Consider the following 121,896-nt stretch of genomic DNA (forward strand, 5'->3'; position numbering starts at 1 on the left):
TTTCCAAACATTTTTCCGTGGGATTTCTTTTGTGCCAAGTGTGTTCTGGTCTCTTGACAAAATTGGGTTTTTTCAGACAGCTTTTTCCAGCGAGGAACTCTTTCAGTAACCATTTCCCCGACCAGCCCCCGTCACAACGTGTTGTGCACTCTGAGCTTCTTTAAAATAGGAAATAAAATATTTCACTTGAGGCTTTTGAAGTTTGCAGCTGGTTTAAAAATACATTTTTGCGGTGTAATATTAGTCGCTGTCAGCTGCACTGCCTGAAAGCCCCTTTTTGTTCCGTTATTGGGTAATGAACGGCCAGGGAGGGGTCGAGCCCCCCTCGGCATGCTGCTGGGTCCCCCAGCCCTCCCCTCGCTCCCGGATGCCCGCCGAAACTGCTCCTGTGGCCCCAAAACACCCAATTCTTGTCCTTTTTTTGTTTATTTGCTCCTTTATTGTATTTATTTCGGCGATTGGGATGACATGCGCAAGCGGTATTAAACCAAGCGTTTCCTGATGACGTGTTTTTCCACATTTTTCATTTTTCTTTCAAAAGTAGCAAGAAAGCTGCTGGTGCAGCACCACGGGGGTGCCCATGGCACGACCCGGGCACCCCCTGCAGAAGGAGCCATGCCCTGGGCAGGCCGGGATTTCGACACGATGCTGCGATGCTGCTGCACCATCGCCCCGTTTCCCCGCAGCGGGGCGTGTCCTAGGCCCCCCCGGGAGCATCTCACGCTGCGTTTCTGATGAGGTCAGCGGCGAGATGTGATGACATACGCAGCTGTTACTGGTCCCGCTGGCTCCACGACAGGCTGCGGTGCCAGAGGTTACAAGCCTGGGAGGGGGGATGCCCCCTGAGGTGACAGTGGCCCTGGCCCAAGCCCCCGCTGACTGCTCTGACAGCAGCGTTGCTAATGTAAAAAATTATCGTTTTTATTCCTGGAGGAGATGAGGATTTTGACATGGTAGAGGTGGAGGAGCTCCCATCTCTGGAGCACTCCCTGTGCAAGAGGCGAGTGGTGCCACGGGCTGGGGGGCTCAGCAGGGGACTCGCTCTTCCCCTCCTCACCCTGCTCTTGGTCTCCTTTTTCTTCCTTTATTTCTCGTCCCTTCCTGTCCCCACGTTGTCCTGTCACGGGTGGCACCACCTCTTACCACAGCATTTGTGCAGAGGAAGCAGAGACCCTGGGCTGGCAGCAGCTGTCTCCTGAGACCCGGTGAAAGGCGTTTGACTAATTATTCCAAGTCATCTTGCTATTTTAGCTCTTCCTCCAGCCGTCCTCGCTAACTCCATTCCCCTTTGTCACCTCCGAGCACGCGTCCCAGTGCCGCATACGCTGCAAGAGCTCAGCCCGCCTCGCAGGGATGCACAAACCTGGTGTGATTAATCTTCCTCCAAGGTCGGCTGCTCCCACCAGCCCCGGGTTGAAGCTCCTGGGAGACTCCTGCTCCTCCACCTTCTTGCACAAGAGTCCTTCACCCTCATCCTCTGGACATCACCTGGTGAAAGGACCGTAATAGGGCAATTAGTGGACAATCCAACTCCTGCTGGTACAAAGAGATGGCATCTGTGATGAAGAGGTTTCTTTAATTGCTAATTGAAGAGTTGAAAGACACCTTGGAATGAGTTTGGGTCAAACCCCACATGTGGGCACCGGCTGTGCAGGAGTAAGAGCCTGAACCCCCCATCAATGCTCCGGGTAATTCCCTTCTAGGGAGAAAAAAAAAACCCTTCCAGGCGCACACACACGCACACACAGAGCCACTTTTCATTATTTTGTGTCACTCATTTCTCATTTGTTGCTATGCATATTGTGCCATTATAACAGGAAATTACATTTGCATCTTGTGTGGCACAAGCATGTTGTGAATATCATAAAAACACATATGGTCATAAATGGTTTAAAAAAAAGGCGATAAAACTGACATTTAGAAAACAGCTTTTGAAAAGAGAAAACATGTTCATAGAGCTTTTGTACATCTCTTCTATGTGAAAAATTCTGTGCTCTCATTTTAGAAGCTTTTTCGGCAAACTTCTTAATTTTTTTCTACGTATTAGTTTCAATGTTTTAGAAATTTTACTTTGCATTTTGAGCTTGAACATTCTAAAATCTCACAGAAGAAATCTGAATGAGTCCACCGAGTCTTTCCTAACTGTGTGTTGAAAGCAGAGTTCCCGTCTTCCATGTGCATGCCCAGCGTGTGACTGATTTTGCTCAGGGGTCCATAGATTTGATCCCAGTATTAAGTGAGACTCTTTAATTTTGAATAATTTTGCAGTATAGTTGGATGAAACTATAATACTTTTGTGTGCTCTATGTCTTTGTGTGCTTAGAAATAGGGTTTCGGCCATTTAGACATGGGCAGGTTCATCGTGGAAGTTGGGTTTGAGCTGAACTTCCCTGAATTCAGCTGGTACCTGGCTGTGGAGCTGGGGGAGGGTTGATTCACATCGGCATCATGGAACAACAGAAGTTTTGTATGTTATAAGATCTTAATTTTAAATAAGAAAAAAAAAATAGCTAACTAGGAAGAGATTTTCATTACAGGTCAGAGGTCCTGACTTAAAACGCAGTTTCAGCCAAGAAAGGAGCATACAGAAAAACTGTCCTTTCCAAATACATTCACTCATTTTTCAGCTATCTCATCGTAGTCCCTGACTCGTGTTGGGGTTAACCACCCGGCGAGGCCGCGCCGGGGCCGCTCCCCGGGCGATGGCGCAGTGCCAAGCGGGGCTGCATCTCCCCCGTGGGCTTGGGGTTGCAATGTCCAGGTACATAATCATTTCCTGGGAGTTGTTTTTGCCCTCAGTCAGCTGCGGCTCTTGGTCCAACTTAGTGTCTGAGGGAAGATTTCTGCTAGTCATTGCTCTGTGCTCACAGCAGGGAATTCATTCTAATTTTCCAGGGCTGTAAACTGCAAACCTTTTATCTGTAGCCTTTAACACGATCTGTGACAAGCAGATCCGATGTTAGCATGCTATGCTATAAATCCTCCTGAAATGTTCCTTTACACAGAAATTATGGGACTGATTCATGATCCAAATACGGATTTTCAGTGTGGGTCTTGCCAAGTCGCCATCGCTACCTTCTGCTTGAAATGATCATGAGAACTGTCTACCAAGCAAACGAGCTCTGCATCAGAGGAGGAGGAAGTCTTACAAGCAGCACCAAATCTCCTGTTTTTCTAACCAGTCATCGGAGAGGATTTCACTACCATGCAGCTGTGTACTTTCCTGGCAAACTCTCTGCGTGAAGATATTCAGAGAAGCCTGGATTTGCATACCGTTCAATGCAAAGAAGTTTAATTTGCCTGTTTTCTATAGGGCTTGTGCACGCTGGAAGCGGGCACCTGTCCTTCACGTGTCGCCTCCCCGCGGGACCCTCCGTCCCCTGTGCTGGTGCAGGGTTGGGTGCCATCCCCACCTCGTCCCCGCCGTGTCCCCGCGCTGGCCCCGCTCAGGGATTCCCGTTGCGCTCCCAGGTTTAGCACGTGAGGGCTGCGTAACATTCAGCCCCGCGCCTTTGGCAGCCGTTCCCAGCCGGTGGATTTTTTCCAGGAGCAAAAAGCGCTGCTGCGGGCGGCCATGGGAGCCGGGAAGGGCCACGCTCTCTGCAGCGGGGGGAAACCTGAGCTGGGAAACTGCGAGCCTGCCTCCCCCCCGGGGAGCGCTCCCCACACCAGCCCACCTTCGCTGCCTCCTGCCTTGCTTTAATGACACCACCAAACACTAATTAACATCCCCTCCGTGGTTGGGCTTCGCTGTCCACGTCCTGCGTGCGGACAAACCGGGCCGGCTCTTTCCCGTCTCCCGTGTGCTTGCCCGGCGTGTGACTGAGTTTGTTCAGGGGTCTGTAGATTTGATCCCAGTTTTAAGTGAGACTCTTTAATTTTGAATAATTTTGCAGTACAGCTGGATGAAACTATAATATTCTTGTGTGCTCTATAATATCTTTGTGTGCTCTATAATATCTTTGTGTGCTTAGAAATAGGCTTTCGGCCATTTAGACATGGGCAGGTTCATCGTGGAAGTTGGGTTTGAGCTGAACTTCCCTGAATTCAGCCAGTACCTGGCTGTGGAGCTGGGGGAGGGTTGGTCCACATTGGCATCATTTTATACCAGAGTTTGATGCCAGGGCTGCGGCGCTGATTTACGCCAGCCGCCGATCTGACCTTTCTCCGGCTCCATTCGCTTTATTTCCACAAGCTCCTCAGCCGGCGCGAGGAGTTTCTGCTGTTTCGCTTCGGTTTTAATCTGAGCCATTCCAAGTTCTCACTCAATGCCCCGCGTCGCTCCCCTCCTGCTTTCGGAATTACCAGGAAAAGGTGAACACCTCTGTTGTGGTTTCCCCCTCCGTCTGCAAGCCCTGGCAGGGCCGCGCAGCCGGGGTGAAGGCTACTAGCCCCCCGTGTCCCTGGCCAGGCCCCCAGTCCCTCCCCGCTGAGCATCTGGCCTGCTGCTGTGCTGCTGGCGGCACAGACAGACACAGCAAAGGCGGGGAGTCGGCAGTTGGGTTTGTGACTCCGCAGCCAGGCACCGACTGACAAAGTTGTGACTTGCAGAAGCACAAGGTAATAGAAGAAAGAAATTTCCCTCCCCGTGCCAGCTGCCTGTTTATCGGCGGCTCCCAGCCCGGTGTAATTCTTCCCCCTAGTTTTCAGTAATGGAATAGTTGACATTAAAGCAAGTCCCTTCTGCTGTTGCAGAGCCTCCCGCCTCGGCGAAGCCCCCTCGCCCCACACGCCCTCACAGCGCTGTGTTTAATTTATCGGGGTGAAACCGAGCTGGCGAAGGGCCCCGGGGAGGAGGAGGATGGAGGCTGGGGTCGAGGCCGGCCGGTGGGGAGGCCTCCTCTGCCTGACGTGGCACAGTTGTCCTCCACAGCTACATGCAAACCATGGACTTCTCTGTGACTCATTTCTTCATCTGCTGAATGGAGGCAATTGTTGCAATTCCATAAAGCAAATAAAATCAGCGAACACCCACTAATCTGCCTCCGCCCCGTCTCCCACGCAGCGCCTCCCGGCCCTCTCCTTCCCTTGCGGTACGGCTCAGCGCTGACACCCTCCATCCCTGCAACCTTCCCGAAAGCCCAGCACCCTGCCACAGCCCCGTCCTGCCAGACCCCCGGACAGGGCTGCAGGGAGCAGCGGGAGGAGGAGGAGGAGGAGGAAGACTTCAGAGCTTGGGCAGGAGCCCCAGGGGAAAACACAGGGTCAGCACTGCTCTAGAAAACAAAAAGGACTTGCAATATGTGAATTGGATGTAAAGGCAGAACTGCACCGCTTTTAACCTCCCACAGCAAAACTAATATTCTAAAATTTCTAATATTTCTAATCTTTCTAGGAGGTGCCGCTCGGAGCCGGCAAGGTCAGCCGTGCCTCCCTCTCTTCTGACGCGGTCTCCACCACTACATCCTTTCCACAGTTCAGTCTGATTTCTGATTCCACATTCTCTTTTAATATGAATATGAACATTTTGTACTTCCTGAATTTAGATAGGTGTCATATTTGTTGCTGAGCACCCGTAATTTTTGGAAGAGTGTTTGTACTGAAAATGGAAACCTGTCATTTCCCTGCAACTCCCTTCTACATTTAATTACATCAGCTATTGTATCTGAATGTTTCACATCTCCTCTGTTAAATTATGATAATGTTGCTGAGATTAAAACTAACATGCATATCAAAAATTCTATAACCGTATACAATTTTCCCCATTCTTTTTAAAATTTCAGCAGGCACTGAGCTCTCAATGGAGTTGTACCTTCAATCATAATAAACCATCAAAAATAGGTGAACGGTACAGAAAGTTGAATATTAAGTCCCTGTTTTAACAAATCACCTTTATTCACCCTCTCCCGAGAAATCTAGGAGCTGGAAGCAGTGATATTTTGGAGGCAAAAGTATAGTATTTGAAAACTAGCAGAGGGAGAAAGAGCAAGACCTGTGGCCAGGTGTGTTCCCCCACTGACCCAGCCCAGAGGCAGGCACTGCCCCTGCCCACGCAGCCCTGCCACAGACACTAACGGGTTAAAAACAAATAAACAGGCAAATTCAAACGCTTCGGAGCCTCTCAGGGAGGAGTTTCTATCATATCATTTCTATCAATTTACCAAAGCTGACACGTGACCCGTGATATTTTTTCCTGAAGCATGTTTTATGAAGACCTGAATATTGCTCACTCTGGTATGTACGCTTTGAAAATGAGGTATAAAAAAAGTACCAATCTTAATCATACGTTATCTCCAGTGAACACATGATCTGTATTTCCAGGGAGCCGAGGTTTATTACAAATCATTTCAAGGTTCATAGGGAGCCTGTCCTTGCTCTTATTGATCATTTGTCTTTCAGTCATCCCCTGATTAAAAAAAAAAAAGGCTCTGCCTGTGCAAAGTAGTGTTTCCTCATGCGACAGGAAGTTTCTGCGTTAAAGAGCTAATTATTGATCAGGAGAATAAGAGCTTGGCCCTTGGCCTGGGCCCAGCAGCAGGGCAGGGGCCAGTCCCACAGGTCCAGGGCCACGAGCTGGAGCCGACCCGCCGGTAGCTACAGCCGTGGTGTGGCTTCGGGCGCCAGCACCCCGCAGGGGTGATTGATCCCAGGTTCTCTATCAGAATAAAAATCACCTTCAAAAGCGTAATCCCTGCTTCTGCAGAAAACTGAGGGCAGTGCCCTTCTGCTCTGCCTGTGCACAGGGGGTGGCAGAGGCAGGTCTGCAGCTCAGGGCCAGCTCAGAGCAAGCAGCCTGAGCCATCTTCCGTGGAAAAAAAATCAGATTAAATACAGCACTGCTTTCCTGTTCTGTCCTGTGGTCTCTATTGACACAACCTGGCAACATTCAGCTGCCAGTCAGGGAAAATGTCCGTGAATATTTGCGCACACCGTTCCCGAGCACAAACTCGAAACTATGAATTTCCAGAAAACTCGTGAAACTCTTTCATAAAAGAAGAAATTCACAGTTCCAGCGAGATGCTGGCTGCATGAGTCATATGGTGGCGTTTCTATTTCCTGATGGGGTGCTTTATGTAATCCTCCGGCTCAGCACGGGTTTGGAGCCGCGTCCTTGCTTCGCACACTTGCTCTCTGCCCTGCCCGTGGGCCGGGCTGCGGGGGGGCTCGGCGAGGCGGGGGCCTTCCCTTCGCACCCCCCGCTTGTCAGCTGCAAGGGCTCTGCCCAAATGCAATTGGTAGAACTTCACAGATCGAGGGCGTTTCACCTTGCCAGTATTTTCTAGAACCGGGGACTGATTTCCGAGGGCAGCTACCCCGCTGCGGGGATGTCCGGACCCAGCCCTGAGTCCCCCCCCACCGCACAGAGTTCCCTTTCTCAGCACTTCCCAGTCTCTCTGGAAACCCTGGATTTGGCAGAAATTTTTGTAGAACTAGGCTTTGCCACAAAAAAACCCAGAAAGTCTCTTTCTGCTCCGGCTGAGGAAGGCCTGGCAGAGCAGGTGGCCCCGGGGACGCTCTGCGGGCATGGGGTGAACTCAGCTCCTGACCCGTTTCCCATCAAGAAGAAGAGGAAATTCCACCGAAACCAGTTCTCTTTGAGTTTTTCTCTGCTGTGCCACAAAGCTGAATCTGTCTCCCTGACACTAATAAAGCAGAAATCTCCAGCCACCATCCCCACTTCACCCTCAGTTTTCTTTAAGAATTTAAAATTAACACTGTATGACTAAATCCAGCCCTGGGCCTAAAGCCAGACGTGCAGCAAGACACTTGCGTGCAAAGCCCCGCGCTGAAGAACGGGCCTGAAATCCAGCAGCAGCATCTTCCCAGAGAGTCAAGAGAATTAAGAGATTACCGGCAAGGTAGCGGCGTTGGCAAGATTTGCATCGGGCGTAAGGTAATCAAAGAGCAGGGGCTGTGGTTAAGGAAGCGACGGGTCCACCTCCACCAGCGGAGCCGGGAGGGATTTACGGCCCTTGCCAGATGTCAGAGGGAGCCGTGGGGTTAGAGGGGGGTGACGTGGCGGGCTGGGGGGAGCTGCTCTGCTGGAAGGACTTGCTGTGTGCAGAGCAGAAAAGTAACAAACCAGAGCAGGAGCGAGGGCTTGGTTTGAGCCCGAGGACACAGCTGCGTCCCTTGGAAGGAATAGAGGCGTTCGTCCTGTCGGGTATTAATAGAAGTTTTCTGTTTTAAATAACAAGCACAGTAATCAACTTAGGTAACCAAACTGATTCTGGTTTGTTTTTCAAATGCCCTGGAAATTGGATCTAAAAACAAAGATCCAGCGAGGAAGATGAATCATCTGATCAACAAATAAAGCTTTAACCCGCATGCGTGCTGGAGGCTCGTGCTCACCGCAGCCCTCCAGCCACGTGCAGCCCACCCCGGCATCCCAAACCCTGGTCGTGCTGCAGGCCAAGAGTGCTTTTGGGTGTTTTTTCTGTTCTCACTGAGGCAGAAACAAGATGTTAGTGGGGCTGGACGGCGGTGCAGGAAACCCTCGGGAGGGACACTGAGCCCAGGTCTTCTTCCGTTTCTCTGAGCTTGGGACCAGGAGGGATTTAAAAGATTTTTTTTTGCCAAGAACTTCGAATATTAGCGTAATACAGCAGATCACTATGTAATAATAGTGGCGTAAATATTTATTAAAATACAAAATTAATCAAGAACACTGTGCTTTAAAAAAAAAAACAGTGGCCACACCTGGAAGGCACCGCAGCAGCAGCTGGCCAGGTGGCACGTGGGTGACTGGAGAGGACCCAGCTCTGCAGAAACACGCAGGGCTTGGCCAGAAATTCAGGGTGGCAAGCTCCCTGGCTGAGGCACAGGCTTAGGGCTTGACCCTTCCTTTGCCCAAGCTTTGCTGGGTGTAAAACCCAGCACGTGAGGGTTGTGATGAGCCGTGGCTGAGCCAGGGGAAGACCCCCAGGAGCCTCCCTGCGGTTCAGGGAACCATGAATACAATGAGGATTTCTGCAGAGGTAACGTCTAGGCAGGATGAAGGTCACTAAAGCACCCCAGGGGAAGGGGATGTTAGGATGGAAGTCTCCTCTGTGTCCTCCTCTGCCGTGGGCTCGCAGCAGTCGGGCGCTACCGACACAAGTAAAAGAGGCAGAGCCCTGTCCCTGCTGCACAGACACATCCATTTTTAAAAACGGGCCTTCTGTGCTCTTTTTTTTTTTTTCAGCTGTGTCTCTCCAAACTAAGTGAAAGATGTTCTCAGCTTAGTGGGATTAAAAAACAAAGTACGGTAGAAGTATTCTGGCAGTCAAGGCGGCGTTTAACTAAAATTGTCTGCCACAGGCACATCTGAAATTAAGTTAGGATTTAATGGCAAACAAAAACAGCAAATGGATCTGAAAAAAACCCCACCCAACCACCCCAAAACCCATCATTTTTCTAGTGTTGCAAATGGATTGCAAGAGAAGCAGGTCCCCACGGCCACATGGTAGCGCGCAGTGCAGCCATGCGGGGCGGGCAGATGCGGCCGAGGCTGGGAACTCTCCCTTCCAACGCGAGGAGAGGCGGCCTGACCGTGGGCAGGAGGAGGCTGGAGATATGCTGCTCAAAAGCTGCTACTTGGCTGTTTGCATGCCAGTGCTGTCCGCTCATTAAGTTACTGGTAGCTTTTGCTGCTGCTCATAAGCAAAACTCTCTCGATTGCTGTTCCAGAATTTGAAATTGGAATCAGAGAAACAGAAATGGGATGAAAATGAGATGAGAAAAAAAAGAGAGAGAAATGGTGCTTTGGAAGCCTGTTCAAGCCTATAATCTCCTGTGATGTTTGTACTGAGAGAATAAATTCATGCTCCGTTCCAGGCGTGGGGAGGGAAACATCCCTGTGCCAGGCTCTCGGCTGTGCCCCCCCAGCCCGGGCAGGGCTGGACACGGAGCTGAGACCCCTGGGAAAGCCGGGGGTACCTGCTGGGTGGGAGCAGGAGCCTCCCTTCCCGGAGAGCAAAACCCAGGCCAGCAGCACACGCTTGGTGCAGAGCTACAACCCATTTATACCTCCCCAGAAAGCCAGCTTAGATGCTGGGAATTAGCTTTCAATAAAAGCAAAAACCCCTGTGATTTATTATTCATTCTGAAACCGAAGTTCGTTTGGTTGATCAAAATTATACCAATATTGTGCATCACTGGAAAACTGTGCCGTTCTCTGCAGCTCAGGGCAGGCGATTGCCAAGCCCCCGGCGCTGAGGCGCCCACCGAGGAGACGCGGAGCCGGGCTGCCCGCCCGAGCCGAAGGAGCAGGGCTCTGCCCTTCCACCGCCCGCTCCCCGAGCGACCGGGGGCTGTTTTCACTGCTCTTTCCACAAAGCACGCTTGTGAAAAGGCAGAGGATAACGCTCTTCCATGTGAAAATCCAGCGGGATGGGAAGCGCTTCCTCGGTGCATGGGAAAGTGATGCCTTTAGAGGGAAGCATCCCTAGACGTGAAGAAAGTGTTCAGACAGTTAATGTGATACTTGTGGAAGATTATAATGTTTTCATTGAGGGACCACGAATTCCTGTTGTGTTTTGTTTTGTTCTTTTCCAGGGAAATATTGTTTTTATATGGTGTCTCAGGAACTTCTCCGGGACATCTGCACCATTGTACTTTTCCAGTTATCCACCAAAGGCCCTTTTATTTTTTTAAGCACAGTAAGAAAATACTTAATCAGACGCATGCTGACAGACAGATTTGCTTTATCTTCATCGGGAAAACCCAGTGGAAGCAGCGTTCCCTGGGCCGGCCGGGGCTCGGGGAGGGGACGGAAGCGGAGGGCGCGGAGGCTCCGTCCTGGGCTGATGCTAACAATGCTCTTTCAGAGCCTCATAATGAACCCATTGAGAACATGGAGTTATTTGGAAAAATCCCGAACTGTGAGAAATATGCGCATGTTGCAGTTGAGTCACAAGTTGGCACAAGTGACACCAGCACATATTTTTTTTTTAAGTGTACTTTTCTTTTACAGATTCAGAGACAAGGGACCATTATCATCCTTTAATTTAATCTCAGCCCCAGAATAGCTGCATCCAGCACAGTCCTGCTGCTGAGCTAGAGGAGCTCTTTCAGAAGGATATCTGTCTTGATTTTAAGACTTGAAGGGACAGGCTTTCTATTATAGTTCTTGCGAGATGCTTCCAATGGCCAAATTTTCATCCCTGTTGAAAATTTGTACCAAAACCTGCTTATCTCTAGCCTGAAATTATTTGGCTGCAGCTTCTACCGTGGAAGCACCACATGCTACCTTCCTGCCTGCAGGACTGAGAGATCCATTGCAATCTATTCTTTGGCAGATATGTTAAAGCCTCTGCTTTCTCATACCTTTTCCTGTCCTCTTCGTTAAATTAACACATTTTCCTTATGAAATTTAGCTGTGACTATGCAGGGTTTGCAGAAGGGCTTGTGTGTCTCAAAGCTGGTCTGGTTTTTGTCAACTGTACAAGACACTACCTAACCCTTGAACCTTTCCTTGGCTGTGTGATGTCCAATGCCTTGGTCAAATTGCATTTTTACTAGAAAAAATGGTTTCTTTCCAAAGGATGTGAAACCACACCAGTTTTTGAGCACTAGTCATAAAAAGAAGCAAAGAAAAAGGAATACAGTTTTGCTTTTTTTCTCCATGTCTGTATCTTATTCTTTTTTAATATTCAGCCCTGTGGCCAAATAGACCCTTGGGATAAGTGCACCAACATCTTGCCCTCCGCAGGGCAGCACAGGATCAGACCCACCTTCTCCGTGACAGACACAGTCCCCTCGTGCCGACGCCGTGGCCGAGGAGGTCCAGGATTTCCCAAGCAGAGCCTGGGAATACTTCTATTACTGAAACCCAAGCTCTGTAAAAAATCAATTTTCTTGTACCCACCTGAACACTGTCAACAATTACTATCTGCTAATATCAGGCTGCCTCGTATGAGCTCTACATGGAGAAAAGGAGTAGGTGCACTGTAATTATTATAGAGGGAGTTTGATTGCACCTGCAGGACTTACTGAGATTATAGCAGCACCTTCACTGTTTGACCATTTTCAGGGGGTCAGAATTCCTTTACCTGGCAGCACAAGCTGTGTCCCCAGGTGTCCCCTCACCACCCGCGCCCTCGGGTCTGGTCTCAGAAGAATTAAATCCTGCCCTTGCTCCCCCCCCAACCACAGATGTGTCCATCTGGACCAGACAGGAGGAAAAAAGGCTTTACCCAAAGCACCCACAGGCACTGGGTGCCCCAGGGGTCCTGCACCCCCCTGCTCCCCGGCTCCGGGGCTGGGGCACCCCCCGCCCCTCATCTCCAGGCATCGTTGGTGGGGGCTGGCAGCTCCCCTCCATGAGGACACCAGCAAGGACGCCATCCCAAACTCCACAGAAAAGTTCCTTTTTACATTTTACTTTCTTTAAAGGAAATTTGGGAGGTACCAACGTGGCGAATTCCCTCTCGACGTGCCTCTGCCCTCTCGGTCTGCTTCGCAGGCCGGGCGTCGAGCAGAGAAACCTCCACTTTCCCCTCAAGCATCTAAATTTGCTGCTTTCCGGCTGCGGAGAAGCGCTCGGCGAGCGTGGGGAGCGCGTGCTGCAGGGCGGTGGTGACCTGCCAATGCATTGTTGTGGAAGTGCTGATCGGATCAGGCACAGATGGGCGACACAGAGCTGTCATAATCAGCCTGGATTTGAAAATGTTATAATTGGGATGGTAAACAAGTTCACAAGGACCCTATTGAGGCAAGGGATTGCCATGGTAACAGACCAGAAAAGTCTGGGAACGAGGAAGGGATCGATAAGTGGGGGCAGCGATGGGGAAGGTGCGGTGGGTGCTCTGGGGGATGCTCCCACGGGGCAAGTCCCTCCTTGCTGGGTGCCGGGGCCACGGGCTCTGCCCCCTGCGTGCCACCCAACCTGCTCGCCTGGCCCCGCTCTCCGCAGAGACACCCTTGATCCCAGCATCCTTGGGCTAAGCACGTGGGTATGACGTCCCTGGGGGTTCAGCCTGCAGAGCGTGTTGGGTGTCTTCTGCTCTTTGACCACCCATGGGAAAATTGCATTTTTGCAGCAGGGTCCTTTGCCACGAGCTACCGGGCTCCGTTTTCCAGGTCTGAGCAGGACTTGAGCTCTCTGGCACATCTTCCCACCTGGGGATGGCGTGGAGAGTGAACATCTCCCCGCCTGAGCTGTTTCCCAGAGTTTTAGGGCAAGAAGTTGGACGTGAAGATGCAAGAAGGAGAGTAAAAAGCTCCATAATACTAAGCTTAGCAACTTATTTACTCCAAAAAGAGTATTTTTTTAAAACCTTATTTTGTTAATCAGCTATTTGTCTTTAATAGGGTCATACTTTTCATTCCAAGGCGAATGCAGCAATTTTCCTCACTATAGTAAAACAATAAAATTAGTTTATAGGCAAAAAGAAATGTTAAGGGCCCAGTGGCACTGAAACCCTATTAATAAATCTTTTTTAAGTGGCAGGCTTGAGTAAATGGACAGAAGGAGGAGCTGCACATCTTCAGGTAATCAGGAACTGAGTTGGGTAATCAGTCTGTTGAGCTGGGGTAGACTTCTGTGAAGACTTGGTCTTTCTTTTATGGCTAAAATATAATAGTGTTTTGTTCTCTGGGGTTACTTTAGACAGCAAAGGTACGGTTCAAAATACCCTTATTTTGAAAACGACCTGTAAAAAAAGAAAGGGAAGAAGGTGCTTTTGGGGTAAGAGACTCCAGTGAGGTGGTTCCATGAGGTATTCAAGCTGCGTATCTGCCTGATGCAAGTCCGCTCCGCTGGCAGAGACGTGTGTCACAGCCAGGAGCGCCTGGGCCAGGAGGAAAGAGCCTCCTTATTGTTCTCATCAGGCGAAATAAATAAATAAGCAAGGCAGGTATCGCACTGACAATAAAGTCTTTGCTGCAGAGGGTAGCAGTGACAAGGAATTCCATAATTTATCAGAACTGCAATATGATATATGGCTACTTCATGCACTAAAGGGTCATTGAAATGGAGCTGGAGAGAAAACCAACTTTTTACAGGTATTTTGTCCAGTCATGGAGTTAAATACATCCTTGATGGCACTTGTGCTACCCCCGTGGAATATTGCCCCATTATCTGACCTTTTTTTAAAGCAAATTTAATTATTACGTCAAAAGTTTAATTATAGTAATAACGAGAAAATAGCAGCAACAAAGAAGGAGAAGGAGGATGTGAATCTGAGTGAATTCCTGACTGGAAAAAAGTTTTAGGAACTGCTTGAAACCTTCAAGAAGTGTCTAAATACTGCATTTATTTGGGTGACGCGGCACAAAAGGACTCCCAGGCACGCTCTGCCTTTGCTCCCTTGCTGGAACTACACTAGAGCTAATGGGCGCTCCCAGATTCCTTACCCTCTGGGATAAGATGCCTCCCAGGACTTACACAGCTTATCTGGGAAGAGGCCCTTGAAATACATCTGCATTCATCCTGGAAAGAAATGAATTTGAATTCGGAATGGTTAGACTTTTCCAAAAGTGGAGAGCGAACACATATGGGCACATTGTTATTTAGCAAAAGACTGCAAGCCCAGATTTTTCCATCGCTATCATAACTGCACGGCAGCACTATTTATCATTTTTCCAGTTGCTGCATTCTGTTCCAATCACAATGAATTGCTGGGAAGGATCTTTGATAATAACTAGCCACTAAGACCTAGGAGACTTCATTTATTATGGCATAATATACACATTACCTAACTTGTGTTGGACCATATGGAGAGCTCTCTGTTGAATTTGGCGTAGTTACTGGGGTGAAACAAGGATGAATTTTGTTCCTCATCCTCTTCAATTATGCCATAGATTGGATCATGCAGCAAACTCCAACAGATCATCTGGGCATAGCAATCAGCCCCGAGGACCACATCACTGATTTAGTCTGTGCCAATAAACACAGCGCGCCGCGCGAAAACACGGAGGGGAGCGCGAGCGGCGCCGACCAGCACCGGTCCCTGGAGCAAATCAATAGGGCTTAGCACTTACCTAAAGCCCAGGTCTCCTCTGCAAATGGGAACAGTCTTTTCAGTCTGTCACTTGAAGGCAGAAAAAGGCTTTGGGAAGATCATGCTCGTCTCTGAGCTTAGAGGGAAGACGGGTGATAAGATCAAAACTTATGTAAACCAAGGTCAGTTCAATCGCTGCGCCTGAAACTGCAGGGAATTGAGCTGCAAAGCTCAGCTCTGCAGGGATAAAGCCTTTGATGGCATAACGTGCGGGGTAAATAAGCTGTACGATTATCCCATCCCCGCCGCTATGCATATGCATGCTCTCGTGTGCATTCTCTCATTTCCCTATAAATATGTGTGTGTGCATATAGATATACCCACATACATGTACATGTACGTGGTGGGATCCAGGGAAAAATTGTACAGAAGCCCCGTTTCTTTCGGACCTTACAGTTTGCCATCACCAACCCGGGAAGGTAAGAAACCCCATCTTGCCTGCTACCCGTGGAGAAGATTTTTTTCCAAGCGGCGTTGGGATGCCCAGCACCACCCCGAAGCACTCAGCAGCCTCCAGGATTGAACCGTAATGGTCCCAGTGCCTGGATGCTGCGTGCCACATTTACATCCGAATTGCTGTGCCTGTATTTAACTCTATCCCAAAATCTCCCTGATAAATAGACTCTATTTAACTAAAATCCCCTTTTTGGTATAGAAGGACTAATAGAACATGACATTTATTATTCAAAAGAGGTGGCAAACGAATCAAGACATTGATTCAATGTGAATAGGCAGAATATGATCCCCTGCTCCTGCCTCGGTGCCGCTCTCTCGCTCAGACATAAATAATAGAACGGTTCCCATTCCCATTCCATTATTGCTAATAATGAGTTATGGGTAAAGCCTACCATGTCCCTCGAAAAAGGCAAGATATAGCTATGCTTATGGTTGATTATTAGAGGATAAAATAAAAAGATTGATGCCCAAAAAAAAGTCTAATTAGTGTTAGTCTATTGGAGAGGAAGCTGAGCATGCTGCTCTAGCACTGCCAAATGAAATTAAGGCCCAATTATTGATAAATGAAGAGTGGTTTGTGCTGGAGTCTGGCCTGGAGTCGAGGAAATACATCTGTCATTTGGCCTGCACAGAAGTCATTCATGTGTGACATAGCATCCTGTGCATTTATCATGCATCTGTAGATTTTTGTTTTAATTCAGTTAGCTGTCTAACTAGATTCGGTGCTGGATGCCTCGCGTGTAGTCAGAATTTGGACTGACAGATGCAATTCAAGTCTGAAATGGTGTGTGACACGACTAGCTATCCTGCATATTAATTATTATTGAAACCATTGTGGCCAAAGCCTATACACTAATGGTCTATTTTGTTATCTGCTTTTGTGGCTTTTGCATTTAACAATTGCCTGGTGGCTGCAGGGCAGGTAAGAGACAAACCAGATCAATGGCCCATTGTTGTTAAGCGCCCTTACTATTACCACAAAAATTGGAGGCGGAGGTGTTTGAAACGATGCAATGAAAGTCCCTCATTTCACCATTCTGTAAAGCCTACAAATTCTATAAATGAGATAAGTGGAGTCAGGAGCCGAGCCGTGGGATACACTTTTCATACAACTTAAATTGGTGAAATAGTTTATTAATTCCATTGTCAAATGCAAATGGAAAACAAACATTTGTTAAGATGATAAAATTGCGGCGCCAGCGCGATTGTTCTGACGCCAGTTCGGTGCAGTCAGCTGTGAGGCTTATTTATCCTGTCGCACTAAAGTTTGATTTAAAGTTCATGTAATTTCATCATCATATTGTGGGGAGAATTGAAAATAAATGTCACCTTCAAGCAGAGAGAGCTAATGGAGTTTTTTCAGAAGTTCTGAGAAAACATTTTGCAAGGGGGTGGCTGAGGACACCTCGGCCCCGACCACCTTGGGGTGTGTTTTTTCCTTTCCCATTTTGTTCCCTTTCCCTGACCACGTGGCGCCGGTACCCTTACAAAACCTGGTCGCACGCTCTTTTTTCCCTCGCTCCTGTTCGCGTGGACTAAGCCACTGTGGCTTAAATGTGCTCAGCCTTATCCCAGGGGACAAGGGGAGCTTTGCTGTGCGTTGCACCTTCACTGACCTCCCAAGGGCAAGGCGCAAGATCCCCAGCCGCTCCCCTGTGAAAGGTTGGCCAGCGTCTCCCCAAGGGAGGGGCGACTTTCAGGAAGATTTCTGCAAAGTCCTCCCCGCGAGGCTCGGCAGCATCGGTGGGACAGCGCCTGCAAGCCCAGCAGAGCAACCGAGCACAGCGCTGAGCCACCACACAGCGTGGCTGCTCCGAGCCTTCCTCCCCTCCACTGACACTGGACACGCACGTTCGGGCTGCACAAACACTCATGGCCAAAGCCATTGGCTTTGGAGGTGCCAAAATACCTCCTGAGGATCTGAGGGAACTGGGGGGGTTTAGTGTGGAGAAGAGGAGGCTGAGGGGAGACCTCATGGCCCTCTCCAACTCCCTGAAAGGAGGGTGCAGAGAGGGGGGATGAGTCTCTTGAGCCAAGGAACCAGCGCCAGGCCAAGAGGGAATGTCCTCAAGCTGCGCCAGGGCAGGGTCAGACTGGCTCTTAGGAAGGATTTCTTTGCAGAAGGGGTTGTTGGGCGTTGGAATGGGCTGCCCAGGGCAGGGGGGGAGTCCCCATCCCTGGAGGGGTTGAAGAGTCGGGTTGACCCAGCACTGAGGGATCTGGTGGAGTTGAGAACGGTCAGTGTGAGGTTCATGGTTGGACTGGAGGAGCTTCAAGGGCTTTTCCAACCTGGATGATTCTGTGATTCTGTGATCTGGGGCTTGGGGGCTGATCTGCTCGGCACCGCGACACGTGGGGACGACTCCTTTAAAAGTAAATCTTCTTGTCAGGCACCTGATACATGGTTGGAAACTAGGCTGCTCACTGTCACAGGTGTCAATGTTTAGCTGTTCCTGAAGGACCGGGTGAGAGCTTCACCGCGTCTTTTAATACCCAAACATTTTTGGAAATCTGCCCCAATTCTAAGTAGGACAGAAAATGTCTTATAACCTGAAAGAGCTGTAAACCATTTCTGTAGACAAGGAGCAAAGTTTCCAAAGGCACCATGTGATTCCTATTCCTCAGTCCTCTTTAATCGAGGCTGTGGCTTGGCTCCCAGCTTGTCCACGCTCACCACTGACAGGGCTCTGCTCTGGCACCGGCCACGGCTCCCACGGAGAAACCCTGGGCATGGGGCACCCAAACCACCCTGCAACCATCAGGGACATTTGGTCTGGGAGCAGGTCTGCCAGCAGAGATCAGTCCAAAGGTGATGAAGCCCCTAAATCTCCTTTCAATACTTAAAGGGAGCTTATAAGCAAGACAGGGACAGACTTTTTAGTCCTTGACAGGACAAGAGGTGATGATTTTAAACTAAAAGAAGGGTGATTCAGACTAGCTATGAGGAAGAAATTTTTTACAATGAGGGTTGCCCAGAGAGGTGGTAGATGCCCCCTCCCTGGAAGGGTTCAAGGCCAGGTTGGACGGGGCTCTGAGCAACCTGATCCAGTGGAAGGTGTCCCTGCCCGTGGCAGGGGGTTGGACTAGATGGCCTTTAAAGGTCCCTCCCAACACAAACCAGTCTGTGATTCTATGATAAATCCTTCTCACTGCGGAATGAGGTGCTCAGTGGGGGGACTGTGGTGGGCTGCATCCATCAGGATGCTTGGATTTCCCTCCAGTTTGGCGCTACAGCACATAAACCTTTCACTTCCCTTCAAAATAATCCCATTCATTCTTCACAGTTAAGACTCTTGCAAATGAGATACTAATAGAATTTGCTACCTTGGATTTACAACATTTCAATCTGTATTAAAGACACTGAAAACTCAAAAAAAAATCCTTTCTGGAACATGTTTCTCCTTGTGACGTTTATCTGGACTCCTCTGAAATGGAGATCATGTCACTAGCTGCTATTTTATGTATACTTCACAAACCGAGCAATACTGTGCCTCCAATATAGGCTAAATTTCAAATATTAAAAATAACAATGAAATATAATTCCACTTACTCATCCTAACTCGATTTGGGGCCGCCAACACAAGCCGGCTGCCATATGGAGATTTGTTAGCCACTTCTGCTCGGCGAAGCAGCCTTTCAGTGGGGCGGGAGGCGGTGGACGGGCAGCAGCCCCCCTGGAGCCAGCTCCTTGGTCACCTCCTGCGGCCACCCCACTGTGGGTCTTTATCAATTTTTGTCATTATCTTGTGCTTTGGCACAGCACCGGCCACCTTTTTGGACACTGTTGGTGCTGAGGGTGCTCGCCCCAGAGGTGCTCAGTGAAGGGCGGGCTGTGGTCTCGCTGATGGAGGGGTGCCGGGGGTGCGGAGCAGCAGCACAGGGGGCAGAGCGTGTGCCATGGGAGAGGAGCAGAGCTGAGAGAAGGTCCGAGCCCGCCGCGCCTCCACCTCCCCAGGGCACCCTTTGGCATCCCCTCGGAGGAACGCAACCCTCCAACATTTGGAGACGCAGGGGCTGCGCCCACGCCAAGCACCCGGCTCTGATCCAGCCCCGATGGCTGGAGGGCTCAGCTCCGTGTTTGACACCCGGGTGATGCAAGGACCGAGCAGCACCCAGCCTGACGCTGCAGATGAGCCCAGCTAACCTTGCTTGTCCCCTCTGTGCTGTTCCACCTGCGCTGTGACCCTGTAACTTTCACAGAAAAGCAATTTTTGCTGCCAACAACAGTTTCATGTTTACAAAAGAATATGCAAAGCAGCACTAAGTAGAGAATGACATTTTCTCCCTCACAAAGAGACAGATTTCCTTGCGCTCGCTTTATGCATAACTCTATCTACATCGCGTCACTCGCACCGAGCGGCGGGGCTGGTTCGGCGCAGCCAAGAAGGGTGCTGTCACCCGCCTGGATTCCCCACCCCCTGAGGTGGTCTTCCCACGGGAGGACACTGGTGTGGACCCAGCAGCACGTGGACATACTTCAGGTCCTCCCACAGAGCCCTAAAGCTGCGTCTGGGCTGCGAGTATCATCCCAGCGGTGTTCGCGGATCCAACGTACTGGGCTTCCCCCACGGGACCCACCCATGGGCTCCTCACCCCTGGGCAAGGCGAGAACGAGGGACTTGAAAATAAGGTCGCAGATAGTTAAACTGGATGATTGGAGGAGGTTGCAGAGAGGGGGGATGAGTCTCTTGAGCCAAGGAACCAGCGCCAGGCCAAGAGGGAATGGCCTCAAGCTGCGCCAGGGCAGGGTCAGACTGGCTCTTAGGAAGGATTTCTTTGCAGAAGGGGTTGTTGGGCGTTGGAATGGGCTGCCCAGGGCAGGGGGGGAGTCCCCATCCCTGGAGGGGTTGAAGAGTCGGGTTGACCCAGCGCTGAGGGATCTGGTGGAGTTGGGAATGGTCAGGGTGAGGTTCATGGTTGGACTGGAGGAGCTTCAAGGGCTTTTCCAACTGAGATGATTCTGGGATTCTGTGACTGACCAGCATGGCCCTGCCCCGGTGCGCCCAAGCAAAGGCACCTCTGGCCTCCGGGCTGAAGGTGAAGTCTCGCATCACCAAGCACATGTGAGGGGAACTTCACGCCCAGTTTGGTAAGGATTTTTTCAAAAAAAAAGTTCCTAAATCTGGTAAGGGCTCAGTGCTTCCCCAGTCAAGAGTTGGGGTTCATCCATGATGCCAGGAGGAGGAGGAGAAGCTGCCACATCCGAGAGACTAGAGAGCAGCTCCTCACCAAGGGCTGGAAGGGCAAAGGAAATGCCTCACCAGCACACGGAGGAAGGTGCCTTGGCATCTGGGAAGGGTTGTCTGCTTTCCACGCTGTATTTATATAGTGCTTATAATGTGTTGATAAGTCCATAGGCACAGCCTCGCTGGCTGCTTCGCAGGCGGCACGTGGAACCGTGATGTCACTTCCATTTCCTTCCCACTTCTGATTACAGAAACTGGTCAGGTTGATTTGCATAATTAAAATCCACGTGGGTTATCAGTACTCTGCTGAGAGTTCTATCCTTGCTCAGTTTTCATCCCAGATTTATTTAAGCACCCCGGTTTTATCCTACAGGGAATCAAATTTATTTGGGGCTTCCCCTTGCTGGCACAGACACATGTTTTAGAGCACGGACGGACGCACTGTGCTTTCACCAGAGCTGCAGAAAAAGCTTTATTACACAAATCAAGCTGGAAAGCCTCCTTTGCTGTGCTGGCAGAAATGCAAAGTTCACCTTTTAGTAGACTGGCTCCTTTCTTTTTTTTTTTTCTTTCTTTTTTTAGACCTCTTTTGGGCGCAGCACCGTGCGCTTAGTGACACCACGCACGTGCAGGGAAGGGAAGGGCAGGTCAAGGGAGGGTCCCGCTGCAGGGTCACCCCTCCGTGCACCTGGACCCACCACCCTCACCCATCCGCGGCCGGCAGAGCCTCTCCCGGAGGTTTGCAGAGGGACCTACGGGGTGGAGAAGTGGCCGAAAGGCAATGGCAGTTGGCTACCAAACTGCCTGACCTGCTTTAGAAATCCCAGGTTTTATATTCACAGCTTCAGCCTTTAATTTGGCCTGTTGGGATGAAAATGCAGCTCTGTGTGTTAAGGAGGCGGCTGCCACGGCACGGCCGAGCTGTCTTTCAAAGAGACCCAGTACACAACATGGAATCAAAAAGAGGAAAATGTTTTTTTCTTTAACAAAAGGCACATCAATAAAATTTTTACTTAAAAAAGCAAAAAAAAAAAAAAGAGGAAAATGTTTTTTTCTTTAAAAAAAAGTCACATCAATAAAATTTTTACTTTAAAAAAAATAAGAACACAACAACCCACTCAAGGAAAATAAACCCAGGAAAGCTGAACTACAGAGACACAACAATAGCTGCAGGGCTGAGACCTTGTAAAGAAAGCTTGTGCCCGGAGTAGGGTTTTACAGTGAGTTCTAAACCACTTTAAAATGTCAAGTTTGGTTTTTGACGTGGTTACGTTTACCCCATAAAAATAAAGTGATTTGAAGACCCTTTGGGGCCCTGGAACAGCTCCCGCTCTTGCTATATAGACTGTGCTTCACATGTTGGTTTAAGCTGCTTATTGCCTTTTATGATACTCTGGTTATTAGGTTAGATCAGCAGCACTTCCATTAAAACCCTCTATTGATCATATGCAATACCTGAATGGTCGGTAGCTTTTATGTGAGGAGAATAAATGATATACTTGTTTCTAACCGTTAAACTATAGGGTTATCAAGGGACTGAATAACTGCCCTTAATATAGCAATTATTTTTGCAGGTACAGTACTTGGTAATGTTTAAGCATAATTACCTAGTAATCTGGTATTTACTACGTAACTGCAAAGTGTAATATTTGCACCTTGTAAAATAAAACAAGCATTTAAACATATTTAATACTTTCTGGCTTTCCTTTGTGTCTCTGCCTGCGTTTTCCCCTACAATGGGCAGGTTTCCTTTCCCCCACACCCCCGGGACTGGGGCGAGGCAGAGCGATGGGGGGGGGAGAGGCTGCCATCCCACCCCGCTGCCGGCTGTGCCGCGTGGAAACCCGGCTGCTGCTCGGAGGTGCTACCCCCTCGCCGGCATCCCCCGGCAGAAAGGAGGATTTGGAGATTTCCATCCCCTGGCTCCCTCCGCAGCGGGCAGGGGAAGGCTGGAGCTCCCTTCTGCCGAGGGATGCTAAACTGCCGCGCGCTGTAATGTGTTATGACATAGATCAGCTGTTGTTTTCCAGTCTCAAAGGAAACCTTGTGGAATCTCATTCCTTTGACTGTATTAAATTATCTGCAAATGTTGTCCTTTAAACACAAACTCAAGGCCCTTTCGCTGGAACATTAAACATGGATCGCGGGAGCGGCGAAATCTCTTTAAAGCTATTGTTTCTTTGGATATTTGGTTTACCTTTACTTTTATAACAAAGTAAATTAATAAATGAAGGGTTAGGAGAATTGTTACTATAGCAATCCCCATGGTAACATAAAAAATGCCACAAACACTCATCTTCAGACTACAGCTCCTGGGAGAGCACAACTCAGACTAAAACGCAGGGAATGGCTCTTCATCTCAGCAGCCCCAAATTTAGCAAAATTTCAGTGGTCTTTCAAATTCCACTCAGGAAAAGTTAACGCTCCCAAATAAAGCAGAATATCTTGAATCTCCGCAGATCTTGGACTAAAAAAAAAAGACTCTTTTCTTACAAAATCCTGGTGAGCACATTGCTTTCAAAAGTGTTTCAGATTTGAAACCAGCTTTGCAAAGGGGATGCTGCTTTTCCTGGTGAGGGACCCGTGTTGTCCTCAGGTCCTCTGGCACCCGGGGGGACACTCCACGAGGTTTGCACAACCCCGCTGTTGTGAAAGAGCCCAGCAAACATCAGCACAAGGTATTGCACTCGTGTTGGCACTGCACTCACATTTTTCCTCAATCTCCTCATGTCTCTGCAAAATGAGAAGATACTGGAGCGGTTCAACTCTTACCAAAGGTCGCCCTTCAAAAGGTGGAGGAACCAGCTAAAACAGGGACAAAGTTTTGACCACAGGATGAAATAAAAAGACACCTGTTGAAAGAGTACTCAGGCTAAAAATTAATTAAAAGAGTTATCATGGGTTAAATCCTGGTATTTTCCACTAAAAAGAATGTTCCTGCTTTAGGAGAACTGCCCAGTGAACTAAATACCATCAGCCTGAGCGGATGGAGCAATGGTTTTACATCTCTGCTCGTCCTGCCGTGGCTTTCACGTGCTGCTCTGCAAAGAGGGAGGCTCCAAACTGGGTGCTGGCAAGAGCAAACTCATTTCAACAGAGCTCAGCAAACTTCGTGCTCCTTTAAACCCGCACTGGACGACTATTTCTGAAGCAGCCGAGCAGTTAAAACTCCACCAGGCACTTTTAACTGAGATTCTGCAGATTCTTATGTCAGCCTGCATTTCCCAGAGCTGAGAGCCAGCCTGGCAGTTGCTTTTGGGGGCGATGTGGGAAATCCTGGAGCGAGCGACCCCGAAGTGAGGGGCTGAACCCAGGGCCAGGTTAACGACACCCTTCGGGGCTCCCTCGCTCTGCGCAAACCTCTCCAGAGCTGTGTTTGCCAAGCTCTGGTTTGTCTCCCAGGTGCATGGCACAGCCCTTTAAGGATAAAACCCTGGTATTTCTGACAACAGGGTGTATTTTTAGGTTTTTCCAGCAAACTGTGACAGATTCAGCCAGCACAGAGGCAGGGGAGGGCAGGGAGAAGCATCCTTTTACACTGAAAAAATGTTAGAAAAGTCCAAGGTTTTGCTCCCCATGTCCCAGGAGCACTCGGGTGCTCCCCAAAGGTGAAGCTCCCCAAAAAGATCAGCAAAACTGACTTTTCATGCAGCACCCCCCAGTTTTCCCTGCGGAGAAGCTGAGGCCCTTCAATAGGGATTTGAACTTTCAGAGCCAGGCTATGAAAATGCGTTTCTGTTCCTCCACACAGGGAGAAAACACACGGTGCTCCCAGTTTACACGGGCTAATTTTTAAAGTAACACGCTGCTGGAGAGCTGCTATTTCAGCCCAGATGAAATGATGTGGAGGTTAAACGTCGCTAGTCGTACTGTACTACAGCAAGGTGGAAGTGGCAAATTAAAAGAATAAAATGAGCACTGGTGACTCCGCACCCAGAAACAAAGAGGAATGCAACAGGGTGAGGGCGAGGGCTTTCTCTGCAGCTCTGCAATTGAAGTGTTCAAAGAGCAAAGCGAAGAGCGAGCTGCAAGGGTCAGATCTGGATAACAGCCACATTCTGTGTCTCAGCATCCGTTCGGGGATAAATTTGGCTCCTAATCAGGGCTGACAATTAGGCCGTGCAGTTAATATTTTTACAGCTGTTTTATTAATAACACATACAGAGCATCCAGCCAGGATTTGTTGGAGACACCTCAGGAAAATGAATGATGTAAATAACAGATGGATGCAGAATATTCTTACAAACAGGCATAAAGATATTCCCATCTTGTTTAGAAGGAATTTAAATAGACAGATTGTAGATAAACAGGCAAACCGAAGAGAGGAGAGAGTGGGAATGGGAATTGATAAACCGCAAAGGCGCCTGGGAAGCCCGTGGAGCGCTCGGCATCTCGGCGTCCGCAGGGATGAGGACGTGCCCGCCTGGAGCAGCCTGGCCAGGGGCAGGGCGGGCAGCACGAAGATGGGGTCCCGTGGATGCACCCCCAGCCCCAAGCTGGCCCCTCAAACCTCCACACACGCGTCTGCACCCATGGGTGCTGCCTGCACCCCACCAGCAGCACCCTCCCATCATCCCCGGACTGTGCTGCACAGCCACAGCCTGCGGTCCTCAGGTCTCCTCCGCCTAAATCAACCGTGTTTGCTGTCACTCTGGGGCAAGAATAGAATTTAAAGCATTTTTTGCTTTCCAGACTTTTCAAACGCTTTCTTTAGCCGTGTTTTACACCGTGGTTTTACCACAGCGGAGCAGGCTGCAGTCGGGGTCTGCAACCCTGGGGACATCTGTGCCCAGCCGGCACAGCACGGCACAATCACGGGCCCAACACCCCGGCCGGGCTCACTGTCAAAGCCAGGATCCTCCTCATGGGGGAAATGTTGCCAAAAGAGAGAAATCTGGGTTGTGCAGTGCCTTGCCTGCGCGTCGCCATACCCGGCCAGCCTGGGTTGGCTTTTGCAGGGAGATGTCACCCCCAGCCCCCAGCCTGGAAATGGTTATCAACATCCTTGCAATGATTTTGCCTTTAAATCTGAATTCCACTATTACAAGGGTTTACTGCTCCGAATCTTTTTGAATTTTTGCACACAGCAATAAGAAGGGAGAAGGGGATTGTGGATATAAAGTAGTGAAGCTTTTGAAGCTTTGACAAGGTGCCTCACTAGAGGCTGTCTCAGGCAGTGCCCAGTGAAGGGTGATGGACTCAGTGCTGTAACAGCCATTTATAGGGACCATCAAATCCACAGGCAAAATAGATATCTCAATCACTTCTTTTAGAATAACTATAAATTCTGAAGCTTCACGGCAGAGACATATCACTCAATGATCAGTCATTAAAACAGATTAAAAATAATTTCTCTCCTTGGAGTTTTGCGTAGCGACACTGCCTAACTGCTTCCAGCACCTCGCAGGGCTCCGGTCCACGGGGAAAAATGTTGTCACCCAAATGCTCGTAGCGAGCACGGAAGCAGCTGGCCTGGGTAGAAACAAGTCTTTTATATAAACAGATGTGTAGTGTGTGTGTGTGTGTGTATGGGTATAGGTATCTGCACAGATTCAGTGCGTTTGTAAACCTGTATGTACTAAGATATATATGTGGTAAACGTGGCAAGAAGCAAGCACGGGTGGGGAGGAAGCGCAGGGGCATGTCAGGGACAGGGGTGAGCCAGGGAAGGACTATATCTCTCCCCCTTGGCCTTTGCAGCTGAAATAAAGGTCCCTGAGGAGGGAGGGCATCTTGGAGGGGAGTGACCTCCAACAAAACCACCCCAGGTCTGCTGCTCCAGCTTTCACTTGATTAGCTAACACTGTCGCTGCCGCCAACCTTGACCCAACAGGAGCGATTTTTCAGCAAAAACCCACGTGAAGCACAGTCAGACTCACGTCTGCCGCTCCCCTCTCTGGCAAGGAAGGGAATTGGGTGCAGGCTTGGAGTCCAGCACACGCCTAAGTGCTGTGCCGAGCTGTGGCTTTGATTAGTGCGTTTCTTGGGGCAAACAGCTGCCAAATATTGTTTGTACAATATGAGATGATAAACATCGCTGGTGCCTGATACACTGATGCTTTGTGCAGAAATGGTAAAACAAAATCATTTGGCACCAGTAGCCAGTGAATCACGCGGATTTGCAGTTGGATTTGTATGTTGGGATTTTCTCTGGGGCTTTGCAAGCAGACCCAGGGGTTAACAGCCGTAACCGACCGCCGTCGCTGAAACCCCAGTTATCCGCTGTTATCCAAGTTATCTGCTGCATCATGCGGGCTGAAGGGCACAAAACGTCAGTGATGGCCAGAGGTGGCCAGTGGTGCTGGGAAGGTCATGGCCATCTCGTGGGGCTGCGGGTGGCTTTGAAGGGACCGTTGGCCGGGCTGAGCCTGGGGTGAGGCCACACTGTGGCCCCGTCGCTGGCCGGACCCGCTGTGTGTGCCCCGGAGACGGGACCTGCGCAGCGTGGGCACTGTGGAACAGGTTCTCCAGAGGTTTGTCACCTCCTCAGAGCTGATGGAGGACAAGTGTCCTCCTGTTCTGCTGAGAATGCAGAAAAGAGGAACATGTCTTGGGAGAAAAAACTCCATGACCTTATTCCTGGTTTTTGCCAATAAGAATGAGGCATAGATAAATATTCCTAGTGGCTATCACCTCTGTCTGGTGAACTGGGAGCTGAAAATGCTGCAACAATTTTTGAGAAATGAGATGAATGAAACCTGGAAGATGCTCCCAGAGCCATTAAGTCCTGGCCCCAGTAATTATATCAACATATGTCCCATCATAATGCTTGTCAAGAGCCATCTTCAAGTCGATAGACTTTTTTCCCTGTTGCTGCTTTCAAAAGGCTTTTGCAAAGACCCAACTGGTGTAACGGTTCGGAAATTTCTTCTAGTTTTCAGGCTAAGTTTATTCAGAGTCATTTATTGTTGTGCCAATATTTTCTTTTCATTTAACCATACCTTTCCTTCCACAACATTTCCCCCTGACACATTTACAGGCATACTCCCTCACCTAGTTTTCTCTCAGGAGAGAGGTTTTCCCCTCCCCTGCCCAGCCTGGCTGGGCTTTGCTGCCCATTCCTCTCTCGCTTCACCTTTCCAGGCTGGCGTGCAGGGACACTGCGGTGCCTCTCTCCTCTGCAGCAAGGGCAGCATCGCCTGGTTCCTTGAGTTTTCTCCCAGGTCTTTGCAAGGCAGAGCATTTTCTCAGAGACTCAGCCTCTGGAGCCCTGGGATTAGATGAGAATTTCCGCTCTTATCTCTGGATAAAGGAAGTTTCCAGCCCTTGGCTTGCAAGGAGAGGCTGGAAAGCCTGCCTCGCTGTCCTTAACAACAGGTAAACAACCACTGCATGAGCTCAGCTCTGAAAAATACTGCTCTGAGTTTGGGAAAAAATCCAGGGCAAGCAAGTGCCAAAATAACTGTGGAAGGTGCAGGGTGCTCACGCTTGCTCGGCTCTCCGGGTTGCAGCCCAGCAGAGCAGCACACACAAGGGGAGTCAGGCTCTCGGCAATCCTGGATAATTAGTCCTATGCACAAACACACTGGAAGAAGTTAAATACCAGGCAATTTTTTATTTACTGAGCATATAATTTCTATTAAGAGTTGGAAAGGGTTATAGGCAAGGGATAATAATTGTTCTGTCATATTAACTTAACCTAGTATCTGACACAAGATTAAAAATTCATCATTCCTTTGCTTTAAATATTTGTGCCAATAAATGGCCTTAACTGGGCTGCCTCCCTCATCTGGGAGCAGTCCGAGTCGAAGGAGGGAGCAGAAATTGGGTATCTCCCATCAACGGCTGCCAAGCTCAAGAGGGAACCAGAAGAACCTCAAACTTGAGGTTACACACAAAGGTCCACAGCTGCTGTGAAACCCGGAGGCTGCCTAAGTGAAGGAATTAATAATAATTTACCTGATTTTTCTGACTCCCAGCTCATTTGCAGTCATTTGAATCACAGAATCATCCAGGTTGGAAAAGCCCCTGAAGCTCCTCCAGTGCAACCATGAACCTCACACTGACCGTTCCCAACTCCACCAGATCCCTCAGCGCTGGGTCAACCCGACTCTTCAACCCCTCCAGGGATGGGGACTCCCCCCCTGCCCTGGGCAGAAGTTTGAGTTCAAATCTGAAATGCTACTGTCCATTGCTCTTAAATAAATGTAGGGATCCTCCACCAAAAGCTGTGTGGCTGGGGAGCCAGGTTGTGCTCTGATTCTTGAGACTGATGATTTCCATGAAAAGTGGGAATGTACCTCTCTCTGTTTCATGTTCTCTGGTGCCCACAGCACCATGAAAACCACAGTAATATCCAGATGATGCAAACTAAACCAGAGAGAAACAGAGAGCAGCGCAGCAGATGCCAAAGGGCACCTGCGTGTCGTGATAGGCCATATACTGCTATTACAGCCCTGGTAGTGTTGTGATTCAAGATGAGCGGGAGACTAACCAATACCATAGGTGTTAGGTGGGGCCCTACCAGTCTTGTGCCCTGTGCAGCCTAACTGCTGCATTATAACAGCAATATTGTCAAGCTTGGTGATAATTTGGTCAAATCTATATAAATACTTCATACATGTTTGCATAAACACACACAGATATATGCATAGATGTGTGTTTGTGTGTATAAATAGATATAAAAGCCCAATGAGATTTCATGATGAGATCACTCATCATGACTTAAGGAGTCCAGATCACAATTAATTCATCCTCGCGGCAAAGCTGGCTTTAGCAAGGAGCGATCGGGGCGCTGGGCAGCTCAGCTCAGCCCAGCCCCTCTCAGGGTGGAGAACCCCAGACAGCACCGGCGCAGCCACCCCGGCCCTCCCCAGCTGCAAACCGGGGCCCCGGGTGAGTCACGTCTCGTGCCCCCAGGGAGCCGCGTCCCCACGCAGACACGGCACTGCTTCAGGCGTGGGGAAACTCGCAGGTATGTGCGTATCATATTCTCACCCCAGCGTACGTTCAGCAGAGAAATGTGGCTCTAAATAGCAGGGAAGGCAGCAGAGTATGGAAAAATACGCAAAGCAAACATATTCAGGAGTTCTAAAAATCAAACTGTGATAAATATCAGCATAACAAGCCTCATTTGGGAACACACCGTTCTCCCAGAGGAGACTGTCTGACTATCAGTGCCTTTAGAAACACACTTTCTCCAGGGCTCTGTACTGAGTGCAGGGTAAGATAAACACGAGTGCCTTTTCCCAGCCTGCTCATCTACAGGCATCTAAATTAAGAGATTGTGTTATCAGTGATAAAAGTTCATTGAGGGTTCATTTCAGTTGGTTTGAAGGTTTTTAAGGAGAAGAATAAACAAACAGCAATTAGCACCATATTTAACATCTCTGACATTTTGTGCAGCCTATTTCTATCACTGGAAGAGGAAGATCTGCTCTAGTGACTCGCTGTATTTCAGCGCAACGTCGTGCATCTGCCTCGAGAAGCTCGCCGTGCGGGAGGTGGCACCTCCCCGCCGCGACAAGGCTGCCTCACCCGTAGGCACTGACGGGACAGCAGAGCCCCAGCACCACTCTTGGGTTTGGAGCAGCTTTAACCAGAGTTAACGGGCCCCTGTAGGCCGTTACGGGAAAAAAACCTCAATTTTTTGGCTGGAATAACCCGGCGCCAGCGAGGCTGGACCAGCACCGTTGCTGCTCACCCATGCTGGAGGCTCCACCGTCGGTCCCGGTGGCCACTCCTGCTCTGGTGGTCTACCAGATCAATAATGCTTTAATTAAATTTTGTTAACTTTTAGGCAACGGGCACGCAAGCTTCCGGAACGTCATCAAAGCCGCGTGTCAGGTACAACCGGCAGAGATGGCGCCGTACGACGGGGCGCCCGCCGGCAGTCGCTCCCTTAGATGGGTAACGGGATAATCAGGCATTTGAGGGGAGATAGTTAAAAGGATAAAAAGTAGAGGCAGATAGTCTATTGTGCTTAGCTTACTGATGTGCAGAGCTCTACAGTACAGACGTCTTAACACATAAATTTAACAATTATTATTGTGTTGCCCTTTTCCAAGAAAGGGTAAAGGAGATTTGTAGGAGCACTTAACACATGTAAATCCCCACCTCTTTAAACCAAAGCAGTGTGTTAAATGGGTCCATAAATATCATAAGTATTCTGTCCTTTTAGAAATCATACCTTTTTTTTTCTCCTTTCAATGCAATTAAACCCGTGCCTTATTATAACACAACTCTTGGGAACCAGGCATTTAAAAAACTCTAAACAGGTGTTTGCTGAGAAAGACAATGATCTTCGTTGGGTTAAACGCAAGTTGAAGTCAAAGGCAAAAGGCAGTCTGCGTAACACACGGTCCTGAATCACAATTCGGCTGTTGCTTTGCCAAAAATAAGATGAAACCTCGTTCAGCCGCATCTCTCACCCACACACGAGAGCTGAAATGTTCACCTGGGGCTTCTCTTTCTTCTTTCAAAGACCTTTGGCAGCGACGGTGGGATTTGCCCCACGGTCTGGTTTCTGTCCTGCATGGTCACCTGCATCCCCCCTGCTCTCCTTGGGAGCACCCTTGGGGATCTCTGCCAGTAGGTGCCAAGTGGAGACCACCCCAACTCCACCCCAAAGGATTAGTGTCACCCCACCTCCTGCCAAGGGCATGGGGTCATTAGAGCAGATTCAGACACAGAAGTCACCCAGTGTTGGGTGAGACTAATCCCACCCCAGCTGTGTGCACTTAAAATCAGGCTTCTCAGGTCTTTTTATTGCAATTATGGCATATACTTTCTTGTCTTCGGTGGTTTCTGGCATGCTAATGGACACCACCAACACTTTACTAGTAGGAAAAGAATAAAGATTTCAAGCAGTTCACGGCCCATTAAATATCATTGCATTAACAGACCAGCCAGCCGGTGTTCGAGGGCAGGGGACTCCACACAACCTCCCTGCCCAGAAGCAGATCCTGGTCTCTCCATCCCAGACCATCTACCATGGTGGCTGCTTCCCGAGGAAGATGCCGACCCTTCCCAGGGCTGGTGAGCTCCTGGCGAAAGCCCAGCAAGCCCCTGGCCAGCCCCCAGAGACCCCCCGGTGAGCTCCCAGCGAGCCCCCAGCCCACCCGCTGCAGGAGAAGCCCTCGCGGGCCATTTCCATGCCGTGCACCACAGTTTGTTTCTCTAGCTGTTCCTTGCAGAATACCTTCAACACATTTATTATGATTGAAAGGTGCCTAATGTATAATTTATATGTTATGATTATTGCACAAAGCCCCACTTGTAAATTAATGAGGTTGGACGGTACTTAAATCCTGTATTCTGGAGTTAAAATTCACTCACTGGCCTGTTCCTTTTATGATTCCTGTCATAACTCTGTGGTGTTGCATCACTGCCAATTTAACTACACTTTTACCAGTACGATGAATAAGGAAAAATGAAAATCGCATTTGGCACTTTTAATCAGATAATTATTTTTAAGAAACTAGCAGGAATGTTAAATACATTTTCCAGTTTTTTCCATCTGTTCCGGCTGACGTGCAAGACTGGTACTCTAATAACAAGGCAGATCTCATGAGCACGCCTCATAATGAATATTTCAGGATTATTCGAGTACCAAGATATATATGTGGTATCTGTTTGCAGGACATCTGGCTGCAACATGTGCCTCGTTAAGTTACACCTGTAAATCTGAGGTCAATGCCTAAACCTGTAAGGGTACAAATAAAGAGTTCAATGAATGGGATTATTAACGGTGCCAGGTGCCGGCGGTGTGGGCGCTGGGTCTGCTCAGGCGTGGGCAAGGCTCCGGGTAATTGCCCCGGCTTCAGCAGCGCTGGTGTAGTGTGTCAGGAAGCAGGGCCGGCGTTAATCGCTACTAAAGCAGTTATGTACGAAATGTGTTTTCTCTGCAGCCTTAAAAATGCTTTAGCCAACTGCACTTCGGTAAAATAATGAACTTCATGTAATTCTATAATATTTAACTTTGTTCACACAAGCGAACTAAGCTGCACGTTGTATAAACCAGCTTGAATGTTTGGTTAAGGTTCAAAGCCAGCCCAAATACTTCTTATTCTGGATGAAAAATTCACTTGCTGTTTTTCCCCTTGACATGTTCCTTTCTTGGACAAACTGAGTAAATATATAACGCAATCGAGCAAAGAGCAAGTGCTGCTGTGGGAGGCTTCCCAGCCCTCGAGCACCAGCAAGGAGGGGAATTTTCCTCTCTTTGAGTGACTTTCTCACAGCTTTTCCAATACGAGCTGTAAGCCAGAGCAGGACAGACAGGCAGGCGAAAAGTCAAGGAAAAAGGTCACATGCCCCGACACGCGGTGGATTTACAGCCAGCCCAAACGGAGGACATAGCTACATGATAAGGACAGACCCAAGGAGGGACACAGAATTGCTGCAAATAGGAGAAACCATTATAGACGTTTGTGAAGGTGTTCTCTAAAGGTTAGATTTTCAGGGGTACAGGGATATCTGCGCATGCACGTGTACCTCTCCTGGGCTCTACAGCTCCCTCGGAAAGGCAGGGAGCTGGTTTCTCTAGCTGGGAATCACAGCACAGAGAAGAAGGTTTGTTATTTTTCTGAATCTGAATGTTTGTTTAAGAAAAGTCTCTCTGGAAAATCACTTTCTTTGTTAATTTTACCCTTTCTCCTATGTTCGTCGGCAGAATTAATAAACAGTTCAAGAGATGTTTTCTCCCCTCTGGAGCTGCTGCCAGCAGCACCCCTTGTGCCTGTGCACTTTTGAACGTGGCACCTTACTTGTACCTGAAGTTGGAACATCTGGAAACCCAGCAGAGCACACACTACCCTGTCGCTTCCCTTCTTCAGAAACCTCACCCTCTCCCTGCCCACCTGAAATTAAACCCGAGCTCCAACAAAGAGAAGCTTCCCCTAATTATCAGGGAGACTCCTGAGATGGGAATTCTGGGCTTGCCACATGCTGGGGAAGTTGTGGATGCCTTTATTCTTTGTTCCACTGAAGAACGGAGCAAGGAAAAAGGGGTTGGACAGGCAGCACCCACGGTTTTGAGAAGCACCAGCAGCTTTGGTGAGGGCTCTGGTTTGTAGAGCAGACAAAAGCCTGCTCGGTGTGTGCTGCACCCGATCTCGCAGCGCGGCTGAGCTTCACCGCCAGGCACAAAGGGGTTTTCCTGGAGGGTGGGTGATGGATTCCTCAGGTCCTTGCACCTCCCAGACCTGGCTTGCAGGAGGTTGGGCTCAGGGGCTTGGAGCAGCTTCTGAAATGGCTGGGTTTCAGAAAGTTTTGAAGTTTGCTTTTCCACCAGCAAGAGGAGTAAGTACAACAAACTGGACTTGGAAGGGGGAACATCTCGTGTTTAATTTTGCAGTTGCTATAGTGATTGATTAAATTAAAAAAAAAAAAAAAAAAAACCACAACTTGTAAATTCAAAATCCTAATTGTACTGACAACAATCTAAATGTGGTTAGAACAGTGAGTCACACTCCAGATTATGTGTCTCAAATAAGGTTTTAATTTAAATTTAACAAGGCAATTATTGTACAGTATGTTAATTCAGTATCATTTGATTAACAAAAACGTGTTGCTTGAGCTTTAACACCTATGGTATTTAGTTAGATCTATATCTATTGCATACTTAAACCTCTCTGGCGTACTTGGTGCTAATAATTAACATACAATAAACATGCATGTAAATGCAGCTCTCTAGATTTGTTAAGGCAGCCGTTGGATATTTATTATCCGGCAGGTGATTATTAAAAGCAAAGACTGTATATAGAGGTCCAACAGCCATGTAGCAAATATGGGTACTGCCTGTGTTCTATACACTGCTGTCTACATTTGTTTAATGTGTAATAAAAACCCGAAACACCTCCAACATACGCGAATTTAAGGTATTTTATCCGGAACATCTAATTTGAAGTGCTACCAGAATTTGTTTCTCAGTGTTTCTTTTGGTCTCTGCCAGCAGACAGGGTAAGCTTCCACGGGAGACGTTTCCATCCCCATCACTGCGAGTAGCCTGACTGCTGAAAAACGCCAGGCACCACCAGAATGAGAGAGGTCTGAGTGCTCAGCCCCTTTGTGAAATCAATGCCAGAGGAAACACCCAGACCAAAGATGTTTATTGTCAAAGGAAATAAACCTCCGGGTATTCCAAGACTCCTGATGGGCGCTGGCTCTTCCCAAAGGCTGCCAGCGCCAGGGATGCCACAGCTTCCCAGACAATCTGTTTCTCTCTTCATGCTCACCATGGCCATCATGGTCTTGATGGCCAGCAAAGCTCTCTTGCTGCATTTTAAGCCCATCCTTTCCAAGTACCCGCCATGAGTCTGGAAAACAGGTTCTCTCCTTCACGGAGACACCTCATAGTCCTCAACGGCTTCATCCCATTCACCTTTTCTTTCCCTGTACACCCAAGCAACTTCTCCCCAACCAGATGCTCTTCATCCTGACTTTGCACAGCTGATTGCTCTTACCTAAGTGTCCCTGCTGAACTTGTTCCCACCTGATTTCACACATTTTTTGGGTGCTGTTTCTCATTTGCCAAACGGATGTGGTGCTCACCACACGGGCTGTGCCCATGGCCTGAGCTCTGCAGACCCAGACCAGGACTGCCTCCAGCACAGCCTGGCTTTGCTGCCCCTCCCAGTCCCAGAAGGTGATGGCCAACAGCCCCGTAGCTGTCGTGGCCAGGTCTAAATGCCCGAGGATGAAGTCCACCACCTCCAGCAGCTTGGAACCTTTGCCACCATTCAAGTTGTTGGACGATTTGAGCTCTGACAATGGCACAGAGTAGGCCGAGATGGCTATCTCCCAGCTCCACAGCCACCAAGAGACCAGACCCCCAGGCATGATGCCTGTCACCAGTTCTGGTGTGGAACGAGAACTTTCTTTCTGCTGGGAAGGTGCTCTAGCCTGGCTGGGTTTGGTGAAGACAACAGATTTCCCAAATACCATAGTGTAGGACACGCCCTCCAGATCTTTCCATGCTTTTCTTTACAAAACTTTGAACACTAAATTTTTGCACCAAATTGAAAACTAAAAAAAATATGGGGAAGAAAAATGAAAATATTTAACTTATGAGTTCCATACTGCGGAGATAACTGTACGGCATTGTTTTATTCATTTTCACATCTAATCCCATAAAAGCTTCTGTTTCTTAATGGTGGAAGTTGCCAAGGAATTCAAGGCCTTCTTCCAGAAATTAGGTCAATACACAAAGTCTTGATAATGAGTTGTTGGTGACTCAGCTCTGAGACTTGGCAAGGGCGGGAGGAAGTTTTCTGAACTGGCTCTGATCCTTCCTCCCCACGAGATCCCAGAGGGTCATAATGACCAGCTGCATCGACCCAAAACCTGCGGGTTATCTGCGAGTCACTATCTTTTCCCATAAACTATTTAACACATACAGAAAACCGCATGAGAGGATCAGGAGCCACCGTGGAGCCGAGTGCCATCAGGACGCAGATGACATCCACGTGTCCATCTTTCTGACAGATCCAAACAGCACCATCTCAAAGTCGTCTCTGTAGATATTTGAGACAGAAGCCCAGAAAATAGGGCCATTGCCTCATAAAACCTTAAAGATAGGGACGATTTCATGGCAAACAGAATGTTTTGATGAATGAAGCAGCACCGTGACGTGGTACCGGGTCACGTTTCCCGTTATGGAACAGCACCAACTCGATGCATGATTGATCCCAAAGCCCAGACACGTTTCTCTGGGAGATGTGTCCTGCAGGCCGGAGGTGCCAAAGGGGACCGGCTCTGCGCCCTCGCCCACCTCTGAGACCATTTTCTCCTGTGCAAGAAGCCCAATGTGCCACCAGCCGGGACCAGCCAGAGCGCCAGCTGGATTATTTGCACGCGTGTAAAACAGGCAAGAGGCAAAACCAAGTAGAAAACGCTGCACACAAATGCCAGCCTTGCCTCTCCACAGCTGAAAAAGAGTCGATGGCACAGAAAAACCTGGGTGGGGAGGGACCCCGGGGGTCTGGCCCCACCTTCTGCTGCAAGCAGAGCCCTGGACCCAGGTATCCCTGCCCTGCCGAGCCCAGCCTGAGCATTAACGTATAATAATTTATTTTAAGCATGAGCTACTTTTAAACTACTAATTGATTTTAAGTCATTTTGGATGGATATTTATCTATAAATAAATGGCACTTCCTTTTAAATCCAAATTCCCAAGCCTGTCTATAAATACGGTTGATCACTAAATCCCAGGCTTTTACCTTCAACACACGTCTCAAAACTGATGGACTTTGGCGTTTTACACTGGACTGCCCTCTTTCTACAAAAAGGAAAGACAGCTAAAAGCATGTGAGTGGTAATGGTTTACAGCACCAGTGCTGAGTGCTAAAGTTGTTTTCCTATGAATATAGATTACAATTTTTTACATAGCAAGTAAACAGATGCATAAAGATGCATTATTTCATAAGCATAAAAAAACCTGCTGCAAGTATAGTGCTTTTAATTTGTTTTTATGATTACTTGTAATTAATTAGCATCAAAAGTAAATTATCAACATAGCTAAAAACTGAAATTGTACCAGCAAATGCAGGAATGATTTCGCTGGTTTATCTTTATACTAAGGTGGAAAAAAGAAATTATCCTTTTTTTTTTTTAACTATGCTTAAATTAAAGTGTCAAAAGCTAGTGGCAGCACAGCCTAAAAATGTACAAAAAGAGAAATAATATTCTATAATTACAAGCTGTGCAGAGAGCATGCCACGCACATAAATATTTAAGGCAGTTCCAAGAAGTTTGGCTTATTATTAAAGTTGGGTTTCAAAAAGAATTTTTAGAAATCATGTTTACACTTTATAGAGCAATTTATGAGGTCACTGTTCATGCACCTCATCAAAAACTTCAACCTTCAACTGAAAGCCATAAAACGGAGGCATTTTGACAGGATCTGGAGACTTTTAACAAGTTCTTGCTGCTCGGCTCCGCAGCCCTCCCCTCCCCAAGATAAACGGCGGAGCTGTTTGTGCTTTGGTCAACCTAAAACAAATCAACAGGTTCCAAAAAGTGATCTTCCTGACCCCCATCCATTTCCCTTGACATTTACTGCCGCGTCTCGCTTTGCTGTCAAATGGTTTACACAATCTTTTGGAGAAAGGACACGGACATGAAAAGAAACAAGGTGGCTGTTTCGGGAGGCGGGTTTGCATCTGCAAGCAGCACCCGCGCCGCTCCCCAGCACGGTCCCGGCCCTGCAGGAATGCATCTGAGCTCCAGTGCTCACCCAGCAGCCCCAGCTATCCAAACTCCCCAGGAGAAAAACCAGGAGGAAAGAGGAGAGAAAAAATAAACAGATGAATCACGGGTACGTTCTCCCTCTCGCACTGCAGCGCTGAGGAAGCCGCCATTGCTTGCCCGCGCGACTCGAGTCGAATTAAGGAGAAGTTTCGGTAGACGCACCGTGGAAGAAGCATGGGGGTCCGCCTTCCACCAAAGCAAACAGAAAACAATGCTACCAGGAAAACTCAAAAATGCCATTTTGCTAACCTCATTGGCGAGTAGAGTAGGTTCTATGTAGGGAAACACTAAAGATAGGCTTTAATTATATCACAGTCAAACTAACGTTGTATAAAGCAAATGATGCTGGAAGAAGACGCTCAAGTGCAGGGTGACTTGGGAGGCATCCTTAGCGCTTTCCACCCTTCCACTGTGGACTGTCATCCAGTTAAATTAACGTTACATGTGCTGCAGTGCTACCAGGGACTTTGGGGCTTACTGACATCGTGGGTGGAGCTGGGCACCCACGTGGGAAGGACGTGGGTGACAGCAAACTGGCTTGGTGCAGGCACCTTCTCTCAGGGCCCATCTCCCAATGGCCAAGTCTTGCCCAAGAAAACCACAGGATTGCTGTGGTCGTTTTGGTGTTTTGGCAACCTGGTATTACACCAAGTATCCTGCGATCATCAAGGAACATACCGCAGGGATTTCCACCCCGCAGCTTGCAGACCCTTGCGGCATTCCCAAGCAGCAGGATGAAGAGCTGCAGATACGGACACCTCAGGGGTGGCCTCTAATCAGCACAGGCAAAAGGATGTTGCCCAGGAGGGGGCTGACACCTTCAGACACTAACAATATTCCTAGTATCACCATTCGTATGTGGTTATTTTTCCCCTTGTAGATCCTTAGTTTCTTTTCTGGGCTATCAGAAGGTGAAGACTGAGGAAGGTGCCTCCCACACTCCCCCTCGGCATGTGGCAGAACAAACATGGCCTATCGTGCCCTTCGCACGTGGGTATGAGCCACACACGCTGCACCCGGTGACTTTCCAAGAGTCATCAGGACCAGCAAGTCGTGTATTGCACGTGGGAGCTGCCATAGCCTCGGGTGGAGAGCAGCTCTCCTGTTGGTCCTATCCTGCATGATCCACGGTGGACACGTGGGCCAGGCTGGCCAAGGCAACGTGCTGGAATTCCTCAGGGAAAGGCTACCAACGTGGGCCACCAGCTTGGGCTGGGAGAAAGAGATCCTCCACCAAAAGTTTGCTGATGTGGGAGTCTTTAAACAAAGCCCGTGGACCGTGTTTCATGAAGACAGACAGGCCACCGAGGCCTCGAGGTGAGTGCCGTACAGTTTGACAATTCTCTTGGTCTTCCAAAATCAGCAAAACCTTGGGAAAGAGAAGTCGCCCTTGGAGGTGCGCCCATAACTCTGTTTCTGTTCCTGTGAGTGTGTCTCCAACATTTCTCATCCTGGAACCTTCTTGTAAGCCACAGAGGCTGCTAACCCTCTTTCAAATGAGAGTAGTGCCTGATAAGCTCTTTTTAAACACCACTTTTACTATTAAATGCCAAATCTAGAGCTCCATGCACTGCCTCATTAGTTATTAATGAAGCAACATATTTGTTCAAAATTTATGATTGTTGATTTGCTCCCATCATTGTATGAAATATTAACACAGCATTTGTACTTGCAACCATTTTGCAGACATTAGACTGTGAATTTGCATATTCATGAATGCTCATAAATGTTTAAGGAGACAGCACAGAAAGCATGTGAGCTGTCAGCGAGCCAGTAAAAAGGCATATTTACAGTGTTAATAAGTATTTGAGTTTATAGGACAAAACGGCAAGTAACAAATTAAATGAATTTCAGTTTGCCTGTTGCAACAAACTACAGCGGCTCCTCCTCCCCTTCTTTTTACTAAGCTGAGTAAACTTCAAACCTGCCTGTGAAATTCTCCATCGAGCAGCTAATAACGCAGCGGAGACGTCTTGCTGCTCCTGCCAGGCCTTCTGCTCTTCGCCACCCCGCGCTGCCGGTGACTGCGCCATGGGCTGCCCGGCCTTAGCATCCGGGGATCCGCGAGTATCAGCAGGAGAGGGGACGCGGGGGCTCCCTCCCCGCTGGCTCATGGGCCACACTGGGTGCTCACGCCCGCTCACGGCGCGGGGAGGGTCCCCCGAGGTCTTCCCGGGACCCCCGGGCCCACCTGCGTCCACGGGCGGTGGGGACTGCTTTGAAGACCAGACCTTTTTCCTGTGGATGAGGGCGTGAAACTCGCCTGCCTGTGCAGCGCTCGTAGCCCCAGGGTCACTCCCGCTTGCAAACAAAAGCTTTTGATGCGCTTGGAAATGTGCGAATACCTCAAAGTGACGAGCAAAATGAAATTGATTTTATGTAAATTTTGGAAACTGAGGCAGCTACTTTGCTGACCTGACCAAAGTTCTGAAGGTGCTATTGGTAGCAGGGAAAAACAGTCATTATTTACAATAGTTATATTTAGAATAAAATGCTACATTAATTTTATTAAATAATATTTTCATGTCTGTTAACTTTTTTTAAAGCAGGACAGTGATTCATCGGCAAGACAATAAAACTTCCGTTTCTGCTTACTGGATTTTTTTCCCCTCTGCAGAGCATAAATCATATTTTGTGTGAAGTGTGCATCCCTGCTTTGAGCGACCCATGTTTTAATAGCATAGCCAAGTCAGTTATTTTAATCTCTGGTACTTTATAATAAATGCTTTTTATTGATTTTTATTGTACACTGCCATGAATTGAATAAACTATATACACAAGCAGCTGAGAGAAAAAGGCTGAAGGAGAAAATGTGATCAGCATGTTTCAAAGTTAAAGGTGAAAACATGATGGTTAGCACTTTCTTTGGTCAGCCGCTCCCCGGGAGCACCATGAAAAGGAGCGAACGTGATGTACGTGTTATTTTTTTCCTCTTAAAGTCCCAGAACTGGAATAATTCTTGAGGAAAGCCAAACATGATACATTGCAGGAGTATTTCTTTGAAATACATTTTTTTTTTTTAAAAGGAAAGATTTTCCTTGAAAGCCAGAGGATCAACTTGTGCTTTACCTACCCACAATGACATTTAGTGCTGGGAAGGAGTTCAGGATTATCTCTCCCCCCACCATCTTTGCTCTCCTGTGGAACTGGGTCCATCTTCCATCCTGAGGAACACTTGGAAGCCAGCAAGAACATGGGGGTTGTGTGGAGCAACTCCCCCGGGGGTGAAACTTTGGGGACCTCCGTGCAGACTCTTTGCTCCCTGTCACGACCAGCTCCTGCAAGGCCGGGATTAGTCCAGCCTGACACTGCCCTGCAATGCTAAACCCATGTCCAGTGCCGGAGCTCTGCAGAGCCCCACCAGTGCTGAGGGCCCCCGGGCCCTCTCACAGCAGAAGCCATACATCATCCTTTATCTGCACCAACCTGCTTCACAAACTCCTCTTCCTTCCGTCCCGAGGAGGGGGAGCTGCAAGCCTGATGGTTTGCCAGGGACTGTATAATACATAAATAACTGTTTCTTTAACCATATTGCTTTTCCCAACCTAAACCCAGAGACTGCCTCCCCTGGGGACGAGCCTTAAGCACCAGCAGCAGAACGACGCTGGTTTATTATTTCCCCGAGTCCTCTCTCTGCAGATGACCTATAGGAGTGATTTAATGCAGAGCTGCTGGAGTTCCAACACTTTCTCTGTGCTCCTCAGGCTGAGACGAGCTGATTTCTTTGGGGTGTTATAACTATGACCTGCTCCATTAAGTAGCAAACAAAGTACAGCTGGATATAGCAAGCTCAGCTTGACTCTTAGCTTTCACATAACCTGCTTGATTAGGAAAAATGCTGTGCCCTTGTCACACAGCTCCTACTGTAGTCTGAAAAGATGGGTATCCATTGATTTCCGCATAATATGGATTCACACTGCCTTTCCACAACAGCATGTTTCACACCCTAAAATAACCTGGCAAAAAAAACATTATTTTTCCTGCTGGTTTAGCTGTAAAATGTGTTACTACTCTAGGTAATGTGCTGCTTATTACACAATTACCTGAAGTGCTTTACAATGCATTAATTGCTGCTTGATTTAAACATTTCCCATTTAGTAACCAAGCTATATCATTGTGACAAATTACAAGTCAATAATCTGGTTACTAAGAAGAGGAAATGAAGAAGCTGGAGACTGCTTCATTAAGGGAACCAGACCATTGCTAAGTAAAACACCAAGCCAATGCTATTACCAATATCGTGACGCATCTGTACACAGATTCACACGGCAGAGGCAAGCGGGGAAGCAGAAGGTGTAACTGATCCTCCTTTAGGGCTGTGTTTGGCACTTAAAATAACAGTCATGAAGACTTAACAGTGGATTAATTCAGGGAAAGGCTTCCTTCCCCACCAGGGCTTGTTCTGCCCTTGCTGAGAGCCCGAGGTGGCATCCGGGAGTAGGTGGGTTTTCCAGGATGCCACTGCCACAGCTACTGAAGCTCCGTGGGATAAACCTCCAGGCTCCTCCTTGCTACAAACATTATTTTCCATGAGGAGTCTCAAAAAAAGAAAGCTACAAGTTAGGTACCTCCTGCGTAAAGATTTGTGTCTTCTTCCAGATGCTGTAGGTCTGCTGGAGGAGGTACAAGGGAAGAGGGCCAGTTTCTACTGGGAAAAAAAATTCCTGGCTGGCTCTTTCCAGTTGATCCTGCACCCCAAAGAGCAGGTGGGAACTTGCACACCCAGTACAGCCAAATGTTTTGGCTGGGATTTTGGTGCTGCTGAAAATTTGAGTATCTTACCTACACACTTGCAGGATTCCAGGCAGAACTATATTGTGTTATTTGAATTTTCCTTCTTTCTCTGAGATCTCCTGAGGTCATATGCTGAAGCTCTACCCTGCTACTATTAAAATCCCTTATGCTTTTATCATCAGTTGTCTTCAGGAGCTGGGACTGTTAATAACGTGCTAAGTACACCGTGTGGTATTACTGCAACAGTCAGAGGCAATTTTTTCCCAAGAATTGCTCAGCATTAGCCTAACCCAGTCTCATTCATTTTGGAAGGAGCAGAATGAGATCAATGCTGAGAAAATCCTCCCGTTGATGCTTTGACTTCAGCTTTGCGTTACTTTTTCATGAGGACATGCACAGAGATGTCATATTTTAAAAGCACTAGTGTGGGAAAAATTAACACATGTGATTTTTAACAGAGGACTAATAAATAAAAGAAAACCCAAGTGTGGAAATAAATAAAATTACCACATAAAAAACAATCCTGAGAAGAAAGGACAGGAAAGGAGACAGAAACCTGGAGAATAAAGATGAATTATGAGAGTTGGTGTAGCAGAAGATGATACATGAGAAGCACGTATTTGACAAGCAGAATGCCAGACTGACAGCAGATAAGGCAGAGGGAAGAGGGATAAAGTGGTGGGATTGAGGATAGAAATAGAGAACTGGCATCGCTATTCCCCAAATCATTGGAGGAGCTTGTGGCTTGCCCTCCTTTACCGCATCGTCGGTGTGCTGGCGCGTGCCGGGAGGTTGCACAGCGCTGGGCCTGGCAGTGGAGACCCCTCCAGCGGGGACAGCCCCGAGGGAATGGCTGAGCCTGAACCCGGGCTGAGATCAGCCTCTGCATTCCTCCCTTATCGCCAGAAATGGGAGCAGCCGGGCTGCGGCCAGCGGCGCGTCAGCCCACCCTTCGGCAGGGTCAGGTAGAGGACGGGTTGCCATCACGGCTGGCCGGAGCCATGGCCTGCCTGTCCCACCCCTGGGGCTGGCCCCTGCCTTCAGCAGCCTCCTCTGCTCCGACGTGTCCCTTCAGAGAGATCGTGAGCGTTAGGGAAAGCACCCGTGGACAAAGAGCACTTCTCGACAAATATCTGACAAGTCATAGGCTGCAAGATTTTGAAGAGAGAAGGGTAGGAATAAATCATCAGGGATGGCCTTAGAAAGCCAACCATCAAGCTGACTTAAACGATGATTGATGAAGCTATTGACTGGAAGAAGACAGTCTCACAGTCAATCCACAGCACCGGGACTCAGGAGACCCAGGCCGTGCTCTTCCCTGGCAGATGGACTTCATGAGTGTCTTCAGGCAAGTCATGTAGAGGTGATTTGTCAGCATGAAGGGATAAACCATCAGATATATTATTACAGTGTTATTTACATAATACCTATAAGATTAAAGTTACTTGTTCCATAGTTACAAACATGATTTAGATTTGTACATTTAACCACATACTTTGGTTTCTGAACCTGCAGTTCAGCTGCAGAAATGTCCAACATCCTGTGTAGCAACAAAACAGTATAGGCTTTATCCTTCCTTTGTTGTGGTTTTCTCCTCTGTACTGAGGAGAGGGCACCTACTTCACAGGGCCACTCGAAGACCCAATTTATTACTTAGAAAGTAGTTCAAGATGGACAGAAAGAGATGAAGAGGCAAAGCATCGCTGAATTCACAGCAAAATGAAAATATTCACCAAGTGAGATAAACCCTAAACCTTCTCAAGGACTTGCTCTCAGGCCACCACCTCCATGACTACGTAAGCCAGGACTTAAAAGAAATCAAAACCATGCCCTGGCATGTGTGTGCTCTATACATTTGCCCTTGCTGAATGATACCTGAGTTGCTGGATTGCTACCCCGGTAGCAGGCTCACAGTGTTTTAGGAGGGTGCCAGCACACGTGGCCCGTCCCCGTTCAGCGCCGATGTACGGCCCCTCTGTAATTTCAGCTGTGAGTCTCCCCCAGACAGGCCTCTGGTAAACTGCCACATTTGCTGATTTTGTAACATAGATTAAGACTGACTAAGGACCTTGGGCACAACCATTAAAGCATTCACTTGTGAAACCCAACTGGATTAAAAATGAAGTTTTCCCTGGAGAAAAATTTCACTGTCAAACAACAGAGCAGGGAAAACTGCAGACCTCTGGCCCTTCTCTCTGGTGTTTCAGTCCCCCTTTTCGTTCGTGCTCACACCCCAGGGTGGAGATGCCCCAGCAAGGTGCCCGTGGTGGCACAAAGCCCCGTCTCGTGGTGTCACACACATCCTGTGACACCGTGGTACGCAGCCCAGCAGCACCCGGACGGAATTCTGGCCGTTTCGAGGTCAGCGGCAATTTTTCCATTTACTTCAGTAGGGACAGGATTTTGCCCGAGGTGACTGCAGATGTTCAGAGAGATGCCCCAAGGCCCTGCAGATCACCATGGCTTCACTTACTACCTTTTGCATTTCCTTCTGCCTCGCTGCCCTCCGCCGCAGCCCGTGTATCTCCCAGTCCCAACTGCCTTGAAGAAATAGTTCATGGGTGGCCAAGCTCCGGCTCTTGAGCCATGACCCGGCTGCGAGAAATCTGAAGGCAGCTTTCATATCAAAGTTGTAATGAGGTTTTTTGTGCACAGGAGCTGCTGATTAATCCAGATTTCCCACTGGGGGAGAAGTGAGCCAGCAAGAACCCACAGAGGACATCCGTGGGCATTGGTGGAAGTGGTTGTACGCCAGCCTGTTGCTATCAGACAATGTGTGGAGCTTCTGCTCTCCCACCCAGCTGCTGGCATCCTTCATCCATGCCAGGAGGCCCTCATCTCTTTGGGTCTGGCAGGACTGGGGTATGTGCCTGGTGGCTCAGCACATGTTATTTCTGGCTCTTTGGTACCCTTGAGCTGATGGACATCTCCAAGGAGGTGGTCTGGATTGCTGGTGAGGTGGCTGCATTGCATGGGGTGGTGGTCTCTGCTGTGCTACATCCCTTCTTCAGATAAATGCAGCAGGGCTGAGTTTCTGGGGCTGCCCGCTTCGCTCTTTTGAGCAACCATAAATTTATACAGAACCAAAGAAAAAGATTTCATGAAGACATGAGTCAGTGTGGAGCTATGACAAGCAAGAATATAAAGTAGATTAGTAATTCTGTATTGGCCAAGTTCAGTGAGAAGGACACCTGGTAGTATATTTTGTCCATCTACCACAGTATTTTTAATACCTATACGATTAAAGAGCTCAAATCCCATTTTCAAAAGCACCCTGGGAATCAAAATCACACTAATGCAAAAACAAATCTGTTTCTTTATTTTCTTTTTCTTTTGGAAGACTCCAGAGGTGAGAATTTAGGATTCTCTAGAAAGACCAAAATGTGTGGAGAGTAAAGAATTTACTGACCAAAGTTCTGTTTTTTATACTTTCTAGCTATCTGAGAGAATTCTGTGAGGGGTTTATGACCTGCAAACCCAGGTCATAAAGATTTTCTTCCAGCAGAAAAGTCCAACAGCTCACGCAGAAGAACGTTTCTTCTTCTTCTAGGAAGTTCTGTAACACTTGTGCAGAGTTTCACACATCGAGACAAACCTGTCTTATTGTCCCCCTTCTTCAAGTGATGTCAGTGTTCTGTGTGCTTAGGTGTATCCTCGATGTTAATTATAAATTATATAAATTATATCATTAAATATCACTGTGTCCAAACCCGGGTCTGGTTCAGGCTGCTTGTTGTGCTTCGCGTTGTAGAGACGGGGGCGAGGACCCTGGTTGGTGTTGCTGGCAAAGTCCTTCTGCTTGAGTTTCTCTGTCCCAGCAGTTCCCCTGGCAGCCGCAGCCCTGCCAATACTGCTTTAATAACACACTATTTGTCAGGGCATGTATCTGCATCCCTCCCTTCAGGGAGAAATTTTTTTGTAATAAAACTCTTTTCACTGAAATGTGAACCAAAGGGTTTAAAAATAATGCCTAGTGCTTGTGTTTCAATCGCACGCTGATAAAATGGCTGTTTCAGAAACTGCTACAACGTGATGGAGCCTTAAATTACTGGAGTCGTTGCTGATGAAACTATTACACATGTAAATAAATTGTCACAGAGAACCACTCGCAAGAAATTCTTCACATCCAGACGGTAACTTTATAAAGCCAAAATAACCAGTAGGTATTAATCAGTAGTTGAGGTCTGCAAATATTTGCTTGTTTCCATAGCGATCGGTAAGCCCACATACAAAAAAATACCTTTTCCCACATACGTTATCATCACTTCCTAATAATATAATCATAAAACCATTTCTCAGGCAAGGCTGAGAGGAGAATAAACACCATTAATTAACAGATTTATAAACTAGTGGAGGAGGAGGTGGCAAATGAGGAATTGAGTGTAAAATGCATATATGAGCAGAAGATGATGGTTTGGGCCTTTTTCATTTCTCGAGGAAACTTCACAATCTCTTAATTATCTCACAAAATACTATCTGTCTTTTTCCAAAAATAAAACTTCTGACAACTGTTCAAACCACGCCGCACTCTCACCCACAAAACACACATTTAAGTAAAAATATAAAGCCATGGCTGTGAAGTGTCAGAGTAATTTATTTGAAGTAGAAAAGTGAGACTTTTGGCATCGCTCTCGAAATCAGCCGAGAAGTTCTCTCCCAAAGAGGGATGCTGCGGAGCGGCTTGTCTGGAGCTACAGGGAACGCGGCGCATTACAAAAGAGTGACATTTGGCCAGCTAGTAAATTAGTAATGTAATTTGCACAGCGCATACAGGATTGCACGCAGGAACAACAGTTGTCTTAAATAATCAGTCCTGTGAACGACAGGCTCCTGGTTACAACGCAGCTTCTGTTTCCCAGCACAGCCAGCCAGACCGTTGCACCATTGGATGGGGGTTTTTTTTGATTTTTCTGACAGGGCTGGTTTATTTAGGCACACACACATAAGTGCATACATGCATGTGTTTGTGTGGGGGCAAATGTAGAAACTGGAAAGCAATTAAAAAATAGCAAGGAAGAAATTTCGTTTAGCGTGCTGCCTGACAATCGCTAATTGAATGTACTCTGAAAATAAAACCTGGCCCCAGGAAATATCCTCCTTGAGTTTACGTCTAAATGATGCCCAACCTGCGCCTTTTCCAAAACTGGCCCAGGAGCTGGTGTGACCCCGACACCTCAGATGCCAGAATAAAAGATTTTTAAAGGCCATTTTCCAAGACTAGAAGTCCAGCCTGCTCAAGATGTTTCATACTCAACAACTAGAAACGGAGCATCCAAACCCAAAGTGATTTTTGGAAGTAAGTCTGGTATTGTTCATTCCTCGTTCAATATGAGGATTTAAAGTCGTTAAAAGATAAACTGACTTTTGGCTATAAAGGTAAAGAGTAGTAGCAAAGTTTTAAGACTTTCTTTGCTTTATAAGGACCAGCAGGACCCAGAGGATTCAGCTCTGAGAGTCTGCAGGGATAAAAGCACATATTGCTGCTGCTGCAACCATGGAAGAGAAGCCATTCTCAGGGCATGGTCCTCATGACCACCACTGCATTGCATAACAAAAAAAGAAACACCAACGTCTTGCAGAAACAGGCTATTGTTTAGCACCTGCCCTTTGCACCAAACCCCAGGTCTCGCTCTTGGTGTGTATCCACAGCTACTTCACGGCATTTAGCAAAGCTACAACTGATTTAACATCACCGTAAACTAGACACGTGTTTGGCCCAACATCTACTGTTCATTAGCCCTGCGTACGCTGAGCTTCACCTTCCCGTGGTGCTCCTTATCCTCACCAGGTCAGGTCCGGTGCACTTAACATAGTGCTAGAATTATCTTAGGAGACCTTTGAGGACTTTTTCTCATTTTATATGGCAATAGGCTACCAAGTCACATAAACGGCAATAAAAAAATGAAGGCGTAAGTCTCAGCCGAAATAGTCATCTTTTTTCTATTTTTAATATTGTTGACATTCTTAATGAAGAACTGAGAAAGAAAATATTTCCACACACTCCTACTGATGGAAGCTCAAATCAGATATTGCTGATTTATTTTTCAGTTTCTCCAAATGCTCCATTTCATCTTTGGGAGGATGAAATGCGTTTTCAAGACACAGGACTAATGTTAGGCAGCATTATTTAGACAAAGAAGGCCCAAACCAGGTGGATCTTAAAAACTGAAGAGAGTGTCTACACAATTGAACCTCCAAATATCCATTCATTGTGCCTTGTTACAGGTAGGCATCACCCCAGCATCGCGGGGGAGTCCTCTGAAGGGATTGAAAATGCTTGAGAATTAATACATTGTTGTTGGCAAGATGATGTCCTGAAATGTATGTGGAAATGAGAAATAGTGGAGACCTATTATGTCATTCCGCAGTCATTTTTGTAAACAATGAGAACTGCCACAAGCTGATGAATTCAGGGAGTCCCCTCAGTGATACCCACTGAACAATGGACGCAAATCCCCTTCTCCTCATTTCCTGAGTGTACAGGGCCGAGTTCTACCTGACAATAAATATCACCAGCCCATTGTGCCCTTCACTCTGTCCTACCTTTTGTGCAAGTAGGAAGCCTGTACTTGGAGTGTGTTGGTCTCCAAAGAATAAAGGCGTAAACTTTATTTTAAAAAATAAGTAATCGGTTCTTTTTGGAAGTACTGTAAGACAAAAACACAACTTGAAAATGTACTCAATAAAGCTGCTGAAAAAAATCAACAAAAAAAACTTTGGAAAGAGGCTACTGACTAACAAAAATCACTCCATCTGAAAATATGAAATGCATTTTAGAGGGTTTTCTATAAATAAATAAAAAAACCTCAAGTCCTAAAATCTAGCTTTTTTTCCAAGAAGAGATAAAGAATAGGCATCACAACACTCAGAGGTACACGGATCTTTCAAAAATGTTGTGAATTTTTTTAAGCTGCTTCCAGCATTTCAACAGCAGCCCGGGGGGGCCGAGTGGACACGCCACCTCCTGAATAAGGACATCTCACCTCCAGCTGTTCTTCCAGAGACCTTGGGGTGCTTCACAAGCGCAGACACCAATGCCATTGGCTTTCCAGAGGGAAAAGAAGGCAAAGAGTTTACATAACCGATGAATGAAAGACATGAAAAGACAAGCAGATCCTTCCCACTTGGTTATACTGTCTTTACTGTCAGATATTCCACAGAATAAGAGGATGTCGTAGCCAGTCTGGTATCCTGCAAAAGCCCTAGTCAAGATCAACACCTCAATATGCTAGGCAGAGCACAAAGGTAAAGGAAGACATCATAATGTCAATCAACTCCCGTTGCCTAAATAGCCAGAAGATGGAAGAAACTCACATGGCAAGATAAACGCCAAGCCCTGAACCTCATGTCACCCCTGAGCCATTGAGTCCTTGCGTTCGGAGATCTGGTGACAGTCAAAACAGCCTAATGACCTGCAGGAACCTGAACCAGGCGCTCATCAACACCAGCCTTCCCACCAGCACATGGCCAGAGCCGCTCAACGCAGGAACCGTCAAGCGCCAGCCCCTTGCCCCTCTGCGGGAGGAGAAACTCATCTTCAGGAGGCATCGCTGCATCCTTAGTCTGCAAAGGCAGCGAGATATTAGAGCAAAGAGTGGCACGGGAGAAAAAATAGACTGCTTGAATCCTAAGCAACTGGCTCTTAGGAGGTTTATTATTTTCTTTTTAAACCGCTCTGATTTCAGCGCCAGTGGCAGTGCCAGATTGGTAGCCCTGGAGACTGGAGCCTGCTCGGGGATAGGTACCGCACGGCGCGCAGCCCTTCTCGCTGCCGCTGCCCTTGCCAATAGACCTCAAATCTAACCCACAGGGACCACGTACGGGCAGCTGGGATCAGCTCAGGGCTGGCTGGCCCTCTGCTCCTCTCCAGCGCCCGCGGGGGCTGTTGGAAAGGGCCTTGGGCTGGGGGTGAGGGCACACCGACGAGGTGGCTGGGCAAGCGGCGCCCGGACCACGCTGCCACGTGAAGGGCAGCTCGGACTGTCAGCTTGCTGAGGAGGAGGGATATGTAAATCCCGCTCACTGCCCTGGTGAGCAGACACCCAGGCTTAGGATTTTTAGAACAAATTTTAGAATTTCCACGGCTCCGGCAACATTCCATCTGAAATGAGGAGGGGAGTGTCGATGTCCCCTCGTACCAGAATGCCCATGGCAGCTGGATAGCTAGCAACAGCTCTTGCTGATTAATAACATATTACCATCTGTAAAAAGAACTGAACATATATATGGGCTGCAACATTTAGCAATCTCAAATGACATCTGAGTAATGTTGATTTTGTTTAGATGACAACCTCATTATGGTGCATAATTGCAAAGCAATCTCCTAGTAAACACTGGGTTAAAAACTACTGGAAGATGCTTGTTCCTCTCATTATTAATTAGCATGTGTCCACTCCGCCAGATCCAGAGCCCAAACTTCATTTGTTATGTTCAGCCAAATGCATGAATAGCTTTTGAGTAATTATTTTCCAACATCATCTAATACCTCTCTGCACATCAATTAAAAATCCTCTTAACAAGGAACTGCATTTTGTTTGAGATCAAATGCCTAGTCCAAAGCTGTATCAATCATGTAGAGCTAATTAGTGGGTCTGCTTTATATCATTTGTTTTACTTTATTATTCTATTATACACTTCCTAATGAAACCAATTGAACAATTTTAAAATCTTTGTTCAATTAATTGAAGGTTTAAAGGCCAGCTACCTAGGCAGGCTTTTTCTGCTTTAAAAAGCATGCATGTAAAGAAAAAAAAAAAATCCCTACATGTTTTATATCTGTTTGTTTTATGTGGTAAATGCTCTACAGCTGTTTTTAAAAGTTTATCACTACTTTTATACTGCTTGCAAATAAGCTCAGCAGACCCTTGAAGCCCTTTGTTCACAGTCAGGTGATGTTGAAGAAAAGGGCTGATGTGATGGGAAAAAGATCTATAGGAGCTGATCTTGAGACCAGAGCTGCCAGGTCCCCTAAATTATTACCAGTGAATGGTGACATTTTCTAAGCCCGTTGCATGGCGTTCTCCCTCACTGCAAAAAGAAGCTTTGAAAAGGATGGTCAGTGTAAATATTTGCTGTGGGAAAATCACCTTTTAATTCCTTAATGTTAGAAAAAGAGTGGATCAAATGTTACATGAGGCTCCACACTGTTAATACCGTCTAATTTCTCAGATTTTGGCAGAACCCAGTCTGGTTACACCTCTGTATTTCAGCGTATGGATAGATAGATGCACTTGCGTCCTTTCAGACAATAAGAAGGAGGATTATAAAACACATTAATACACTTCTAATCACTATAAAAGTCCTTTGCACAGCGCTGTAGCTGCATAGGATTGCTCCCATGCGCTGTGCTTGCCCACATTTTGTTACAACGAGCATCTTCTGAGCCAGGTCCTTGGGTGAGGAGAGCTGCAGGGGCACATTCCAGCGGTACTACAGCCGTGAGCTGTTTCCCCAGGTTGGGTTGTCCCACCCAGGGATTAACTCACCCCACTGCTGGCTGCCAGGTCCCCCTCTGCTCACCAACAGCTCCTTCAAGCACTGCAAGATGCTGACGGAGATACTTCTGCCAAGGTGAAGAGGCTGGAGGCACCTCAAGCAGCGTGCTGCCAGTGTCACCCTACACGAGCAGCCCAGGCTCCTCTGGCCACGTTTTTAAGAGGAAGATTATCTAAGCCCTGCTTAGCCAAGCCTCTAGGAGCCAAGCTCACGTCCCCATCTCCACCCAGGAGGTCCAGCAGCTGATCAGCTGGGAGCTGAGCAGCACTGTTATAAACTTTCAAGCCGTACTGCTCTCAGTGCAGCTATATTTTCCAGACACCATAAGGAGGGGGAAAATCATGTCCAAGATTATGGCTATTTTGATGAACAAGCAATTGTTGAGCATCCTGAAAATATGGCGCTCAGCTTGCAGCTAGAGTGAGGGAGGGCTGTGCAGCTAAGGAAGAGGGAAGTTGGGAAAGATGGGACAACATTTATAAATAAATTTACTATCCCTGTGCCCCAGTGTGATATGGAGCAGGTTTTCTGAGCGTACAGCTTCTCATCTGCCCTCTCTCCCTGGGTCACCTCGGGGTGCTTGGGAGATACCGGATCATGTCGGCTGGCTGGTCCGTGCTCCTGAATTGCAGCTGTGCCCTGATTTAAGTGTTTTGCCAAGACACTTTCACAGGAAATATTCCCAGATTAAACTGGCAAATTAGCAGCTCTGTCTGTCTGGGAGAGTTGGAAAAGGAAGGTGGGTTATAATGTCATGTCCTGTCGCTCTCAGAGACCGCAGGGTTACTTCACACAGTGAGTAACTGGACTAAATTTTTCATTAAGGAGCCAAAACTAAAAACAATTAAACAACATCAAACATCTACTCATACACAAAATACCCACAGCATCTACCTTCTCAAGGTGTAGCAGTATCTTTCCAACCAAACACTCTTTTCACCCCTTCCATACTAATTTTAAATTGTCAAAACTTCCTAGCTCCCAAAATATTTATATGAAGATGTATCATATGTCACAAAGCATATCTTAATTAATGTACAATCAGAGTAGTTAATGTTGGTAAAGTAGAACTAATTTTCTCCAGCTAGCTTGTCTAAATGGTCCCCTATGCAGCAAAAGTGAATGCATTTTAACTAAATAAAACTGACAAATCAGCAGATGCTTAGGGGCTTACAGCAAATGGACTGTGTTTCCTTTTTCATATGGGTAAGAAGGGTAAAATAAGAATGACTTTCACATGCCGTCAGATTGCTTTGGAGAAATCAAGTAATATTATAGAAGCATTTGAGCAGAGGGAATTCAGATTTAGACCTCTAGAAATCTGGGTTTCAGAGCTGAATTTCTACTTCTTTTTAATAGGAAAAAAAATTCCTTGCATTCGTTACAGGCTGAATTTAAAGCTACATGCCTTTCAGAAAAGCGCCGTGCTCCCGTCTGCTTTTACACCCAGGCAACTTCCACTTCTCCAGGGGAGCCACTTGCCCATCCCTGGCTGTTAGGAGTGAGAGGAGCTCAGGAGCACGTCAGCCGGGATCTGCCCCACTGCACCCAGGAGCACAGCCTGACCTGTAGATAATGATATTTTCAAAGAGCAGAAAAGTCCTGGTCCTGCTGCGATGCTGCATCCCAGGCCCCAGCCTGGCCCACCGCTGCCCTGGGAAACCATCACCAACTCCACCATCATCACTATCACGTGTAGGGGAACCGAAGGCACCGCTGTCCCAGGGGGGTTTTGGGAGGTCCCTGGAGGTGACATTAGTGACCCCTGACTGTACTTGGTGAGGCTGTCACAGGCCCTAACTTCTTCCCTAAGGGCATTTCCCTTTGCTTTATCTGATTATTTCATTCCTCCTTTGCTTGTATTGGTGTGCATTTACTACAATTTTAGTGTCAGGGAGACCCGGCCGTCGCTCTCCAGTGGCACTGAAGCAGGAAGGACACAGGCACCTCATGCGATGGTCTCACCTACGGTTTGGGCAGGCTGGACGTGTGAGCAGCTCCTCATGGTACCCACCGTGGCTGTTAAAAGCATCCTGAGCAGTGTAAAAACCCCAGAGGGAGGGAGAGGAAACACAACAGTCCAGGATGATTGAAGAAAATGGGAGAAACTAAACATAAAGAAATCCCAAAAGGAGTGGCAGAAAATTACTATGAATATTTATGGATTCCCTGTGAATAATAAGTGAATGTAGGCTCAATATTTTATTGTACAAACAGGTTTTACTTAGTTAAATCTGTAACAGATGTGATGAAACTGCACCGAAGTGCGTCCCGGCTCGGCGGGCGCTGCGGCTCACCGGGAGGAAGTGCCGGCGGGTGCAGCCCCTCGGCCACGGGTGCCCACCAGCCCAGCGGGGACGTTTGATGTCCGCTCCCCAGGTGTGAAGGGCTTTTGGCATCAAGACATTTGGGAGCCATTAAGATTCCTCACTCGTACACAGCCTGTTTTCTGTTTCTCCTCGTTCGTGAGGGGAAGTGGGGCGAAGCATCCTTTTCGGATTATCTGAGCATCCTGTTTGGAAAGTTTTTGCCAGAAAGAGCAGCTACATTTCACATGCAGCTAAGAAACAAAACCAGACACACAAAAACCCCGAGACCTCTTGGTGTCAAAAGAGAACTGTGCTCCCTTGTCTTTGGGGCCTCGGTCATTTCTAAGCATAAGAAGAGTCACGGAAAAAAATTGCCTATAATTAGTTGAGTGCTAAACTGATGTGAGTGGGAGGAAAAGCAGAAAAAAGCAGTTAAGACTGGTTTGAAATTCTGCACTGTTTAATTATCTTCTTTGGGTGACAGAAACAGCCCTTCTGAGGGTGTAAATCCTTTTCACACATTGACTTCAGCCAGAGGCACACCGGTTTACATGTCTGGTTGCCTCTGGGTAGAAAATAAGGTGTGGAGCACAAAGTTCGTGGAGATTTTGAGTGGTCACTTCTAAAGGAAATCTGGCAACCCCCTCAGCTGGCTTCTGTCTCATGTATCTGAAGGCATATGACTGATTCTCTCTGCTGCACCAGCTCTGGGCTTGCAAAAGAATTTGTGTTGCAAGCTGGGTGACAAGAGTGACTTAGGCATGACTTGGAGCTGGACTTGCCCAGCTCCAGCCGTTCAGCATCGCACACTCCTGCTCAGCTGCAGCCTGGTCTTGGGAGCACTGGAGCCTTCCTCGTGCAAAGTTTTCCCTGGTAATGCTGCGGCAATTAAATTTCATCTGCTGGAGAGCCACCAAAGCCTTGGTGGGTCGTGGATCGTGCCTCCACCTTGAGGGGATCCCCAAAGCAGATGTTGTGCCCCTTAGGCAGCCCGGTCAATCAAATGTTACTGAACATGCATGATGCTGAAAAGCCACAAACACACCCAGGGAGTCTGTAATGTGCCAGCCTCAGATCCCTCTTCTGCCCTGGGGGAGCAGGACCCCACCCCGGGCTGTGCTAGCCCACTAGCCCACAGACGTTCGCTGTCCTTCCAGCTCTCCTGCCCCAAGGTACATGAAATACAGACGTTTTTGGGGGGCCCCCGATGAGCTGCGCTTTTCCCACCCTGCAAGTCTGAAGTGGTGGGGTGACTCTGTGTTCAACCCAGTCGGTTAATTGCTGTGTGCAGGGGGCACAGCTTTCGCAGAGGAGCCAAGGCTCTCCCATCAAGCTGTCCACACACCCAAGGCCTTGCCACGCAGCCACAGCTGACCCAGCGGGCGTTGGCTGGACCGCGCGGCTCCGGAGCTCCTCTCGCCTAACTGAGCTCCCGAGGCTTTGTTCAAGTATCTGTGCAAAGCTGTGCCGTGCGGACATTGCATCTATATTTTTGCATTTTTTTCCGAAGGATTTGGAATTGTACTCCTGTCTCTGAAGGCAGGGATGGGGTTTGAACCCAAGACTCCAATTCCCCAGGTGAGTGCCCTGTTAAGAAGGAAATGCAGCATATTTTCAGCTGGGCATTAAAAGAAGCAATCCTCCCATTTAATTAGCAGGACAATGAACTCTGGGCTGTGAGTGCTGAGCAGAGATTTTCACATTTTCCTCCCTGGCTGCCTGCACCTGAGCAGTGACGACTTCCCATCCTTGACTCCTTTGCTACAGTCAGAGATGGACTGCAGGAACATCTCCCCGTCTGCCCCTTAATCAGTTATGACTTGTGAAGATGGATATAATCCACTCGGTGCTGCTATCACGGAGCTCGGGTGGGAACTCCATAATGAGATTAGTTTCAGCAGCCTACTCACACACTTGGAGTTACACATGCCCTTATACTTTCACATATGTTTAAAGTTCACTGGCAACCAATGTGCAATGTGTCTTTGCTTACATAAACATCCCTAAGATTAAAATCCTAAATCAAGGTTACTGCACATGTGTGCATGTTTGTTGGCTGAAAGATTTTACAAGCTCTGATGGCCAAGTTACAATCCAAGCATGCAAGATCTACATGATGGATTTGCAAATAGCTGTGGAAAAAAGGATCTTGCAAGCTTCATTGGCAAAGCCAATGGTGCTTGTTAGGTGCATCAGGTGAGTAAGGAGAGAACTGCAATGCCTGTGGACACAGAAGTGATGGGAACAACTCCAAGGGGAGGAAAGCTAGCCTTGTAAATAGAGCAAATGCAGAACGAGTGCACGCAGCAACTTGAAAAAAGAAGTCTAAAAAAATAGATACAACATGCCTAAAGACCTGGGTTGAAACGCACCTTTTTCGCGAGGATTGTTGTTCAGCCTGCAGATCATTTACGTCACATTTACGGTCTCAAAACAGGGCTTAAGTAGGACATAAGTGTTCATAACCTTGTGCTGGCCACAGCACAGGGATGTTTTCAGCTCAAGTGAACATTGAATTCTTGCTTCAACTAGATGAAATCCTCTTGGCATGGAGCCTTGATCAAGGTTTGGCGAGTGTACACTAGTTACAGCCAACACCGAGGAGCTGCGACTGCCCTTGCTGAAACAAAATGGAGAGCACAAGGGCTCTCTCCCAGGCGAAAGCGTCCTTCACGGATTTCAGGAGGTGAATAAAAATTTTACCTCTATTTTCTTGTGCTTCCCCTCTCTCTGTGAGCACTGCAAATTTTGAATATTTGAAAGCAAATGCTACCCCATGCTCACATTGTTTTTTAGGGACATCAGCTTGCGATGTCTTTACAATTAATACATACAAAGATGAAGTGACAGTTCCCCCCCTCCACCCTCGGTTGTGGTTCACATGGGCCAAGATCTTCTCCTTCTCCTCGGCCAGAACATAAGAGAATGGCCATCTGGAAATTAATTTTGAACAAAGTGTAAAGAGAGAATATATTTGTGATCTAATTCTTTAGGTAACATTATTTAATTTATTTATACAAAGAAATGAATATGGAGACAGATGCAAAACAGAACTTGAGAGGCAGAGAGCACATTGTTCTGTTCTTCTTCTGTAAAGAGCCAATTATTCTCCTTTAAGTCCTTTAGTTTCAGGGGCTGACTGAGTAGTTTAAGGGATAAAAGTATTAGCCTTTCATCTGTAGGATTCAAGTGCCAGTCCTCAAGGCAGACCAAAGCAAAATGAAGTGGGTTGTCTTATTTTGCTTCTTAATGTATTATTATATAATGGTATTATTAAACATTAGTGAATAGAGAATTAAAATTTGCAGCACTGACAGCTGATTAATTTTTTTAAAGTAAAAATTTTCACTCATCATCAAAAATATAAATTAAATCTTTTAAGGCAACTTTCAAGGAAAGCACAATGGCTGCTATTTTCTATAATACTCCTTTTTGTAATATTGTAATCAGAGTGCATTTCCTTTTAGCTGCTGAATAAAATACAGATCTCGGTCTTTGAAATACTAAAAATAGAGAGGGCAAGAAGAAGAAGGAGAAAGGTTTGCTCCATTATCACTGGAAATGGAGGGGTCACAAGCATTTACAGCCTATGCCGTTTTGTCTCAGGTGATTCTCAGGCCGATCAGCTCTTTCCAGAAGTTTGTTGTGCTCCTGGGCTCACCACCTCTGTCACCTTCAGCCTGTCTCTGCAATGGGTACCTCAATATTTACCTTCCTCCCGCAAGCACTGCCTATCTAACGTTTCAATTTATGCTCATTTGAAACAACTTTTGCCTTAAATCCTTGAACCTGGGGGAAAAATGGGACCTTAAACTCACAGTGCTGAGGTAAATTCCTCTAATTCCCTTCGGCTGTCCTAATTCAGTGAAGAATAAATGCTGTAGCTGTGCTGAGGTGTGCTTGTAGAAGCGAAGAGCATCTATAGGTGCAGGTCAATAATAGCAACAATATATTGCAGGGTGAGGATACCGAGCCCCCCTGCCAGCCCGTCCCCTGTGCCACTGAGGTCCAGGCAGGTGGTAGTGGGGCCAGGGAGCCCCAAGAGCCCTGTGACACCCCCGTGGGAGAGGTCAGGCTTTGGTGGGGCAGGAGGAGCCTGGTTCTGGCAAGGAAGCTGAGATATGCCCCAAGGAAGGAAAAGTTCTAACTCTTCTGGAGGACATTTGGCAAAGGAAATGTGAGGTTTCCTCCTCCTGAGGAGGTTTTCTGCAGACCGGGGGCAGCCACAGAGCTGGTTTGCTCTCAAGCTGCAGGACGACCAGGAGCAATTTCCAACTTGTCCTGCTTTTTTGATCATTTACCTGAAATAGGGGTAATTTGAGGCACTGCTCCTGGCTGGACCGGGTGTCCTGCCCCACCAATCCATCACACCAAGTGCCAGGGAGCTGCCGCGTGCCTGGCAGCGCCCAGGTCCCCCATCAGAGCCCGGCGCTGGCCCGCAGCTGAGCCCCCGCGCCCCGGCAGCCCCCGCGCGTGGTGCTCGTGTACGGGGTGACAGGCAGCCTCAGGAGTAATAAAGAAGAATGGCTGCATGAATCCAAATAGGAGGACCCAAGAAACTTTCCATCATGTCAGCAGTTTTCTGTCATGTCCTAATAGGTTCATTTGAGTAATTTTGTTTTCACTAATAGGATACAATGAATAATATAATCATATCAGGAAGTTTTAAAATTATATTAGGAAAAATGAATATTGGAATGACAGAATAGAAATATGAGGCCAAAAAAAATGCAGGTAAAAAAGAGATATTTTGGGACCTGATTCTATTAGATATTCCTGTGGCATTAGTCATGGGAATGGTATTACTGTCCACGCCACTGCGTTTGATGCACAGCCTGTAGTTATCGGGGAATGACAGACATCTTTATCATCCCGGTATGTTTATATGTTGGGAAAGGAACGTGTCTTCCTGGCTCATATATGTTTTCCCCAATAATGTCCTTATTAGCCTCCCGTCTGCTCACACTGCAGTAACTGGATGACTACAGCAATATGTTTTCATTAAGAACCGAAAGCGAATCACGGAGGCAGACACCCTGCTATTCCCAAAGTGTGCCAGCCACTATTCCCAAAGTGTGCCAGCCACTATTCCCAAAGTGTGCCAGCCACCATTCCCAAAGTGTGCAGCGCTGCCGGACGGGAGACGGGGCAGCACCTCATCGGGGAAGGGAGGAAACCACCAGCAGGCACACAGACCTCTCCTCATCGGCTGTCACTCACAGCGGAAGAGTTTGGGCTTTGATGACTTCTTTTAGCAGCTAAAGCAATAATCACACAACTAAAAAAAATATACAAAGCCAAGGGGTTTCAAGGGGGTTTTTTTCCCCAGCTTTGTTCCCCAGGAATTGTTCTAGTTTGGTTTGAAATTTGGAATTGTTCTACTTTGTTTTGAAAGTTTGAAATTGATTAATAGCATCAGCAGTTATTTAGGAATAACTCAATACTTGAAAATTAATATATAAATAGTAATTGCTATTAGTTGTTAATGTTTGTGAATATGGATACGTATCTGATCATTTTGTATTTAATGTTTAACAACAGGAGAGAAAAACAGGCAGGTGATACACCCATATACGCATAGCCAGAGCAGTAAAATATATACATATGTATGAGTGTATATATACAATTTATTCAAAAAAACAAGCTAATAAAGTCACTAGCACCCTCCTGGAAGTAGGAACATCAGTGCAAAATCTCAGTGCCCTGAGCAGCTGCTGCATGAATTCAAAGTAAAAGCTACAAATGAAACTCTGCCCCAGATTTCACGTTTTGCCTTCCCTCTTCACTGCAAGGTCTGGGCAGTCTGCGGGGACCCCGGGAGACCCGTCCTGGCGGGACAGAGTTTGTCATCTCAAGCAATCTTGTTTCTTTCTTGGCCTGGGTGTTCACACGTGTTCCCCTTCACGCTCCTCTCCACTTCCTTCTCGTTCCCAAAGCCACCCCCCAGCGCTAGCTGCTCTAGACACCTTTGAACGTGTAAATTGAACGTTTAAAATGAGGCAATTTGCCTTTTCCTTGCTAGCTCGATTTCAAAACACAGACATATTTACTAGCCCAGCAAACTCAATCCTCCAGGCTGCCGGATGCCGCAGCCCCTCTGGAACACAGCAGAACCCTTCCCTGGTAAATAATATCTCACCCTCAGGAATAAGGGCACATGACCAAAAGCAGTTGATGGCCCAGGGCTTGGCGATGCCCTGGTCATGGGCTGGCTGCATCCCCCTTGGCCTATTCCAGCTGGGAGATAAAGGGCTGGGACCCAACTGTGAGGGAGTATGTTTTTATCAAGCGGTGACGTCTCAAGCCACAGTGTTTCCGAGAGTGAAGGTCTGGCCACATCCCTACTTAGAATTAGAATGGCCTTAATTCAGTTTAACTCACCTCACGTCGCAGAAAATCAAGCTATAGCAGATTAAGGTCACTTTAATTCCAAATGCACATGTTTCTACAATGGCTTAATTTAACTAACTCATTACAAATTCACACCTTTTACTAATTCCTATTAACTTTCCCACATGACCTGGTATAGAAAGTCTTGAAAATTGTCATCAAATATAACAACCTGCCACCGCCCCCTCCGCCAGATCTTTAAGTAATAGGTTTATAAAGCAGTGCCCTTGTTTTTCCACCAAGTTTCTGGTCTGTATTCCCCAGGGAGAAAATATCAGCCGGATCATGCGGCATCAGTGTCAGACTGCTGACTACACACAAGTATAATGATTTTCATCCATCTCGGGGAGCCTCAAACAAGCCATAGGAACATCCTGGCACGATACACCTGTCCCTGGGACAGGTACCGCAAAATAATTGCTCGGTCCTTCCCGCTCCGTTTCCAGATGCTGCACAAGGGCTGCTAATAAAGATGCATGGCTTTTCTGTCATCCATCTGGGTTCCCAGAGCAGGTACGGAGCCGCCGAGCCTGCTCACTGCCGGACGAGTTTAGACACACAAAAGGCAACGCTACCTTTGTCTGCAGCCTGATTTGCTTGTGGATGTTCCTGCTACGTTATCACATAGGGCCAGTCACTTCTGAATTAATACAAAAACTATTCTGCTATTAACACTTTCTGCTTCATTTCCCAGCCAAGCAATATCAGTAAAATTTCCCTTTTTGTTGAACCTCGGCAGTAAGACAACAGGAGTGTAATTTTATTATTTATTATTATTGCATTATCACTGCATTGAATCAAGCAATATGTTACCTTCCCTCTCAGAGGTAATGAGGCAGATGGGGGTTTCCGTGCTTAGATGAGAGTTGATTGGACAAACGTGGGATGCTGTAAAAGCACCCGGGTTTCAGAAGAGTCATCCAGAACAAGGGAGCCTGTACGTCAGCGCGTTGCCTCTGTGGAGACACGTGTGAATCCTTTAACCAGCCGCAGCTCCATCGTTCATGGATCAGGGACGGGCTCAGGTCACAGACCCGTGCTACTCGCTGCCAAGAACTGGCTGGCTTTCACCGGTGTCAGTGGGCCCATACCCACATTTAGAGACCAAGGACGTGCCCTAGCTTGAAACGGTGGGTGGAAACAGGTTGGAAAGACTATGCTTATGCATGAAATGTTTTTTTTTTCCTGGTAGCAAAGGCAGCATAAAGACATAAAAGCAGCCAGCATGCATGCTGGAATGACATTTTGATAATGACACTTTTCCTCAATTTTAAAACAGGTTGGAGTGTTATCATAATCTTTGCAGCAGCAACGAGGTGCTTCCTGACTATCAGTCTTAAAGAAAGTGTAACATGTCTGGGAACAGTATTAGAAACTGGATGTAATATCTCATTCCGTTTCAGTCTGTCATTTGGGGTAACTCACAACACAAGAATCCATGGCATTTACTAAAAACTCCCTCACACACCTCCCACACCCTGGAGAGGACAGTGTTAATTTATGGAAAAGCTTTTGGTCCTGGAGATCACTGTGCTTTCGCAGGCCTTGTGCAATTCTTGTCCCATCAAACGGGGTTCGGTGGGTCTGGAACAATCTCGGATCACTGTCAACTGTGGTTCAGCTCTGTCATCTCCCTTCTCTCCCAGCGAAAGCCCTAAGCCGCAGGGCTCAGGTGTTGCTGTCTCAACTGGCCAAAGGCTTCAACTTTGGGCCCATTTCCAAGTGTACTCTGAGGAAAGGAATGCTGGGGTCTTGCTTCTGGAAAATGTCAAGGGATGCACCAAGATTCTTTGAAAACCGTTCTGTGGGGAAAAATTCACTGAGGCAGAAACAAGTGAAGGTAATTCAAGACATCCAGCACTCAGCTGGATCCTTCTCAGAAACGCAGCCAGCGGTCCCATCAAACGTCACCGCCACCTTCGGATTTTCTGCTGGTTGAGCCACCACCCAAGCGCTGCAGACCCTTGGCCATGTGGTGGCAGGAGCTCAACAGCTGAGAACTCATTTGACCCCCAAACCCTTCATTTTTTTACCAGCTTGGACCCTCCTGTGCCTCTGCAGATGTATTATCATTTATTATTACCCTTAGGTATTTTACTATGAGATATTTATAGAATTTCTTCACAATCAAAAATATATATCTGGGGGAAAAAAGGGAGAGTCTTGCAGGATCTTCCAGCTCTTTACACAGACTTGGGTATCTGAGAGATTAGGACAGTTTTAGCCATATGCCTAGTGCAGGCTGCTCCAGGCAGCACTTCAAACTCCTCATTTCACAAAATCTCCGTATTACCAGTTCAAGATCTTTGAGCAACCAACAGATTTTCCTAGATTGTTGCCCAGAGCTGTTAATCCCACGTTTCATCCTTTCCTGGTTTGTTTTTTTTTTGGTTTTTTTTTTTTTTTAGAGGTTGAGAAATGTAATCCTAATTTAATCCTAACTCTGGAAACCACAGAGAATCGTGGCAGGGCAAGGCAGAAATGGGAAGCTCTCCACCTCGTGCCAGCACTAATGCTGCGCAGCCCTTGTGTTTATTATAAAAGGCTTTTCCCAGAAGCTCCCCTTGTGTGAGCTAAAGACAATGACCTGACAACCCTCCCGTGTGCCGGGGAGGGGGGCGAAGGCCACAGGAGGTTTGAGCCCCAAAAGCGGAGGGCTGCAGAGGGGAGGAGGGGCGAGGTCACGCTGCAGCTAAACAGCCGTGATCACGCCTCTGAAATAAAGAGCAAGGAAAAAAAAAATCAGAGAAAATCCAAACTGACATTCAGGTCTCAGCTTACATAATTGTACCTTTTTATTATTGCATCAGGATGATTGCAGGATGGCATGTCAGACTTAACTCTGAATTTCTGTGCTTTATTGGATTAATTGTGAATGTAAGATACTTAATGTTACTGTAACAGACAGCAGTTTGAGGCGTCTAAGTCTTTGTGATTTTTTCTTTTTTTTGGTAAATTTTGAGTGAGGGAATGAGAGGGGGAATGAGTAAGAGTTCTTTAAGAAAAAATGTGCCTTTTACTTTTCTTCTTCTCTCCCGCTGTTGGTTTTCCAGAAGAGTGACAGCTCTTGCTCTCTCGTGTACAGTGCAGCCCATAACTACACCCGACACTCACCGCCAGCGTTACTCCAAGGCGGTTTGATTCCAGCCACGCTTTGGGCCTGCCCACGGCAGGTAAGGGAACCCGATCACACCGCCACGGGCTGTGCTGAGACACAAGCTCGGGTCTTGAAACCAGCCCGAAGCTCCAGCTGGAAGCACTGGCTCTTCGCTGGATGTGGCCACGTGGTCCTGGCTTGGGCATCTCCCACTTGCCCTTTGGCTCTTGATCACTTACGACAAAGGGCTTTGAGGCCATTGGATGTCCTGCAAATATTTCTAAAATCTTTTTCACATCACCTGCATGCAGGTTTTGGATTTTCTTGTGCTTTGTGTACAAGAACCTGGTCCAAGCCCAAGCACAGATGAGGTTCCTCTCTCACTAGCATAAAGGTGCCTATGACCAGAACACTTTATTCCTCTTTCCCTGTATCTGTAGGCTGATATAACAGCATCCACAATTGGAAGGAATTATAGTTGTAATGATACGGTCTTTGCATATCATCCAGCCTTCCATGTGGAGGTAGGTCCTGACGAGAGATGTTGAGGAGACAGCAGCTTTGCTGTGAAGCTGGAAGTTGAGCAGACAGCTCGGATGTCATTAACAAGCACAGACTTTGAGACAACTCTCAAGTTATCTAACCCCTGATCTGCACTGATGCCAAAGTGAATATTATCCAGTCCCCAGGGGTTTGGCATACTCTGAATATTCCAACTTTTATTCTCCTTGTAACCCCCCACATCTGTCTTTTTCACCGAGGAGCTCATCTTTTGGGGGGAAAGAGAGCCCCAGAAATATATCAAGAATGAGAGTGCCTATGGAAAGCAGGATATATCTTTCTGAATTCATTCAGGTTAAAAATTTCTCAGTCTTTGACAGTAGTTGTGTCCATGCAAATTCCATGGCCTGTCTGTTTACAGGGAAGTGTCTGATTCCCTGCTCTGCACTGGAGTAACCCCATTAACTTCACGTACACTTGCATTTCCTCTCCTCCCCCTGCCAACACAGCTTCTGCATGTACTTGGCTCCATCATCTTTCACTTGAAGTAGAGGAACCAAAATACAATCTCATGTCATTTGCTGTCCAGCTGCAGTCTGCCGAGATAATACACTGCTGGCTCTGTTTCTAGGACAAAACATTTTTCATGTTTATTTTTATATTAAAAAAAAAAAAAAGCTTTCAAACTTTTCAATGCTTATTTAGGCTGCAAGTTATTAGTGTTTGTCTATTACTGTTGCTCATTTAAGATCAGTCTTAGGTGTTGATAAAGGGCTCAGTTTCTGTGTTTGTTTGGGTTTTTGACCAGGAAAAAAAAAACCAGTGTCTATTGGAAATGGAAATCTGACATCCCAAAAGCAAGTAGAGCCAAACGCTAGACAGAGGAACCCTAAGGTCTTAGCCTTCAACCCACTTATTAGAACCAGGATTTACTGTGACTTTGTGCAGCAGAGGATTAATGGAATGAATCACCTTACTTCCCCTTAAGATTTGCCTAGGCATGTGATTTGTGTCTGCTAAGCTGGTATAATGATGAACAATCCTTTTTATTAACGTGGTTAAAAATAGAAACCGCAGTAAGACCTTACATAAACTAGAAGTAACACGTGCCAACTCATGCCCAAATCCCTCAGTGAGCTGTTTCAGTCTATGAGATGTTGGCATCCAACAAACAAGTTGACTATTTTGAGAAAATAGGAAAACACGGTATAAAGCTACTCTGGTGCTTTTCTCTAAATGCTGTGAGCGCAAGGTCATGACTTCCCTTTATACATTTTTCCCACAAGATGATGTCGTACTTTGGGTACGTGTGGGAGTCGTACAGGCACATGGGCACCAACACACGCACACGTGTGCTCACACACACGCACCAATACATACACACGTACGCACGCACACGCGTGTGCAGACATCCTCTTCACCTCTAGTAGAATGATGACAACTCTAACACACTCCTGACCACTGCCTCTTTCTTCTTCTTGAGTTTTAGAGGGACACCAGATACTCTGGCACCTCCATTTAGTCTGTAGCTAACTCTGATGCCTTGGAGTTCATCTCATGGCAAGGAGACTCCTGCCCCTGATTTCTTCAGGAGCTGAATCACAGTGCTTGATGTGTAAAGGCTCTGGATGCTCTGGACAGGCCCTGCCTTTACCTGCAGTGAATGTTAACCCCTCTTTGTCCAAGGTAAGATGGGTTGGGGATCTATAAGGATCAGAGACTATGAAGGGTTGACTTGAGTCTGAAGAGCAATGCCCAGATGCTGTGTGCTGGAAGCCCAGTCCCGGGGTGTAACCTCCTGTGCGGTGGTTAATGATCAGCACAAGCTGCTGAGCCTGTGGGGTTGCTCCAGTTTTCAGCCTATGGTGAAAAAACCAGGAGCCTTTGGGGAGAGAGCAGTCTCCATGTTGAGTCCCTCTTCCTGTTGGGGCACGGCAGGAGCCGGGAGCTCCCGGGGAGCAGGGCTGGGTGAGGGGTCCCAGGGTCAGACACAGCCTGGGATGGTTGAGCAGGGCCACGGGGACGTCAGCCTACGTCAGGGTGGGCTGTGGTGGGGCTGGAGACCATGTTTGCTGAACCGGGCCTCTGCAGGCACATTGGTGCGGGTCTGCCCACCACAGGCATTGCCAATGGGCTTATGTGGTCCCCGACAAATGAGGGACACCAGAGTCAAGGCCAGCAGTATTTGGAGGACCCTAATTGTGTTTTGGACGCAGTGAAGTAACTGAACATCCGAGCACCTCTCTGAAACACCCAGGCATATCTTGTGTGCCCTTTCCACATGGGATTTGGCACCTGAATTGTGCCCTGAGGTATCACCTCTCACCAGTCTTGCCTAAAATAAAGCGGGTGGATGAAACAAAGGAGGGATTTACGTCACACCTAAAAGAAAACGTGCATTAGTCCGTGCAGATTAACACCATGGAGAATACTCATCACTGGTGAAATACTGATTCAGTTGTTTTCTTACTGAGCTGTGTTAGCCGCTCACAAGTTATGACTGACTGCACCAACTTAGAAAAGCTTCCCCTTAAAAAAAAATTATATTAGAAAACTTGACAGCTTTTCTCTAAGTCTTGCCTGTTCTTAGTAAGTTTAAAGACCAAATTAGCAATGCAATCATGAGAAAAAGAATTGGAGACTTCTCCAAGCTGTCAAGTGCATTTTACTGGATGATTAATTGGCAGTGCTGTGGCCAACCCTTGGGTCCTGCTAAAGGCCATGCCCCTTGACTTGCACCTGCCACTGTGCGACTGATTGCAGAAAATGGATGTCTTCACTTTTTCTTTTTTTTTTTTTTTGTTGCAGCTGTTAAACTGCTTTAAGGAAATCTTATTTATCTAGAACAGAAACTTGAACCTCTTCTCTAATCTCAGGAGATTGAAATGAATGTAATTCTCTGTCTCAGACTGACTTATGGAAGCAATATTTTAGGATCTTTAGGAAAGCTGTGATAATTGGACAAGATTTTGCATTCCTTGTATGTGAGCTTGAATGTTTCTTTGCTTTCATGCCCTCTCACAGCCTCTATAAGATGCCTTGTGACAGCAGATAGTAGGTGTCAGCCCTCAAAGGGCCAGAGGCAGGCACCCAGCTCCTGCAGAGGAGCACCAGGCTCTGCAAGTGGTTCGGTGCAGCAGGAACGCAGGAAAAGCAAAATGAACAATTCCCTATTGCATGAGAGGGGGAGAAGTGAAGGGAAAGAAATTTGACTTCTGCTATTTAACTTTTAGATAGAGAACAAGGCTAAAGGGGCAAACCCAGTGCGAGGTAATACCAGGATATCAGGTGTCAGGTGGAGTGATTCACTAACGGGGAAAAATTTATGGGAGACAGCACACAGGGGAAGTCCTCAGAGTTCCCTGAGGAAATGCAAGCAATTCCAAAGAATTTATTTGCCCAATAAATATTTACAGAAGTGTTTTAGGTGTGTAAGCACTGTGTTCAGACTTGATGGCCTTAATGACAAAAAGAAACTCCTTTTCTCTGTATTGTTGCTGGACATGGTCCCAGCTGTTTCTCACACACTGCAAGTCACCCCTGCAATGCCACACTACCTCCTTTTCTTCTTTAACTTCAAGTCTGTGCCCAGATCCTGCCATGAGACATATAAAAAATGAGGCAAACAGAAGAGATCACGTGCAAACAAACCATCCCAAATAATCCTGATATTTTAAGGGAAATAAAGCCAACTGTTTCTACACACAGCAAGCCAACAAAGCATTAATTTACTATCGCTACCTTCATACCAACTGCCATGGAAAAGTGAAGAAAGAGATGGTACCTACTCTCAAACTTGCAACCCAAGATCCTGCTTCCATGACTGTGTATAAAAAGACCCTGCCCTCAGAGGCACCAAAAGGCAGTTGCTGGACTGGAGATGAGCCACAGAAGTCCAATACGCATCAAGACAGCCCTTGTAAGTGCTGTAGTGAGTTTTACCACAGTATGGATATCAAGCTTTAGGTCTTTTTTTTTTTTTTTTTTTCCTAGGAGGAAAGGTCATTCACCATACTTGGTCTACAATCCCTTACTGAGCCATATTTTAACATCTGAAAATAGTATTTAAAGAACTTAGTGTCAGAATCAAAGCAGGTTTAGCGTGATGGATGTGAAATAAATATGTACAGCAAACAGAAAAATACAAGTCACTCTGTTGACTTGTCTGATTCCTCACACACAGTAATTCCTGTGAGACACACACGGTACAGCCCCGGTCTGCTTTCCTTCAGCTGCTTCTCCTGTTTCGCTGCTGAATTTTTGCCCCATTTCACAGCTGGGGAAGAAGAGCTCCTTGAGGGGTGAAATGAGTGGTTAAGTGGCCTGATAATGAGATGCATGGTGAACGGCACGGATGCTCCTCTGCTGTCTTAGGACAATATTTCTTAGGTAATTTTTCACTGTGTCAAGGACACCTGACACATAGACAGGCACAAGGTTTTAGCAGCTGCAAAAGGCCCAGTATATTAAACCGTAACATTAGTATACTGGAAGAGACAAGTCATTATTGCAATCTTTGTAATGTTAAGTGTTTGATTCTAAAAAAACAACCAGCCAGAAGATGAAGAAATGCTCTTGTAAAATCTCAGATATAGCCCATAATATATAACAGGCTAACATCTCTCGTATGTGCTATCGTTAGCATGTTGAGAAGTGGTTTCCAGTGGGAGAAGCAGCCTGTGCCGGGGGTCCCAACCTCCTTGAGCAGGTATTTCTGGTGCCCCTGCCTGGCAATGGCTGAAGGAGATGCAGGACCTGGCACTGCCAATTCCGGGTGTTTAAAAACACACCCACAGCTCCCGGCTGATGTAAAAACCAGGGGTGACTTCTTTGGTCAGCAGTTCTTTCTCTCTCGTCTGAGGAGGGGAAAGAGGGAAGGGTTGTTCCCAGGCTTTTTGCTTCTAGGAAATGTTTTGTAGTACTTCTCTATCCCCGTGAGGTTCAGACACTTCTCGTTTACCCACTGAAATCTTAGATTCTCATGAAATACCAGGAGTAGAGAAGCTGGGACTTTAAGAACAGTGCCTAATATTGTAAGACTTGCAATCAACTTGGAAGAGTTGGAAACACTTATGGTCTATAAATAAATCCTCCGTAGAGCCCATATGCAGCTACTGTATTTTAAACCTCAGGAGACACAGAGAAGGCAGTCCTGGGAAGTGTGAGCTGCTCATTAGCGCGGGAGCTGAGGGGAATGATAATTTCTGTGTTCTTGCCCTGCTGAGCCACCGCAGCCAAGACCCCGACCCAGCCTGTCGCTCCCAGCCAGGTGCTCCTCACCCAGTGCCTGGGGTGACGTGGGTGACAGCAGATAGGTGTGACATCTCCCAAGATGAAAAGCAATGGAGAAACGCAACACCTTCTCCCTGCTTTGTGTATTTAACGTGAAGAAAAAACTCCAAAATGCTTTGCAAAGCCAAAGGAGAAAGCTAGGATCCCTTGATCGCTCCAGACATAAATTGTCCCTTATCCTTATTTACCCTTAATGGGAATTTTCTTAACAAATGTTTTTTCCTCAGAAAATAGCAACTGAATTGCATAACATAGATGAGCGTATGAATGACTAACAGTATAAGTTGGCTCCCTTAGGGCCAAAGCATAAATAACTGGAGCTGCAGTAGAGATATTAGCTGGATTCAAAGGCAGTTATCCCTCTGTGGACAAAGAATGAGCAGAAAATGCGATATAAAGGCTGCATAATGCTTTTGTTCTGGTTCAGATGTAGGTAGCATCATTCCCGTACGTAACTCAGAAACTCTTCTTCCATTTAGAAGTTGTTTTGAGATCCTTTGGGAGAGGTGCCCGTAGAGATAAGGTAACAGCAAAGATAACCCTGTGTTCCATAAACCGCTCTGAGGTGACCTATAAATTACTGTTAGTGAAGAGCACGCGCTCTTCCTTCCTCGCAGGTGGGGTTACATTTCACTCTTGCTCATAATATGGCGCAACAAATAGAGAAACAAATAATGGAGAAGTTAACGTTGGTCCTTTAAAAGTCAATTTCTGTGTGCATTTAACCATAAAAGCAACATCTGCTCTGCTAAATACAGGTGTTTTATATCCTTGTCATTAATTGGAGGGGACATTATGTCATCATACATCAACAGTTAAAGTTGGTTAAAGTGCCACTTATCTCAGGTGCTATCATTAATCAGATCCCTTTCATCTGGGTGCCCACGCTGCCTCTGTTGGTAGCGATGTTGTACCCTTTGAATGTTTTCCTTCTCTTTTTTTAGCTGGTTTGGAATTAACAGCTCAGAAATCAGCCACGTGCAACGTTCACTGAGGGCAGTGGTCCCAACTCAGGCAAAAACCAGTCACGTGGAATAAGGCTGGTGGGATCAGACCGGTAACGCCACCGGAGCCACGTGCGACCCGGAGGTGCGAGGCTGTGTCCCGGCGTCATGCTCGGCAGAGCAAGACCTCAGCCTGCCCCCCTCACCCTGCCTCTGACCCCCAGCTGCGTCCCCTCGAGTCCCTGCTGCATCTCCCTGAGTCCCTGCTGCATCTCCCCAAGTCCCTGCTGCATCCCCTCGAGTCCCTGCTGCATCTCCCCAAGTCCCTGCTGCATCTCCCCAAATCCCTGCTGCATCCCCTCGAGTCCCTGCTGCATCTCCTCGAGTCCCTGCTGCATCTCCCCAAATCCCTGCCGCATCTCCCCAAATCCATGCTGCATCTCCCTGAGTCCCTGCTGCATCTCCCCAAGTCCCTGCTGCATCTCCCCAAATCCCTGCTGCATCCCCTCGAGTCCCTGCTGCATCTCCCCAAGTCCCTGCTGCATCTCCCCAAATCCCTGCTGCATCTCCCCGAGTCCCTGCTGCATCTCCCCAAGTCCCTGCTGCATCCCCTCGAGTCCCTGCTGCATCTCCCCAAGTCCCTGCCACATCTCCCCAAGTCCCTGCCGCATCTCCCCGAGTCCCTGCTGCATCCCCTCGAGTCCCTGCTGCATCTCCCCAAATCCCTGCCGCATCTCCCCCAATCCCTGCCGCATCTCCCCCAATCCCTGCTGCATCTCCCCCAATCCCTGCTGCATCTCCCCAGGACCAGCCGGGGTTCCCCGGGATTCCCCAGCACCGGAGGCGAGGAGCCGTGCGCAGGGCTCCCCGGCCCCTCCAGCCCCAGGGAAGGATTCTGTCCCATCAGTGGCATCTTTGATGGTCGTGAGAAGCGCATGTGGGAAACCAGCCCATTAGCAAGCCTTAACTGCCAGAGAATTGTAAGTAAAACAAATTGAGTGTGACATAAAAAAAGTAAAGTATTGAATGGATTTTCTTTCCGAGAATTACACGAAGTCAAGTATCTTATTAAGTTCAAGAGAATTACATTTTACATGCTTCAGCAAGAGACATGTACCCTTTAGAAAATAATAATGAACTGCTTTTTTTTTTGCATTCATTTACATACCTTTGATAAATTACTGTAACCAGATTAGGGAGATAAAATAACTAGTCTATTAATTACAATGATTATTATTTAATAGAAAATGGGATTCTGGGCAATGTGTATGGTAAAAGGAAAGCTTAGCAATGCATTATATGGATGTGGTATTTTATCTTAAAGAGTAAGATAAGTGTCCAGCTCTTTCTGCAATCTAAAGAATATGTTCATTACCTGTGCAAGATTTATAAGTATAATTGAGTGTAATATTTTAAAACTCTTTGCCTTATTTCGCCGCACATGGAGGACAAGGCAGAGCTGCTTCTTTAATTAAACTGCGTAAATTCCTTCGTGAAGTTATCTAACAAGGGTTCCATTTGTAAGGAAATTACTTTTTTATTTAAAAAGTTCCCAAGATTACATAATTACAGTCCTGCTTGAACTTCAGTGGGTGCGTGCGTGTGTAGTTATCTACACGTGTCTTTTAATTTTGTGTCTCTTAGGTAAATCCTGTCACATCTAATGCATATATATGTGTATCTATACACGTATTAAATGCACAGATACATATTTATATGCACATACACACATGTAAAGCTACAAGCACACATACTAGCATGTAACAAACCCTAAGCAATGCTGTCAGACGTGTGGGCTCGGTCCCACCTTGGTCCCAGCCCACGTGCCCCTCTCGGTGCAGTACAGGAGGCAGGTCCCACACGGAGAGCGGAGGGTGCTCAGCCCTTCCACCCGTGGCTAGCGAGGCTTTTACCCTGCCTTCATCCACAGCATAAAACAGCCTTTTTAAGGGAAGACGTTTTGAATTGTGTCCAAAAATAGGAGACTGCAGTCTGTCATAGCGGAAACACAGGAGAGAGAGGAATGGGAGTTACATGCACAATCCTAAATCTGGTATTTTCCAGCTCTGAAACGCCTGGCTTTGTGGCTGGCACACTGTTCTTTGCACATAGATTTTTTTACACAGTTTCTGAAGGCTTTTTTTGCAGAGATTGGGGTTTTTTGCAAAGAAAACAGCGGAATGCGCTTTACCCGTCCCACCTCCACCACCACCCCCGCTTCTGCAGCTGCACTGACACCATCCCTACGTACGTTACCGCTTGCTACCCCACCTTTGCTGGTGGGAAGGGCCTTAGGCACTCACATACAATTCTTGCAGGGTGTTTTTAAGCACAGAATAAAAAAATCACAGACTTCTCATGGTTAATGCCGCTGCAAAACTAAGCAAACTCCAGCTGGATCAAAAAGAAGCTCTACATCAGTTCTAGAACATCTCCCATCACACAAAAGGAAGGTATGAGAGAAAGATGTAGTCAAAGAAGTTTTTACAATACACACTGATAAGCAACATGAATACACTAGTTGTCATCTGTTCATTTAATTAAATATATTTAAATAAACAACCCCTTCTATCCTTTCAAACCTTGTCACTAGGTAGGCAAGACTTAAAAGTTGACTAAAAGATCACTGCTCACCAGAGCTGGAATTCATCCTTGCACCCAAGAACAAGAAGCATTTCCACAAGACCACTTACGTCCTACTTAAGCCCTTGACTGGGATTTTAAACTCTCAACTGGGATGTAAACCCCAGCTTAGCTGCCTGTGCAACAGCAAACTCATACTCTTTAGACTTGGTCTACAATATTTAACCTCGTTTCTGGACTGTCTCAGTAGTCACACACAGGTGAGGGACTGGGAGTCTAAAAGCATCGTTACAGATGTTAGTCCCTCATTAGCTGGCCAGCCTGATGAGTGCTCTTGCTGCACACCCCTCCCTTCTCCCCCTCCAAAACCACCGCTGCGCCCAGGAAATGGAAAAATGGCAATTATTGACTTATTAATTAAAAAATAGGAGGTAAGAGGCTCTTGTCCCAAATTAGGAGAATGCAGTTTTTCTGTTATTTAAAGAGTTTTTCAGGACAGCAGTTCTGGAGGCAACTTGACCCCATCCAAGCCCCAGAGTGGCTGGCTGGGCTGGGGCTGCTCTCGCAGCCATGCTGGCCCCTGCCCACTCCAGCCACCTCACCTGCTACCCCGCTCACCGTAGCTTGTGAGGGTGAATTAAGGGCTTGATTTGCCTCTCACTGACCACGGTGTAAACGAGGAGCAACTCTCCTGAAGTAAATCCAAAGCTGGTTAGAAGAAATGACAGTCACCCCCTAAGTACATAAATCATACCAAAAGCTGCTTCTGAGCAGCATCTCCCAACAGTTAACACACACTATTAGCAGAACACGCTTATTTAAATGAATTTTTCCCAAATAAGATTCTTTTTTGGAGCAAAAGGAAAAGAAATAAAATAAGGAGCGGGCAGAAGCACCACCCACTCTGCAGCGCCGCTCCCCGGATGGAGCCGAGCCCTGCAGCCCCTCTGCAGGCTGCCTTCGGGACCCCCACGTGGGGCCAAGGAGGGGTGTGGACGTGGGAATGGGCATGGGCACAGAAATGGGAATACGAATGGGGTGCAGCTTCAACTGGGGTGTGGGGAGGGTCTCCCACACCCTCCCCGGTCAGACAGAGCCTTACCTGCCAGTTTAAAAGGAAATGAAAGATAAATGTTAACATCTGCGACTGCACATGCAATGGTGGCAGGGGAGGCTAAATGCTAAGTAGAGCAAGAGACGTGTCTGGCAGAGTTACCTAGGCAGAAAATGAGGCTCCCCGCAGCGCCCCAGGAGCAGCGCCCGCTCCCCCCCTCTGCTCCCCAGGACCCTGCCTTCACCAGCCCCACCTCGCTGCTCCGGGGCTGGGGGCAGCCTGCTCCCGGCCCTGCTCCGTCGGCTTCACACACCACCAGGCAAACTTTGGCTTTTACATTTCCCCTTCTCCTGCCTTCCGCGGGTCTCTCCCCTGCCTCATCTGACGCCAGAGCTGTTGCCACCTTTCCCGGAGACGGTCTCGTGTCTCACATCTTCTGTTCACACTCGCAGCATCTATCATCTGCAGCCGCGCTGCCGTAACTTCTTTTGGCATATGTCAGGTCACCATTTATTTCTACGTTTTATTTTTTTAACAGAACATCCCACATGCTGCGATCAGTACTGCTGATTTATACACCCCCTGCAACCTCTCTGTAGCTATTTTTCTAAGCAGGTCAGGAAGCAGTGTTGGAGCTAACCCTGCCTCTCCGCAGCCGAACAGGGGCTGCTTTCCCCAGCCCTTGGGTGAGCTGACATGCAGTTGTTCTTAGCTTATCTGTCACATCTGGTTTTATTCACACATCTGGCAAAAGACAGCCATTACATATATTTTCCAGCTCTCCTAAATGTTCCTGCCTTGCATCCAGACAGAGGAAGGGTGAGGTCACGCAGGAACATGGCTCTCTGACAGCTCCTTGATGGCTCTATGCACAGAGGTGCCAGTCCCAGGCAAGCTCCTCTTCAGGGTGCTCCTATACTTAAGAAAATAAATCATAATCGCTGCTAATGAACTCTCTGGGATCTTTGCCCTGCAGCCTGTGCTTGCACCCTGCAGCCAAACGCAGCAACCGGAGCACAGCTATGCTGTGAGCACCACACCACCTCTGGACGGCAGAGCCTGGACCCCTCCTGCTCCCCGAGATAGGGCTGGTCCTCACCAGTGATGCCGGAGCACGCTGAGCCCCCCAGCTGGGCCACACTCCCAGTCCAGAGGGCCACAGGAACCCCAGAGCAGGACCCCAAGCCCACACTGGCTGCCAGGCCTGGCCCTCCCCTTATATAAGCACTGGGGGCAGCTGAAGACCATCAGGTTTGCAGAATAATAACAACCACCTGTCAGGTCTTATTACCCAGATATTTCACACCAGAGATTTGTTATATTAAAGGGCACTGAAATTACTTATGTCAGGTAACTGAATTATAATTAAATGCTACGTAGATTATTAAAATACTCTTATGGCAAGGGGGAAACATAAATGATAACACAAGACAGCCCCATTACAGAATTAGCTTACTAGCAGGGTTTTGCTTTGATTTGTCATTAACTGGAATAACGACCCTCTCTCCCTCCACCTGATCAGTGCTGGGGTGGGCAGGGGAGCACAACGAGGACGTCACAGCACTGTGCAACTGCCACCGTCCAACACGGGATTTAGCACTTCTCCTGGGTGTCACAAGTCCCTGCGAACCCCCTTGGGTGAGCCTTAGGTGCAGGGACAGGGAGCAGCCCCCACCCAGACCCCCGCTGATCTGCATCAATCTGCCATCCCTGACTGGGAGGATGCTGTGAAAAGGAAAGGAAGACGGCAGGATCTTCCTCTTTTGGCCTGAGGAAAACCTACATTTTGTTTTATGTTCTTATCTAAAGAAACACAGAAATCATGTATACAGACTGAATAAGCTATGAGTTTGCAAAATTATTTTCCCTTTCTTATTCATATGTGGAGGAGACAATTATGATAAATGGTAAAATCATATGATAAACAGCAGAATAGTATCTAAGCCCTCTAGGATTTAATAAGGACAAATTTAATACATTTAATAGGATCCTGCAATAATTATCCTGAACCCCTAGGTTCTTGGCTGTCGGATCAAAGACAGGGGCCCTGGCCTCTCGCAGGACCCCCAATCACCCCACTCTGTGACCATGTCCCAGCTCCCTCCCGTTTCTCACTCCGTTTCTGCACAGGAACTGAGTTTCCACTGGAGGGAGGGGAAGAGCCCCACGGTACCCACGACTGAGCCCGCTGTCATCTGTTCTAGCTGACCAAGTCACTGACAGCGGGTCCTTCTCCTCTCGGCTGGCCCGTGCCCGCTCACACAAGCAAAACCAGCTGCTCGTGGGAGCCAGAGGGGTTTGCACAGGGAGATCAGGCTCCTGAATGGGGCTTGGAAACCTCCAATCGACGCCTCCATGGCTCCCAAGTCTTGGACCTGGCCTAGCATTCTTTCCACCTAACAAATATATATTTTACAAGCAATGTACAACCCCAGAAATTTCTTCAAGAAGTTGCTAATCAGCAAGATGCGACAAGAAATAAAAAGTAGTGGTGGTTAATAATAAACCAAACAGTGTGGAAAGAACAGATTGCACTCAATATTACTGTCTTCCCCTAGATTTGGGGTTTTGGTGGGGGCTTTTTTGGGTTTGTCGGTGTTGTTTTTAGCTGATGGTTCCCAGCTGGGACTATAAATTCCTCTGTGTGTGGAGCTATTTTCCTCCTTGTCTGTGCACCCATTGGGATGCTTTATCAGAAAACAGAAATGGTTACGCTGTCAAGTGCATGCGCAGGCACACGCACACATAAAGTCCTGGAATGAAACGTTGTCGATACCCTGCAGATACGTTAAGGAGAGTTTCTCCATTAGAAAAGGGTCTTTGGAAGCTGCTGCTTCCTCATAGCCAGGCTGAAGCAGCTCCATGGGAACCACACACCACTCTCCTTCCACTGTATTTTCCTACCAGCCTCTACGTCAGCCCCTCACGCTGTGGGTACACCAGGACAGGGGATGACAGGCCTTAGAAATTCCCTTTTAAATTGTAGCGTACCCCCAGCAGATCCACTTCTGCTCATTAAACAGGACTTGTCTCCCATCATTGGTTATCCAACACGTAACGGTTGGATCTACTTAGAGCCAGTGGACAGGTATCTCTGGAGGGACACCCTTCTGTGTCCACGGACAGAGATGTCCACGGAGGCCTCCCGACCAAACCAGGGCATGCAGGTAACACCTCGTGATGTACCTCACCAACAAAACCTCCCTCATTCCGACTGCAGCACACACAGGTGGCAGGGCTCCTGCAGAGCCCGGCAGTCTGTGTACGGGACTGGCGACACGCATTTGAGCAAGCCCCAAAGTAGAGAAGGTGAATTCAGGGCAGCCAGGATCTACCTGTGGTTTTCCTGTGAGTTAAATCAGCCTTAATTCCTCATATCAAGTATTCGCTGCAAATGATTCACTCAGAGCTGATAATAAATATCCCATCGGCTTGAATCACTTCCCCCAGGACCATGCGCCGGAGCTGTTGGGCAGCAGCAATGTATCTCCTGTCCTTTCCTTTCCCACACGCTCCCTCCCCAGCCCCAGCCTGAGACATTTATTAACCCACTATCACTGGCAGAACAGCGGAGCCGAGGGGGTTTGTGCTGAGCAGCAGGCAGGACCGTGAGGCCAGGGACAGCACTGGCTCCTGCCCAGCGGTTTGGCTCCTCCGGCCCTGCCGTGTCACCCGGCCTCAGTGGCCCTCTGGGATCACCGTCCCGTCAGGAAGGACAAAACTGCCCGTTCCAGCATCCCCTTGCAGGTGGTAGCGGGGTTCCTCTCGTGGGGACGTGATGTAAAAGCAGCCAGGTACTGGCGATCGTCCTCTGCATTTAGAAATAAATAGGCAGGAAAGTCTTTACTGCTCTCTCTGTAGGGAAGAGGGTGGAAATATTGAGCGAAACTGCTGGGAGAGGAGCATGCATATGTGTGTGTCTGTGTGTTAGTTTATATAACACTTTAACTAACAAGCTATGATCTTCTCCAGAACAGTAGATAAAATGGCAAATGAAATATAGGGCAATAATTCTGACACTAAGGCGAAGTTGCTGGTTTTAATATATGCCTCTTTGCAAGCAGATAGGCCATAACATGACAATAATGAAATATAAATGACCTACATAAAAAAAAGATAAAATCAGGTAATTACTGAAGCGTCAGTTCTTTACAAAATAATTGGTAATGACCTTTGATAAAGAAATCACTTTTGTGATATTGCTGACAGTACGATTTTCAACTCTGAGAAAACATAGCAGCTGGCTCTAAATCAGGGACAGCGCTGCTGGGACTCGCCGCCACGTCAGGGAAACGTGCTCCTGCCGGCAGAGCCGAGGGGGTGGCTGGGCGCCAGCGGGGGGTCTGCGGCACAAACCGCATTTGCAGGCACCATCCCGGTGGCACCCAAACCCCGCGGGTCCTGCAGCTGGCGGGGATGACGCTCAGCACCCTGCGCCGCCGCAGCCCTCGCGCCGAGGGGTGGTGGGACACCAGGAGCTCTGCCTGGCAGCGTCCCACCTCGCACCCGGAGAAAGCGCCCCGACCGACCTGAGCAGGAGCTGGAGCAGGGGACATCCAGGTGTCCCTTGAGACCTAAACCACGCCTCTGCTTCCAGGACAAAGCCCGGCTCTAACCCCTCCATCCCCACTGCCAGGGACGCCCTAAGTCAGCCAAGGCCTCCAAGGGACCAAGTTGAGGCGTGAGACAGCATTTTCTTCTCCTCCTCGTCCCTCCTGGAGCGACGGGCAGAGTGTGCAGCTCAACCCTTGCGAGCAGGAGCTCCTGCGCGACCCCCGGCTCGCTCCCGGCAGGCTGCGGGACAAGCGTCAGATGGAAATGACTTTTGATTGCTTCCAATCTGGCTGAGATTGCAAACAAAAGGCTGCAAATGTCACACCCGATCTCCCCCAGAGGATGCTCCCCCCCAGAAAAACTTCCAAGAAGTCCAAGCGAGGGAAGGAGAAGATGGCAGGAGGATCTCCAAGGAGCTGCCTAACATCAAGGAGTGACAGTGACCTGCTGGAGGCAACCCTCATGTAAATGCACCATTGCAGTTGTAGAGCTGTTCCTCAGGCTTGTAGTTTTTCTGCTGATCATGTTAACTGAAAAATAAGTGAATGACTGATGTTTTTAAGAGGATTCAATATATCTCCGTCTCACCGAGAAGGAAAAGTAAGTCTGAACCACGGAGAGGCCACGTTCCATTTGTAATCAGCAGTTTCAAAACAAGAACACACCTCAGACTAGCTCCAAACACAACCTGGGGGTGAACCTCGGTGTCAGGGGTGCAGGGAACAGAGGTGGTGGCCTGCACACCCCTGGGGTGCTGGCCGTGGGCTCCCACCCCCCACTGGGATTCCCAGCAGCGAGGGTTTACGGAATGCAAATGTGCCACAAGGCTTAATAACAGCTGCCGACCAAATAGGTGCAACAAGATCAGCAGATTTCCTGAAACATGGTAGAGCAAAAGAAAATAATAATAATAATAATAATAATAGCCTGAACTCTACTGAAACCATATTCACAACCACCAAATCTCTCAGCTTTATGTGACAAACCTTGCAACACACCCACTCCCCTTCCCTTCCCCCACCCAAAGGAGAAAAAAAAAAAAGATCTTCACACTTTTTCTAATACCAGCTGGTTCATTTATATTGCAGAAGTTTCACGAGACAGTTACTGACAGTGATATACTAAACACAGGTTAAACCCGCCATGATCGCTGCCTCTCTGTGTGCAGTGAGGAAATTATAACATTTGCATAAAACGATAAGAATGGCACCAGCTTCCTAATGAAACCGTGAAAAACCCATTTGCGGGGCGCCCCGGCCAGGGGCCACCAACCCCCCTGCAGAAGCATAAGGGATTCCTGCTCCGGGGCCGAGCTGCACCTTTCCAGCAATTTTGCTCAAATGTCCTGGATGCGACCACGCTTCTGAAACCGTCGGGGCATTTCCCGCTGCGCGGAGCGTGACAACGCAGAGCCCCGGGTGCCCGCTCGTCCCCTCGCAGTGCCAGTGCCCGCTGACTCGGCCACGTCTCCTTTAGCCACGGGGTTTTCCCTCTGCACAAGTTATTCCGCCCGCAGAGTCTCCCCAGACGTGACTTTCCCCGCCACGCCGCTGCAGAGCGCACACAAAAGGACGCGTCCTACCACAGTTACTCTTCACCCTCTCAAAGTCATGATTCAGCTTTTTCGCAAAAGGCCATGGATTCTTTTGAGTGTGAAGACAAATAAAAACGGCTCAGCAACCTCCTTCCCTTTAGATGAACATTTTTTCATTTTTAAAGGCTGTTTCACTCCATTACTATTTTTCTCCAAGTATTCTAAAAACTACAGTGTATGAAGCGATGGGCAACAAGGCCTGTAATGATTTGATTAAAGCAATCTCTAACAATACTACATGCAATACTAGCAGCATACAAGTACAATCCTGCTAAACAGGTGGCTGTGACTCTTTTCAAACTTCCCAGATCTGATATTTTATAATAAAACCTTTCTCCAGTAAGAAAGAATGAGGATGGCCAGTGCCAGTGCCTGTGAAGGCAAACAAGTGCTCCCAGGCTGCCAGGACAATGGTTACAGACACCAGAAGACAAACATGGTGCACAGGCGGCAACTCCCAGCACCTGGCACGCCCAGCACCAACCGTGGCGGCTGTGGGACCCCAAAAAGGGCTTTTCTGCCCTCAAAGCCTTCACTGGACGCCCATTGTATCAAGTTGAGCCAGATGTGCCCAATTCTGTGACCGCCATGGGCATTTTGGCACCTTATCCTGGAACTCTCACACTGGTCACATCTGCAGATGGTCTTTGCTGTCTCATGAGTCAGGTCAGGACCTGCAGCCACCTGTGAGCAACACGGTGGGTGGCACCTTGAGGGCACGATGGGGCTCTCAGCCCCTCTGTCCTTCCTTTGCCACTTCCATTCTCACCTGGATTTCCAACCTCTAACATCCAGGCAAACACAACCCACAGGTGACCACCAACAGTTTAAGGAAAATGCAACCCTGTGTTTCTAACTAAACGCCAGGCGCAGCGTGCAGCAGGGCGGCGAGGTGCCCGAACCCGCGTGAGGGACCTCGGCAAAGAATGAATGGTTTGGTGGAAAAAAAATCCTACTCGCTAAAAAAAAGGTGGAAAAAAAAATTTTGTTGCTAGGGAGGGAAGGACTAACCCGCCTTTTGCCTGTGTGCAGCTCTGGCGGCTGCGGAGGAGTCCCTGCTGAGCACGGAGCATGCCTTCTTTGTGTCTGCAGCCCGCGGCTCCCAGACCAAGGGATGAAAAAGTTCCAGGAAAATCAGGTTTGCAGATGTGTGCTCTTCATCTGTGCTCAGAGATGCTCCCAGTTCTCCACTTACATGCCGTCTACAGGTTAAAGAGAGGGAATGCTTAGCCATTCCAGCAGGCTTTTCCTTTTAACGACCCATGTTTATTAATTTACAAGCTTTACATACAGACCCATTCCATAACGCTGCAATTTGCATGTTAATCTAGAAGTTGGTATAGTTTTGGAGCCACTGCAGCTGGAGCGGTGGGTGTGAGCACCAAAAGGGCCCTCTGCAGCGCGGCGGGGCTCGAGGAAAGAGCCGCTGCGGCTTTTGTTGGCGCTGGAAAGCACAGCGCGGTTCTGTCGGCACAGGGAGCAGCCGGGGAGGGTCTGGTGAAGACAAGTGTCATCAGCACAGAGCTCTCTTCATCACATTTCCAATTGCTTTCCCGTAAGCCCCAGCAAGGCTGACTACCCCTCGGAAACCCAGCTGGTTAGCGCGATGTGCTAATTGCTTTTGTGCAAACGCCTGTCGGTGCCGGGAGAAGGCCGCTGCCAGGCGCGGTGCCCAGGCACCTTCGCGGGCGACGGGAGGCAGCCGGGAGCCGTCTCCCACACGCTGCCCTTGGGGTCTCGGGTGGGCGGGCGGTGGGTGCTGCTGCTGCTGCCTTTTCACCCGGGAAGAGGAAAGGGGCAGCTGAATCCTGCATCGTCAGCAGACAAATGAAAATCGGCAAATTAGAGGGGCATGAAAATCCTTATTGGCAAAATAACCTTTTTTTTTTAGCGCCGTCGCAGGATTTGGTGGGGTTTTTAGTGATTTAGGGACACTCCAGACTAGCACTTCTGAAAGCACACATACAGAAATGATCCACCTCCAGAGGTACTAAATGCCTAATCGATACCACCACCCATTCTCCCCATCTAAAGAATTAACTTTTAATACTTTCCCAAATCAACATATATTTTTAAGTCTAAGATGCTTTTATTTTAATTCATACCCCAGCTCTGCCTGGAAATTAGGAAGCTCACAAACTTTGTGATCCTCCACTTGAGTGCAGCAGCCTCATTCCTTAAGACAGTGAAGGGGAGGAAGGATTGTTCATGTTTTCTTTTCAAAGGGGGGAAAAAAAGGAAAAAGGAAAACAGGTGCTTTAAAATTTTCAAGGTGCAAACTAAATTACAAGATGCCCAGGAGTGTGCAATAGCATTTCATTGTTTGAGTTTGGAATAAAAGACAGATAATTAGGAAATTGGGAGTCTATTAATTTTCCAAATTTACTCATGCAAGAAGCACTGAGCTATGGTGATATTTGCTTACCTCGTCATTATGCAAAAATATATTAGCTAATTATTTTGACTAATGCAATTAAGATATGCATATTTAGCATAAACTATACAATAGAAATGTTACAGTCAGCAATTGCCGGGTTGCACTCATGGGCAGCAGAGAGGCAAAAGTCTCAGCACAGTCTCTGATGGTAAACCATAATATTGCTCCTATTCTGCCCGAACTGTTCTTATTAGTTCTGTTGCAGTAATTAATTTGCTTTACAGCATGACTAGGTGGCACAGTTAGCAGCGGTATTAATTTCTGTTATGAGCCACCTGAAGATGTCAGCTTTCAGCAGTGGAGACTCTGCCTTTAATTGCCTAAATCAGTGGCAGAGCAGTAACTCTTCCCAGGACCCAATTAGGACACTCAGTAGCTCCTTTCTTGGCTCTTTATTTGGTACAAGGACATCTCTGTATGGACACTGGGAGGTGGGCACACATCCTCCCCCCATCTCCTCGCTCCTACAGATGGAAAGGTAGAAAATTTAGGATTTTGCTACTGTCATGCGTTGCTGGCAATAAAACCTCTTCTATGTTAGCAGAGCTTGGGATTGCCACTCCCCCCGTGCTTCCCCCTGCTCCCCGCATCCCCTGCCCCGGGCTCAGCCCTTCGCTCGGGGTCTCTGTGGGCTCCTGCCCTGCCCCAGGCCCCTCATCCTCACTGTGTTGGGGTGGCCGCGCAGCCCCCGATGCCCCCAGCCCAGCCCCGTGCACCCCCTTTCACTGCAGCTCGGCCGCCAAATGTGGGATGAGGATTTGAAAACATCAGCTGTTCAGGTCCCAGCAAGGGCTGGAGCCTCCTGCTCACAGAAATCCCAGTCCCCCACCCCAACAAATGTCCCAGGGCTGTGCCGTATGCCGAGCACTGGGTGAGAGGGCTCCAGCTCGGCGTGGGGAGCTGGGGAGGGTGAAGAAATTCTGTGGGTTGAGAAAAAAAAGGGCTCCTCTTTCAGAAATCACGTGAGAAGTTACTTCTGGAGGACGGGAGGGAGCGCAGCCCCTTAGCGGCTGCAGTTTCCTTTCCCTCTTCCAGCACCAATGATCTTGGTAGAGACCAAAGCAAAAGTCTGGGGGATTTTTGGGTACCCGGTGGCTTTGCGTGGTCCAGATGTGATTGGCGCAACCTGGGAGCGAGTCCCAGCAGCGCTTTCACTCAGACGCATCCTGACCGCCCACGAAGAGCAGCGCTCAGTAGGGAAGAGGACCAGGGATGGGAGAAGAGGAAGGAAATCTCTGAAGGTTTGGGTGCCTTCCCTCAGCAGCATCTCCAGCTTTGCTCAGCACTGGCTGTGCTTCCAGCGGAGTCATTTTGGCTAATTTTGCACTAACCATGTGGACTGTCAAATGGCTTCTGCTGTATTTTGTTGCCCTTTCAAATATTTCTCAAAGAGTAGGCTGTACCATCTGGTGGACAATCTGCCTGTGTGCGCAACAGCACTATACCTAGCGCAGCGCCGGCGGGCCCGCAGCGCCCATCGGCAGCCACGCACGGGCAAGCGGTGGCCCTGTGGCACCTGGGGCGACGGGCCACGGCTGCAGCCGTGCGGGGGATCGGTGCTGGGGGCCACGGCCACCGGCCTCCCCACCAGCAAACCCTCCTGGGCACGGGGCTGCCCCGGCCTTCGGACGGCAGAGCTATTTCCTCCGTCCTCGGCGTGCACGGGAAAGACAGAGCGGGTGCTTCCCCTCGTTGTGAACTCTTCTCCCAGAGCCACATCATCAAGTTTTAAACCTCTTTCTTTTTTATTGATTTATTTTTACATATTGCACATTCACAGCTACTGCTGACTCCACACACTTCCCCCTTTTCGCAGCACGCTCTGATAGGAGTTGCCAGACAGGTTAGAGAAGGCAGATTATACATTGCTGACGGTATATATAAATCCTTATTTCTATTTTACCATGGAAAAAACAGGGTGGTCTTAGGAAAATCACTCAAATAATTCCTTGTGTATTGGTCTACATTTTGTTATTAAAAACCAGGGGCTCAAAGATCATAAGAAGAAACCAATAATATCAACATTCATCTCAAAATACACGTATGAGCTGGGCGTGCGGGATGGCAATGTGAAAATAATCACCTTAAGCACAGCAGATCCTCTCCCCCTGTGTATACACACACACAACTCCACAATGCACATATATCTAATGCGTCTGTAATATCCATAACACACATACACCAGTTAGAGACCACCATGGAATAACAGATCCAGCAGGTTAAGGTTTAGTCCCTTTGCTGAGTCGCTTTTGAACAGCCCTGTCCTCTGAAGGCTCTCTTCCCTTCTATACCCCACAATTTGTTCTTTATTTCTGGGAGACTCATCAAGTTAAATGCAATAGGTTTAATTTATGGCCTGGGTATGAGTTGAAAATATGTGATGATTCTGTAAAAACCTCCTGGGGGTCTATTGATTTCTCCGGCGTGCTGTGGGAGTTTTCAAAACCACGTTATGTGCAATTTTTTCTCTTGGGAATATGCGATACTGGGACAACCTTTGCTAGCCAGAGTTTAAGGAATTAGGGAATAGACTTGCAGACGGGGTTTCCTCCACGGCAGCTCTAAAACTCGAGGGCACAAGTACTAGTCCTAAGAACTTCTGTGAGGGCTGGGGGTGTTTGCCCCCTCCTTGGCTCCCCTGGGGAGGAGGGCTCGGCTGTGCCAGGCCAGCGGCACAGGGGGGTGCCCGTCTTCAGCTCTTCCCAGAGACCAGCCCGCAGGTCAGATAAACGTAGAAAATGAAGAACAAACAGCCCTGCTGCTGGGGCACCTCCCCGGGTCACCCATCGCTGTCTGCGTTCACATCCCTGAGCCTGCGAGGTGGGGATCCCCGAGGTGGGGATGGCGATGGGCCACTGCAGCCACGGGCAGCAGCTCCCCGTTCTCCTGCCAGGCTCAGCACGTGGCTATTGACAACAATTAGATTTTCATCTTATCAGGATTTACAGAAGTTTTGTGCCATATAGAGTAATATAGAGATTCTCAAAACAAAAGGGGGTTTTTAGTAACATCAGGGCGTGTCCCAGGAAACATGCTGGAAGGTCTCCTGCATCCCAGAGACACGGATGCTGTGACGGGAGCTACCCCGGAGGGAATGTCCCGTGGCTGGGCAGGGTCACTCCTCCAAAGGCAACGATTTTATCCCACCCCCCGTGTAATTTGTCTTATTATTTTATGTACGCTTAATATGTATGATCTTAACAGCTTTGGGGGCCAGATTATTTGAGCAATTGCTGGTATGCAAATCCCATTAGGTTCAACAGGAGTTCTGCCACACATCTGACAAGGCTATCTGGCAGCAAATCTCACTCCTGCTTGTGCTCCTCTAAGAGATCTCTCCTCCCCTGGAAGCCAGAGTGAAACTTAATAGGGAATTACACAATATGAATACACACTAAGGAGAGACCGGACTTTTAAAATCATGCTGGCATCCAAAAGCCGTTAATCTTCTTAGGTAATGATGAAAAATGCAGTGGAGATGATGATGTAACTCACCAAGGGGGAACAAGGAGCTCTGGTGAATGGATGGCTTGAGTAAAACTTCTGCTGTTCTTCTGTTTATCCCATTCTCCACTTAATTACCGTGCCCAAATATTTTTTAAAACACACCCCTGTAAACAGCCTTTTCAGTGCTGAGAAGAGAACAGCAACTCGCACCAGCCGGCAGAGAATGCCTTTTCCTTTCCTTTTTTCCATTTAATTAATTCCACAAGGAGAGGGGAAGCGAAGGGAACCTCGGGACTGTCGATACGGGGCAGCAGGTGGGTTGTGAACAGGAACAGGGGCTGTCAGGAGATCCCGGCGCTGCCGCGGGCGCCGGAGGGACTGGCGTTTCCTGCGGGGGCTGGCAACCAGCAGGCACAAGTGGGCAACCGGCGGGCACATGGCACAAGCCCGACCCTGCCCCTTCGCCACCCCTTGCCAGGATCCTCCCACCAGTGCTGTTAGTGCTCATTTCCATCAGTTTGGCCACAGAAACTCCCAAGAAACCTCAGGTTTCTTGAAGACAAACCCACAAGTTTCAAATTTTTAAAAATTTTTTTGATTTCTTTTTTTCTCTGCAAATTCCCACGCGTAGGAAAGGGGTGTGAGATCCTCCAGAGACCTCACTTTCCGTACTTCTCTCTATGCATGCTATACTAAAACACCCCCTGCAAAGCCCCCAGGGCTCACACGGCTGGGCCGGTGGCCACGGGCCAGTGCCAGCCTCCTGCTTCGGCTGTGCCCCTCCACACCCCGGCTCCCTGCAGGCCTGAAGTGGGACAGGCGAGGTGCCCCTCTCCAGAACAACTCCAGTTTGGCCCGAGGGAAATCCAAGGACCTGGCTGAAGGCTGGTTCCTCGGGAAGCAGAGGGGAGCAGGGGGGCAGGGACCCCTTCTCCCAACGCCGGAGAGGAGGAGCACACGGGCTCCTCATGGGAGTGACGCTCCTTTCACAGACACTCAAACCCTCCGTCCCCAACTGCGGCCTCCTCCCTACTTCCTAAGCAGAATAATTTAAGAATAAGCATGCAAAATTTTCATTTTTACAGAAGCTGCCAGTGCCATCCCCTCCAAGCCTTTCTGCGACTGTTGTATTTATCTGCTGCAATAGAGGCCGGGCTGCTCCTGTTTGAACGCCCGAGCTGGCCCTTGCCAGCCCCCACGACCCCCCCCGCCACAAGTCCCTTGGACTCCTGGCGCTCGCTCGCTGCGAGTCACACAAAGAAATATTTATTGTAAAGAGAATGTGCTCCATAATTAAAACTTTCTGCTATTAGGGAGTTTATGATCTAATGATGCTATAGGAAGCAGAGTTTATGGTCACTGAATCAGTACTTGATTCTGAGAGTGCAATTAGCAAATCACAGAAACAGTGTATCAAAGTGCGTCGTTAGAGCCAGAGTCGCCCTCCTCTAATGAAATGCTAGCTTCAGTAGTATAATTATTAAGATCACCATTTCACTATTATAGTAATAACTGTAGATAATTGCACAATATTATCTTTCCCAGAATCATCTTCTCTGCATAAATTGAAAGGTTCAAAATATAATTCACAGGGCAAAACCCTCCCAGGAAATCCATGGGGAAGATCAGAAATAAACAGCAGAAGTGATGACTTGCCTTGATTGCAGCAAAGACATGTGGCTTCATCATGTGCTGCTTTCAGAAGGTGGTATCTCTGCCTAATTGGCCCACAGGGACAGCGCAGTACTGCGGAAGAATAAATTGGCTGTGTGACCAGAGGTACGGAGAGTCCAGTGGAGTTAAATCCTGGTTACAAACAAAAGTAATGGTTACATGACATCTTTGGATCTATTTTTAATTAACTACCAATAAAGCTGTGCAGTAATTATCGGTTGCCCTGAGCCCCTACCACCCATGATGTATAGCTGTTGTGGTTATTACCGTTGGTGCCGTCCTTATTCCATCTTCTGCCGAGGGTTTCAAGGAGGACACAGATGCTCGTTGGGGTTGATGTCAAGCAAGGCTTTACTGACCTGGGGAGGTTACAGCTTTCCTCAGCACCTGTATGGCGAAAACAGAGCGAAAAACAAAAAGATGTTATGTCTTTGCACATGCACAGAAGAAAAAAAAAACAAAAACAAAAAACCAAACACTTTTATGAACTTTGAGAACTTTTCTGCTGAAACCTGAGCTACCAGCAGACTTCGGGGATGGGATTTAGCAGCCCCCAGCATCTCGTCTCATCTCATCCTAAAGCAGACATCAAACCATGGCGGATAAAATGTGCCTCAGAAGTATTTATTCCTTCTCCATGGACTGGAAATGGAGCTTAGCTGCCCACCACATTTTTAGATACCAAAAATGAGGTGAAATGCTCCCTATCCTGGCTGCCTAAGGGATTAAGCAGGTACCCTGGTGACTCTGCTCCAATGTGCTTCAGCAGCGTCTATGACCAAAGTCGGGCCAGGTGCAACTTTCTCATGGGTTTGGGCACAAACCCCTGTATTTCCACTGAGTATTTTTTATTGCGTGGGTAAAGAAAACACCGTCCGTCCCCTCTGCTATATGAAATAACCGCAGACTGCCCACAGGGGAGAGGGAGGGGAGCTCAGGAGCTCGGTTTGTGGCGTTAAACACAACTGCAGCCAGTGGGCTGTTGGCATTACCCGCTGCTGGCGAAAAGTCCATTTCCAAGCAGCCACCACTACACTGATTAAAATGGACTTGAACTTAAAAAAAAAGTACAGGAAAGATTTATTAGCACTGAAATTGCATTCTTGCCTGCAACAAGGACTTCTTTTTGATACCAAATAATTTGTTTCTGTCTAAAACCTGGAAATTTAGAAAGCTTTTCAAAATGCGTTAGCATTGTCCAAATAATAAGTAAATTGGGATGTTAATGAATGTGACTTCCTGAAAAAAAATGGGAAAAAATAAGCAACATACAAGGCTGGATCTCTAGCAGCTTTAAAAAGGGGTTGTTCTTTACACTCCTGTAACTTATTTCCTGTAAAAAGTAACTTCAATGTTCTTGGCCTTCAACCTGCAAAAATATGGGCCTGTGCATCAAGGAACCGCGTGTGAAAATGCCTGAGGAGCCATAGGTGCTGCATCCTCTGAAGCACAGTCTGTCATCTCCGCTAATAATTATGCTACAGACAGATTTAGCTGCGCCCATTTTACAAACAGGAAAACTGAAAAGCAGCTACATCTGCTTGGCAGCTGTGTCAGCCTGAGATAGGCACAGAAATCCCAGTTTCCACATTTATTTTTAGCCAGATGAGATGGAATTGATACGAAAAGCCCAGTGAAATAAGTATGAAAAAGAAGCCATCACTCTGATGGTGAGGAATCTGAAGTGTTCTGTGCTGAAGATCGTCTCTGTGCAATATTAATGATTATGGATGATGGGGAAAAATGTTAAGCACTGAAAAAAAAAAGAAAAGAAAACTTCAGATGTGCCTCACTGGGAAACTAGAAAAGACACAGCTTCAAGTAATGATTATTTTTATTTAGGAAAACATTATACAAGGGACTCTTTCCAAGGAAAGCAATCTGGGTTGTGTCTGGGCTGAGTACACAATGTCATCCTGTTGCAAAAAAAGCAAACATCGTACCAGGATGTATAAACAGGAGTGTCATGTGTAAGACACATGAAGTAATCCTCCGCTCCAGGCAGCGGTGGGAAGGTCTCAGCTGGAGAACTGACTCTGGTCTGGGCACAGCGTTGGGAGGGAGCTGGGGACCAACTGGAGGCAGTCCAGGGAGAGCAGCAACAATGATCGGAGGCCGAACAAAAAATGACCTAAGAGGAAAGATTGAAAGAGTCGGGCTTGTTTAGTCTGGGGAAGAGATGGGTGAAGGAAGGCGCGCAAAACCTCCTGGAATATGCTTGAGGCTGCTGCAGAGAGGAAGGTGATGGGCTCCTCTCAACGCCCACCAAGTAGAGGGCAAGGCAGAGAAACGGCTGCAGATAAAAGAACTTTTCTGTTCAGTGTCTGTCCATGCTCCTGCCTTGTCTGCAGTGATCTCTGCCTGCTGTTTGTAAGGATCCTTTCAGATGTTGATTCCTACCAACACCAAGCTAAGATTAGAGTTATTAAACATTAACTGGAATGGACCTATTATCCAAAAAAGAAACAACGCTGTTACCTGTTTTCTTTCCCCCCCTTTTTTTTTTTTATCCCTACCACAGAGCAGGGGAGTTAGCAGAGCAACCTGAGCTAAGTTCAGCATGGAGGTGCCTAATCTCTCCTTCATGCTTCTGTACTTCTAAAAAACTGTGCGAGTGAGCAGAAATCCGCTGTATTTCAGATATCCTGTGAAAGGTTGTATCCCAGGACAGTTGCCCCTTGGGGAGGAAGAAATTTGTGACCTTGTTTAGCTGAGCAAGCACATCAGCTGCTGGAGTAACGATGCTGTAAGCATTTCCAGCCCAGCTGGAAAGGAGGTCACGTTGCAGGCGGGCTACCTGCCTCGCGGGGGGCTCGCCGCCTGGAAGAGGCCGGGACGCGGCACAGGGATTTATGAGAATCCACAAAAGAGAGAGGAGAGTCGTGCACGGCTACTCCCAAAGCTGGAAAATCACTTGCACCATCTTGCTTAATGGTAACAAAGCCAACCGAGGGACGGGGACGGTGAAAGCGCTCGGTGGCGAGAAGGCGGGGGGTGGCAAATGAATGAAGCAGCGAGATCTGCTCTTTGCGGCAAGCAAAAAGTTTACCTAGCTGAAAGGATGCAGCAGGAGAGTTAGGGGTTTGTGAGACCAGTTTTCATTAGGGTTTACATTGTAATTTTGCCTAATTAGTCTCCAATAATTAATGCTGTGTGTGTAACGGAGATGTAATCAGACAAAATGCTGGTAAGTAAACCCCATGGAAACCATACATCTTTTGATAGTAATGATTATGTTCTTTTTTATTATTAAAGATCCCATTAGAAAGAATTTATTATTTTTCCCCTTTGTGAGAGAAATAATAAACATTACATCAGATGCTCTTATTTTTGGTATTGAGCAACCAAGTATATGTAATTAGCCACAGTTAAAAAGAAATTTTGCCTGAGTGGCTTTTGGGGAACATTACATCCAAATTACAACCCCGTAGATTTTTTCATGTGAAAATACACTATCGATAAATAACTCAAATACAGTTCGTCTGGAAAAAACATTTAGATCCTGAAGAGAAGGAAAGGAAAATGATGGCGCTGAGGGCCAGAAAACCCACTGGAGAGCGGTCGGTACCACCACGACTGCCCTCCCGATCACTTTTCTGGGGTATTTCTTTGCTTCCTGGGAATTCACCTGTGAAGGCTGAAGCGCCAGCACCCAGCAGCACCCCACTGAGGTGCACTCCGCAGGGGCAACCCGCACCCAGCCCTTTGCCTGCTGAACCTTCTCCTCTCCCAGCGGTGTTAGGCTGGATGCTCACAAACACATTAAAGTGTCTCCACCCCGATGAACCCCAAACCCAAAAAGGCTCATTCAGACCGAAGAAACGAGATGTACAGCTTTGTTCCAGTCAGATCCAGGTCGGGGCAACAAAACTCCCAAGGACCTGACTGTGTGTGAGAGATGCAGTGCTTAATCCTGCGGGTTTCACAGCGAGGAAACAGCAAATATTGGGTTTGTTAATGGTTCTCTTGAATGTTTGAGACCAGGCCTTGTGCTGTACATGCTCTCTGCGCCCTTCGCAAGTGTGACCACGACCCTGATCCGTGGGCAGTGGTGCTACCCCCAGGCTTTCTGTGAGCGGGGAAAGAGGAACATCCCTTTGGTTGCAGCGTGGCCTCATGCGGAGCCTTTTGGTATGAAGCTGCCTGACCTACACGCTAAGATGCTTCGCAAGCATTATCCATGCCAGCAGTCAATAAATGTGACAGCAGTGGCACTGCCTGCATGGGGAAGTGAGGCTCCTCAGCATCTAGTGATAAGATGTCACATAATACAGCAGTCAGCGAGGGAGGAAATGAAATGAGAACTGCTAGAAACGCCGAGTGTTTGTTCTTTGCTTTTCGCCACAGAGAAATCCCTGGGGTGCTGATAGCATCCTGCAGAACGACACGCTAACACCTGCCTGCTTCCCTCTCTCCTACCACCGCTTAGGAGGAACAATCGACGGTGTGGCAATTTATGCGAAAGAAATCCCCCCTGAAGTATGAGAGAGGCCATCAAAAATTCCTCTTCAGGGTATAAAGGATGTACCTACAGCTGAAGAGACTCCGGTCAACTGGGAGGAACGCGGGTGGGATGGGTGGAGAGAGGCCACGAGGATGAGCAAGGCACTGGGAGGTCTCGCGTGCGTGGAGACCACCAGAGCTTGGCTCGTTTATCCCAACGAAACTGAGACAGAAGGATGCGACTTGTCCCTAGCAATGTATCCAAGGTGAATACTGGGGAGGAAGAAGAACTATAAACAAAAAGATAATGTCTTCTAGAAAGAGAAATGGGTTTAGTTAGCCTTTAAAATTAAACTGCCTGGAAACTGGGCATCTCACTGTCAGAGCAGTAAGGGTTTGCCTTCCAATGGGAGAAGCAATAAAAAAACTGCTTTTAATCAAAAAGTCGGCTTTCATCAGGAGGTTCAGTAACAGGGAATATAAGATGGTATCCCAGGGCTGAAGAGCTGGAACACGGAGCCTGGTCTCCCCTTCGACGGCAGCTTGGCAGATGATGGCAGTGGGAGGTATGGCACGGGAAGGCTGGAGGAGGGCTGGCACTGCTCTGCTCATCGAGTTAACGCAGCAGAACCCGGACTGCTCCACAGCCTCCATTCATGTTTCCGTAGTGGGAGATGGTAAATGGGGAGCAGCAACGTATTTGCTCACATAAGCGATGCCTACCAGAGCTCGGGCTGCTTCTGAGAGCCACATAAGCCGCCAGGATCGAGACAAGAAAGGCTGTGCTCTTAGATACCTGTCAGGAGGTGTTCTGCCTGGATGGGAGACCAAGCACACCACCATCGTGGAACAGCCACAACTGCCACACTCGTCCTAAGATCGGCAGCTTCAAGAATTGCCCCTTTCTTCACAAAGGTATTACAGAGACTCGCCCAAACGTACTGAAAGTACAAAACTGCAGAACTTACTGAGGGGCTCTGAGGAAAGGAAGCGAGGCAGGGAGATAATGAGGAAAGCAAGGATGATCAGAGCCGAGGAACAGGGACGTGAGCAAGCCTTGTGGCGTTGTGGATGATGAACGCAGACGCCCATTCAGGCAGTACAATACAAACGCAATCACCTGCACAGTTCAGACGCGAGCTCAGGGAGCATGAAGTCCTAAGCGTAATCAGAGCTCACATGGTCACAGGCCCTGCAGCTCAGCAGCTACTTTTCGAACTCAGCTTTGTGAGCATGAGAAGTTGCATGGTGATGTGATGCAGCCATGGAAATCTGAAGCCAACTCAGCCAACGTGATCTTGTCTTCTGGACAAGCTCCAAGCAGGGAGAGGACACAGACTGCTCCCACGACGAGGCGATTGCCTGGCTGAACTGGCAGGCATGAAGGAAAAAGTCACATCGAGGAACTCTCTGTGGGTAAAAAAAAAAAGTGGTTCAAAATTCCCATTCTGTCAGTAATGGGAAACAGGAAGAAGGAACAACTTCATGATAACGATGACCTCTCAGAACAAGAAGATCCGCATTCCCAGGGTGGAGAGGCGATGTTCCAGCAGACGGCAAAGCCGGTGACTTCTGGCCGGTTCCAGATACCACTAAAAAAACAACCTACGACTGCACCGTGCCTTCCCCGAACAGGGCAGAGCCTGCACCGTTCCTGTCTTGTCTTGGAGGGACGTTAGGAGACTCTTGCCAACGAGCATCCCCTCCTCCTGTGGCGCCTCACGTCCGAACAGGCCATGATCGCTTTGGGACATTGTCCACGTCCATGGGTGGCTTCCAGCTTTTGGGGGATTGCTCCTTCTCTGTTCCCACCTTCACCTCTCCAAAAGCTCTCGAGGCCTCCACCCTTGCAGCTGCACCGGAGGGCACGACCCACTCGCCCCTTTCCCGACACGTGCCGTGGGAAGGACAGCAGGAGTGGGCAGTCGCCGGCACAGCTTTGGAGCTTCCAGGAGAAAGCAAAGAGAGGGGATGAGCCCCATCGCGTGCTCACAGAGCTGGCAGAGGCTGCAGCCCAACCAGTGATATCTGGTGGGGAAAGAACTGAGCATCAGGGAACAGCTGGTGAGAAGGTTCTCTGTGCACAGAGAAATACTGAGCTGAGGTATTTTGCAGCTCTAAGGTGGGTTTTACAATGAAGTTGACATCCCAGACTAACCCTGGAGTGAGTATCCTCACCAGAGACAGCTGCAGCTGAAGTTCAAGGCTGTACATGGCCTGGCCCAGCGCTGGTACTTGACCCTTGGTCTGCAGCATTTGCTGGGAGCAAATCAGGCAGAGAAGGAAGAAGTCAGGACTGCAAACTCCGCGCCTCCTCCACCAGACTGCTGCTGAGACACAGCTTTGGTATTTCACAAGTACGTTGTCAATGGTTCCAGCTTTGTCCAGATATAAATAGCAAATTTTAATGGGACAGAAGCCGTTTCGCCCCACAGGGCCGTGCTTTTCCAGCTCAAGGTGCACGTTCATACCTTCCACGGGTGCCATCTCCGCAGCTGCACTTGGACGCGCTTTTAATGGAAAGCCATTACAAGAGGAAGTCATTTCCACCTCGTTCGCTGCTAGGAAATTTTGTTTCAGCAGACATTTAATGCAAATTTCAGTCGGTATCCACACTGAAGCCTCTGCTTGTTGAGAGTTGATAAATTTAAATGGCGCTTGCCTCAAGTGAAAAGATCTGAGTTTTATACTGCAGTGTTCGCTGTGGATCTTAAAAACAATGCATGCACAACTTACTGCAGGAATTCATTTTTTAGTTTCAAAAACACAGACACTTTTTAAAGTGATGTGCAGCCATGAATTTGGCCGACTGCTTAATTCCGTATACAGTAAGGATGTAGCAGGGAGCCTTTTCCATTTTGAATCAAATGGAATTTGTGATTTGCATGCACCTTTTGAGTCAAAATCAAACATTTGCCCTGGATTGGCCCTAGTTTAATTAAAATGATGAGAATGTGTGATATGCTTTTGGTCTAAGGCAAAAAGGATGCACAGCACTGAAATTTGGAACAAACATAAAAAAAATTGAGAAATGCATGGTTGGAAGTGATAAGAAATGCCAAGACTATGTATTACATGGGATCACGGGATGAAAATAGAAAATATCCTAAAAAAATTCTGGCGTACTGTGAAACTGTTGTCGGAAGGTTTGGATAGGATTACATGCTTTATGGATAATGTCCCTGTAACTAGCAGTGTCGAGGTTTGTAATCTTTGCTGTGGTCCTTCTGTAGCACTGATGGGGCTGCTCGTCGGCGTGAGCAGGTTTTCCCCTCTCGGTTTGGTGGAAGGGGATGGGGATTTTATCTTGAACTGGTGGGGATCTTAACATTTGCAGAGATATATTTGTGTATACAAATTCATTTCTTTCTGGGGTAGGGTGCACATCTCTCACAAATGCAAGTTCTAGAAAACAATTGCTCATTTCTAGTGTCATCAATTTAGGGTTCTCTCTCTGTTATTCCTGTCACTTATGCCTTTGTGCAGCGCAGGATTCAGCAGTTTGGGGTATCAATATTTCAGGATGTTGGTAAACAGGCTTTTGAAAGCCTTTAAGCATGTACTTGCCTTTTGCCTTCCCAACCACAATGGCCAGAAAGGAGAACACGGGCACGTCCTCCTACCCCAGCCTGCAGTAGCTGGCCGGCAGGGAGAGGGTGTGTGTTGGGAATTGCTCAGAAAACTCCATTTTGGTGCATGAATTAGTGGATGAAGGGCTTAATCCCACTTCCCAATCGTCGCTTCCATGTAACTATGTCTGCTTCCTCCAGCCTATCCACACTTGTTTTCCACTGTCCCATCATTCTCTTGAGTCACTACTTTGCTCAGGTTGAAGGTAACGAAAAGCAGGGAATGGGGTAAGGTTTTAAGAACACATTTTCCCCCCGAAAATAAAGTTTATATAAAAAAAATGTAATTTCAAAAAGCTGTTAAAAAGAGCAGATGATGCAAATAGATTTTGTTTTCACAAGACAAAATTGCCACTTGAACAGCTGAGTTATTTACAGTCTAAGAGCTTTCCACTCCTAAGATGCTTGTTTGATACCAATAAAGAAAAGACCAACTTGACCTAATTTTAGTCACCCCAAAACTGGTCCCTGGTTTAGCCTGGTCCCTCGGGCCGCTTTTGTAGTCATCAGGAAGCGCCAGCCCCCCCTGCCAGGATGCTTCACCCCCCAGCCCTGGCCACGGTGGAGATGAGGCGATGGATGCTGTGCCGGCTGCCGCGCCGAGGGTGCGAGCTGCCCCGCGGGGCTGACATCGCCACAGCAGCCCTTCAGCTGCTCACGTGCACACGGGAGAAAGCACAGGGCAGATACTATAATGCTGATATTGGGTTAAAGGGTCATTCTTATAACCACTGTTGAAATATAATGTCAGCTGCGTACAGCGATTTCATATGATAAAATTCCTTCCCGTATTAATTCTCCTCTTTTATGAAGAAACCCACATTGGGTCTCCATCAGCCCATCCCATTTCCTACAGCACCATGAGAGCTGACTTTATTTTAATTTGTAAATACTTTGATGTCTGTGGACTTGGCTCTTGTACAGTCCTAAACTACCAGCAGGAGGTAATAGTTTCCAGGACTTAACTTTACTTGATTTCCCACTATTCTTCAGGCTCCCTGATTTGCATTCATCTTAAGGGGGAACTATTCATTTTCGAGCTGAATTTTCTCCTGCTCTTGGGCTTCCTGCTATTCCAGGAGTCACGCAAGGCTCCGTTCTTGCAAACCAACCCATACATATGGTTTGAGAAGAATGGGTGGCAACGTGAATAGAAGGGGCCAAGCAGCAAAACTGCAGATGATTTGGGAAGGGGAGAGAAGGAAGGAGAGAGGTGCAAAGCGTAAGAGCTGGACTGGGAACGACCTGGGGAAACTGGTGAGGGTTTATCCCACTGTCGCTCACTCTGCCCTTTGTGCAGCATCTGAAGGGAGAGAAAAGTTTAAGAAAACTCCCATTTTTCCCTATATTTGCAGCAGTGTTTCAAGGGACCAGTTTTCCCAGCTCCCCCTGTAATATCCCAGGGTCCCACAGTGAAATTAAGCCAGCCCACCAGGACAGTTGCTCTCCTCCTGGTTTGGGTCTCCAGGAGCCACCGGGCTGCACCCCCCAAAAGCCACATAACGTACGGAGGATCAATCTGAGCAATCAGCTAATGAGGTTAGACCCTGTACGAGGATAAAGCCCAGCTCAGCCCTGGCCTTTGTCACATACAGCAAAATGCCCAGGAAGTAGAGGAGCAAGAGGAACTGGTGGCTGAGAGGAGATATTCCTGCCCCCAAGGGCATCTTCAACTAGGACAGGAGGGAAACTGGGCAAAGCAGCTCTGTGTACGATCACCTTGGACCCCAGAACTGTGAGTTCAGTGCCACCCACCAGTACCTAGCATCCTTTTAAAACTCTTAGCGAGTGCATCCATAAAAGCGGCAGCCAGCACGGCTGTCATCCCGCCACACACGGCTCGCGCAGCTTTTAGGGCTGTCATGAGCGTCCCCGTCCCTCGAGCAGAGGCCGATCCCTGGGATGCCCAGTGCAAAAGCAGATTTAATGTAGGTACAGCTTATTGCCACGGGTCAGATGGAGAAAGAGAGGCATAAACATCCCATCTTTGAGAAAGATGCCTTCTGCAGCCTCCAGGCTACTCAGCATACCCTGAAGGACCGAGCTCTTTGCACAGAGAACAGACAACCCCAGAACTTAATGCGATTTTAGAAGAGACATCTTACTCCCCCTCCCTCAAACTGTTTTGGTTTGGTGCCCAGAACATCTGGTCACCCTATAGCCTTTTTTTTTTTAATCCTATAGATACATTTTCTCAGCACATTGCCGACTGCCAACAGATGAGCTGCAACTGCTGGCACCAGGGAGCCAGCGAGACATTAGCATGCGCGGCGGCTCGGCAGGCAGCCCCCTCCCACGCCGGCTCGGGGGTGCTGCTGCGGGGCTGTGCTGGGCTTTGCCAGTCCTGGCCCTGCCTCGCCGCACCCCCAGACTAACCATACCCGCTTGAGCCAGCCACATTTGTTTCCACTTTAAACGTGAGCTTTAGCCCCAGCTGAAGGGAAAGGGGTCTGTTCTAGTCTGAGAACAGCGTAGGCTTTTGGGGTGTTGTTTTGGGGCCATGGGTCCGTAGGGCTGAGCTACGTGTCCACAGCAGCAGCCCTGTGCCCTGGCTGAGCCCCGATGGGCACCGGGGCTGGCTGCCACCACAGCCACCCATGGGCAGAGACTGGGGACAGCCCCCGCCGGCGCTGAGGTGGCTTAGGTCTGAAATTGTCATTATTAAATTCCTTACACAAACAGAAATATCTTTCCAAGACTTTTACCATTAGCCGTTTGTAGAAGGAAGTCTTTTTCCTTCAGCAGTGATGGGTCCCCGGTGAGCATGAAAGTTGCCCATCACGGCTCGTGCCCGTGTCTGGAGCTTGGCAGGAGCAGAAGTGGCTCCTCACCCGCTGCTTGGGCCAGCCCAGCGTGGCCTGAGATGACACAGACTCCTACCTCAAGGTAATCTCCCCAAGCTGTGCACTCCCAAGGGATAAAAACCGCCCATTAAATCCAGCCACAAGGAGCTCGGGGTGGGAAAAAAATGCCGGCAGCTGCTTTGCTGTGACACGTGCAGGAGGATGCGCAGAAGCCCTCTGGGGTGGGAGGCCACCGAGGACCCTCAGGACCTCCAGCAGAGCCTGTGAGGACCTCAGAGAACCACCATGAAGTGACAGAGGTCTAGGCTGAGCCTACAGCCCGTGACTGAGGGGCCTCGGGGTGCCTGGGGCAGCTCTGGAGACCCTTTGCACTGGCAGAGAAAGAGGCACAGGGATGCCTTTCTTGCGTGTATCACGCACATTGTGCACCTCATGCCAGTTTGGGGAAGAAATTCGTAAAGTGGTGGCTTTCTCCGGGCAGGATGGCTGTGTCCAGCCTTGCCACTAAGCACTGTCTCGCTGGAGGGGTGCGGGGCGTGCTCCCCTGGCACTTTGGGTGAGTTATTAACAGCCCACAGCTCACAACTGGCTCAGGCTAGGGGTCCTCTGGCACCACAAAAGCCTCACTACATGCAGTCAGATGGCTTCAGCACATGCTACGGGAACCTGACTTTTTCTCTCTCTTGTGTATTCCCCTACAAATGCATTTAAAATGTTGCTATAATGTCAAAAGAGACCCTTAGGATCATCAGATTTCAGAGGTCTAACTTTAAAAAAAAAAAAAAAGCCCAAGGACCTCAGCACACCTAGCCAAGCAAAATGCATTAGAGCCAGGAATAATGATAAATCAGCTCTCTAGCACAGCACCACCGTTCCTGCCAGCTGCTTCGGGGTGTCAGTGCCCAGCGAGGAGCACCCCGGTCTCCTCTGCCAGGCCAGGGAGGACAGCGGGGCCGAGCACCACCATGACCACCCCAAGGGAGCATCACAGCCCAGAGGAAACCCCCGGGGCAAGAACTGGCCGTGCCATGCGGGAACAGCAGTTGTGGGCCGGTGGCCTGCAAAAAAAAGCTGTGCCTGGGCTGACAGCCTGGGGTTGCATCCTGCTGCCCGGTCCTGGGGCTGCTGTGGGAGGGAGAGGTGCTGGTTCACTGAGCAGCAAGGGGCAAAGCACAGCCGAGCACAGCACTGTTTGGGTTAGCAATACGCTAATATTAGTATAAATCGTAACATTTAAAAAAAGTGTAACAAAATAAGCAAATGTTTTTTTCAAACCTTACCTCAGTCATGACATAAGTATTTCAAGATGTTCACCAAAGTATTACAAATCACAGTGTGGGCTATCAATCTGTCAATGAATAGTACAAGCTTTGGTATTTTCGAGTGATATTTGAAATCCTAACCCCATAAGAAAATTAAGTCAGGCAATAACATCCTGTTTTCCGCAGAGAGCGCTCAGCTTCCCCAGCAGTGGGAAAAGGCTGCCGTAGCTGCACTCCTCATTCCTTAGCAAAGCATGTAATGCAAAGCACCAAGCATTAAGCCCTTCTGTTTTACACTGCACACTGATTTGGAAGCAAATATTTTTCCAACAACATCACCAAATTGAAAGCATTTTGCAAATCTGAAACCTTCTCACAATATTGTTTTGGGAAAAAAAAAAAAACCTGACTGAGCGAGCGTCGATCTGTCAGTGACAGAAGCCATTGCTGACAATTTAGCTGGAAAGTGCTAACCCACCGTGTCAGCAGCACTGCCATCCCACCCAGCCCGGCGGGGTGCTGCCGGGTGCCGGGCCCCCCCAGGGCTCTGGACTGGCCCTGGCCCCATCGGGCAGAGGCCGGACCCCGACACCCTGGGCTGGCTGCACCAGAGACACCCTGTCCTGTCCTGCTCCATCCCCTCCCATCCCATCCCCTCCTGCTGCATCCCATCCCGTTCTGTCACATCCCATCCCTTCACATCCTGTCCTGTCCCGTCCCCTCCCCTCCCATCCCATCCCATCCCATCCCATCCCATCCCATCCCATCCCATCCCCATCTGTCCCCTCCCTTCCCATCCCATCCCATTCCAACCCATCCCATTCCATCCCATCCCACCCCACCCCACCCCACCCCACCCCACCCCATCCCATCCCATCCCATCCCATCCCATCCTGTCCCCATCTGTCCCCTCCCCTCCCATCCCATCCCATCCCATCCCATCCTGTCCCCATCTGTCCCCTCCCATCCCATCCCATCCCATCCCATCCCATCCCATCCCATCCCATCCCATCCCATCCCATCCCATCGCAGGGAAGCAGAGACAGGCACTGCTGCTGCCCCCTGCCGCGGGACTGGCCCCCCAGCCCACGAGGACATCCCGCCCATCTTTTTGGGCTGAAATCTGGAAAAGCACGTCTCCCACAAGATGGCACCGCTCCGGCTGCTCCTCCTGTGCACAGAGCGGTAACGGGCACTGCGGGGGCAAGGCAGGGGCAAGGTGCCCTGACACCAATCCCCGGGCCACACGCGCTTTTTACCGCTTTACAGCTTTATTAGACTATTTGACGGAATTGGCATAAAGCGTTAAAAATGCAAACATGAAAACCAGACGCAGCCACGGCAGAATATAGACGAGACAAATACAAAAGTCGGAGGCACAATCCTGTTGCCACCGTGCAATGTCACAGCGTAGATACCCCCCACCTGCAGGCCGGCACCCTGGGACAGTGACAGCACGAGGGATAATGGTTTTAAACTGAAAGATTTAGATTTAGATGAGATGTAAGGAAGAAATTCTTCCCTGTGAGGGGGGGGAGGCCCTGGCACAGGTTGCCCAGAGAAGCTGTGGCTGCCCCCTCCCTGGAAGGGTTCAAGGCCAGGTTGGACGGGGCTTTGGGCAACCTGGGCTAGTGGAAGGTGTCCCTGCCCAGGGCAGGGGGGTGGCACTGGGTGGCCTTTAAGGTCTCTTCCAACCCAAACCAGTCTGTGACCCCCCAGGGCACCCACCATGATGGGCACCATGCAGCAGGTTCCGCCCAGCCAGGCAGAGGTGGCCAAGGGACCAGGCTGCTGGATGCCCCCCAACCCTCCCGGAGGAAAATCTTCACCTCTTGCCTATTTACCGAGGGCGAACACAGTCTACGAGGCCGTGTCCCTGCCACAGGCATTGTGAGGGATCAGCTTTCAGCAGACAAAGGGAAGGAGAAGCAAAAAGAAAGGCAGAAAGCAGCAAGTTCCGCCTTGCCAAACCAGCCGGGCAGACCGGTTCTTTTTTTAGCTGTTTTGTGACTGAAGGAACTTCCAAGAAAAGAAAGAAGAAAAAAAAAAGCCCAACATTTTGATTGAGATTACCAGTAAGCGAAAATAGTTTAAGGGCCAAGGATGTAGCCTCAAAGGACTGTCAAATATTGGGGGGCAGAGTGTGAATCTAAACCTAGACAATTCACAATAAATAATAAAAATTGTTTTTTAAAAAAATAAGGGTTTAAAATTGCAGAAATGCGGGGCAAGGTGCCCTAAGTGGCAGGAACTGGGGCCACCCGAGGCCGAGCCCCGTCCCGAACTCCTGCCACGTGCAATTCAACAAAAAACAACTGGCAGGGGGATGCTGGGGCGAGGGCTGGGCCCCAGAGCCTTACCTGGGGGGGCCGCCTCCCCCCAGGCGCTTGGGGAGGGGAGCATTGGCCCTCCGAGACTGGAATGAAATATATGACAGATGGTTTAAAAAAAAGCAATTATCAAAGGGGAAGATTTTGGAACATATCCTTTGAAATAAAAATTTGTTTAGCATTTTTAGCAGCTGAAATAATTTTCAGAACATCTGATGAGAGATTTAAGTGCTTCATTTCCTCCTCTCACTCGCCAAGCCATCCGTTTGAAGATTGTCTGTGGCACATCTAGTTCTCTGTTTTATTGCTATTGGTATTTTTCATTGGATAATGGTAGAATTAGAGATCAATGGAAGAGAGGTATGAACCACAATATTCCCGTCCGTTTGAATGTGCGGGTGCTTTTGAAATGCTCCGCGGCTTTGCAGAAGATGGAAGAAACGTATTCTGTGATTCTTTAAATACAACTACATGAAAGTATGTCTTATTACATCTTTCCTTTCTTCCCCACCTTTCTCTGTTCTTCTGTTCTTCCTTGACAAGAAAAAAAAAAAAAAAGAAAGAAAAGGGAATGAGCTGTCTCCCTTGTCCGTTATCCATAGGATGTGCCAGATCACTGGAAAAATTAATAAGATCACGTACCTGAAGGTGAGAAAGTGCCTTTCCATCCCAGGCTGCAGGCAGCTGCTCTGCAACGCAGCGGAACCTCTCTCTGAGCTCTAAGATGGGATCTGCCTTTAAAGGCCAGAGAAGAAAAACTACCACTTCATTATCTAAATGTTAAGGACAGATCGCAGCTAAAAATCCGTGATTTCTTTCTAGCTTGAGTGTGTTCATTTTCAATTTCAGAATTTCCAGCCCTCTTCTTTGCGGGCTGCCGCTGGAGTCGGAGCCGCGCTGGCACTGCCGCCTTGCCACCCGATGCTTCCTCGGTTGAAGTCACGTTAAATCCACCAGACCCGTGTGCAACTGCTGCTCGGGGTGATCAGTGGCTGGAGATCAGTGCAATAACCCATTCCTCTGTTCAGAAGATCCTTCTTAAAATTGAGAATTTTCGATGGAATCCATGCTAGTTTTTAAGGATTAAGGTAAAAAGGAACGAGGCGAGTTTCTGTACGCTGCACTCACCCAACGCTGATTTCCAGCATTTTCTGAAACTCAGGACTAATTGATAAAGTGTCCTGGTGTTTGAAAACTGCTCCAAAATATTCCAGTTTGCACAAGGAATTTGGATCGTAAAGAGTGAATTGAAGAGTATAGCCTCAAATAGTTTCCACCAAAGCAGATCTTGAGTGATGAGGAAGACTTCCAGGCTACCCACATAACCCAACTATGGGCAAGGGTCAACTCATGGGTTACAACTTCTGGACTCAGAGTACAAGTAATATTCACAACAACATATTCAGTAATAAAAAACGCGCGGCAGTAGTCAGCACTTTTCCCTGAATTCAGATTCAGGCCCTACGTAAACAATAGCCCCAAAATTCAAGCGGAGCTCCCAGCTGCTGTGGGTTTTCTGTCCGTAGATGGTGGTCACCTTCCCCAGGGCGCCCACACAGCGGTCGGGAGAACTCGGCGGCGGTGTCGGCAGCGGGTCCTCGTGGACACGAGATCCCGCTGAGGGGCGCTGCCCGGGCGGGCAGGAGGCACCCGCTTCTCCTGGGCGGTTAACCTCCGCGCTGGGCACCGCCGCGAAACGCCCGGAGATGCTGCACGTTCAATGGGATGAGTCTCGGAAAAAGAGGATAACAAGGCCCTGAACGAGATTAAAGAAGTTCGCTGCTTCTGGTGCGAATTTGGAGGAGAAATGCACTCTAATCTTCCACCGAAGGGGAGATTCAAGGCCTTTAAGTCTCTTAAACCGTGTTTGTTAGGGCTGAGCCGTGAACTTCCCTCCAGCTCTGCGGCTCCTTCCGGCGGAGGGGGCGAGGGGAGGGACAAGCGCTGCCAAACCAGAGGGGACGGGGCGGGGGCTCTGCACCCAGGGACTGCTACCAGGGCTGGGGCATCCTTTGGGACAGCCCTCAGCAGGGAATCACCGCACCGCCCATCTGCACCTGGGGTGCCTGGGGCTCCTCTTCCCCCCAGCCTCAGCACCGTCCCCACCTTGAAGCCACAGCAGCACTCACACATGGCAGCCGGGGAATTACCACCCAAAAAAAGGGGGTACACAAAGGTAAGGAAAAACACATCGAACCTCAGTCCCGTCCCTGGGAACTGAGTGGTCTGACGTGGACAGCTGCAAAAGCTTCTCTTTTTATGGGAAAAAGAAGGATAACTAACCTTAGAGCTAATTACAACTGAGAGGCTAAGAATATGCATTTTGAATTTTCAGTGTAGCGAGATCTACGCTGAAGGATTTTGGTTTTATTATTATTTTTGCAGCGTAGACCTGAGTAGAAAAAAATCCCAAATGTCAACGGGTGGATCTAAGCACCATGGAAATACAAGCGGAATCCAAGCGGATCACAAACTCGCAGCTTTTTTTCTTTTTTCTTTTTTTGAGAAATACCGTGTGGGAATGAGAAAGCCTTGGTGAGAAAGTGTGCGACGTCGACCGGGGTTTGCTCTGAGAGGTGCGGAGGTGCTGGGGGTGGCTGCGGACGCCCTCGGGGCACAAGCCTGCTCGTGCTGACCCTCCGGAGGAAATCGCACCGAGACCTCCTCGCTCCCGGCTACAGCACATGCGATAGGAATTCATCTCCCCGGCCTGAGAAAAACAATTTTTCCTGAACTCCTGCCGTCTCCCCGGGGCGTCCCCCCGCCGTGTGGCGGGTCAGGATGCGGGGGAGCCCGCAGGAAGCCCGTTCCCTGGCTGGCGGCAGGCGCAGCCCCACGGTGCCGGGGAAACGTGTGAGAGAAATGAAGCGAGTGCTTTCAGGGGAAAACGGAGGAAACGCTGTGCTGGAGTCAGAGAGATGATTTAGCAATAACTGAAACGCAGCCATCGGGAGCTTGGGGGATGTTTTTCATTCTCGCACTCCCTAAGAAAGGTGCTAATTTTCCCGGGTGGACATTGCCCGGGGCTCTGCGAGGGGTGGGGGTCAGGGCCGCGACACACAGGCACATCACAGCAAGGGTGCTGCTAGAAAAAAAGCAAATCCATGTTTTTTCCCTGGTTTTGGTTAGCTGGAAGTCAGCGCAAGGGCAGCGAGGAGGGGTATGGCACAGGAGTCGGTGCACTGGCTTTGGTTAAAGGACTCGTTCGATGTTGCCTCTGCTCAGCCAGAGCTGAGCAGCCCTGGCAGCGCAGAGCTCGGTGCTCGTTGCCTCTGTCCCAGCTGAACAAACCATACCAGTGCTGGGGATCCAGCATCTTCCCTGGGAAAAACTTAATACAGTCTTGGGGCAACTTCCCCAGTCTGACACTTTTTTTTTTTTTTTTTTGATAGGACTCTGATGTAGGCAAATCTGTGGTTTCGTAGGACTGAGATAAACTAAAATAAACATGATTTAATCAAGGAGACTCAGCCATGAAAGATGAGTGCAAAGGGGGGTTGTGTTTGGGAGTACACTAAATCTTTACGGACTTTGCTGTGCAGCTACAGGGGGACCAAAACACGCAGAGATGTGAATCACTCCAGGGGCATGAGGTTCTCATTTAAAGTCTTCATGCCTGTCATCTTTCTCTTTTAATTTTTTATTTTATTTATTTTTTTTCTGCAATAAAGACCGAAGTGACTGTCTTCATCTACTTCAATCATAGATTTTTCTGATTAGACCCCCAAGGAAAATGAAAGATGCATTGGGCATCTAAGTGTGACTCGTGTTTCCCTCACCAGAGCACTGCAGATGTGTGTGTTCCGCAGATACTCTGTTTGAAACCAGGGGAGTCTGGAAAAACACTTCTGCCATCTGGCCAGGAGGGTGCCCACCCTTCACAGGACTTTCCCAGGAAGTTTTAAGGCTCAGACTCTACTTTCCTTTGAACCTGACATTCCTGGTAAGTTTGAGTGGGAAAGTGCATTTGATGAGCAGTGCCGTAGCTGCTGCAGACACTGTATTTAGGAATCACAGAATCACAGAGTCATCTCGGTTGGAAAAGACCTTGAAGATCATCCAGTCCAACCATGAAAACAGATATTTAGGAAATAAGCAGTTTGGCACCAAGCCTGGGCCTCGTGGGCTGGCTGAGGAGCCTCAGCGGGGCCGGAGGCACGAGGGGCTGCACCGGCCGCCCCCCAGCACCAAGGTGTACCCAGGACTCATTTTCTTCATCCACCAGAAACTCCTGGGACATGGTGAGCATCAAAGCAAGCTCCTTATTTCAGTGACCTGCTGTAGGGGATGGAGTGGGGCAGCATCTCCTAAGGGAGCCCTTATTACTGATTTCTTCATAACTTCCTTTGCACGTTTCTTATTTGTAAGTATCAGGGAGGTATCTGCTCCTCATCCAGGACAACACCAGTCACTTCGGAAGCCTCCACCCTCAAGCGTGGGGGGCCACTACAGTCACTGCTGACACAGGGTAGCACCTCAAAAGGCAGAGAGGCTGCTCACGGCACTGTCCTGCAGGAAACATTTCCAGGCTCGGACACAATATGACAGGATAATATTGAATATAGGATAATATATAATATTATCTTGAAAAAAAAAGTCTGCCTTTAATGGTAGTGGAGGGTTGCCTCCTGGAAGGCCGCAGCTGTGCTGTGACACAGTAGAGGTGGCACAGACCCGGGTACACACCTCCAACTTGAGCAGCCTGAGAAATGAATTGTCCCATTTTGCAAAGGTTTACTGGCTTCTGATGTCTTCCTTGTCCACAGCACTTTGAATTAAAAACGGAAATGCTATTAAGCAGGGAAGTAGTACTGTTGCACGTTAGTTTGTTGATAGGGGAGAACCTGTCAAATTTTCTTCATTCCTGCATGGTGCAGGACAGTGCATTCCTCTTCCTTGGGGTCCAAGGAGTTTATGTTCTGTTCAGATGAAGGGGCAGGAGGCACAGTGCTCCACCAGTCAAAAAACGTGTGTTGTACCCCATTCCTGAATATACTCAAAGCCCCCCGCATTGCTGCGGCCCCGCCAACACCCCTCGATCCACGGCGACTGTGGGGAAGCATCGAGGCAGGACGGGGTGGGCTCACCCCCTTAAGAGGTTTTACCCCCTTTTCACTTGTCCGATGGGTTGACACACACGACACCACTCAGCGAGACACTTTGAGATTTGCCGACGGTGGGACGGGCGTGCCTGCGCTTCTTCGCCAAGAGCCTCCCGTTCAGACACGGCTGCCCCCCCACTGCCCTCCGGCACCGCAGTGGGGACCTACCGGCAGCGTTACAGGCCGGCTGCCTCAGCTGACCAGCATCTCCCAGTACCAGCCCTGGGCTGCGGGTCCTGCAGCCTCCCCAGAGCCAGGCAGGGTGGCCCCAGGGGGAAGCAGCCAGTGTTTCCACCCGAGACAACAGCCATGGCCAGAAAACAAGCGGGTTTGCTCACGTAAGAGGAACCGTTAGGCTGAAAGCGGGGGCACCCGGTGAGAAAGCTGAAAGCTACTGCCTGGTGTAGGGCTTCCTATGTCCAAAAACTACCTTACGCTAAAAAATAAAACAGTCTACAAAGAAAATTCACTGAGTTGAGCCAATATGAGCGATTTGGGATAAGTGAGTCCAAGGAGATGAAGCATGTTTAATGTAATTACACATCCACTTCTTGTGATGTACGAGCATGCGAGGCATTACTAATCCCCACACAGATACCTGCAGGGAGGACGATCACGAACAGCTGTTTGGACAACAAGAAATGAACCACACAAACTCCCGGTTCGGCAGGGTTTCGGGAGTCAGAGCTTGTCCGGTAAGTGCAAGATTTACAAGGAATTAAACAGCGCTCCATGAGAAAGTACATTAGTTTCTTATATAAATCGCACTGCCAACTCATTTATTATTGCAATAACCTTCAGCGTTTCCATTATTGGAGAGGACTTCTCCTGAAATGAAAAATGACTTCCCTAACTCGGCGCGTGGAACTTGCCGTCAGACCCAGTTTGGCTTCTTATTTCAGATGGCATGAAAGAAGACATAAAGCCTTACGCCCAAAGCGCGCTATTGATTGCAAACTAATGCGTTGTGTGAGTTTATTGTGTATTGGGGAGTTAATAAATAAGAGAGATAATAATGCAAACAGTATCTCTCCTCTTGGCTTACACAGGAAATCTCCTACTTGGTGGCTGCTGAGGACAGTTAAGCTGCCAGCACCGTTGTTTACATGTGGCCCATTTAATTATGAGAACCTATAAGCTCTTTACCGTCATATTACAGTACTTTAATAACCTATATTTTATTTACACCTAGTTTCCAAGTTTATTACACTTATTATCAAGCATTCACTTAAGAGAATAATTAGAATGACTTCTATGGATTTTCGGGGCTTGCGGAAAGCTAACGATGAGGAGCAGCCGCCTCCTGCGACGAGCTGCGGGAAGGATTGACGGGACCGCTGGCAACGCTCCTGCCGCGGCCTCTCAGAGCACTGGGGGAAACCTCCCTGTCACCAAGGGCTGGCAGCAAATGAGGGGACTGTCCAAACTATCTATCAGCGCACACTGAATGCATGGGTCAAGGGATTGTCCCAAGTCCCAGGACTTGACCCTCTGGGTGTCTCTGTCACTTCCCATGAGGGAAACAGAACAAGGGCGGAATATTTGTACACATCTACCAACAAAGAGAGCGGGGCCCCTGAGGACTGAGTGCAGTGGCACCGGGGTCAGACCATCCCATACAGTACCACCACAGGTGTGTTGGGAGGCTATTCATGACTATATTATAAAACACCTCCCAAATGGCCATTTCTGAATGGGGGGCAAAGAGCAGGAGGGGCCCCAGCACCCAGGAAGAGCTTTCTGACACGTCGGGATGCCTGCCTTGGACTGGCTCTGCATCCCCAGCCGGCACTGTGGGAGCCCTGCTGCCGGGCTGGAGCCCTCGCTCGGGGAGGGCGTAGCCTTTTCAGCATTGTTAAAATGGGTTTGGAGTGTACAAACCACAGAAATTAAGTTAGTGGCGCTCTGAAATATGGATCTGTCAGGTATGACAACTTGCCATGGCAAACATGTCCCTGTGGCTAGAAAGATCCCCCGCGGGGGTTCTTCAATGCCTGGACTTATTCAAGATTCAGGCCTACGGTTGATCATCAGCTTGAACCCAATCATGTATATCACAACCACCTTGTGTCGTGACAGGAACATGGTCCTGCAGCGAGCGGGCCGGGACCCAGCCCTGAAGCTCACGAAGAGCCGGAGCCCCAACTCAGGGACGTGCCTGGGGGGAGGGGGGGTACGGGCACCCTGGCAGCCCCCCGGTGAGCGCACGGCACCTCCAACACCATCACCCTCCCCCCCCCCCCGACGGTGCATTTCATCGCTGCTAACAAAAGCACATCGATAGCTGAGCCGTACTCTGCCCTAAGCACGCGTGGGCAGGCAACAGCGTTCTTTCCACCGTTGCTGTCCGTGCGCGCTGTAAGCGGCAGATATAGGTCAGGGAACCATTAGACCGGAGAGAAATCAGAATTCAGATTGGTTTTCAAGACAGATCTGATCAGTTTAGATAAAACCAAAATCTAGCCACGTTTGTATAAACAACTCAGACGTAATTATTTTCAAACTATTGGCCAATGTACATGTTGCCATGTGTGTCCTGCTTTCAGGAATTAATGTCTTTTACTCATAAGCCACCTACTGCTGTTTACTTTATTAATGACATTCTGGTCATCTCTCCTGAGGGCAGTAAATGAAAGCTAAATTTGGCTCACTGTCTTCATTTCAATGATTTAGTCTATCAGGCACTGACTTTTTATAAAGCTGCACTAAATGTAGACAAATATAAAGAGAATTATTGTTTACTGCTAATGAGCAATCATGTGGCAATAGCTCTGTTTTGCTGCAGAAATGAAGAGAATTTTCCATTGTTCTTTCCCAAAGGCAGCGCTGGTGTTAGACGTGGCTGATGGCTCTTAGTCACGACCTCCGGTAACCACCGCAGAGAGCAGCCCTCACCCCACACATGTTGCAAAAGACCCAGAACCACCCATCGAGATGTTTCGGGGAGGCTGGATAGTTTCACTATGAGCAAAAAATGAATGAGTCCTCCTAAAAGAAAACATATTGACATCCACTAAACAGGTCACTGCTACACTCGACGTGATAATACATTTCTTAAACGATACATTTTCCCTGGTCCTTTAGATGTTCGATAATGCGCGGACCACCCAAGTTAATTTAATGCAAATGTAATTTAACAGATTCCTTGTGTATGTCTTCGAAATGTCTCCAGCTTCTTGCACCGCATCCATCTAAAAAGGAGCAGGATTTTACGCTAGCTCAGTACTTTAAAGTCGGGGTTGAAATGTACAGTAAAAACTTATTATTTCCACACACACACACTCCTCAGGAATGAGCTGGCAGTCAGATCCCTGCAGCCTCCCCCCACCACTGCTGCATGGGGATCCCTTCCCCAGGGACAGCGATGCAGCTCCGGGGCCAGGAGCGGTGCAGGGACCCGTGTGGGTCCCCCAGTGAGGGGCGGACATTTGGGGGGGGTGAGAAAAGGCAGCACCGACACCGGCTTCCATCAGCTTTTTGCATCGGACGGCAAAAGAAAAGAAACCATGCTCCCATTCAGAGGGTGCAGACGGCGCCTCGTGGCACGCGTCTCGCAGCCGGGGACATTTTCCAGCAGCATTAAACTTCGGGTCATCTCAGAGAGAGTGAAAACAGGTGGACTGGATCCCCTCTGGCCAGGCATGCCCCGAGGGGATCCCATGGGACCCAGGGCTGGGCACCCTCAGGATGCTGGAGCACCCAGGAACCAGGCAGCAAGGAGCAGCAGGCAAATGACAGCAACATTTTTACTTTACACAATGGAAACCAACTTGACTCACCAGACCAAACATTTCAGCTCAAATAATGATTCCCATTAAAGAAATGACAACCCTGCCTTATAATGTGTGGGGTATAAAGAAAGGCATTTATAGTACGGGAAACTAATTGGTTTAGGAATCAAATTTGAAAAATGCAACATCTTCATACAGCAGTGGGAGTGCAAACACTCCTATTTTAATGAGCTTCCTCTAAAGGAGGCTAATGTGTAATATTTCTCTGTATGAGTTTGCATTAGAAATCTGCTGAGATGGGAATACTCATTACCTGCTACTATCTGAGCTTTGCACAAAAATATTGGCTTCTCCTGAGTAACCTGACGCGATTATCAATGGCTTGGGGAAGGCATCGTCTGATCGAGGCCTGAAACAACCGTCGTGATACGCAGGTGTGCGGGGAAATTTTTTGCAAAGATGTGATGACTTCTTAGAAACTACGCACGATGAATATTAAACGAATCTGGGAAACTCTTCGTCCTGATGCCTCAGACCAGCCCCATCCTTTCCACTTGCTTTCTAATGAGTCTCATTTATACTGCTGCAAACATATTTTTCTCATTATTTCTCTGTAATTCTGGAGGACGTGCAGCAGTTTCGGCGGGAGCGTGAAACTCCCAGGCACATGCGAGGTGTGGTCGTGCTGGCCGGGCTCAGGCCGGTGGGTGCAAGAGGCAGGATGAAACATCAATTTACAGGTAAGAACAGATTTCGGTAGGGATTGTGCCTACAGGTTATTCACTCTTCTCTTTCCCGTGAAGCCAATTTAGGCAGTGCAACGCTGACCTTTGAAAAGCGTGACCGTAACGTTCAATAAATTCTGTCTTTACAGCTGCACCCTATTGCTGCCGCCTCCTTTCGTTCAAAGGCGAAGGGATCCGCGGCTTTGCCGAAACTTGCAGCATTGGAGTAGTTGAGGTTGCGGGTGTCAGAGGCCCTGATGAGATATGATCAAGCAGTTTTGATGCCCAACAGCTCTTTTTCAAGTTGATGAATTTTTGGATTCCATTTCCAAAGGTTAACTTTTTGACAACAACGTACAGTCACCCGGTGCATGCAAATCAAACAGTTTAAGACTGAGGATAAGAGCACAAAGAGTCCTGCTGCAATTGAGACGTCTGTTGCATACAGAAAACACTGTAAAAAAGGAACCTTGAATATTTCTGCTGGCCACTTAAGGGGGTATTTATTGACAAATATTGAAACAACAAACACAAGCTCCTGCTATTTCCAAATCCACAGACCGAAACGGTGTGAAATGAGGAAAATCTCAGGTAGGGGTTGAGCGCGTGTGGCCCCGGGTGCTGCGGCCCTGCCGTTGGCAAAGCCGGGGAATGCCCACCTGCCCCTCGCTCCCCCCTGTGCTGCTAGCTCACCCTTCCCAACAGGGCTTTTCCTCCAGAAGAGATTGGAGCAGTTAAAGCACTTCACAGGGCTGCGGCTCTTCCTGCAGCTCCACCTTCACGAGGAGAAGCAGAAAAGGTGATGACTGTGCTAGCAGGGCTTCATGGGCATTTATACTCCGTGCTATTTAAGATTAAAATCCCTTTCATGGTGATCATATACATTTTCCCAAGTAAAATTAAGGGACTTTTTCCTCACCTTATCTTCAAAAGCTGTAGCCAGAACTGTTAATGAATATGCTACTATGCTTATTAGAGTTGTTGTTTGTTTGCATTTAGCTAAAATAAATTTGAAGAAAGGCTCGCCAGATGCTTTTTTAAAAACAGTGGTAGAAAAAACCCCACTTGAGCAGGGGTGTTTTGGAAAGAATTTCATTTGCATGCCTTCATTTATTTTCATTTCAGCTTGCTTTTACAAATGTTGAAAACCACAGAGAAATCTGACTTTGCTAGGGCTCCTTCTCCAACAAGCAACGCTGTGCTGAGTAGTACGTAATACTTGAGGCTTTACATGTCACCATGAGAGCTATTTATAAACCACAATAAACACCACATTTATAAGGAACACTCGAGCTCTTCCAGAGCAGACACTGCTCACTACCTGAACACAGAGTTCAGAAGCGCTTCTTCAGTACCTGTGGTGCAAACTCGGAATAACTTCTTGGAAATATCAGGAAAACACCTTTGGAATACATGTGCTCGAGCGAGGAGTGATGTTGCAGGTGTGGTGAAGTGCGGTCTTGCCACCCCCGCAGTCCCCCACCACAGCAATAGGGCTGGGTTCTTCACTAGCCGAGTTGTGTCAGGTGGTGGCCTGGCTCCTTTCAGTCACATCTAGCAGCTGGGAACTGGGGGCACCTGCCTGCCCGCTCCCAGTGGGTGCCCAGCTCTGGCTCCTTGGACCACTGATGGTCCACGGACAGCGGTGTGGCAACCTTCCAGCAAACCTGAACCTTCCAGCAAACCTGAACCTTCCAGAAAACCTGAACCTTCCAGAAAACTTGAATCTTCCTGAAAACCTGAACCTTCCCGAAAACTTGAACCTTCCAGCAAACCTGAACCTTCCAGCAAACCTGAACCTTCCAGAAAACTTGAACCTTCCAGAAAACTTGAATCTTCCTGAAAACCTGAACCTTCCAGAAAACCTGCACCTTCCTGAAAACCTGAACCTTCCTGAAAACTTGAATCTTCCTGAAAACTTGAACCTTCCAGAAAACTTGTATCTTCCAGACTGGACGAGAGGAAGCATTTCTTCACCCAGAGGTGGTCAAACCCTGGAACAGGCTTCCTGGAGAGGGGGTCGCTGCCCCAGGCCTGTCGGTGTTTAAGAGGCAATTGGACAATGCCCTTAACAACAGGCTTTAACTTTAGGTCAGCCCCGGAGGGCTCAGGAGTTGGACCAGATGGTTGTTGTAGGTCCCTTTCAGCTCAAACAGACTATCGTATCGTATCGTATCGTATCGTATCGTATCGTATCGTATCGTATCGTATCGTATCGTATCGTATCGTATCCTACCCTACCCTACCCTACCCTACCCTACCCTATTCCTGTTGGCGGCTGTGCCCTCAAAAGGCAAGGGAGCATCTGCCAGAGGTTTTGGCAAGAGGTGAGGTGGCCGTGCCGCCCGCACTGCCGCATGTTCCAGAGGCTGCTGCTTCTTCCTTTCCTTCTGCGGCCAGGGAGACGGGGGAGGCAGCGGCAGCGGGGGGCTTCATCCCCTGAACAGGGCAAAGCCAGGGCACCCATCCCTCTCGGGCAAGCAGGCAGGCTCGCAGATGCCGCGCTCAGAAGACGATCGGAAAGGTCAGGAGCATACATTACACCTGCCTCCTGGCCACCGCGGCATATGCTGGTGGGTCTTCTGTGGCTGGTAACCTCGGGCAAAACTGACCTGGCAGCCAGGACCGGCTGCGGCCCCTTGACTCGTCCCCCAGCCGCCTGTGGAGCGGTGCCAAGAGGCAAACCGGCGTGTCAGCTTTCCCGGGCAGGGGGAAGAACAGGTGTTTTCTGAGTGGGTCTTAGGAAAAGAGATGGGAAACAACAGTGACAGAGATGGGAGCTGATCCTGCCTGACGGTGATGGTTGATGACTTGCTAGTGCCCAGATACGGTGCTGCCTGTGAGATCTATCAAACTGCTAGGTCAGCACATAAATATTTAAGGGAAAAGACTAAACTGAGTTGTCGTTTGGTAGAGAGGGCTATTATGGGTGAAATGTGAGCAGCACCATGCTGCGGTTCAGCCGCGTGGGATAGCGGCTTAGGGCAGGACCTGCAAACCAGGGGAGCCTCAGCAGCCCCTCGGCAGCCTGGGCACGGGCACCCCGGGAAGAGGAACCGGGACCCCAGGAAGTGGGGCTGACCCACACCGGGGTGTCTGTAGGGGTTTTGGGGCTGCAGATCACAGCACCAGGCTGCGAGAATGCAGGACGGGGCCCACGGCACCCTCCAGCCAGCAGAGGACGTATTTCTTGCTCAGAGAGGCACTTAAGTTGAAAAATAGCTTTTTACAGGAGCCACGAGGCTGGGTTAAAACTCCAGAGGCTGCTGGACTGCCCTTCAGATAGGATTTTTTTTTTAAACTGTTGTCATCTTGGTGTTTGAGCCCCTAGAAACGCTGCTGGTCGTGCCCACGGCGGAGCAGAGCCCCGAGCACGCGTAATCCCGCGCCTGGTGGGCACCATGCTCAGGAGGGCACCGTGCCCTGCCCCTGCCAGGCTCCCCAAGAAAGCACCAGCAGCCTGAGGAGGGGGCAGAGACCCCCGTTCTGCCCTGCGGCGGAGCTTACTGGTGGGGAAAACCCACTGCACACAACTGCCAACTGTGAAGGGAGAAGCAAAACCTTAATGCACAGCAAGAATAGCAGTCTGTATGGGGGGGCAGGAAGGCAGCTTTGAAAATGAAAAATATTCATTTAACAAGAAGTAAAGAGCTCCAGATCCCGCTGCCGGCTATAATTGTGCAGCCTCGCTGAATCCACCAAGGTTGCAAGGGTTAAGGGAGAGCAGAATTTGGCCAGTGGCTGAAATAGATAAGCCATATGTCTGCACACCCCTGAATGTGGGACAGAAATAATTACGTGATATTCCTGCTGATAGTAAACCTACTATATCATCACCAGAAATGACAGTTTTTCACGGTATGTATGTTTTCAACAGAACACGTCGCAAGAAAATTGATCCTACGTGGAAGTTTTTGTTTCGTAAGGAAAATGCAAACAAATCGCCATTGCAACGTCGTCGTGGCTGGGCTCTAAGGCCAGCTGGGCTGGGTGGCAGGGCGGGCTCTCTGCCCAGGGCTCGTGGCGAGCTGGAGCCCGCCCGGGGCGAGGGCTGGCAGGGGAGGGTGGGCTGGGGGGCGGGGGGGGTGCGTGGGCTTCCGCAGGGCACCCGTCCCCTGCGCGCAGGCCGTCGCACCCGCAGACGGGCGCTGCACGGCGGCTCTTTGTGCAGGGCGAGCCGCACGCCAGCTATCACCAGCTCTACGTGTTTACATTCCTTCTGCTTAATATTTCTGTAATCTTCTCTGGCATCATACACTCGTAATTTTTCTCCTCCTACTTCACACTTTTGATAAGCCTTCTGGTCCCGCAGCAGATGCATTGTGAATCTTCTCCTTCTAAGTATCTTGCATATGTTTCATTAAAAGTGTTTGTTTCTTTGATCAGCTTGAAGTTCTGATGTGAAAAAAAAATAACTTTTTGGACTTTGCTTGGCAGCACCCGGCCCCGAGATGAATAGCGGCGTCTCGGTACAGGCAGTCACTCAGGGTCCTAATGTCACTCATTTACTCTTTGCCAAGGGATTTGCCCGTCCTCCCCACGGCGGCTACAATGTGCACTGGCACCCAAAGATAGAAAAGGGGCTTTTTATCCGCTACACTGTGCAACTGCACATGAAAGAACATGGTGGGAGGTGCCAAATGGGAGCAGCAGAAATCGGGATATATTTCACCCGCCGTTGCTTAGCGATGGGAAGCGCGGGCAGGCTGGCATTTCCCACAGCGGGGGCACCAACCCCCGCGCTCCCCCCCGGCGTGGGCCAGCCCTGGGCACGAGGGAAAGGTCAGCCGTGGTGGCCGGAGGGGAGAGGGCAGGCATGGGGTGCCCCGGAACCCCGGCAAGCGCCCGCGGCGAGGGCTTGGGGCGGAGCTGCGCAGCTTCTCCACGGTAAACCGAGGCACTGCCCGCACTGGGGACACGCCTGCCCGTACCGTATGCGGGTGGAAGTGCTGCCATGGGTGGCACACGGGTCCCACCACTCTTCACGGGTGCCCAGTGCCCTTGGGGCTTCGAAGAACTCGAAGGACTGGGGCAGCCAAGCTGCATGCAGTGAGGGAAGAGATGGAAGAGCAGCTCTGCCAGCACACAGTCCTGCATTGCCACCGCCAGCACCACCTCCACCACCTCCCTGCACCACGCAAGGAAACCACCCGGATGTTGGGGTCTCCCCCAACCCGCTCACACCGTTCCTGAGTGCCACCGCAGGACAGGCAGACCCCAGAAATCCACATGGGCCACCCCCCTGGGCTGCCCTGCGCCCCGCAGAGCGCACCTCAGGCCAGGCAGTGAGCCTGCAGTGAGCGACGGGCGCACGGCTTGCTAACAAAGACCCTCTCGGGCGGCGGGTCCGGGGGCTCGTGGGGAGGCAGCCCCATGCCGAGGCATCGCTGCCGGCATCGCCAAGGCAGCTCCTCGCCTGCCACCAGCATCATCCCGCCGGTGCTCGTGTTGTGGCTGCTCACCATTCCAGCGGGGGAAAGACCCTCGCGTGGGGCAGACCCTCTCGCCATCCCCTCTTGAAGCTTTCGGGGGACCTTGGAGAAGGGGTCCTGCCCCGGCACCAGGCTGGGGTGGTGGGCAGGGCCCTGGGGACAGAGTCTGCAGGGCCAGGGTCTACCCTGTGCCGTGACACAGAGGCACAGAAACTCACCCCACCCCGGGTTGCCAACCACACCATGAAGCTACCGCCTGGGGCTCCCCACCAAAGGGAAACGGGAGGAAAAATTACCATAATAACAGCAACAACAATAACAATAATATTTTCTTTTACGCTTATACCTCACCAGACTAACGACTGTGGCGCGTGCAGGTGCAAGAGCCACACTGCTATTAGCCTTAATATCACTGCCTCCTACTTGCCCTGTGCGGTTTATTTATTGCCGTTTGTATTACCGTCCCTTTCACGAGCTGCAGGCAGAATTTCCAAGACAAACTAACTGTAAAAACCAATTCTTCCAATTATTGCTAAAAAAGGCGCAATTGAACCAGGAGTCACAAGGCTTTCGCAACCCTCCCCTCAGCAGCAGGAGGCCGGGTGATCCCACGGGTTCCTGCAAGGACACCGTCCGCCCAACACACGGTGAAAACATCCCCCTCAGATATCCCCGGCATCCTCGGGGAAGCCGGGCCGAGCTCAGCTCGTTCCAGAGACCGGCCAGACGCGGGCTCGGGCAGCGCAAGCGCCCAGGACTTTAACTCCACTCCAGACACCCTGCACAAGCGCCGGCAAAATTCCTGCCTGGATTAATCGCCCCATGCACATATTTTTATTGAATCACTCTTAACACAGCTGCCATTCATAAAATACCTAAGCCTGTACTTTTATTCCTGTTGGAAAACATATTTAGTTACAATTCCTACAAATGTGTGGATGTTAAAAATAACATAGTATCCTGCAAGCCTTAACACATATGGTATTTTAACTTCCACTAAATCAAGAGTATCCTAGATTATCTAATTCCGCATTCCTTTATAAAAGCAGGATGGCACCTTAATTCAGGACGTGTTAGCCCCCCGAGCCCTGCAGCACCCCCTCTCCTTCCTTGCACCCCCTGAGAGCTGCTGCGCGGGGGAATTAATGGTTTATTGCTGCTCGGACGACCTCTGCGCGGGTATGGAAAAGGAGATGTAGAGCACCTCAAGCATTTTCCCCTCCGTTTTTAAGAGCCCTTCAGCCAGCCCCTACCAACCCGGTCGGGAGAGCCCTCGTGGGTTTGGGCGGGCGTTGCGCCAAGCCACGACTCGCGACAGCTCTCCAGGGGCCTGAGCCCACCTCCCTGCACCCTCCCCCGGGCAGCCGGCACGGCCATTTTGCACATCGATTCCATCTCACCTTGGCTCACAGGCGGCGAGAAGTTAGGCAGGAGCCCCGTCCTTGGCAGTCCATCATCGCGGCCCCAGCGGGGAGGAACAGATGCTGCTGGCTGCTCACGCTGTCCTGGAGGTTGCCGAACAATTTGGGGGTGATGGATGTGGCACTCCGAGCTGATTTCCAGCCACGCCGTGGGCGGCCCAGGGAAGACACTCTTCCAGGCAGAGCCCCCCCGGGCACGGTGGGCCCTGCTCAGCCCCGGCAGCAGCTCTGGAGCCTACAGCTGCTCCTCAGTGCCAAGAGTGCGGTCTGCTTCGAGCTGTCTGCCCCGTTGAGCTCCGCTGGGCTCTGCCTTGTCTCCTTCTCAGCTCCACCGCCCACTGGAAATGACCATTTTCCAGTAAGGTTGGCTCAACATTAAAAAAAAACCCCTATGTACTTATCTCACTCACAATATGAAGACCCAATGCAATACTTGAGCTTAAATTTAATTAACTGCAATTATTTGAACCAAAGTCAACTAATCTATTTCCATTCCTAGAGGGATTGGAGCACAAAAAGGAGGCTTTCAACCCTAGAATCAAAGTTTTGGCCCCTAAAATTGAGGTTTTGTACTGTAACAGTGAGGGGTTTGCACCTAAAATTGAGGGTTTGGACCATAAAAAGGAGGCTTTCAACACTAGAATCAAAGTTTTGGCCCCTAAAAGTGAGGGTTTGTACCCTAAAAAAGGAGGGTTTGTACCCTAAAAATGAGGCTTTTGTCCCTAGAATCAAAGTTTTGGCCCCTAAAATTGAGGTTTTGTACCCTAAAAGTGAGGGTTTGTACCCTAAAAAAGGAGGGTTTGGACCATAAAAAGGAGGCTTTCAACCCCAGAATCAAAGTTTTGGCCCCTAAAATTGAGGGTTTGTACCCTAAAAATAAGGCTTTCATGACTACAATCAAAGTTTTGGCCCCTAAAATTGAGAGCTTGTACTCTAAAAGTGAGGGTTTGGTACCTAAAAATGGGGGTTTGTACCAACATGTGATGAAATCCTTTAAAGAAGCGAGGCCTGCATTCGGGCAGTATTTTTCTGCTGTCTCTAGTTTTCAGCTGCCCCTTTTTCCCTGTGCCTGGTACAGCCACAGGTGGTTTGAAAACGTCTCCTGCCCCTTTGCACCCAGGACCAGGCGCTAATGAAGCACCGTGCAAAAGCCCAAACGGCCGAGGAAAAGGCAGGATAGTGCAGTGTGACACTTGGTGACTGCCTCAGCTAGAGTCCTCCCTGTCACTGAAAGTCACCGTGCCCCCAACTGTTCCGAAGTTTCACATTCAATTTTTCTGATGTCTTTCATGAAAAATGATATTTCCTTACCCATCACAGAAGAGATTTTCCCCGGCAGGTATGCTGTCGAACATGTTGCATTCACACCATGACACAAAGTCTAAAAATCACAGAGAGACTAATTACTGGAGGAAAATTACACCAAAAGACCGATTTCCTGGTGACGGAGATGACAGCCCAGCGCCCGGCCCCCCGGCCGCTTTGGGCAGCTCGCTCACGAGATGCTGTCACACGCTGCTGCCCTGGCGCCACAGGGGAGCAGGGGAGCAGGGCTCAGCACCTCAGAGCCCCCCACCAGCCCCCCGTCACCATTCCCCGACACCTTTGGAGCAGGGAGCTCCCGCCAGGATGGCTCCAGCTCTACCGAGCACCTCGGAAATAGGATTTTCCTAACAGCCTGCCCCTATGGGCGCTGCCGCAGCTGCGCTCCCCCAGCCCCTCACACTCACCCGTCCCCGCGGTCCCCGGGGATCCCATCGGCACCGGTATCACCGGCGGGATGAACGCGGCGGGGTTGTGGGGGCTCAGGAAAGCGCGAGGATTCAGACCCCCGGGGGGAGGCCACACGATGGGTCCGGCATCGCCTGCAGCGTTCAGTCACCTAAAATAAATTTAAAAACACTTAAAATTAAAACGTGTCATATCTGCCTCCTCTCTGCTTTCCAAACTTCTTACCAGGAAGTAATATTAATTCTTGTGTAGAAATGCAATTAAATTAATGCTGCAATAGTTACAAATACAGTCAAATAATCCTTCAACTGTAAGACTTTATATAACAGCAAAAATGCCACAAAGATAATTTATATGAAAGCTGAGGTATGGCTGATGAATTAGTTCATATTTACCTAGATTATGTATAATAAATGTAATGTATATCATTTATATCTATATAGTTCTAATTTAGTTGGAATCGGAAAATAATGCAACATGAATTCATATGAAAAACAATTTTGTACAGGAAAATTAAAATGGTAGAGCATATTGTTTTATATGAAATATTGAGCTGTGCAATCTTATTTGTTATATGCTTTAAGCAGACTTCAGTAGGAAAAACATATTCGTTCCCTTTGGAGCTTCTTTATAAGTGTATAAAAGCTTTAATTTCATATGGTCATAAACGGGTTGAATTTCACAAAAATGCCATCAACATTTTTCTCCCTTTTTCCATCACCATTAAAATGTGATAAACAGATATTCAGGAACGCACACCACCTCAAACTTTGTTTCTTTTCTGTTTAGTTATTCGGAGAGCTGTTCTCGCTCGTTAATAAAAAATAATTATTAAAAACTACTGGCGGTTTCTAAGAATCAGTTTTGTGGGGAAAAAAACCCAACGCATTTTGTCTGCGCTGCGCCTGGGGGGTCAGGGGCCGCAGCTGTGACCGATGCCCCAGCTGGCACCAGCCGCTCTCTGCTCTGCAGACACGTTGGGTTTGCCCACGCTGGCAGCAGCCCGTGCGCAGCTCCCGCACCCCCCGGGGCCTGCAGGACACTGCTTTTGGACCAACGCTGTTGAAAGTCATAGTCAGAGCTCCGAGGGGTTCACCCTGTGGTCATGGCACCCAGGGAGGCTCGCGCAAACACCGGCACTTCCCAGGACACCACCAGGCCTCGGGGACCAAAACCAGCCCCGGCAAAGAGACGAAGCAACAGCCACCAGCTATGGAAATTCAACCACCGAGGTACGGGCAGAGCCTCTGCCGCTGCCGACGGCTGGGGACAAAGTCAGTGAAATCACAGAATCATCCCAGAACCATCTGGGTTGGAAAAGCCCTTGAAGATCCTCCAGTCCAACCATGAACCTCACACTGACCGTTCCCAACTCCACCAGATCCCTCAGCGCTGGGTCAACCCGACTCTTCAACCCCTCCAGGG

At 48.6% G+C, this 121,896-nt stretch overlaps 1 protein-coding gene across 1 annotated transcript; it reads right to left on the reverse strand.

Moving 5' to 3' along the window:
* Positions 1-1,131: 1,131 nt before the first annotated feature.
* Positions 1,132-121,544, reverse strand: LOC141918843 (uncharacterized). The gene is made up of 7 exons (XM_074813691.1): positions 121,352-121,544; positions 120,471-120,605; positions 120,148-120,263; positions 118,720-118,975; positions 88,129-88,248; positions 87,844-87,993; positions 1,132-1,488 (listed from the first exon to the last, which is right to left on the reverse strand). The coding sequence occupies exons 1-7, from the start codon at positions 121,542-121,544 to the stop codon at positions 1,373-1,375; spliced, it is 1,086 nt and encodes a 361-aa protein (XP_074669792.1). The 3' UTR covers positions 1,132-1,372.
* Between the last annotated feature and the right edge of the window lie 352 nt (positions 121,545-121,896).

The sequence above is a fragment of the Strix aluco genome, chromosome Z, assembly GCF_031877795.1.
Source record: "Strix aluco isolate bStrAlu1 chromosome Z, bStrAlu1.hap1, whole genome shotgun sequence".
Taxonomy (NCBI): Eukaryota; Metazoa; Chordata; class Aves; order Strigiformes; family Strigidae; genus Strix; species Strix aluco.

Coding starts and splice junctions, on each gene's coding strand:
- LOC141918843 (XM_074813691.1), bottom strand. CDS start 121,544: ATGACTTTCAACAGCGTTGGTCCAAAAGCAGTGTCCTGCAGGCCCCGG. Junction 88,249..118,719: donor CTCGCCGCCTGTGAGCCAAG/GTGAGATGGAAT, acceptor TTCGCCATACAG/GTGCTGAGGAAAGCTGTAAC. Junction 1,489..87,843: donor ATGTCTTTGCTGCAATCAAG/GCAAGTCATCAC, acceptor TCCTTTCACCAG/GTGATGTCCAGAGGATGAGG.